At 43.2% G+C, this 144,179-nt stretch overlaps 2 protein-coding genes across 3 annotated transcripts; one reads left to right on the top strand and one right to left on the bottom strand.

Moving 5' to 3' along the window:
- Positions 1-25,491: 25,491 nt before the first annotated feature.
- LOC142889661 (protein MTSS 2-like) lies at positions 25,492-86,093 on the bottom strand. 2 transcript variants are annotated; one of them, XM_076028452.1, is made up of 14 exons: positions 85,385-86,093; positions 69,188-69,249; positions 68,709-68,782; positions 45,522-45,606; positions 44,779-44,870; positions 43,051-43,125; positions 39,851-40,008; positions 37,611-37,718; positions 37,402-37,499; positions 35,345-35,666; positions 34,345-34,419; positions 29,696-29,878; positions 29,064-29,229; positions 25,492-28,360 (listed from the first exon to the last, which is right to left on the bottom strand). In XM_076028452.1, the coding sequence occupies exons 1-14, from the start codon at positions 85,469-85,471 to the stop codon at positions 27,432-27,434; spliced, it is 2,514 nt and encodes an 837-aa protein (XP_075884567.1). In that variant the 5' UTR covers positions 85,472-86,093; the 3' UTR covers positions 25,492-27,431. The 2 variants fall into 2 exon arrangements, with proteins under 2 accessions (XP_075884567.1, XP_075884568.1); XM_076028453.1 differs by having other exon boundaries at positions 35,345-35,492; positions 85,385-86,090.
- A 9,555-nt stretch (positions 86,094-95,648) lies between these two features.
- On the top strand, positions 95,649-104,731 carry dhcr7 (7-dehydrocholesterol reductase). Its single transcript, XM_076028454.1, has 8 exons — positions 95,649-95,746; positions 97,029-97,132; positions 99,288-99,510; positions 99,641-99,731; positions 99,931-100,144; positions 101,586-101,790; positions 102,772-102,903; positions 103,905-104,731. Exons 2-8 carry the CDS (start codon positions 97,056-97,058, stop codon positions 104,367-104,369), a joined length of 1,407 nt encoding a protein of 468 aa, XP_075884569.1. The 5' UTR covers positions 95,649-95,746; positions 97,029-97,055; the 3' UTR covers positions 104,370-104,731.
- Positions 104,732-144,179: the final 39,448 nt, after the last annotated feature.

Raw genomic sequence — 144,179 nt, forward strand, 5'->3', positions numbered from 1 at the left:
CCTGCTGAAGGAAGTAGAACTGTGCAAAAATACAGTAGCTTGGAGTGTTCGTGGATCCATCTGTTAATGAATGGTATCGTGCAAGATCATCAGGTAGAAATTGAAATCCGACAAACCTCATATTTTTCTTAACTGAGGTGGAACTGAATGTGTTCACGCATCGATGCGCGTTTGTGCGAGTAAATTGAAACGCTGTGCAAAAAGGCCAATCAAATTATCTCCCCGTCTTCCCGAGGGGCCGTGCATGATCCACCTACTCCCAGCTCCACCTCCAGTGTCGCCGCATTTAGAAATCTATTAAGATGTCTAAAAGTTTTCATTTTAAACAGGGAATCAGAGATACCAGCTCCACATTGTATCTCGCTGAGTAACACGGTGTGTGCATGACTTCAGGATAATACCAATTAGCCGTGTTACCTCCTTGAAGAGCATCAGTGTGTCTGAATAAACACGTCTTAATTATGCCCGCAGAGAATAGGATTGGAAAGGCATGGTTGAAGTGACTAATTTGGGACTGAGCCCCGCCACACGCCGGCTTGAGCCGAGCCAGTCTACGGCGGGGGAAAGGCCCCTCATATTTGTAGTGTTTATTACTGCTCTGCTTTTTTCTTGTACATATACAGCTTCGTACCTTAATTCGACCCCCTGAATATGCTCCAAAACTCCCTAAATTATCCAAACAGGTCAATTTAAAAAAAAAAATCAAAAATTGAAATCTGATTTAAAACAAAACCAAACTTCTCCACATAGAAACAAAACTACAAATCCATAAATGTTGGTGGCTTTAACATTCAGTACGCCATAGACAACACATTAGCCTCTTCTCTACTAAAATTAGCGCAATGTCACCATGTTTTTGGATGCGGGACGTCGCGGACCAATAAACCACCACCATTACAGCAAACTTTGAAAGAGGACTTGAGATTTTTGAAATCTGAACGAGCCGATTTCGTCAGCTTCTTTCTTCCTCGACCACTATCAAAGCTTCTCTCACCGCTACTGCTTGGTAGCGGTAATGGTTCGATACTTTTAAACGGCTTTCCCATCGTGTTTCACTCCAAGACTTGAGTGTGATGTTCACATGTTCCTTCAAGATGGCCCACCTTTGAGGGGAACTTGAAAAGAGTTTTTGTATTTCCTCAACATTTCCAAAAAAAACCCCAAAAAACCCCAAAAAACAAGTGGCATCCATGGACATTTTAACAACATCGAAAACCACTAGATTTAATGTATGGGCTCCACAAGGCACATGGAAAGCATATGGATTTTTTTTCTTTTTTTTTCTTTTTAAAAGCCTTGCCTGTATAGCCTCTTCTCTGCTAAAAATTAAGCGTTGTCACCATGTGTTCCAGTGTTCTTTTGGCTGTAGAATCGTCCCGCGGCGATGACGTCGTTCACGCCAGACTTAAAGCGATCGTTTCGGCGTCTGGTCTATTTTGTGCGCTAGCCGCGAGCAAAAAAAAACAGATGAGCAATTGTCGCGCACTGATGGAACGCGATCGAAAACTTTTGCATCAGTACTTGATACACGCCGCGACTGGCGCGATATTATGAGTTGCCGCACTTATCACAACATTTTTTGGCCAGTGGAATTGGGACTATTATTGATGATCAAATACTCTTAAAAAATAAATAAATGAATGCCTGCACCTGTTGCAGTATATCATGGAGCACTTCGGCCCTGTTTGCACTTGGTCACTTGTAACTGTTTTGGGGGATTGGATCACGAGAACGGATCTCGAAGCATCTGTTCGCACGTAGCCATTAACATGCGTCTCGAGCGTGCCATTTGTGATCTCATCACACACATTTATTTTCGGATCAACAGTGGCTGGCAAATTTCCGGATGCAACGTCGCACATTTAATCTCATATGTGGGGAAACTGCGACCGCTGCTCCGCTGACAAAATACGCTAATGCTAATGGAGTGAAATGTATTAGCATGCTAATAAAAGAGTCTAACAAAAATGATTTGTTTTCACTTCTTGTTTGTAACTTTATAATGACGACGCCGGGAGGTGGGGCGCCGACCAAGTACGTACACGGGAGAGGTGAGTTACAACCAGCTCGGAGGGGAAAGGGAAGTAACATAAAAACCAGATGTACGTGGTTTAAACAAAAATTATTTATTACACAAAATAAGAAATGTGGATATAAAACAAAGGTTGAGGTGGACAAGGAACTTAATGGGTTGCTGGGGGGGGAAAGAACAAAAAGAGACTTCCTAGAAGTATTATATACCGCACAAAGTGGGTACCAAGAAGGAAAACAACAACCTCTTTACTCTTAACTAACCAAAAAGGGAGATATAGAATTCAACAGCACCCATTTCTAATGTAACAAACAAAAGATCTAAGGTGCAGTGCGGAAGGAAATGTGACAGGTAAACTAAAGTTCCTTTTGCAATCTCAACCACAAAACCCAAAACTAATGCCCCAAACAAAACCGCTCGGTTTAACAGTCTAATGACTCAAAGTTTGAGAGCAACGAGCTCCGGCCGCCTACAGCCAGCCCTCTAATGGAGGTCGGCCAGCGTCTTTATGCTCCCCCCCCGTTTCCGGGGCCTTTCCGTGGTTGGTGCAGATCTCTTCAGGCAGGTCCAGCCCTCAGCAGCCCAGGTGCTCGGCATCTGCCTAATGCTGGACAGCCACACCCACACAGCCACACGCACACACACACACACCCATACCAGGAGAGAGAGAGAGAGAGAGAGAGAGGCGCACACACACACACACACACACACACACACTATCGCGGAAATGGCAGCGGCCGTAACAGCGGACTATATCAAGTCACTCGTTTTAATTCTACTGCAGCTCGTATGGATCCGAACGAATAATAACTAATGCGAATGGAGTGAAATTTATTAGCATGCTAATAAACGAGTCTAACAAAAATGATTTGTTTTCACTTCTTGTTTGTAACTTTATAATGACGACGCCGGGAGGTGGGGCGCCGACCAAGTACGTACACGGGAGAGGTGAGTGGAGTAGGCGGTCGTTAATGTGGACTGAGCTCGCATTCTGTTCGCACGTCCGTGACAAATGCATTTTTATGCGATGCGACTTTGGTATTCGGATGACAAAACGGATTTGGACTGTTTGCGCTTGGTTACTTTGTGTGTTTTTTGCCGATCGGTACACGAAAAACGCATGAAATGACCAAGTGCAAACAGGGCCTTAGAGACGTGAGATCCCATCTCAGTCTCCAGTCCCAAGACTATATTGCTTACTGAGTTTGGGTGGTGGGGGAGGGGCTTTTCCCACTCTGCCCAAAAGGGCTCATTGGAAGGCTGGAGAAAAGCAACTGTGGGAGTTTGCAATTGTAATTATTATTATTATTATTTTTTTTTTTTCGTTTTCTTTCGCTTTTGCTTTGCAAACGCACCCTAATGTACAGGGTGACTTTGTGTATGTATGTCTTGTTTGTCTCGCCCCGTCCCCCAAGACAGGTCCCTCTTGGGAGACCCTGGGTCTCAATGAGGTTTTTGTAAACGTTATAAATAAAGTTCAACAATAATAATGATAATACTAACAACTGCCTTTTCCCTGCTTTTTAAGGGGCAGCACTCAAGGAACCAACTCTCATGTGCGTCTGATCAAGGTCTGCACTTCTGAGCTGTGAAGTTACTTGATGTCCCTCACAGTAACAGGTTGTGTGGAATTTGCGTAATTAGCTTTGACAAAAACGTCACAAGCCTCTTCCAGCACCCATTTGACTCCAAATCTCATCAAATTTGACACACACATCAATACAGGTCTTGAGTTTTCAAAATTAACCGACGAGGCTCTGCAGAATCTATAGAAACAAAAAACAGCTCTAATTGGTCTATAAAAAAAATCTATTGTCGTTAAACACACCATTTCTATTCAATAGATCCTCAAGAAAGGAACAGCACATCCGAGGCATTTTAAATTCTAAACCACAGATGGAATTCTGTGTCTTTTTACGCTCCCTCCGCTGACACGGTGGCGTAGTGTAAGTCAAATTAAACTTTGTACTCCTCCCAACCTACCAGAGGAGGCCTTTATTTCTCTTTTTCACTGTCAAATGTGCCCATGAGAGCCTTTCTTTGACACTTTTCAAAAGGGAAACAGCTCTCAGATCACAGCTGCACTCTTCCTCTTATGGGTTCAGAGAACCACTGTCGCTTCATTCACTTGCTACACACACAGTACGTCATGAATCTTTGTGATCCAGAATTACATGGTTAACATCCTCACACCTTTAGATCTCAAAATAACGTCTTGATGTTTCCTGGAAACCCAAAAATGACCCTGTAAAAGCTTTTGTGAGTGTGTGTGTGTGTGTGTGTGTGTGTGTGTGTTTGTGTGTGTTTGACAAAGAACAAGCAGACATGTAAGGCTGCCTTCCCCGCTCCTCCACACGCACACTGTGTAGAGACTAATTTAGAAAATAGCTGGAATATTTTTATTTTTTTTTGGCAATTATAGATAATGAAATGTAAGTATAATTATTCAGGATTTAATTATTAGGGTTGTGATGCCTTTCAAATGGGGGTTGCCAGATGACCCCGTACTGTAATTTTTTTTTCCTTTTTTTTTTTTTTGTTGCGTTGGTTGCTTGTTTGTCTGTATGTCTGCTTTTTATCCTTTGATTTGGACCTTGAAAATCTATCTATTAGGTAAAAAAAAACAAACAAAAAAAAACTTTTTAGTCTAATTGAAATATTGTCTTCACACCTGTGATGACCAACTCTTGATTATGGGTTGGATTAAGGAGAAGCCAGGATGATTGATTTAGAAAATGTATGAAATAAACCCTGAGTTGATTCAACCAACGAATTCCAGTTGTCAGATTTTTGAGATCTGACAATTTTGTGCACACTGTTACTGTTTCTGGCTGTCAGTCTCTCACAGTCAGAGGCAGTCAGAAATCCACTTTCTCTGCATGTTTTAAGCACCTGGCTTGTGTTGGGAACGAGGTATGGTGTGAAAATATGGCTTGTGTTGAGTTATCTGTGTGTCTAAATGCACCTATTGTGAGAGAGTGTTTATTTTGCTACGATGCCAACAGTTCTATCGCTGATCATGCCAGCCTGAAAGGGCAGTGTATGTGTATGTGGCAGGGGTGATCTATCTATGAACGCAAGGGAAGCTCAGATTCCCCTAAAATGTTTGTGCTTAAATTGCATTGTTTGAAAATGCATTGCAATGTGTTCAACTCAGAGACGAGTTTGTTCAGAATCAGCAATTCATCTCGGATAAGATTCTGTTGTCATGTTTCCGTTGTCGGTCCATTAAAGTCCATTGAAGTTGAGGTTCAGTGGACTTTAATGGAGCAAAATATCATAGTTTTTTGTTTTGTTTTGTTTTGGGTTTTTTTTTTCCAACTGAGCGCCTTTTTTCGAAAAATGCTGCATTTAATCCCACCCCCCCCGACGCTGAGCTTCTCTGGGAGTCAGTGGAGGAGGGCATCAACCTGGATGCTGGGATTCCACGTTATGACTGGATAGTCTGAATCCCCTTTTAATTGACAGTTCGCTGGTAAACACACAGACAGCAGAGCAGCTTCGAGCGCGGTCTTGCTGGGAATTTAGTCGGGGACGGACACGTTGCGATGATTCAGTCGGACAAGAACGGCCAATTTGCTCCGCGATTATTTCGATTATAAATAAAACACCATGGTCACCCTGTTGCTTCAGTTCTCACACTTGTGCACTTTGGTTCGAGTTTCATATGTAGCTTACACAAGGTAACAAGGCAGCTAGCAAGCTGCACATGATGGCGGACAAGGCCTGCAAATATTGTTGACCTGATTTTGAGGAAGCCACTTGATTGCCTTCCTTGAGAAAGATCAACACCTAAGATCAATTTGGTGAAAAGGGTAGGGGAAGTAATCTATCTATCTATCTATCTATCTATCTATTCTTTGTTTATGTTTTATACAAGACTTACTTCCTGATCATTTTTATGTTGTTTTTTTTTTTGGTAGCGGTTAACTGGTTCTTCAGTTGTTGGTGTGGCGAAGGGGGCAACCGGGCATCATGCCTGTTTGTCAGTAGCCAGGCGGAGCCGGAGAAGCTCACTCGACGGCACGCAAGGAAAGTAACGTTGTGGCTCGGCCGTTCAGTGGAGGAGTCGAGTTGGTTAGGACGGCGCCAAATCGTCGTCGTGAATGAACAGTGCGCTGGTCATATTCATAGACAACGTTGATGAAGTACTCTCTACTTCATCAACGATGAATGGTGGAGGCTGGCATCGTCCTCAGGGACTCTTTCACTCCAGGCTACCCACAAATCAATCCGTCAAAATAAGTGGCCATCTCAAATGCCCTGCCCTGCTTGTTAAAAATGGCGACCTGGTGGAAGTTGCGTTGCCCATTAAGATGGCGCTGTTGGGTTGCAAGTCTCCCAAATAGGAGACAAGTTTATATGATTTTTAAAGGCGTAGACAGTTACCTCAACTTCAGCCTTGATTTCAACACTCATGGTTTTAATGACAACGTCTTTGTAACTTCAGAGACAATTACATGTTTTGCAACAATACATTTGTTCATAAGCCGAGGTACTCGAAAATAATCTCCCTGTAAAACACACCCCACTTTTGGACTGAAAAACAGAACAGCATAGTTTAAATAGTTCTACTTCAAGCAACAACGACTGCAATAATAAGTGAATCAGTTGTAAAACTGATTCACTTACTAAAAACACAGAAGTTACCAAGGATGTTTTTCCAACGTAAGAAGGACAAAGTGCAGATATTTGTGTACGAATGTTGGGAGCCAAAGTAAAAAGTTGTCAGAAAAAGAAACACTCAAGTAAAGCACAGACAACTGAACATTCTACCTGATTTGATTTGATTGAGTTATTTCAAACATGTAAGGAGGGAAAGAAAATAAAAGGGATACAAAACCAAAACACACAAAAGAAAATAAAGAAAAAAGGATAAGTAAGCAAACACCAGTGAAATATACAAGAGAATAATATTAATCATGTTCGAAAAGGGGTAGGAGGAAGTATAAACTTATATATACCTACCCCTAAACTCAAATAAAAATACAAACTTATGAACTAAACTAAGTTTATACAACGAGTTGACAGGAAACAGAAAACAACAAAAGTCAACTCCAAAAGGTCTCGACTGTACTTAAATACAGTGACAAAGAAGTTTTTTACCTGTTCACGCGGCTGACGTTGAATCGCCACGACGTGTGATCTGCAACCCCATCAAGATGTAGCATGAGCACGTACGAGTATCAAAGCGGCACTACACTCATGGCAGTGGTCTTCAGAGGAGCATTAACTATCGTTTTAAACTAAGGAGGCCCACAGGCAGAGATCACTACTGTTGCACGACTGCTACTATCTTAACCACCACACTCCTTGGAAAAAGATTTATAGCCACCTTCGCGATTCTTTGCCACTTCTTATTGGTTCATACACTTGAGTGAGCACATGACAGCCCAAATACTAGAAACCTGGTATCCCTAAGAAAGGCAACAAAAAAAAATAATAATAAAAAAGCAACAGATAGCTACAGATCTCTTGGAATACACTTACATCACACCAGATCAAAAAAAAAAAAAGAAGAAGAAGAAGATGGCCGTCAGAGGCTCAGCAGCTCAGGCAGTACAAAGCCTGGTTCAAAGTGTCCCCAGAGCGACAACCAGTGACTCTTGACATTAGGTTTTGAAGAGATGTGGATCACAAAGTTCGTCAATGTGTCTCTGTTTTGTGAAAAAAAAAAAAAAAAAAAAGAAATCATGGTGAGAATGATTGCATCAGAAAATGGCTGTGAATTGTGATGCAAGCTCTTGTCTTACTTTATTTCAAACAGTAACAAAGGGACAACACAGGGGAGCAGAGACAAACCAACGCTTCCTCTCCACTCGCTTCAGCCTTGAACTTTGTTCTCTGATATTCTGGATTAGAAATGATAAATGAAATGCAGTCTTGATAATTTGTTGCCCTACAGCTCCCTTTTCACCCAGACTTGAGAGGAGATGAAAAAAATAAAATAAAAAATGATCTAATTAAAAACTGCTGCGCTGCCTTTTTAATGTCCAAGTAGAATTTGACAAGTTATAAAGTTGTATTATAAAGCACCTAAGAATAATTTTTGGCTGTCTGAAAGTTTGGATAGTATTACTTTGTGCATTTTGAAATATCTTACTGCCTTCTGTTACTTCATTTGCATTGACCTGATGACCATTTTTTTCCCCCACCTTACTCCTACCCTGAACAAATAAAAAGAAATATACTTTATTGCAAGATTGTAGATTTCCTCGAAACACCTTAATTACATTTCCATGGTGGACAGACTGAAACGCCGTAAACTCACTTAAAGTCGATGTGTGTTTTTTATGCCAGTGGCTTCCCAATCTTTAGATACTAATCAAGACTTAATGCTACCAGCTAAAGAGATTGTGATAAGACTTTTGAATCCGACTGATTTGTTTGCTGTCTTATATGTGCTTCACTAAGCTAAACATGGTACGGCCCAAAACAGATCATTTATCAGTAGGAAACAGCACACTTAAATCTTTAATTACCGCAGCCACCAGAAGTGGCAATAATCTCGGATAAGACGTTAACAGTATTTTTAATGGGTAGTCGTGTACGTGAAGAGGGAACAAGTGAAAGGATTAGAGCAAGTCACGTCATACGTCATGACGTCTCCCACCGACGATAGTTTTAGGATTTTACAAAGAAGAATTTGATTTTTTTTAAAAAATTTTTTTAAATTTTCTTCCTTTTTGGAAATTTAAGAAAGAAACATTTACTTGTTTTTTTTCTTTTTTTCTTTTTTTTCGGTCTGGTACAGCTTGACACCACTGTCATACTGTACTTTCCACTGGCCCGTCATGCCCCTGTTCTCCTCTGCAAAGGGAACTTCCAGCACCTCACACGGCTCAGCAGTGAGGCGGCTGGGCAGTGGGGAGCCAGAACCCCTTTGTTTCAGGCAATGCAAATTGTGCGATAGCTGTCTTTAATTAGCGGCCGTGCCGCAGTGGACCTCTTTGTACCTGCTTCCACCAAGAGAGACGGTGCCGTCATGTAAATTTGTTGATTCGGAGCCAGTGAGGAGAGAGAGTGCGAAGATCTGGAAGAAAAGGAACAACAAGAGAAGGTGGAAATGTTGGATTGCATGTCTTTGAAATGACAAAATCAAGCAAAACGTTACTGTACACTTTGTTGTGTTGAAGAATTGCAGATGAGGAAACACATCTGCTGCATCTCAAACTCACCTGCCAGGTGTATTGGAAACAACTTGCGGTCAAAATGTTTATGACCTGAAAAATGACATGCAGTCTCCATCAATAAGCTTCAAAACATAAACCGAAACACAGGCTAGTTTTTCCACACTGACCTCCCTTTGCTCTTTGCAGAGTCATTGACTACTTTCCCAATCAACCAGCGTTGTTAAAAGGTAAATCGCTGCAACATAATGAGAAAATGTGCCATTTGCGTCGGCCTTGGGGACTGAAATTGTCCTGATTCACAGGTGCTGGAGGGCTTTTTTTTTCCCCCCACACCATGCAATATTCGTAAACATTATGTACGAGTTGTCGTTGAAATGCCCCCATTGCAACATACTGTATTACATCTGTGCTGTTTTTTTTTTTTAAGGTTATTTGTTTATTAGTGTTTGCAGCAGCAAATCATCCTACGATTGCAAATTGTTTCTTTTCCTGTTTGCCCAACAGGGTCCTGCAGAATGCAAAATATGACATCACACTTACTGAACTTTTGAATTACGAATGAAACTCTTAGTCTTACTTACAGTTCTCACAACAGAGCATCTTCCTCTCTTGAGGTCGTCCTTACACCCCCGTTGTTGCTTCCAGTCATCCCAGTTCTCCATACATCCTGCCAGTTTGTTGCTACTTCCTGCTTCTGCATCCTCCTTACATCCACACGTCAGGATGGGACGTCCTCGATTCTGATTCCACCCGTGTGTCGGTTCACGATGTCTCTCACTGTGTCCTACTGGGTCCAGCATTCACTGCTTGCAATGAAGCAAATACGAAAACTATCATAAGGGACAAGATACTGGTGGAGGTGAGCTGTTGGCCATGGCAGCCATGCGGATGATGTGGATGTGGATGTCGGAAGCTAATGATGAAGAAGACCTGCCGATGTTGCACATGTGTATCTGCGTGCGGCCTGGGTTGTGGTTTGGGGGGCAGTCAGATGAGAGTTACCTCCTATCGTTTACCAATACAATCACAAATACCATTTCTCGCTCTCTCTCTCTCTTAACAAACAATAAAAATGAATGAATATAAAAAACAAACAAAAGAAAAACAGATCACCCTCATGGATCTAGTTTGTTAAAGTTGCTTTCAAAGTGCTCCAGATTGGAGGGTTTTAGTATAAAATTGCCCCACCCCCCTAAACATCCACACCCCTACTGCGTGCACACACAAACACACGCACACATCACAACAAAACATCCCAAAACGCTGCCTTTTTGACAGAATGGCCGCTTCACAGTTGAACAGGTGTCTGGTCTGGAGTTGACGGCACCGCTGATCAAAGTGATTCCCAGCCTGACTGGCGGACCCTCCGGGTGTCCGTCTGAGCCCCTCATCCAAACCCTGAGCCCCTCATTGGGACATCTGAAACGTTTTGCTTTCCAGCCAATCAGGGAGGCGCCGGCTGACCATTTTCCCTCAAACGCGTTTGTATTTGCGTGATTGCCGTCATCTCTTGCATCTCCGTTGTTGTCATTTTCTTTTGTTACACAAGCGCTGTCACATTGCAGCGACTTTTTTTTCCCTTGACCCCCCCCCCCTTCCATCCTTCCTTCCTTCTTTTCTTTCTGTCGCAGACATGCTGTGAAAGAAGGCAGCACATCATTGACAGAGACAGCTGCCCCCCACCCCTCTCCCCCCGTCTTGTGGAGCCCACTCGGTATGCAGGCAGGGGCGCTCTTGATGGGTTTTTGCTGTGAGCGGAGGTGTATTTTTTTGATTTATGATTTGTCTTTCAGCAGCTTCAGATGAACGAGCTGCCGTTGGGATACGATGAGGCGTGCAGAATGCAGACAGAATCAGCGCGAAACCAACGCCCAGATCGAATTGCCCCCCCAACTGCCGCCGCCTCCCCACCCCACCCCGACCCTCACCCCACCACCACCCATTCAGACCCTCAAAAACTCCCACATGTCCTTTTCACCCTCACTTTGTTCTTCTCTGCGCAGATGCGGCCCTTTGCCGTTTCCTCACATCCTCCCTCTGCTTTAAATAATGTATACATTTAAACATGAGATCTGCCTTCCTGATTGGTTGTGAGGGCTCACAGCAGGCTGCCTATCAGAGTGATCATCACAACATGTCACTCTGCGCCCTTGTTGCTCCGCAATTAGAATTTCATTTCGTGTCATCACAGGCAAAACGGGCACCCCTCGTTCTCTTTCGCCCCCTCCCCTCCCTCCTTCCTCCCACCTCTCCACCACAATCGCTCCATCTGTTTGCCAATTTGTCCCCACGCTGTGTCCACTTTTGAAGTCGAGGCTCTCGCAAAATGTTTTGAATGGGAAGTTGAAGGGAAGTTTTGCGTAGGCTGGCGACAGAAGCCGAGAGAGACAAAAAAAAAAAAAAAAGTCTCTGAGACTTTTTGACTGGTGGGCCACATGGGCTCTAAAATTTGACACAGGGAGCAGATGGATGGAGTGATTTGGTGGGAAACCTCTTAGGAGGAAAACATAATGGGATATGTAGAAAACGTGTCAATTGAAAATGAACCAAAGCAACAAAGTTCCAACAATATCAGTGTCTTTGAATCCTCACGGTATTTAGCTCCTTATTGAACTGACTCTTAAAACAATGGGGGGTGGGGGGGATACGGCTGTTTTATGAGTTACTGACTATTAACATCATTTTTTCAAGTTTCAGTTGGCCAGATTAAAAAGCTTAACAGGCTGCATATGGCCCCCGGGCCGTAGTTTGCCCATGCCTGGACCAGAGGATGATGCAGACGTTGTCCCAGGTGCTGGTGAACAGGGTTTTTCTTTTTCATGCCTGCTGTTTGTCAGGCCGGGACTCAAGGCAGGACTCAGACGCAGAGATCTGAGATAAATCAGTTTATCAGAATCACCAATGACCTCTTAACAGAGTGACAAATTAAAGGGCTATGAAACTCTTACGGTAACTTGGCTCTCAGAGTAATAACAGATCGTGATTACAGAAAATCACTCCAAGAGGAGGATAATGGCTTATAATCTAGAGCTAAGAAAATAAAGCAAACAGAAAACACTACGACAGGAGGAATAAGGCTAGAGGCTATCGCTAAGAAAAAAATATACAAATCAAAACTCCAACAGGAGGAAAACCAGACTTAATGGGAAATTACAACACAATACAACTCACGCCTGAAAACATAAGGAAGACTATGAAACTTTAACAATGAAATCAAAACTACTTTCGAAAAGGAAAAAAGCCTATGAAAAGAAACTAGGACTAGAAGTCTAAACTTTGCTATGAAAAGTACAAAAAAAAATCACTTGTTTCGAGGAACAATGGCTGACTTACAACAATCTCAATGGCTGTGAACAGGCTGGGGTGACTGACTAATGGACAAGGACACTCTGGCACAAGACAAGGGCGATGCAGACTGTTGCTGTGTCTCAATTCAGGGTCTGCATCCTTGAAGCACGCATTTTGAAAGGAAGTTGCAAGTCATCGCACTGCGCGAAGGCTCCTCCCAATTCCCAAGGGTCCTTCGGATGCTCAAAATGCGTACTCGGAAATACGCACTCGTTTTAGCCGATTCCAAGGATGCACCGCTACTATCCTTCGCGTACTTGTGTATCCCATGATGCTTTGCGTGCTGCTGCAAAGCATTGTGGGATCCTGGGAAGTCAGCTGAAATTAGCGGCATGTACTGGTTAAGACACGACATATAAATCTAAATATTGACGTTTCACATAAAGTATCCAGTTTTTAACGTAGGATTTTATTTATTTGATCATCCAACGCCATCGTTAGATGGCGAACCAATGGTTAGCTTGATACTATAAAAACGTCACTTCCGGGGTTGGCCAGCAGGAGGGAACGGCGGTGACGAAACGAGGAAATACGCCGAAGGCTAGACCGTCCCGTGTGGTTACGGGGAGGCGGGGTTTGGTCCGTCCTTCTAGGCTGGGAACTCTAAGAACGCTTCCTTCAGACGGAGGACACTCGGTCTGAATGGTGCAGACCCTGAATTGAGACACAGCATATTTAAGCACACGGAGGGTAATGGGGAACAGGTGAAGACAATAGGCAACCAGTGCTGTGTCTCAATTGTCGGGGGGGGGGGGGTGAAGTGAGCAACTGCTGCATTAGCTCACCTGTCCCCTGTCTGCCAGCCTCTCCTCTGCGACTCTCCACCCTGCTAATAGTGATGTTAAAACAGGCATTTCAACGTTTGACTTGTCTAAGAAAATGAACGTGCGCGCGCACGCACACGCACACGCACACACACACACACACGCACACACACACACACACACACACACACACACACACACACACACACGCACACACACAGCCGTTCCATCTGGGGCTGCCGAGTGTGTCTGAGTGACGCATGCCTCCCTCAGATTAATTGTGGCCCACTTATTTTTAATTAAAGTTTCTTTGTGTTCCAGTAATGTGGGAGTAGGTGTTAAGTGAAAGAAGTCTGTCCTTGTTCTGTCAGTGCTGCTTTAATAAGAATTTGTGCGACTGTTCAGTAGACGACGGGCTGCAGTGGTGCCTTTTTTTTTTAATGAAAACTCTCTCTCTCTCTATGTATATATATATATACATATACATATATATATATATATATATATATATATATATATATATATATATGTATATATATATATATATATATATATGTATATATACATATATATATATATATATATATATATATATATACATGTATATATATATATATATATATACATGTATATTAAGTGGTGTATATGTGTGCGTGTGTCTTATCTTCGTCTACATTTACCCACCCATTTTAGCACCTTACGACCCACTGCGCGACCATTTCAATCAATCGATCAATGAATTAATCAATCAGTCAATCAACTTTATTTGCACAGCGCTAAATCACAATCAAAGGCATCTCAAAGCTTCCTTGTCCAATCAGAGGAAAACCAACTAAACTCCCAGAGCCAGCAAGGTGCCACAGTTGTCAGGTTAAAGCTCCCCTGTGGGAAGAAACCTGGAGCAGATCCAGACTCCAGAGGGCCGTCATCTACTTTGACCAGTTGGGGTGTAAAGGAAATTCAAACAATGTCGAGCGAGGGAGAGAGGGAGAGAGAGAGACAGAAATAGACAGAGCCAGAATGGCAGACAGGCTAGAGCGTATGCGTCAAACTCATGGCCCGCGGGCCAGATCCGGCCCGCGAGTTAATTATCTTCGGCCCGCGTGATATCTAAGTAGTATTAGTGCATTGCATGCACCACTATATTACTACAAGTACCACAAAAAAACATTTTTGCTGTTGTTTGCCTGTTAAAAATGTTCACACTTGAAATTATTGATAGAGCCATAAGAAAATACTGCAACTGATTGTATTTGTAGTTTATTTAATTAGTTAGCATAATGATTCCTGCTCAGGCAACGCCATAGAGCAACATTGTATAGGTTGTGATAGGTCCAGATTCAATATGTTTTTTTTTTAATTTGGACCTCTGTGTATTTGAGTTTGACACCCCTGGGTTAGAGTGAGTTGCAGGGAGAACAACAAAGCTCTCATATAAAGAAACGACATTATATATCAAGAAAATATAGAAACGCAGAAGGACATGCATAAGTGTATGACGTATATAGATATAAACATGTAGATGTTATAAATTAATGTTATGGTGTAGTTATACATTGCATTAATTACATATACAATGTATACAGTACATCTTTGTCTGTGTTTGGGAAGGTGTATTCACATATATATATAAAAGCTAAGGTTTTAGAGGTGGGGGGAGTCGTGGGGTCAGCGGGGGGGGCCGAGGGCAGCGGTTGACATGCTGGATGAAGAGAGCGGGAAACCTGGCTGCCTGACACCTCAGGCGTGTCTGACACACTGGGCTGGAAATGGCCTGTCCATCCATGGGGGCAGAATAATATTACGGCTCTCTTCAACAAAATACAGTCATATGCATGGAAGCAGCTGAAGGTCTCTGGCGCCCCCTGACAGCTCACGAAACAAAAAAAAAAAAAAAAAAAAAAAAAAGATTTCTCGCAGGCTCTCAGGCATCCAGGGCACCTTTTTTCTTTGAGAGGTTGAGTTTGACTTTGTCTTTTATTTTCTGTTATTTGAAGACTTTTTGCACCTTTCACCCGACAGGCTCCTGCAGCTAAGAACTGAAGTGAACTGAAGAGGCTTTTTGGATGAAAGGTGAAACATCTTTATATAACAAAGAAGGGCCTCCACTGGCCTCCTGCTCAGCTCTCAAACAAAACCTCACCAGCGGTTTGTCTGCACTTTGGTTTGGTGAAATATTAAGGGGGCAACAAGCGACTTTCATCATTGTCAGATAAAAGTCCACTCAAAAAAAGAAATTGCTATGTGAAGCTCTGCTGTTTCTTCTGGGAGAGAGCAACTCTGCACACACCTTCAGAGTCTGCTGGCGCAAATTTATAGACAAACGAGCGATCCCACTCACGTGAATGCCTCCAGGGTTGCCAGTTCAGTCTAAACTGCTTGTCTGTTCACTTCAGCTTTCTGCTTCTTCTTTCTATATTTGGCATCTAGGTAATGGCCAGTGTGTGTGCATTTACCTATCCATCCAACAGGAGACATACATGTCATTACACATTCACCAAGAGGGGACCTGATCTACCTCAACCACAACACCACCCAGGTGACCTTCTGAGGAAGACAGAAGCTACCGTCAAAACATGTAAAGCTACGAAAAATAATATAATAAAAATAATCATAAAATAATAATGATAAAATACCTTATAAAGACAGAATTAAACTCATTTTGTGAACTAGATATTTTTGTCCACTTTGAGCTAGAAGAGATGTTAATCCCTGTCCAACATAAACGTGTGCGTGTGTGTGTGTGTGGAATAGAGGGAATAAATGGAATAGAATGCCTTTATAAATCCAACATTGGGGGAAATTTGCATAATTACAGCAACAAAAAGTAGTGCAAATATAGGGAAATTATATCAATTAAAAATAAATAAAAAATAAAATATTTATTGAGTAAGAAGGAAATAAACAAGATATTTACATGTTTTGACCAGTTGGATTATTTACAGTTATCTACATAACGCTGATATAAATAAGTACTTAATTGCACATTTATGAACGTATAAGTGTGTGTGTGTGTGTGTGTGTGTGTGTGTGTGTGTGTGTGTGTGTGTGTGTGTGTGTGGCAACCCGAGCTGGCGAGCGCTCAAATGCCCTGAAGTAACCTCCAACACCGAGCCAGTCTTTTAGTTGTCAAAAGTCATGAGCAGAGCCATTAAAGCCTGTGTGGTTCCGGTTGCCAGACTCTTTCGCACTGCGGTGGCAACGCGCACAACAACCCAAGACCGCGTCCACTTTTAAATAGCGTCAGCCATACAGGGCTGAGCCGGCTTGCGTCACATCGCACCGTATTCCGCAGAGTGAAATTTGATGGTTAAACTCAAGGAACAAGCAGACAAACACACCATTAGGAGTTTTGCAGCCTGTTGCAATACAGTGGCAACCACTCGGCAGCATCACTTCTCCATCTTTGATGCCTCCAATCAAAGTGCTGAACTTGTTTGCAAAGTGCAGAACAAGTTCTCAGAGCAGAGTAATGCTGTGTGTCATGTTATCTTATGAAATACATCAGCTTGCTCTTGCCTCAATCTAGTCCAGTATTTAACAAAGTCAGTTACAGCTTGAAAAAGTTCTTTTTTTTTTGTCTTCTTGTATTGAAAAAAGTGTTGTTCTTTTAATCAGATAAAATATAATTAACATTAGTGATGTTTGATATTGATAGGGTTGTTCACTTGAGATTAGACTTGGTCTCGATGCTTGATGGGAATTCCGGCTCTTTTCAGAGAACGGGTCCTTCTGGCTCGCCTCACTAAACTAAAGAGCCGGCTCTTTTGGCTCCCAATCGGCTCCTTCGATTTTCTGTTGCTTCTTTTCTTTTATGACCTGTTGCGGCCGCTGCAGTTTCCCGGGTACTGTGTGTGCCTCTCTCTCGCTCTCTCTCTTGCTCTGTGTGTGTGAGCTAAAACTTGTAGTTTTGTTGAGGCACGCAAAAGGAACTTTAGTTTAAACTGCACATCTTCTCATGCACTCACTTTAGAGCTTTTGTTAGCCTCACTAGTGATGGGTGCTGTTGTGTTTTGTTGTGTAGTTAGGGTAGGTAGTTAGGTTTCTCCCCCAGAAGGGGGAAAAACTGTTTTGAGATACTCTTTAAGGTGTAAAGTGTAACGTGACGGTGCCCGACATCAACTGCCTCCATCTCAGCCGCTAGAAAACACAACAAAATATGCCGAATTGAAATGCTTTCACTTTTTAGTCAAAAGTTGGACCAGAATCAACCAGCAACACTACTGCATACCATAATACATTGCTTTTCAGCAGAAAAAAAAAAGTGTTTTTTGGGTGTACTTACTCTTTAATGTCACCTACCTTCATCTTCACTTGTTTTTGTTGCCTGGCGAGCCCTATTGGTCAAAACAATAAAGCTGCGTGAAGAATATTTCATCATTAATAGTGGTACAATATTTTAGACAGACGCTCGTCTAACGTTAACAGTTGATATCTGTTCCACGTTTGCCACGCTCATAAAGCCAAATGTAACGTGACTGAATGACAAGCCCTGTGTTTTAGCAATCTACAGAGAGAGAGAGTGAGACTAACATTAATGTGAGTTAATCTCAGCTAGTGAAGCTACTGGAGGCTACACAGCTAGTCTGGAAAACTAGCTGTGTTATTGTGCTGGTCTGGCGACTTTTGTAGATCAATAAAAGGTAACGATTGGGATTCCTCAGTATGATTTACAGCTCACCTGTAATTTCCGTCTTTTTAAAATACTCACTCACATTGCCTTGTCCAGCCGCTCCTTTGGCCAGGCTGACGTTGCAATCCTCAAGATCGCTCTTGCTGCAGCTCGCGCCGCTCCCTCTGGCATCAGGCATCAACAATCGAAAATAATAATCATGATCCGTCATTGCATTGCGCCCTCAGATTTTATTATTTCTTTTACTCAACACGCATTCTCTCTAATGATGAAATAATTATAAGTTATAATTCCAACAATTACAGTAAAAAGGTTGATTGATGGAGAGGGGGGATGGCAGTTTTACCGGGGGGATGGCTGCATCTGATGACTGTATGAGCCGATGGAAATGTCTTGTTCCAGCAACCTGAGGTAGGTTGACTTGCCGTGGCAACTCGTACCATCAGCGTTCCATTAAGGTGCCGTTAGTGCCATCGAGGTGCATGCAGTTAACGTAAAGGTGAAGTGTGTAATATTAGGCGAAATAGTGACATCAAGTTGTTGCATTTTAAATTGCAGCACTCTTTCAATCCCTCTCCCCAGCTCGCCAGTGAACAACGGTGGCCTTCACACCCAAACCTGGATATCTCATCCACCTTCTTCTTCGTTGGTTTCTTTGCGAACGGCAGCATTCATCCTAAATACCAAAGGAGCTGTCAGGTAGCTGGATTGTCCACAGCGGGCTCCCTTAGAAATTTGGCGGTGCAAGATGGCAGCTAACTGGGAGCAAGACCCGTACTGATCTATGGGTATTCTTATATATGGAACCGTTCTAAGGGTAGGACAACCAATAATGTTTATTGCATTGTGTATTTATGAGTTGTAATGTTAAGCTTTTACCAATATGGAAATCCTAAATTAAGCCAAATTTTACACACTGGACCTTTGAAGTAAATATGCTGAGATTTGATTAAACTCAGCTGTTCTGGAAGCAGATAGTCTGAGTTCACCCTGCTCTTATTCTGAACTCAGAGTTAAGGATTAGACTCTGAGTTAGTTGAAACCCCTACCTGGAATACCGCCCAGGTGCATTATCTTGCTGAAACATCCAGTGTTGACCTGGATGGAAATGTGCACATGCAGACGGAAACATGGGCTGTGGTGACTGTAAAGAAATTGCACTCGGTGACTTCACAGGGATTCTCAACATTACATTATAAATGTGAACTGTATGTGCTCTGTAGGCATGTCAATGTGTACATTTAAGGCTTTATGGGGGGGGATCTCATTGTATATTTATATATAAGCTGCACGTGTCAAAGGTCCTAGTATGGAAATTAAAAAGTGTCAAATGGTTGCGAAGACCGTTTTAACCTTTTAAGTTTGCGTTCACCTTTTGATGTGCTCAGCTGGAATTTAAATGTCAAAAAATATGATAAGAGGCACAATCTAAGTACTTTAATACCTAATTAGGTAATTAGCTAGCGTGTGTGACTCTCATGGGCTTTCATTCGATTAGCTTGAGATTGAGTGAGAGATAGTGCTTGTGTGGATTAGTGAAAGTCACTACACTACACACTGACACAGTATGTACATATATTTATATATATGTATTTATATATACCTATATATATATATATATATATATGTATACATATACATATATATATATATATAGGTAGCTGGTGATTAATAACACCCACCTTACACGGCAGTGCACAGTTTAAGAACAACTTTTATTAATACTGGAATCGTCACAGTGCGTTTTGTTACATTAGCAATGACTAAAGTTAACAAATAAACAGAACTGACAAACAAAAAAAAAAAATCTCTTTTTTTTTTTTTACAAAAAGGAAGACGGAACAGAAAAGCCTTGAACATCAGCAACAGCGGCTTAAAAAGAAATGCTTCACAATAAATTAAAGGAGCAGCAGAGGGAGGGGACAGGAAGGAAGGAGGGAAGGAGAAGAAGACGAGACCTGCAGCGCCTGCAGATCTGCCGAGCCGGGAGAGGAGCAAACTGATCAGTTTTGTTCAAAAGGTGAAGAAGGGACGTTGGCTGTGTCGCAAAAAAAAAAAAAGGTCCCCAAAGAAACGGGCGAGAAAAATTTCATTGTCAAGCTCACAGCGAGGCGAGTGGACGAGGAGGTTGGAGGAAGCAGGAGACACTAAGCGAGAGCCGGAGCGCTGACAATATAACATTCAGATATGAGTTAGTTACACCGGGAAGCCACTTTGGCCACCAGGCTCCGTTGTCTGCGTGGCTCCCTGACAGGAAGTTGCAACGCGTTTCATCATCAGCGTCCTCTGGTGGACACCAGCGGACCTTTAAGTTGTTCCGGAGGATCTGGCTGAGTCACATCGGCCTCAGACCACTGTGGCTCCTTTCTTTCTTTCTTGTGTGTAAGTGTGTGTGTGTGTGTGGTGTGCTGCTGCCTCTCGAGCGTCACACAGCAGGAAGTGTTGGTAAATTGCGAGTGGGACTGAGGAACGGAATGGAACGGCGGTGGCGGTGGTGGTGGGGAGGGTTTGGGCGACTTCAAGGGGGGGGTTGAACCCCAATGTCACACACCGAGCCCAGGCCGAGCAGTGCTTGGGTTGAACCTGGGTAGACTCTCTGTTGGGATCCAGTGTGTAACATTTTTAAGGAAGCCCAGTATTTAAGGAAGCCAGCCCGACAGCGCGTTTTGTATTTCGGCCACTGTCAGGTGGGCTTCCTTTACAAATGGCAGTGCAATATAGCAGCTACCTAGGAGCCTTACAGAACCTTATTGCTCTATGTATATTCTTCCATATATATGAGGACTCTTCTAATGGTAGGAAAACCAAATTACTTTTATTGTACTGTGACAATAAACTTTTATGAATGTATTTATAGGCAGTATGCTAAGCTTTTAACAATATGAAAATCATAAATCAAGCCAAATTGTTCACACTGGAAAGCAGTGCGTGTTCTCAGGTTCTATGCTGAATAGCAAACGGGGGCAGCAGAGGTCTTCAAAAGTCTTTAAAAGTCTTCGAGAATCGGCGCGGTGAAGTTGAGCAAAGTTGGAAGTGAGAACTCGGCCGCCCAACCCTCAGCCAGGAGAGACTCAAGAGCTCAACATGGTACCGCCGAGTTGGCTACAGAGAAAAATCTTTGAATCTTTGAACTTTAGAAGAAAAAAAAAGAAAGAAGAAAAAACAAGAAAAGCTGCTGAAAAATTTAGAACATGATGTTATTCCAACGGGCGTTCTCTGGGAGTTTTTGGCAGCTTTGGAGGCAAAAGACTAAAATCTCACAATCTGAGTTTTCACGGAGTGATTGGCACCAGGGGGCGGACAACAGTGGCTTCAGAGGTGGACATGATGACGGCCACCTCTCGGCACAATCTTGAATTAAGATCATATCGCAGGGAACAGCGCGGTCTTTACGGACGACAGATGAAGACTTTGCTTTTATCGTAGGAATTGTGGCTTGAAAATACTTCAAATATATGAAAAATATTGATGTATTTTGCACGCTTCCAACTCTGAGAGAAGAGCTGGGAAAAGTGAAGTGTCAACTTTCCAGTCGGCCTATGTTCCTTTTCTCTTTTGTCCCCTATTATTCGCCCACAAAACAGCAGTAACACAGCTGAACAACACATGCACACCTTTGTTGCAACTGTCCACTTCTGTCTGACGGCGTAAAAAAATGAGTGACAGTCGGATTTTTTTTATATGCTGATCCTTGAATTGATGAATGTTCTGCTGTCTTCTCTCTGAACTTCACTCCTTTTTTGATTGATATACAAAGGTTCGGACTTCTAACTGACACAACGATGCCTGATACACAAGCACGCTGTCTGCAATCATAGTCACATGCTTCGGTGGAAACCTCCTGGGTTGACTCAGCGTGTGCGTGGAGGTGAAAAAAACATTTGAAATTAATTGGGGGGGGGGGGGAATGAATCCGCCACATTGAGTCGAGTCACGTCTCAATCCGCTTTGCCTTGAAAAGCACCTCACACTGCAGCCGGGAGTCGTTTAGGCGCAGCTGAATTGTCTCCCGGAGGTCCGTGTGGGACGGAACGCTCCGGATCCGACGCCATCGACAGCGAGACAAACACGTAACGAACGAGCATTTTTCACGAGGCGCACGTGGACCGCGCGCGTCGGGGCGAGTGGTGGGGGAGGGGAGGGGAGAAGGGGGAGACGGAGAAACGGAGACGAGTCTGTATCCACCGCGGACTGCGGCGAGAGTGAGGACTTCATCAGTTATTTTTCATTAGCTCTGATGGGCCGCGAGGCGCAGAGGGAGAGACTGAGACAGCGGAGCGATGAATGAAGCGCTGCTCTCTGTCTTTCTCTGTCGGCTGTGTACTTGTACTGTCGGGGTGCAGCGGATTGGAGGGGGGGGGGGGGGAGGGAAGCAGAAAGAAGGTATTTAACAGTGTGCAAAATACAGGGGGGTGGGGACACCCCCAATTAACCTATGAGACCCTCGAAAGCCTTAACGCAAAATTTTAAGGAGATATATGTATTACATATATACCCTTGTATTCAATTTTGTTCCATTTTTTTTTATGATATAATTGACAAAAAGGGAAATGGGGCGGTGACTTGACACCTGGCAGAAGAATGAATAAAAGCTGATGTTACAAGCCCTGATGCAAAGAAGCTACAAAGTTGCATCCATGAAATGCTGTAATACTGCAGTACTGTACTGCTTTCTGGGTATTAAAGGCCTCCTGCATGTTCAGGAAATTTAGGTGGGGGCGAAAAAACAATCCTGCACAATATACTAAATAACCAATGGCAAATTGCTTGGCTCCAACCGCTGATTTCTATTTAGCGGACGGCCGCCTGGCCGAGCGGATAATTACAATTCCAACGAAACCAGGCTGTTTCTCCCGTCCTGCTGGTCTCGCGCGCGCCGCCAAGCTAGCTATTTGTCAGTAGTGCAGTTTTAATAAATAACAAATGAGCGCGGCCGTCGGTGTTGTTCTGTGCTCGGAGACATCACGTTAAAACTGCGGCACCAGCACAACGTACAGAAAACATTTTTTTTTTTTTAAACTGTAATTTCAGGGTTCGCATTCGTACGTACAGATTTGTTTTCGGCTGTCTGTTCTAGCAGTAATAGTTAGTTACCTCCTCTTTCGTTGGGAAACTGCCGGTCATGTGTGACAGTCACGGCGAGAACCGTTGACCGTAATTTTTCATCGAAGGTTTGACGTAGCTTAAGCCAGTGTTTTTCTGGGGACAATGTCAGTTGTGCCGTGGAAAAAATGATCTAATATCGCTCTGAAAAAAAATAAATTACATTTTAAAAGGAACGTGAGTTTGTTTTCCTGCCTGGATTTCAGCTTTGTGAGCATCTAAACAATAAATTCAGAGACTATATTGTCATGATTAGTGTAAAAAGTGTCATTTTATGATGATTTTTTTTTTTTGGTTGGTGGTGTGCCATGGGTTTTTATTTTTTATCAATGGAAAAATGTGCCATGGGTCAAAAAAAACACTGAGTTTAAACACCCGGTTGGAGTGGCAGTCAGGGAAGCAACTGCATGCGTTTGTGTTATCTAATATATGCATTTAAATGTGTGGCCGACTGTGTGTGTTCATGCATGCCTGAAAAGCAGTGTCCATGTGTCCACGTCTTACTGTAGCTCCTGGCATTGTGCAGCCCTACACTGCAGCCAAGTGCTGCAGACACCTTGCATGTTGACGCCTCTGGTCTGGACGGTTTAGAACACAGTCGATAATGTGATGGAACTCCCACAGCTGTTTGTGCTATTTGACGCCTGCGAACGGAAGCAGCGGCGCTTTAACCACCTGATCGTTCCACCTGACCTGACCTGAGCTGAGCTCGTTGTCTTTGTTGCTGTTGCTGTTTCTTTTTTGAGGGCTGCAATTCGTGAATTTGGATGTTCGGCCCTGTGGCACGTTTTAATGGAGGACTATGGGCAAAGCAAAAAAAAAAAAAAACCCCGGCCTTCTTCTTTGAAATGCTCCCGCTGGAAAAGCATCGTGGATGCACGCAGCCAAGCTTTCCTAATACAAAAATGATAAAGTAAAATTGAGGAGTCAATTTCTTTTGGCAAGGACGAGCCTCTGACATTGCAACTGCTGGAACGAGCAAGGAATGAGATGTTTGCCGTCACCTGTTGCACGGCAGTGCGTTCAGCACACGTACACACGCGTGGTAAGGCATGACCTCGGAAGGATGCGGGGTGGGGAGTGGGGGTGGGGTGGGGGGGTGCGTTGGGGCGGGGGGGGGGTTTCTGACACAAATTGTTCAAATTAATTTTTTCTTTCTTTCTCCTCTTTTTCTCTCCCGATGGAGTCCACAGAGCTGCAGCTGAAGCCCCTCCAGCCTCTCGCCCAGTGTTTGCAGAGCGATCTCACACACACACACACACACACACATCCTACTGATCTGCCCGCACAACCTGCTAACGCCTGTGGGGGGCTGCAGTCACAGAAATTCAAGACGCTGGCAACAACTCAATTGGTTTGGATTTTTTAAAAAAATGATAACAATAATAAACGGATAAAGAGAGCATGACCGAGCGCTGATGTCACAACTATCTTCAGGTTACCGCTAGGAAAGCACATGGGCAGTATGTAAAAAAAAAAAAAAAAAAGGTTGTGCGCACCGCAGGAGGACACACAAACACACGCACTCGGCCCACACCATCCTACGGCCATATGTTACAATGTTACACAGCTCAGCATTTTTTGTTTTTTTTTTGTCTCTTTTCTTTTCTTTTCTTTCGTGCTTTTGCAGGAATTAAAAGTTTAGTATTCAAACAGTACTGCAGATCAAATAAAAAGAAGAAATTAAGAAATTGAATAACGCAGTATTTTTTTTTTTTTTTTTTTAACAAACTGTTAAATGTACTGCGACGCGCCTGATACTCATCAATCCAGTACAGCAGCACACAGAGTAACTATTATCTGAACAGGCAGTGAAATGCTCAACCCTTCATCCCTCACTCATCGGCCTCGGAATCAGCCCGCAAACTCCCGATCTGAACCTCCGCTGTCAACTGGCTGCATCCAACCGGCTTCACCTTCTCTCACATCCTGGCTTCCAGCGATAATCCTCCCGCACCGACGCGTCCTGAGCTGAACTCGGTTGGTTGGTTGTCTGCAGCTTCACCAACCGCGCTCAGCCTGCTGAATGGACGTTTCAACAGTAAAGAAAAAAAAAAAAAAAAAAAAGGCGGGGAAATATTTTTAATTTGTGACAATCTGAGGGCAAGTAGAGTCGACTAACTTTTTTTGTTATTGTTATTCTTATTCCGCATAATGCAAACAAATTTTTTTTAAAAAAATTAAAATGCAGCATTCATATTTGGGGGCTAAATTTGACCCCCAAAAAGTTGTGAGGTTAATACTGATCTGCATTTAAATAGATGCAAATGACACACTTGACACAATTGTTTTGTTTTTTTTGCTCCTGTTGATTTTTTTTTTTGCCCGCACAGATGTATTACTATTCAAAAACATACTCTGTGTGTGTCAGAGTGGCTTTACTCAAACATTAAATCATCGCAAAAAAAAAAAAAAAAAAGGATCTATTTCCCTTTTGTTCCATCTGTTCAGCGCACGCGGACGTTGTGGGATTTGTTCTTCTCCCCTCGCACAGTCATTTCAGTCAGCTCACAGTTTGGTTTGTCCAATTGTAGACAATAACTTTAGTACGATATTCTTACTTCTGATTTAAATGCAGTTCTACAGTGTATATTAGTGACTCCCACTAGAGCATATTAAAGATGTTGAGTCTATATACAGTGTTGTGCTGATGGTGGTGTCCTGTCATCAATCACTGCCATGGCTTTTTGTTCTTCTTCTTCTTCTTCTTCTTCTTCTTCTTCTTCAGTCATCTTTCACTAACAACCCTCCGACGGTCACTCGCACACACTCGAAGAGCGCGGACCACCGATGCATTCCTCTCTCCACCTTCACATGTCTCACTTTTCAATCGCTCTCACCTTCCCCCAACTCCACTTCCTCCTTCCTCGACACTCTTTTTTTCTTCTTCTTCTTCTTCCTCTTTATATAAAATTGTCTCTTCAGGGGGCTTCCATCCGATCGGCGACTGTCTTCCCCCCGGCGGTCGACTTTCGGCTGTGATACGGTGGGACTAGAGCGGCACCTAGTGGAGACTGTCCAGACTCTCCAAGCGGCCGACCAAAGTGCTTACAATCAATCGTTTGAAACCTTCCCCGCCTCGACTGATCCTGTCTATTCCTTCCACTGAAGAGGAGGCAGACAGAGGGAAAGAGACGGAGTGACGCGCCCACACGGATTCACAGTCGATACGTAGTTCAACATTCCTGATGATTGCCTCGTCTTCGCAACCTCCTTTTGGAAACAGGAACAAAAAAAAAAAAGAAAAAAAAAAGACATTTATTGCTCCATTTCTGATTAAACATTTTTTTCTCTTTCTCTCTCGCTCGCTCTCGCTCTCAACTTCTAGAAAATATATATATATGAATATATCTATACGCCTCAATTACTCCTCTTCGTAGCTTCTTGTAACCTTCGCTAACAAGGTCAGCGACGGCACAGTTTAAAACCAGGAAGTGACATGACACGCGGGAGAAAAAAAAGCCCTGCCCTGGGGGTGACCAGCTGTCCTGCAGCAGAGCTCTACACACCCCCCTCACACACACACACACACACACACACACACACACACACACACACACACAGACAGATAGATAGATAGAGAGAGAGGGTGGGGTGTGGGGGGTATTAGCACGGTTCAATGCCAACAATTATCTTTTTATCTCTTTTTTTTTTCTCTCGAGATTCTTTATACACGAAGTTGAACCGGAGGAGCCCTCTGGCCTGTTAGCTCCCCGTGCTAATAGCAAAGCTTCAGTTTTTTCGCGGGCTTTCATAAGTACAGCAGGTCAGTCACTGATGAGATCCACACGTGACACTCGGAGCGCCCCCTCCTGGGTTTCTCTGGCATGGTGCTCAGACGTCAGTGAGTTGAAGAGGAGGAGGAGGAGGAAGAGGAGGAGGTGGGGGTAACTTGGCAAACGGAACCCAGTCTTTCTCTCGTCCTCGTGTGTCTCTTCCCCCACCGTGTCCTGTTCACTCTGTTCGCTGCCCGGCCGAAGGTGTAGAGAAGACAAACATGCGTCCAACACACACTAGTTATAGTGGCCAGCTAGGAGCCTGCCTGTATTCAGCATGTTGTAACTGTCAGCATGGGTTAAACATGAATAACATCATTATCATCATTATTATTATCATTATCATTATTATTATTATCATTATTAATATTATTATTATTATTATTTAATTATATTACGTCATTGAATCTAATGGTGTCTATTCTTGTATCTTGCATCTGTGCATGTTTTCGCTTGTTCACTCATCTTCTGTTATATTTTAGCTTTACCTACAAGTTTTTTTTTTTTTCTTTATGTCTATGTACTAGGCGGTTGGTTGACCCCCACGCCCCCACGCCGACCCCCTGACCCCCAGCCACTCATTGGCTGACAGGTAGCGTCCTCTTCTGGCCTCTCCTTCCTTCCTTCCTTCCTTCCCTACCATCACAAGATGCGCGGTGCCGAGCGGTCGTTGGACACGGTCTTGCGAAGGCGAACTCCTCTCCGGATGGTGGTCAGCATGTCGCCCCCCGACCCCCCCGAGCCCTCCTCCGCACTCCCCTCCGCTCCCGTCTGGGCGTCGGCGGGCGCGCCCCCCGCCGGCGGCAGCAGGGCGGGGTCGTCGGGGAGCGAGGGGAAGGGGAACTGGCCCTCGCCCAGGGCTTGCGCGCTGGCCACCAGCTCTCCAATCTTCTCCACCAGGCTGTGTCGGTTGGCGGCGATCATCTGCTCCTCCTCCGAGCCCCCGACCCCGCCGGCGCCGCCGAGGCCCCTGTGTTGCTGGTGGGCGTAGACCTCCAGCGCCGCCCCCGAACCCCAGGCCGTGTTGGGCAGGCTGAGGCGCTTGGGCGACGCCTTGACGTAGTCCAGCGCTCCGTGCGCCTCCTCCAGGCCGGTGAAGAAGACGCACTCCTCGCTGCCCACTCGCCCTCGGACGGCGTACGCTCCGGCGCCGCCACCCGGCGAGTGGCTGAGGGAGTCCGCGGGAACCGTGGGGGTCTTGACGGGCACGATGGGCGGTCGGATGGGGATGGGCCCGGCGCTGGACAGCGTGCGCCTCACGCCTGGCTTGGTGGAGGGGGTTCGACGGATGGTGGCCGTCCCCGGAGTGCCTGCACCACCTCCGCCTCCGCCACCGCCACCGCCACCGCCACCAGCCCCACCACCAGGCTGCCCCGGGAGCCCGTGCGCCCCGGGACCCAGGACTCCGCTCGGAAGGCCGGCGGTACTGGCGGGTCTTTTAGTCTGGATCATGCGCCGGTAGTTCTGGGCAATGTTCGAGTGTCGAGGAATAGTGGAGGATTTGTCGAAGTCCGTCTGTCCGTCGGGGCCCTCGGCATCGCCGTTCACCGAGTAGCAGTCGTAATCGGAGCCTGGAACAAGAGGAAGATCGTGAGCAGACTGTGGTCAAAATGACAGTTTTGAACTTCCCTTTTGAGATAAAAAAAAAAAAAAAAAAAAAAAAAGTTTGTTTGGGAAGGCCACAATATTTGGGTCCCGTATTGCTTCAAATAGTCCTGAAACCAGTGTGCAAAATACAAGGGACCTCCCCACACCCTACAGATTAACCTATGAGACCCCCTAAAAGCCCCAAGGCAAAGCTTAAGGGGGTCTCTTATTTTTTTGAGAAAGAAATTAAATTGTTCATTTTTTTGAAAATATTATTCACAAATGTTTTGCCCAGGAGAGCTTGTGTGTGTGTGTGTGTGTGTGTGTGTGTGTGTGTGTGTGTGTGTGTGTGTGTGTGTGTGTGTTGCTATGCAGACTCTCATAGTTTGTATCCATAAAATATTGTAAGGTTATTAAAAGGCCTGTTAAGGAAATTTAGATTGGTACTGAGCAACGCCGCCTCCCCCTCCCCCGATACTGAACGAATGAAAGATAACTCACAATGTCTCATTTTTGACCCAGAGGTTGTAAAATGTAATTCTACAGAGCATGTTCACTCTACCACTCTTTGGCAGCTTAGCTCTGCTGAGGTTTAACATTATGTAAGAGTATAGCCGGGGGACATTCGATTGTTGGTGATGAAGCAAAGCCCCCAGCGTGGTGGAGAGCAGCAGACTGGAGCCCGACCTTGTGAAGGGATGGTGTCCTCGGAGCAGGACGGGGTGGTCGTCTCGGTGCTGTAGCCGCTGGAGTACTGCAGGGAGTCTCGGTTGCTCTTCTGCTGCTCCACACTCAGACCTCTGGTCAGCACCATGGCCAGGTCACTGGCTGCCGGGGAGACCTCGTCTCCGTGCTGGGGGGGGGGGACAAGTCGAGGAAGGAAGAAGGAGTTCTGTCAGTGTGGAAAACAGACTGCACATTCGAGGAGTACATCACAGAGTACACAGCAAGTGCAGGAGTGATACTAATACTTTTTACTCATACTTGCTGATCTTTTGCAATGTAACTTTTTTTTGCTGCTGTAATTATGCAAATTTCCCCACCGTGGGATCAATTAATGTCTTCTTATCTATCTATCTATCTATCTATGTCAGTCCTTACTAAGTGGGGATCGATGAGGTTTCTACAACCGGGAAGAGAGGTTTTCGGAGTTGCATTTGCTTCCCATTTGATTTGAATTGGGCCAAAATGTTTCAAATGTACGGTCACACAGTGGTATTTCTGAATATATACCACAAACATAACCAAAAACCACAACCAATGGAGCGACTGCAATCGGCACTGAATCTTCCGAACCAGCGGCAACATTCCCGCGTTACCTTGGCGGCCAAGGAGGCTGCAGCCGCTCGGGACCTCTGGGCGTCGTCGAGGTGAGAGGGGCCGACGTAGCCCTGGGAGCTGGGCGAGCCCTCGTTCTCCCTCAGCCTATCCAGGGGCTCCTTCCTCCGCTGAAGTGTGGCCGCAGCTGAGGGCGGCTCATACTGCCCTGCTTTGGACCAGTCCTGCAGAGGTGAGCAGGGTTAGTGAGCAGGCCACCAGTGGGTGGAGGGGGTTCAGCATGAGAGACCTGTCCACTCTCCAGCAGTTTGAAGCCCTTTGTCTGAGCAACGAGGGACAATCGGTGCTCCGGCGGGTGGGTGAGAGTGCGTGGGGGTAAGTGGGCGGGGGCGGGTGGGTTGGGGGGGGGGGAGGAATTTTGACCCCTTTGCAAGTGCTCTGTTGAAAGACTCCTTGAGCAGTTTTGGTCAATCACCATTGGATTGCAAAACCAGTGTAGGCGGGAGACAAAATGAGGGGAAAAAAAATAAATCAATAAAATAAAAATGCAGGATAAAAACAAAAGCAAGCATGCGCACCAGGCATGCTCGAGGCTGCACATGAAGGGAGCAAAAGCAAAGAGGTTGTGAATGGTTTGATAGGTTGATGAAAATGACTATGAAAAACAAAACAAAACAGCGTGCAATAAGTGAAACGGAAAAGGGAAACGGAAGAGGGAGAAAAAAAGCAGAGGGCAGGACATGGAAGCTGATGGAGAACAAACCTTCCACATGGGAACCTTTGATGTGGGAGAGGAGGAGCCTGATCCAGGGGGACGGACAGAGGGTGGGGACGCAGGAGCAGGAAGAATGACAGAGAGAGGCCTGGGGGAGCCAGAGTGAGAGAAAGCGGGGCGGAAGGTAGCGAAGGACGTGGCAAACTGCGGGACGAGAGACACAGTCACGTCATCAGAGAGAGAGAGAGAGAGAGGGAGAGGGAGAGAGGAGGGCAGAGAACGAGGCCGCTAGAGGCGGCGTCAGCGGGTCACTGGACCAAACTGAAGCATCGGAACAATCAAGATGTATCCACTGAGGGTGAGGTGGCACGAGACTCAGACTGTCACTGTGCATCGTGTGCACTCTTGAAGTTAATTCACTGACCTCGACATGATACATCGTTTTCATGCAAATGTGGGAGGAGTTAAATGTGAACATGGATTTAAGGCAGCGTGCAAAATACCAATTTCAATATTCTGGCCGTAAACATTGACAAATACGGGAAAATACAAATGTTGGTAAAAAGCGTGAATAATACTTTTAAAAAGTAAATAATAGAGAAGGTGTGACAATCATATATATACAGTATTTATATATGTATATATATATACGTATATATATATGTATACATATATATGTGTATACATACTACCTTTAAAAAGTAATAGATCACTGACTGGTTTCAGCATTGAACTCCATTATAAGCAACTTCATGAGACAATCTACTGGAATGCAACAAAAACATTACATGTGCAGGAAAGTCAGTCAGGACGTGCTGAACACATTATGGGATGGCTTTGACAGTTGTTGCTTTGAATGTCTAATTGAATGCGACTGAAGAGAATATCAAGCGTGCAATATATCATTGCAACACTTAGCTGTGTTGTGCTAAACCATAAAAGCGGACACCAAGCATCATGGGTTATGGCTCTTTAAAGCAGCCGACTTTGAGTGTGTTCACGAAGAATTTTGCACGTTTGGAAATCTCTCAATCACGTTGGCTAGACCTTGGAAATAGTTTTCATTCAACAATGAAATGTTCATATACTCGTTAAGCACGTCTTGACTGATCTTAGTGCACTCATAATGATTGCAGAGTATTCAAGATCATTATTTCATAAAACTGGTTACAATGGAGTTCAATGCAGAAATGAGTCAGCGATCTAAAACTTTTGAAGTTGAACATATATATACATATATAGATGTATATACCTATACGTATATACATCTATATATATATGTATATATATATATACACATATATATAAATGTATATGATCACTGAACACACACATACACACAAACACTTGAGTGTCCCACTTTAGCTGTTGATAACTCAACAGCTTTTTCCTTTGCAGTTTAAACCCATTGGAATGAATGAGATGAATAGAGATAAGTTTGAAGCTAATGGAAAAAGTTCAGCTATGGAAGACCACAGACGTGGACATTCCAAACGCCTCTCTAATTCCAGTGATGGTAACTGGCGTGCGTGGCTCTTTGCACTTCAACTGTGTTTTCATACTTCCAGTAGCATTTTAGAATATATGTCCTTTCTTCAAAGTTTAGTCTGGCTGCCATCATTAATTCCAATGCGTTTAATCTGCAAAGATGAGTATGAGTATGCAATTGAGTTATCAAGTGTGTATATATATGTGTATATGTTTTGGGACACCCTGTATATGTATTTTAGATCTTTTAAAAACATCAGAACCCCTTACAATTTTGTGTTGAGGCTCCCAAGGGGGTCTCATGAGTTAATCAGGGGGGTCCAACACCCCGGCACTTCCCTGCGTTCCGCACACTGATTTAAGGGATTAACTACAGTCGAGCTAGAATGTGAAAATGTTATGTCATCTTAAAGCAGTGTTAAGACGACGTTGTGTCGGTGTCGGAGAAGTTTGATTGCCTCATGCTGGAAGGAAACACGCAGAGACTCAGATCTACACCAGAGATCCAGGGGTGGAGTTCTGTTTCATGCCGTCGTTCTTGAAGTGTGTAACATGTTGAACGTACGGGCAAATTTAAATATACATTTCGGTTCTGGTAATAAAGCAGAAAAATAACAAGTCTTGGACCCAGCGTGAGTGGGAATTAAACATTGCATTAAAAACATATCATGGGAAATGTGGAAAACACGTGTTTTAATTTGAACTAAAAATTAACCAAAAAAAAAAAGTTCCAATTAAATCAGTGTCTTTGAAACCCACCGTATTGAGCTCTTTATTAAAATAATTTTAAAACAGAGACCAAATGGAAGAAATACATAATGTCATTTAATGTCATTAAAATGAATAATATCATTTCTTCAAGACCTGATTAAAAAGCTTAACGGGCCACATATGGCCCCCGGGCTGTAGTTTGCACACCCAATTTGCAATTTTGTTTGTTTGCTGGTTTTTAAATCAGTTGCTTGTGAGACTAAGAGTCAAGACAGCAACTTTAAAACTGCTGCTCGATGTTTAAATATAAGGCTTGATGTTTTGTCATGAATATAGACGTTGTTGCAGCAAAAGTCAACGCAACATTTCTGAGAACCATCACAGTTAATTGTGTTTTGTTGTTCTTGTAATCAGTCCAAAATATAAGTTTGAAAGCAAACATTAGATGACTTTATCTTCCAAAAACCCCACAGCATGTTTGCCAGGTAGCGATGCAACCGGTCCTGACAACAGGTGTCACTAAAATAAGAATAACTTTTAGAAAAAGCAGCTGACGTCACCAGACTCCAGACCGTGTTAATCAGCTGGAGTGGAAAGGTGTGAGACAGACATGCATGCTGAGAGATGTAGCCCCAACATCCAACATGAATATGTATTTTGCCCGATGAGCATCATCAGAATTCGTTTATGTCTGCAAACATTTGTGCATTCTGTCAAAAAACACTAACGCAGACTGAAAGGTGCTGAAACGTAGGCGTAAGAGGAATCTGTAGTTTTTGGGCATGCTAACCAGTCTGAGGGGAAAAGAGGACAAAACAACACTGTCTACATATCTGCATGGGGTGACGTGAATCATCTTTGGTTGAATGGTCACCAAGTTTACAAAGAACTCATAAAAACTCTGAACTCGTAAAAACTGCTGGAACTAAGTTGCCTTGATTGTAATAAAAATGACCTTGTCTTAACAAAACAACACAAAACAAACCAGTATAAGGGAATATGTAGAGCATTGTATCAAAGCATTATAAAATGTTTTGACAAGAGGATTGATTGAGATTTTTGGGGGGGAGCGCAAAAAAGTAACTAATTAAGTTAAAATAAGGCAAAACAAAATAAAAATGAAAAAAGTGTGAAAAAACATTTTTCTTGTTCTGTATTCTGTATTATTTTCTTAGTCTGTATTATTCTAGATCAGGCATGGGCAAAATACGGTGTGGGGGCCGCGTGTGCCCTTTTTAATATGGCCGGCCAAACTCTGAGAAAATATATTAATAGTAAGTGAGTCATAAAATAGGCGTATTTCATCCATTTTCTCATTTTTTAAAGAGTCATGTCAATAAAGAGCTAAATACTGTGGTGCTTCAAAGACCCTGATTTTATTGGAACTTTGCTTTGGTTGGCCACCAAAGCACCATCTGCTCCTGCTCCGGCCCCTCCGAGGTCAGATTTTGGAACCCATTGTGGCCCACAAGTGGAAAAGTTGGCCCACCCCTGGTCTTGATTATGGTCTTGATTAAGTGGTATACAATATATATATATATTTTTTTTATCTGCAACGACCCAACCGTCTGATGTGTGAAGTGTGTTTCTTGCTTATCTGAATGTCAAATCACACGGTTGCAAATCTCATTGCTGCTTATTAAAATCCCATTGTGCTCTGCTTGTTGCATTTTGAATTGAAGTCAGCATGCTGTGTGTGTGTGTGTGTGTGTGTGTGTGTGTGTGTGTGTGTGTGTGTGTGTGTGTGTGCGAGTGTGTGCCGACCACAGTACTCACAGTGGTGGGAGAGCTGCATTCGCTGACTGACTGGCAAGTTTCTGAGGCCTCTGATGACGCCGAGCTGGATGACTTCTGTCATGGGGGGGAAAAAAAAGGAGATTCACTCATAATGCCATTCCATTTTTAACATGAGCACTATGTAGTTGTGTGTTCAGCTTTCAAAAGAAAAAAATGGCCAGTCTCTGTGATGCTCAAACTGTGTTTACAAGGAAGCACATCTGTCAACGGCAAAGGTGTCAAACTCTGTCAATCACTACGACAGTTGGCCAACTGGTATTCTACAGCACATGCAGCATTAATGCTAAGAAATCCCCCACTGATCAACGGGATGATGCGTCTCTGCCAAAAAGAAAGAAAGAAAGAAAGAAAGAAAGAAAGAAACCCTTCAACACTTCAAGCCATGATTTGGAACCCAAAAAAGACAATTTTGATCTTCTGTCGGCCAATAAGCTAATAAACCCCTTCCAGCTATAACTGCAGTTTTTATGGACTCCCGTGTCCTCAGTCCCTTGTGAGCAGGTGTTCTCCAAAGCTGGAGAACTTGCGCCCAAGAAAAGGAATTGGTTAAAAACCAAGACACTGGAAAAAAAAAATAAATTAAAGAAAGGTTTTTTTTGTTTTTTTTTTAAGTTCCTGCTTCAAAGACAAGTACATGCAACAATTGCATTCACACTTTGCATGACACCCTTTCATAAGTTTATTGACTCTACATTTTAAAGGTATCAAAGATATTTCACGTCCAGATTAAGATTTACAATAATACAATAAAACAAAAAGGAAAACTGTTATTCCAGTAATAAATCATGTTTTTACAGTAATAAATATTATTGTGTATATATTCCAGGTCATTTTATATTTGTTCTATCTTCAGTTTGTCAGTGGAGTCGCTCCATTCCTGCAACAATGTTTACGACACTGTTTGCTAAACACTTCACGAGGCCTCATCTAGCCGTCAACTACCCATGACGTGAGAAACTCAAACTCTGGTTGTTGGTACCTGGCTGGTGATGTCTGAGGGCATGGGCGAAGGCGGCTTGGAGTAGATGTTTGCATCCTGGGACACGAAGCCCGAGTCATGGGAGGAGACGCTGCTGAGCCGGTGGGCTGCGATGCCCCCTGGTGGCAGTGGCTGGTGTGGCAGGCTGCTGCGGTGGCGAGAGGAGGAGGAGGAGGATGAGGTGGGGGAGTGGGGCTGGGACTCCCTACCACCACTACCACCACCACCACCGCCACCACCACCACCCCCGCCACTGCCGAAACCAATACTAGCGCCCCCTCCCGAGGAGCGAGAGGCGCTACTGTGGGCGCTGTTGACGCTGCTGCAGGGGGTGGGGGGGTTGGGGGAGTGGCAGAGGAGTGGGGGAGGATGAGGAGGGCAGGGGATGAAGGTGATGTGCCGAAGTTGGGAGCCAATTACGGTGGACAGGATTTTCATTAGATTTCATATATATATATATATATGTATATATATAGATAGATTTTTTTTTTTAATCAGTTTCCGGAAAGGTGAGAGTAAAGTGCAGGGATTTGGGTGGAGGAAGCGTTTGAGGATTTTGGTAAAAAAAAACGTGATGCAAACGCAGAAGTTTGGAAAGTGATTGTGAGTTGGTGGCGACCGATTGAAAGGAGACAGCAGTCACATTTAAAGCAGAGTCAAAGTGGAAAAGAGAGAAAACAGGTTAGGGACCGAGCGCCCCAGAAAGAGGGCAAGACACCAGAGAGCCAGAACGAGAAGACGGGACGTGGAGGCCGGAGACAGACGGGTGGGAGGACGTGGACAGAGGGGGTGATGGGTGAGGATACAAGGGAAGGGAGGGGGCGGGGCGGTAGGGGGAGGGGTGGGGCGGTGGAGGAGAGGAGAGGAGAGGACAGGAGAGGGGTTACAGAGAGAGTGTAAGCTCATGAGGATCCAGGGTAATCACAAACGCACACACACACACACACACACACACACACACACACACACACAAACTAGATACCTCTTTTAGGGCCAGATCCAATATATATATGTATATATATATATATATATATATATATATATATATATATATATATATATATATATATATACATATATATATATATGAATAGTGTGTTTGAATAGTGTTTGATTTGTAGCCGTCAAGTGGCTGATCTGAAGGGGGTTACTTTTGTGCGAAAAGACTCATTTCAATATATTTAAATGAGTCTGCCACAGCCCTGCCGCTGCCTGCGCTGCATTTTCATTCATTCTGTACTTTTATCTCTTTATGCTATAGTTTAGCTCCTTGCATGCCTTTTATTAGACTCAATTCCTTGTCAAGCTGCTATAAACGAGAATTTCTCCTGGAGAGCTATTTATCTATCTATCTATCTATTGATCTATCTATCTATCTATCTATCTATCTATCTATCTATCGATCTATCTATCTATTGATCTATCTATCTATCTATCTATCTATCTTTCTATCTATTGATCTATCTATCTATCTATCTATCTATCTATCTATTGATCTATCTATCTATCTATCTATCTATCTATCTATCTATCTATCTATTGATCTATCTATCTATCTATCTATCTATCTATCTATCTATCTATCTACATGCTAGTCTGTTGTGGGCTTGCATGCTGTTCTGCTTCTGATTTTTTTTTTTTTTTTAAATCTCCAGCTGCCATCAGCAGTTCTCTAGCTGGGGGGGAAACTACTCATGCACTTTACTGGTACTGAATGCAACATTGGCTTTGTCATGAACCTACTCTGGAGTTCTGCACGTTATCCCAAGCAAAAGAAAGCAGATCAAACGCAATCATCCTCAAAAAAAAAAAAGTTGTTGGAGGCTGTTAGTGGTTTATTTTGACTGTGACATAAAGATGAGTGACAAACAGTAATGGCAGACTGACACACACGCATGCACACACACACACACATGCACGCACACACACACACAGTAGACAGCTACAATGAGATATACAAAGGCTCCTCTTTCTGATACACCAGTTTGCAAGTGTGTGTGTGTGTGTGTGTGAGAGTGTGTGTGAGTGTGTGTGTGTGTGTGTGTGTGTGTGTGTACCTGCACATGCTGCTCTTGCGGGAGCTGGAGCTGCTCGGTGATGACGGAGGGGTCTGATAGGACCAGCTGTAATCTGATCCTTTCAGATCTATGATCACCTGAGAAAGTACAAGTTGTTGTGATTTTTTGTTGTTGTCGTTGTGTTGTTTTTTTTTTAAATATCTTTATCCCTCGCAATATTTGTGTGTGTGTGCTCACGCGTTTCTTACCTGTTCACTAGCTGGCGGCAGTTTGTGAGGGTCGGTGGTCAGCACAGTGAGGTCGTCGATGATGGCCTGCAGGTGGGTGATCTCCCCCAGCATGGCGATCTCTCCGTTCTACCACACAAGAAGGAATCATGAGGAATAGCAAACGCTGGTAGCTTCAAAACTAGGGATGCACCCAATACAGATACCAGTATAGGGTATCGGTACCGATACCGGGGACCGAGGACTCTACTTGTACAAGATACATGTCGATACCATGACACCTATACCTGTTGGATATATGTGTATACAACAATTATTTTAAATTTGCGTTTGTACTGCAATGTAACTTATAGGCTTAGGGGTCAATTTAACTTAAAGGTCCGCAGTATCCGTACAACCAAAAGAGGCTTTTGTATATCAATCCTGGGTATCAAACTATGGAATAGATTGGGTTTTGGGTTTTGGATATTACAGTCCAAACCTAGCACTATTTAAGATAAAATATAAAAAAAATAATATTCAGTGGATGTAATAATATTGTAAACTGACCAACTATCATTCTTATTATTATTAGTGTTATTATTAGTGTTATTCTTATTCTTATTCTTGTTATTATTACTATTATGATGATGATTACTATACAGGTATATGTATGTATAGGCATTGATACCGGCGAGAGTTGAACTCTGATGTTTTCTGTTAACTATTTTCTGTTATATAAACTTAGTTTAGTCATAATTTTGTATTTTCATTTGAGTCTAGGGGTATGTAAATATAAGTTTCTACTTCTTCGTACCCCTTTTCAAACACGAACAACATCATTCTCTTGTTTTGTTCACTGGTGTTTGCTTATTTATTCTTACCTTGCTCTTTGATTTATAATTTTTTTTCTTTTCTTTTGTGTGTTTTGGTTTTGTATCCTTTTTAGTTCTCTTTACCTTCATGTTCGAAATAAATAAATGAATAAAATAAAATAAAATAAAATAAAAATAACTTAATTCATTCATTCATTCATTTTCTATGCCTGCTTCTTCCTGAGCTCAGGGTCACGGGGGCAATGTAACTTGTTCTATAAAAACATGCCAGAGAACAATAATACCAATGCCAGTATTGGTACCTATGCCATAATAATAATAATAATAATAATAATAATAATAATAATAATGATAATAATAATATAATAATAATAATAATAATAATAATAATAATAATAATAATAATAATAATTATTATTATTATTATTATTATTATTATATAATAATAATATAATAATACCAGTATCTTGTATCGTTATCAATACCCTATACCAATACAAGTATCGGTACCGATACCTGAACTGGTAGCTGTATAGGGTATCGTACCAGTACCTGAATTGGTACCGATACCCAGATACCCTAAGCCTGTTCACACAAGCCAATGAGCCAATTGTATGGCAGCAACACAAGGTGTTTAACCACGTAGCTGCGGTGAAGAGGACACAGCGACAGAATGAGAAAGACAGCGGATTAAAGTGACTTTGAACTGCTTATCCACCATCGCTCCAGGGTACCGAAACAAGAAAAACATCCAGTGAGCAGCATAGGAAAATGCCTCATTGATGTCAGGGGTCAGAGGTCAGAATGGGCAGACTGGTTGGAGACTGTAGAAAGGCAATAGCAACTCAAACAGCCACTGGTTACAGCCAAAGGTCTGCAGAACAGCATCTCTGAACGGAACAACGTGTCCGGCCTCAAAGCAGTTGAAGAAAGTGGCCAGTGAGCGTCGTCTTCAACTGAAAGTAAAGTCAGTGGCCATCCGCTGGAGAGACGGTGGTTCTCTCTCCTGGATTAAATTCATACAGTTTTAGCCTGTCCGCCCTTTTGGAATAGAATAGAATAGAATAGAATAGAATAGAACACCTATGTTAATCCCACATTTGGGAAATTTGGATAATGACAGCAATGGAATACTGCAAAAAGAAGGAAAATTACATTAATTAAAAGGAAATAAAGAAAAAAATGTAAAAGTTTTAAAAGTTTTAAAAAGTTAAAATATTAGAATATTTGTAGAGTAAGAAAGGAAAAAGCCAGATATTTACATCTTCTGGAAAGTTGGATTATTTACAGTTATCTACATACTGACATATATAAATGTTGTTTATTTATCATTTTTGGAATCATCATCAACATCAGTTTTGGAATCATCATCTCCTTGGAAAAGAAGGCCCACCACCTGTGGCCCTGCGGTTTCCACCCCAACCCCCCTTCTCCTCCCCCCCTCACCACGACCGGCTGGAGGAAGCCGATGAAGGTGCAGAAGCGGCCCCTCTCCTCCACGAGGGCCCGGCGCACCGCCTGCTTCTCCGTCTCCTCCATCAGCAGGCACATGTCAGTCACGTCCTGCATGGCACTGTCCAGCTGGGGCTGCAGGTCCCCTCGGCCTGCCGCACCACAACAGAGGAGTTAGAGATCAGCCAAAAAAAAAAGAAATGGGCTGGAGTTTGGTTGAGACTGTGTTAGAAAGTGAGACGTGGCATGGATTAGGAGTAGGAGGAGGGAGGAAGGTGGGCTGATGAAGAGGAGGGAGGACTGGAAGAGGTAGAGAAATAAATGATAGTCTTAAAGAGAAAAAAATATATTATTATTATTATTATTATTATTATTATTATTATTATTATGTTATAAATTATCTAACGATTGCAACATTATCTCAACTAATTTATCTGTAATGATTGAAATTAAATGATTCCAAATATTGATATAATGACAGTAGTTGACTATGATAACAATGTGTAGTGTTCAGTGGAATAACTAGTGCTATCCATTGGTGGTGGCAGTGTGCTGAGAGAAGGGGTGAGATTAATAGATGCTGGAATTTAGCCTGGTCTGGAGCAGGCTCACCCCACGGAATAAATCTCCATGGCAACTGATACCATAACATATTCCACTTCCACCTATCCCATTTTTGTACAACCGTATCACAGATAAATTGAGCCAGGATCACCAAGATATCCCGGCCCAGAACAGATCAGCTCACGTCAGCTGCAACAACAGAGCAAAGCCCACTGCAAATGCGGTTTTGCCAAACATTATTAGTGGAGCAGTGTGCAACAACGTGTGTGTGTGTGTGTAAATATAGCCATGAAAGGCTATATTTACAGCATGCAAAACAGTTTGGGTGAAATGTGAGAGCAACAGATGAGGGCGGGCGAACACCCTGCTGGGCGACTACAAAGCTCATGGCAAGCACGCAAGGAAGTGGAGGAGGAGAAAGGCAATTATTCTGCGCATGGAGCGGAGGCACACAACTGCAACTTCTCACACAGCTGGAGAACTGCAGGAAGCTGCAGCTCTGGAGTCTCTTATTGGGAGGGCGGACTTGAGGGGAAATCACTCATTCTGGTGTGTTTTTCATGCCGTAATTCTAAAACATGCAGAATCATTGGCTATATAGACCAGGTGCGGGCAAACTACGGCCCGGGGGCCATATGCAGCCCATTAAGCTTTTTAATCCGGTTCGCTGAGCTTGAAGAAATGATATTAATAGTATGTAAGACATAAAATAACTGTTTCATCCATTTTTTGGGGGGGTTCTAAGGGTCGTTTCAATAAAGAGCTGAGTACCGCACACTGGTTTTGTTGGAACTTTGCTTTGGTTCATCTTCAATTGACATCAAAGCACATGTTTTCCACATATCCCATGATACATGTTTTCCTCCTATGAGGTGGGGCACCAAAACACTCCGTCCATCTGCTGCTGCTCCACCCTCTCTGTAAAAGTTTAGAGCCCACTGTGGTGCACCGGTCAAAACCTTTGCCCACCCCTGGACGAGATAAACACTGATTGCCTTGAGGAAGAGGAGAAATTGATGCAAGAAATGAAAAATCAGTCTTGCCACTAGAGGACACTTTCTGTCACATTCAGCTGTTCCAATCTCATTGGCCACCTATGTGAACATGTTTTTCTATTGACGGATAGACAGTAAGACAGTAGTATGAGTAAGAGACCAGCAGAGGGCAGTGTCTGCACGAGCTGGAGATGACGCCTGTCACAAAAAGGTCCGAAGACATTAATTAATCTAATAGTTCCTTTTAGTTGCTAGAAATTAGTATATGTATTTATTTATGAACCTTGAACAATTACATATATTTTAACCTTGTAAAAAAAAAAAGACATGTTTTTTTTTTTTCTTCACTTAAACCTGCTAACCAACCAACCGAGTGATTTTCAGAATATATATGTATTTATATATATATATAGACCCCCTTAAAGTTTTGCTTTGAGGCTTTCAGGGGGTCTGATGGGTTAATCAGGGGGGTGTCTGACACCCCCAGACTCCCCGGCATTCCGTTCGCACACTGCTTGTAAACACAAATATGCAGTGAGGCAAGAAATACGAGCATGGCATTGAGAGGATGAACTGAGTTCAGTGCTGCTACTATTGAAACCATGTGCATTCTTTGTGTAGTAATCTCTGGAAGAGGGCTTGGAATGTTTGGGGGGGTGGGGGGGGGGGTGGGGATTAGCTAGCTAGTGGGCACGTGATACTTACCCTGAATCTCTATTACAGGGAGACAGAATACCACAGCGGAGGTGTGGGAGAGACAGAGACAGGGAAACAGGGAGACAGCAAAAAGGGGAAGTGACATAAGTAGAGAGAAAGGGGGGGGGGGGGGGCAGGGTCGGGGTGGAGAGAGCAGAAAGAGCAAAAAACTCATTGTTAAGGTTAGTGTGAGCCACAGTGCCGCAGGGCCGCAGGTTAGTGTGCAACATAGCAGCGCCGCAGCCAGAAATTCTACTCGCACGCACAATAATAACACCGCCAAGCATCAGCAGCAAACAAGGCGCATCGCAGCAAAAGGGGGGCGCTAGAGTCACTCTTCTCTTTCTACCCAGCCAGTGCTTCCTAATATCCACAGCAGACAATATACAGTGAAGACATGCAATTATATGTCGGCTTTGTTTCAAGGAACGTTCGTCCAAAATGTGAGATGCAGCAACATTGTTTCCTGGTTGTGTTTTTTTTCCTTGGTGTTTGCTTTAGCGTTGTAGCATTTGAGTGCATCTCTGTATCTGTATCTGCCTGGCAACTTAATGAGAGCTGTTGTACAGGAGGGCGCTAATTACTATTGGTTGCTCCATCTCTGGGTAGACTGTTGGAGGACAACTAGGGGGTGAAAGGAGGCTTGACATACTCGTTGCTACCACTAGATGGCAACATCACTCGGAGAATGTCTAACCTTGTATCGCGCCGTTGCTCTTTGACTGAGCTGTGAATAAATGAAAGAACTCTCTCGCTGTCTTTGCTTTAAATCTTCGGTGAACGTGATGTGTTGAATAATTGTGCTGCCATAGCCAAAGGACAAACATACAAACACGCCTGGGTCTGACAGAGCTGACTGATTGTGTTGTCAATTAGCTAAAACAATAACATAGAGGAGGAACATCTGCCTCCTCCGTCCAACAGTCGGTGGCGTGTTACCTTTCCGAGCTTTCTTCTGTAGCTTCATGGTGTCAGATGACTTCTTCTTGATCTCGTGCCGTGACCTCTTGTACTCTGGGAACAAGGATGAACACATTCTTCAGTGCCAAGAAAGTAAAAAAGGTCTCAACGGGTCCAATATTCACGTGAGCAAAACAGGTAGACAACACACAAACAACTGGACAGATCGCATATGAATTGAGCCTTCAACAACATTTAGTATTTGCTGATTGGCTGTCAGTAAATCCATCCGGGGACCCAACCATGGACTTTCTTTCATTAGCAAAGCGATATTGTAGTTCTCTTGCTAATATAAAATGCATTTAGTCACCCTGCTAATGACAGTTCTTCATCTTTATTCCAAAGACCTTCTGCAGTGCAAGCTGACATACAAGCTAATACGAGCCAAACGATAGAAATTGAAAATCCTTTGGTTCATCACAAACACTTCAGTTGTTGTGCTTGTACACTGTCTCAGTGTTCTGGGCTCCATCCCTGCTCCCTGTCTCTCACTTTGGTCCGCTTCAACCTCGACACACACCTGCTCTGCCCATTAGTAATCCAGCTCAAGTGCTTGTCCAACCTTTACTGCTGCTGTACTGCCTCCCTCTATGACTGTGTCTCAATTCAGGCTCTGCGTCCTCCGAAGCCTGCATTTGAGGCTCAGTTACGTCAGAGCACTGAGCGAAGGCCTGTCCCAATCCACTGAAATTCGGATGCTCCAAATGCGCCCTTCAAATGCCTCCAGCCGATTCAGAGGATGCACCGCTGCTGTCCTTCGCAGACTCCTTAGCATGCTGCTGCAAAGCATCCTGGGAAGTCAGCTGAAATGGCGCTATCTACTCGCAAAGACACGACACACAAATTTATCAAATCTCACATAAAATATTAGGTTTTCAACGTAGAGTTTTTACTTATTTGAACATCCAACGCCATGGTTGGATGGCGAACCAATGGTTAGCTTGGGTGCTATAAAAACGTCACTTCTGGGGTTTGCCAACAGAAGGGAACGGAGGTGACGCAACCATTTGGTTACTGGGGAGGCGGGTTTGGGTTCGTCGGCCGTCAAAGGATGCAGACCCTGAATTGAGACAGAGCCACTGGTGTTATGCATGTTTTAGTTTTTTTTTCCTTCAATCAGATAGATCGATAGATAAATAGATAAATAGATAGATAGATAGATAGATAGATTGATAGATAGATAGATTGATCAATTGACCGACCGACCGACCGACCGACAGACAGACAGACAGACAGACAGACAGATCGATCGACCGACCGACCGACCGACCGACAGACAGACAGACAGACCGATTGATCGATAGATAGATAGATAGATAGATAGATAGATAGATACATTGATAGATAGATTGATAGATAGATACAGGATTCACACATCGTGGACCCACTCCACCCTTCTGTGTTTTTGTTTCAAGTGTATCTGATCCAACTAGTGGTCTTAAACCACAGGGGCCCTACTGTGAAGTCCCACCACCTCCATGGCTCATTTTTTCCATTACATTTATTGCAGCAATCAGAATCCTCAAGGCTCTTTGGCCTTTTTGAGGCTTCAGCTCGGTACCCAAGCCTGACACTGCTTGTCATGGCCATTCTATCTATCTACAACCTTCCCAGCCTGAATGTTTAACAAGTATGTTAATGACAAATTGGATTGCAATGTCTCGCTGTAGTAATATTTCATGTGAGAGTTTTTAAAGGAAAACCCACCTTTGGCGTGATCCTTGTCCAACTGGTTGGCTGTCTTCTTCCAGTCCTCAATCTTGTCCTGAAGTGGGTTGATGAGACTCTCCATCAAAGCACTAGAGGAGTGATAAGGACAAGTTAGACAGAAAGGATTGTGCCAAGCTGATATTCTGTAGGGAACATAGGTTGTTTAAGTGGAGGGAAGTATTATTTATGAAAACAGAAAGCTAACAGCAGTGGTGAGTATACCACAACAAAAAATATCAACGTCTCTACAACTGATAATGTGAACAGCATGATGCCGAGTTTAGATACAAACTGTCATTGAATCAGATACTTTTGTGGTTGATTCCTGGGTCCGGTGTTGTGTTGTGTTGTGTTGTGTTGTAGTCAATCACTTTTTTGGAGAACAAAATGTTACGCGTTCAGCACTGAAGAGTTTAGAGTTGGTCATGCAAAAAATGAAGACGGTCACATGAAGTTCACTTGTAACAGTTGTGGAGCATTTTAGGTGCATTCCGAAATGTCATCTCACACCCAAAAATCCCAAACAAAAATCCCCTGAACTCTTTTTGTTTATTCTTTCGTGTCTAATCAAGTCGGAGACAGATATCTTTTATTGTGTGGCGCCCCCTCCATTCTTATCAAAAAACAATACTGTTAGGGTTAGTGTAATTGTTTCTTCTGATTCTAAAAAACAAAACAGATATACATATATAAAGCCTAAGTATAACTTTTGAAAAGGCAGGGAAGGTTGCGTATCTTACTTGGTGAACTGCCGAAGTTTGGCCTCAATGCTGCGGTGGCGCATGCACATCCTGGTCAGCGCTGAGCCGATGTCTCTGGTCGCCCCTGGGAACACAGAGCAGCCCGGTTCATCCGGTAGAGTCAACACAGGGACACGGCTTCGCTCGAAGACACGGCGTCTCACTGCACTCGTGCCTCGCAGGGCTCCTTTCTGTTTGTGGCATGTTATTTAAACAAAGCAGGAATCAATATTTATAGAACATCTAATAAAGTGCTGTGTGAAGTAAATGCTAAAATAGAGACTTCCATCCTCAGGACAGATGGCCACTTGCCAAACCCTTTGTCTCCATTTATACTGAGCCACTATTTACAAAGGACCTCGATTTGCTCCACCGAGACTCTGAGATCGTGTGCGTCAGCGCTGGGAAAACATTTTGTCAGGTGGGGCCACAGTTGGTTCTAAAATGTGACTGAGGGGAGGCTGGAGCAGGAGCAGATGGGTGGAGTGTTTTGGTGACCCACCTCATCGGAGAAACAAAATATACCATGGGTTATGTATAAAACGTGCTTTCATGCCAATTGAAAATGAACCAAAGCGAAGTTACAACAAAGTCTGTGTCTGTGAAGCACCACGGTGTTTCGCTCTTTATTGAAATGACTCTGAAAACACTGAAAAAATGGATGAGATACAGCTGGTTTATGACTTATTGACAATTAATATCATTTCTCCATCCAGCCCGCCCAAAGTTTGCCCACGTCTGCTGCACATGCCACATGCAGTGTCTCGTGCACTGAGTGTGTGTGTGTGTGAGAGAGAGAGAGAGAGAGAGAGAGACAGAGAGAGAGAGAGAGAGAGAGACAGAGAGCCAACCCGCTCAGAGACCCCGTTTCACCAGCGGCTAACCTGCAACTGTAAACAAGAGTCTATTTTAAGGCCGAGTAATTCCGTGTGGAAAAAGTTGACCCCCGGAAGTGCAGTCGGTTCAGACTTCACGGCAGAGATTGCTGACTTCCAAACACGGTGCTGAGAGCCACCGTGGCCGGCGTGCTGGTGGAGTGCCGGCGAGAAAAAAAAAAAAATGCAATTTAATCCTTCTTCCCACGCGGTGCATTTAAAGACTGTTAGCAGCAAAGGTTGGGCCCACAGCGCCTAGGGAACACAGTGAGCACCGCTTCCCCTGAACCTTGCACACTGGAAAAATTTGGGTTAACCAGCAGTCGAAGAGGGATTTTTAGCGGGGTACATGACAGCATCTAATGTAATCATGAATTCACAACTGAAGAAGCAGCATTCTTCAGACTATTCGATTCAAGTTTGATAAGGCTTCCTAACTGCTATTAAACAATTTCTGAACATAACATAATGTAGAAAGAAAATTTCACAGAAAAGAGAACAAGTGAGCTATTGGAAGGTTTGAGAAGTTAGCTTGTTAGCTGTCACCCCTCTCTCCAAATATAAATAAAGGATATACATATGTGTATACACACACACACACACACACACACACACACACAGTCAAGTTCACTTAAGCTCATCTGTCTCCTATCAGTACCTCATTGATAATACAAGATCATCAACAGCAAATCAGTGTGCCGTGCATGATAATTGAAATGAACCATGATTCCTTATATCTCTGAAACAATATTGTTTTGTATTTTTTTTTTTTTTAAACTGATTGATATTTGAACTTTGCTTGATTTCTTTACTTAGACTGTTCCATAATTTGACACCGGTAACAGATATGCAGAAACTCTTCAAGGTCGTTCCTATGTTTACTACTTTGAAGTCGCGTTCCCCTCGTAACCCATCGCCTCCCTCCCGTTTGCTCAATACTGTAAATGTTGGATATTTTCTGGTCGTTTATAAACAGCAAAGCTTCAACAAGCTTAGATGCTCGGCAGAACTTTAAATATGTGATTTGTTTTGCTCTAACAGAATAGAATAGAATAGAATAGAATGCCTTTATTAATCCCACATTGGGGAAAATTGCCTTAATAATTATGATCATTAATGTTACCATTAGCCACTCACTCAGTCACAGCAGCACCAACATGCATTCAAAGGCTGATTTGTCCTGAGTTGAAACATCCAAAGAGCAGCGTGACCTCACACTGGTGTTTGCTGCCATGACAGTCCCAGTCTGTGTGCAACCTGATGTCATTTTGAACAATGTGAGCAAAGCAAGATGTGATGCTTCAAACACATCTTTGATAAAAAGCTAATATGCTATAGCTGATAATATTCATTTGTAAAAATTTCATCAGCCTGACGCAAAGACGCAGGTGTGTTCATGTTGACATGATATGAAAATGAAATCAACTTTTTTTGCGTGTGTGTGTGCTAAACCACGGGTGGGCAAACTACGGCTCGGGGGATATATGCGGCCCGTTTAGCTTTTCAATCCGGCCCACCGATACTTGAAGAAATGATATCAATAGTCCGCAAGTCATAAACTAGCTGTATCTGTATTTTTGTTCAGTGATTTCAGAGTCATTTCAATAAAGAGCTAAATACCGTAGGGCTTCAAAGAGAATGATCTGGTTGTAACTTTGCTTTGGTTCATTTCCAATTGGCGTGAAAGCACAGGTTTTATACACATCCCATGATATATTTTGTTTCTCCAATGAGGTGGGTCACCAAGGGCCAATTCCAATTCCTCCCTTAACTCCTCAATCTCGACCCTCGCCCTTAAACCTCAATCTTGGCCCTCAAAAATAAGCGTAAGGGCTTAGAAATGGGACACCCCTTAAGTGCAGTTACGTCTTCAGACTGTGGGGGGCGGCCTTACGCCAAAGCTACGTCCAGTCAGTCAAGAAGACAGGACAAAGAAGAAAGAGAAGAAGAAGAAGAAGACTTAAAAAGAAGAAGTCCTCCGTCGCTACACAACGATGTATACAAGTAACGTGAAGCCGGGACCGTCAGTCCGGCTGACAAACCTCGTAAAGTAAAAGAAATAAATAAATGTTACGCAACAACAATGTCAATAATCCATAAAAACATAAAAACTAAGACAATAAAATGGTTTCGTAATATTTATATCTTCATTAGCTAAGAAAATACTTCCATTTGTAGCTCGCTTTTTTCGTCGCCATCTTTTTCGAAGATGTCTTGGCGAAAACACGCAATGCCTTCTGGGTAGCCCTTACTGCCAAGGGTGGTGCCGGAGAATCTCAATATTGAGGGCGATACAGCCCTTAAACTCCTCCCTCAACTTGACGTTCTTAGAATCGGGACAGCACTTGCACCTCGCGGGAGCGCGCATTTTTGAGATTGAGGGTTGAGATTGAGGGTTAAGGGAGGCATTGGAATTCACCCCAAATCACTCCATCCATCTCTCCCTGCTCCCTCTGTCAAAGTTTAGAACCCGTTGTGGCCCCACCAGTCTAAAAAGCTGTCCCAGCCCCGTGCTAAACCAGACTTGTGCTATCAATCCTACAACCCAAACCGAAGCCTTTTGCTGACAGGTTCGCTGTAATGTTTTCCCCAAATGATCTTCCTTGGCTTGGATGAACGTGCAAGGTCTTCCTCATTTATCAATGAAGTGTAATGCATCGCATCGCAGAGACAACAGGACAGATTCAAACCAGCAACCTTGTGATCAATCATAAAGCAATTAAAGGACAGTCCCTTAGATACATCGCTTCACATTCACACACACACACACACACATGATGTGTTATTCACATCTAGAGAAGCGCTTCATTCATAATTAACAAATTCCTCCTTCACTCCTCCTGTTCTACCCAGCAACCATTCATGGAGAAGAGCTCCCCTCCCCTCCCCGCCCCTTCCTCCCTCCCCCCTCCCCCAGTCTCTCTCTCTCTCTCACACACACACACACACACACAGTTAATCAACTGCGCAGTTTTTTTAACGGTGTTGAGAGCGTCATTTAGTCCGCCTACCTATGGCGAGACTGTGGCAGCAGGCAAAAAAAAACAACAACACCAAAACATATCTGATGAATGCAAAGGAGGGACGGAGGAGAGAACTGGGAAAACGAGTGGAGAGAGACGAGGAAGCACGGAGCTGAGAGGCGCTGCCTCACACATTTTAATGAACTAAATGCTAGTGGGGGAACCTCTCCACAGAATGTGTGTGTGGGTGTGTGTGTGTGTGTGTGTGCGTGCGTGTGTATGTGCGTGCGTGCGTGCGTGCGTGCATGCTGTTGTTGATCTTTCATGGAGTCTGAGAGGCGCAGTCATTACTGACAAACAGGAAGAGGACCATCATAAATGTTGAGATCAAGCACGCACAAACGCACGCAGACACTGACACTACACACACACGGACACACACACGTAGACACATGTAAGCACTGTGTGCATCTGTGTCACTTAAATGTACAGAACTTAGTTTCTATTCAAACCTTTGTCCTTCAGCATTTCAACACCTACTGAAAGAGGTGAACCACGTCTCTGTCTGCCTCTCAACCTCCACCTGGGCAGGAACCAGGATGTCCATTGAAAAAATCATTAATAGACTGTAGTAATAATAATAATAATAATGATAATGATGATAATAATAATAATAATAATAATAATAATAATAATAATAATAATAATAATAATAATAATAATAATAATAAATTGTGTTGTGGTATCAGTAACAGATGTTACAGATGTTCTCCTCCATTGTTATCAGACCTGTGGAACTAAATATTTAGGGTGAGAAACACATCAATCAGCCCTGCTAATGATCCTTTCATTTATGTGTATGACTTCACTCTCCCTCCTCCCTTCCTCTCTCTCACTCCTGCTTCTCTCCGGCTGTATTTCCTGCTTTTTATCTGCTTCCTGTCTCCAAGGCCTCCCTGTGAAATATGCCTGTGTTGTGTATTTTTGAAAACGCGACCCACCCAGATAAGGTTCAGAGCGGGAGCAGAATGACACTGTGGTTGCTTCAGTTGGCTTTTTTTTTCAGATTTTGTTGTGTATAAAAGCAGAAATCAATCTAACCAGTGTGCGGAATGCCTGTCGATATAATAATACAGTCAACAATAAAAATTGAAAGTTAGACAGGGTGGTCTTAAAGGCATTTTAGTCACAATTTTAGTGCATAATGCATAATGCTTAATAATTTTGACGTCCTCATTATTTTTTAAAGGCTTTTATTAATAAAATGAGATAAAGAACAAAGTCAGACACACTATGCACTTTGAACCACAAGTCATTGGATAATATTTTGAGAACAGGTTGCAGGTGCTAGGAGACCTATAGTCGGTCCCTCTGACCCATTTCTGGACATAAATACTTTACATTATGGGGTTAAAACTGCCTTGAAATGCTAAATAACAGAATTTTACCCATGCAATTCAAACTGCTCTTGATCACAGTTAACTATGAAGATCCTGCGATTAATCGCGATTAAAATGAAGAAATTGTTTGACAGCCCTAATATGTGCGTGTGCGTGTACATACATATATATATATATATATACATGTATGTGTATATGTATATATATATGTATATATATATATATATATATATATATATATATATATATATATATATATATATATATATATATATATATATATGCCCAACATTTTATATATATATATAAAATGTTGGGCATTCATTTTGCAGGAGAACCAATTCAATTCAGTAATTTTAATAATTTATTGACTAGACATGATAGAAAGTTGGGCTAGCGTTCTTTGTTTTTGTGTAATAAATGTAGGGGTCGTGACATCACGATTAGGAAACAAAATGGAGTAGAGCCCCCAGTGTCATGATCACATCTCTGTTTTTGTGTTTCCTGTTTTATTTTGATAGTCTCATCTCCTTGTATGTTTCTGTGCTTTACATCCTGTTTCTGTTTTCCCACATTTTTTGTCGGCCCTTGATTTTGTCACTATGTTCCCCCCGATCCATCTGGTATGAATAGTCCTGTTGAATCATTGCTTCTTTATTCTGGTTCTGGTCTGTTGTCCAATGTTCCTCTTAGGTTCTCATCATGGTTTTCTTTAGTCCTGCCTTGTCTGTTTTTTCTTGTTAGGTTTCCTGCTTTGGTTTTTGCTATTTTTTTTTTCCTTTAAGGACACCCTTGGTTTAGTTTAGCTTGCTTTTTTAAATAAATAATTTTCGTTTCTGCAAACCAGAGAGAGAATTTTGCATTGCCTCCCACTGCCAACCCATCCCCCACCCTCTCCTCCCCGCGGTGACACCCATGAGGTTGTACGAATGGCACGCAGGAGCCAGGAATGACGGTGCTGCTTTTAATGTCGGAGGTGCGTCTGGACGAGGGAGACTTCGCGATGCAGGATCAAGCGAGGCTGCAGTTGCCAAGGTTACAGACGTCTGCAGCAGCCTCATTTATTCCCCCTGACAGCAGCATCTCTGCGGTCACACAACACACAGAGGATGGTGAGAGCAGGAGGTAGCTGGGCAGAGGAGAAGGAGAAGGAGATGGAGGAGGAGGAAGAGGAGGAGGAGGTGATGAGGAGAGGGGATTAAAAGTGAGGCGGGCCGACCGAGGCCGAGGCAGCGAGACCGCAGTGCTAACAGTGCCAGATAAAGGGGAATAATTCATGAGGCGCAGATCCTGCTCTCACTTCAGACAGCGGAGCTTCCCAGACAAGCAGGCAACCAGTCAGCCACACCAAAACAAACCATCAGTCTCCAGTATGACAACATCGACACCATTCCGGGGGTTAAACCACGTACGGTAAACCTCAAACGCTGCATGCTGAAGGAAGGAAGGAAGGAAGGAAGGAAGGAAGGAAGGAAGGAAGGAAGGAAGGAATGCTTCGCAGTGCGTCTGCCGAGAGGCCACTAGGGGCCATGGTTGGGACGGGTTTACAATCTGAAGATAGATAGATAGATAGATAGATAGATAGATAGATAGATAGATAGATTGATAGACAGACAGACAGATAGATAGATAGACAGATTGACAGACAGACAGACAGACAGACAGACAGACAGATAGATAGATAGATAGATAGATAGATAGATAGACAGACAGACAGACAGACAGACAGACAGACAGGCAGACAGACAGATAGATAGATAGATAGATGGATAGATAGATAGACAGATTGACAGACAGACAGACAGACAGACAGACAGACAGACAGACAGATAGATAGATAGATAGATAGATAGATAGATAGATTTACTTTATTGATCCCAAACTGGGAAATTTAGCTGTTGCAGCTCTAAAAACAATACAAACAAGTATACAGTAATTACAGTAATTATAACACTAAATCTAATATAATCCATTTTAAATTCATCATCCGGCCCGGTGATGATGCTGGTTTTTAACACAATGCATATGGGAGAAAATGAGGTATTTTCATGGGAGGTTAAATTCAGCAGGTTTTACCTATTACACAATTAAGGCAATCGCTACGTTGTATCCTTTGTGTTCCTTATATTGTCTTATCTTTTCTTGTTCAAACATTTCTAGATACATTACACAAGTCATAATTCAACACCTGTATTTACATTCAGCTGATGGACAGCAGAAAGCAGAGATTGAATTGCAAGTTAAAAGACAGTTTTGGCAGTCAGAGGTGATCCCCCCCCCTGACTCACAGCATTTTACATGAATTCTTATTTTTGATCACTGACTCCAGACGAGCAACCTCACGTGAACTGATGTCAAAGATCACCAGAACGCACATGTTGCCCCTGTTCATGCTTTTCTTTTAAGTTTAAATTGTTGCCCACTTGTTTGAATCCAATAAGTGGGCAATAGTGTAAAGCGGCGGCTGGCGGACGAGAGGCCGACACCCACCGAGAGTTTCCGGTTTTTATTTATTTTATTTCATTTTAAGTTAAAATGTGTCTAAAGGCTTTAGGACCTAATAAAGTAATGCCAGTTACATTCAATGTGATGTCATTGATGGAATTAATGAGCTTGTTTACTGGAACAGAAGAGTCAGAGATTTAAAACTGTTTATCATCAGCGTGAGACTGTGAATAATTACGTATTTGAATGAAGGATTAAAAAGAAAGCATCTACAGATTGAAGAGCACCGGCCCTCGACGAACACGCCAACGGACACCTCACCCTTCTTGAAAGTACCAACAGCTATAGAGCAAGAACCTCCTGTTAGAACCTCCTGTTAGAACCTCCTGCTAGAACCTCCTGTTAGAACCTCCTGTTAGAACCTCCTGTTAGAACCTCCAGTTAGAACCTCCAGTTAGAACCTCCTGCTAGAACCTCCTGTTAGAACCTCCTGTTAGAACCTCCAGTTAGAAAAGAGCAAAAAGCACTTGACAGCATTGCCCAGACCATTTTTAATGCATGCTCCACTCCATCAAATAGGCTGCAACGGGTGCAGTCAAATACCTCTGTCTCCAAAATGACATCAATAAAGAAAATAAAGTGTAAACGAATGGCACAGTGATAAAGACTCCACTGACCACGCATCAATGGGGACATTTTTGAAACAAACTTCCTACGAGCACAAATGTGCACATGGTCCAAAGCCCCTCAGACTGGGATCCATTGGGATGCAGGACGCTGTGGAGGCAGTGTGCCAGTTCACTGGGAGTGAGCAGTCAGTCGAGCCTGGGAAAGCATGCAGAATCTCTGGCTTTGATTACAGGAGCTTTAAATCTCTCTTCAACGACACACACACACACACACACACACACACACACACACACACACACACACACATAAATAAAATGTGAACATACAAATTGAAATATATGGAAACTATCTCTCCCCAGAGACGAAGGCATGACTGAAGTAAAAGCTCCCACAGTGGCCAAGTGCTTTGGGAAAGGACTGTTTGTAGGGCTTTAAATACCAAACTGGGAAAAAATAGCCAGACAGGCTTCCATTAGCATGGAACAAAGAATATGTAATAAGAGAAAGGGGGGAAGCACAAAGTTAGCAGGGATTTGCCTGACTTTCTTTTTGATTGATTGATGTTGATTTTACTATGAACTTAAAGTTGTTCTGTTCAGCACATGGCAGTCGGAAAAAAAAATAAATGACGTAATTGAGGAGTTGCAGCAGGTTTATGCAGTGTCATGTTATGCAGTGTCTATGTCTACCTGCATGCCTGTGGCGGCCTCTGGTATACTTAGCAGTGAACGTTCACTGAGTAGCAATCAGCTGAGAGATTTATCAGGTATAACAGACCCAGCGCAGTTTTGCTGACAGTGTTACACACTGACGTAAGCAGACAATAATGCAAACTTGACGTTCGGACGATTTCTAACTCATTAGCGTCGAGCGAGGACCTTTTGCTGCAATTTCCCTGTTTATTGATGAGGTGCAGAAGCAGGGGTGCTGCAGAACGGAAGAGGTGTTGACATACTGGTGTGATGTCACTTTCTGCTTCGTGGCCACATAGGCTGTGTACATATTAGGCTTTACACCAAACATATCGGCAATATCGGATCGGCCGATATTTGGCATTTTTTGAAACGTTCGTGATCGGGCGTCATGTCATGAATCACCGATCAATGACGTCATGGTCGTGTTGAAACTTTTTTAATCTGTCTCATTTCCTCCAAAGTAGTTTCACAGCATCGACATGTTTATTTGTTTGTATCCGAGAGCTAATGATTCATGATTCAAAAAACTTCATTTTCGTCTTCGTGCCTCTTCCCGTTTTGAGTACTGTCGCCTTGTGACGGACAATAAAGTTTCTTTGAATCTTCACGACAGCAACATCCATGGGCGATACAAACAAACGCCTCGGAGGTGTGGAAGTTTTTCAAAGTGAGAGAAACAGACATAGCACAAGCTATCTGCAATATATGCAACGCTACAGTACCTCGCGGGGGAACATCGGCAAAAAAAAAAAATTCAACACGACAAATTTAATCAGGCACTTAGAAAAGATACACACGGAGGAGCACGTCGAGTTCAAGAAACGCAGCGCGGAGAAAGAAAAAGAAAAGCAAACTCCGAAACGGATGCTATAGCAAAACTCTTTAGACAGTGCTCGTCCGTATAGTCGGGAAAGTGAGAAGGCGAGGGGTCTACATAAACAAGTCATTTAAATATTGCTCCTCACGTGATCGGATCGGTGATCGGTTATCGGTTTATTTGAACTCACCGATCGTGATCGGCACAAAAGTCGTGATCGTGTAAAGCAAAGTACATATCCAAGTACCTTAAATATCACATTGCTGTCATTCTAAAGTGCTGGTTAATGCATTGAAACACACTGCCAGCCAGCTGGTCATCAAAGAGCCAAAACAAAGACGTTGTCACGACCTTCATAAAAATCACTTTGTCCTGCAGGACAGAACTGTTTTATAGCCATACAAATCAGCAGAGTGGCTTATTTCTTGGCGTCATCTAAAGTGTTTAACCTGCGGCACCGTTAACCAGGGGAAACAGAGGATACCGCTATAATAATAATAATAATAAACTTTTATTTGTACGGCGCTAAATCACAACCAAAGGCGTCTCAAAGCGCTTTATACAATCAGAGAGAACCAACCGGGCCCCCGGAGCAAGCAGGATGCGACAGTGGCTGGGAAAAAGCCACTGTCGCATCAAACGAAGGCTATCAAACGTGTATGTACCAATTTTTAGCCATGGAGCACAAAGTAGCTAGCAGCGCCCCTGTGTGACATAATAAGCTTCCCTGTAAAACACAACAGTGGAACCAATGCATTGGTTCAACTACAGTAAAGGTAAGGGAACAGGGCCTCCAATTAGGACATTTGCAGGTGAATTTTTTTTTTTTAGTCGATTCAAGTCGATTGATGGTTTCAGACATTTACTCAACCAGCTAACCGGTAACCGCTACGTTTGTGGAGTGAGCGGAGCTGGGGGACGGGAAAAGCTCCATACCCACATCACGCAAGGCCCTGGGGGAGGCACTGCTCGTTTCGGCCTGCTTTTCCCCATTAACTTGCAATGCAGTGCACGTAGAGAGGCTTGGTAACGTGACCAACATCGCTGATGCTCGTCCCTTGCATGGAGAGCTGTGCTTACCAACTGCACGTCACCGATTCGGCACAAGGCGCAGTCGCACGTCACCGTGCATCCACTTAGAAAATGTAGCTTCACGATACAGCGTGTTTACAGGCCTAATGCTAATGCTGACGGTCTTATTAGCATTGTGTTGCCTGCATGGGAGATGTTAATGTGCTCAACCTAAAGGCAGGAGAGCGCCTTAAGGTTCATTGCAAACACTGCACAACGGATATGAAGGACTCCATATGTGATATCATTTCACTAGATCGCAAAGAAACCAACAGACTGGCGGCCTGCACCTCCTCAGCAGCTTCTGGTACAGTGAGCGCTAAACCCCTTCAATATGCAAACAAGAATTTAAGATCAAATCTAAACTCTTGTTTGCGCTGGTGGACAAACCGACCCTGCACCCTTCTGCAATGTTTTCTTTACACCCTTGAAATGTAGCCAACATTTTGGTTGCATGAAAGGTGTCCACTCCCCTCCCCGTTGGTTGTTGTTTACTGACATGGTCTCAGGAGGGGGTGGCAGTGGAGGAGGAGGAGGAGGAGGAGGAGGAGGAGGAGGAGGGGTGCAATGGTAATGGAGGCAGGGAGGAAGAAGAGATTTGCATGCATTAACATGAGGTGTGGCCACCTCAGCCAGTAAACAAGGAGAAGGGAAGCAACACACACACACACACACACACACACACACACACACAAACATGCGCACACAGTCCCCATATTATGACACCAATAATTCTGCAGATAGGTTTTCTTTTCGAAGGCTAACAGGCTAAATTATGCATATAATAAGAATGGCGGTCAGGTAAACTCAGTGTGTCTTTTTTCATACTATTTTCCTTTCTTACAATATAATTTTTTTTTTCCAATGTGAGATTAATCAAGGCGTCCTCTTCTACTATTTTCTACTCCATTCTACTCTAAAAGCACAATCTGACATGGCGATCTCACAGCTCACGCACCATGACCACGAAGCATTCATCACATTGTGCGCGCTAGTGGTTAGTTGCCTGTTTAGGCAGCGCTGTCACAGATCAGTGTGAGGTTTGGCTGTGCTGAGTCACACACTGCAGTGGTCTAAATATAGCATTATGGGTAATATAGTGTGCCCATCAAATGCTCCTCTTTGCCTCTCCTGACCTCCCTGCAGGCCGTAGCCACTCTCCTCAGAGAGACCAGCTTGCCCGGGGTAAAATCAGGCCAGAGAGGTCGCGGTGAAACGCCACTGTCATGTCGTGCTTGTCTTTGTTGATATTGAAATAAATCGAGACGTTGATACGAGAAAAATCAAATCATGACAGCAATTCTTACTTGGAGGTAAAATGATCAATGATGCTCTTTTGCTTGTGGAAATGAACTTTTAGTATCTCCCGTGGTGTTTTCCTCGCCGTTGCTATTTGGACTGGTTCAACACTCAATCACTGGGAGATTATTCACACAAAACAAAACATTGTCATCTCTACTCACAGCAAATTGCAATAATATGTACAATGTGTTAATAAACTGTGATGACAATAAAGAATACTAAAGAATAATGTTTAAAGAAGAAGAGGAAGCATCCCATTCCCATTCGTAATATTCACTACTCTTTCTTTAGTACGTATTTCTAAAGCCGAAACTGTTTGCGAGGTGTAGAATTTGAAAAGGTGAATTTCCAAAGCAAAACTTTGATGAGAAAAAAAAAGAAGTAGGGTGAAAGAGTGAGTCCAAAATAAGAAGCGCACCGCTGTGTGTGGAGCCCTGACACCATGACAGTGCATCCCGCGGCTGAGCAAATGACTCAGCACAAGCAGAGGATACATTTGGAAATGACAATAACAAAAGCTGAATTCCACACGCTTGCACATTATCAAAGACCGACGGGAGCAGAATCATTTGACGCAACTAAAAAGTGTCGGTTGCTTCTCCAACCTGAGAGGCATTTCCCCACTGTTGTCACTTCAGGGGTGTTCTGCCACTCTTCCAATTCCACAGGCAACTGCAGCGAGAGATTCAGTCTTACACCCCCACATGGTGGCCACCTGGAATCCTGCCGGTGGCGCTGTTAAGCATATGGACATGTGGCCTCAAGTCCATATGGCTCCAAATGAAGGTGTTACCATTTATAGATTGACCAGTAAGATACAACAGCAGCATTTGAGATGCTTGGAGCCTTGATTTATCGGCTGGACACATATCATGCCTGATAACTAGACAAAGAAAAAGAAAAGAAACAGCTGCACTCATCAGTGGATGATAGCTCGTAGGAGGTTTCAAACTAAGACGGTTTTCTCTGAAACACCACACCCTGCATTTACACCAAGCCGCCATTTTCACTGAAACCACACTGTTGAGCGACTATCCGATCAACTATCAAAAAAATATAGCCACGGAGGCTAAGTGAGGGAAAAATGTTGTACCTGTCGGACGCGCTGGTTGTCAATGAGTCAAGGCTCCGAGCGCATATTGTATATTTATTGCAGCTCAAACACAAACAATGGGACGATTTCCTCATCTTGAACTTTTCCGTGCATCTTGTGTGAGTACCAAAGGTGGCAGAACACCCAAAGTGACACGTGAGCTGCAAAATGCAAGCAGCACAGTAGGATGTTCCCCTCCCTCACCCTCTCAGCTCATTCAAAAACCCGCCAGGAGAAGAACAGCTGATATTACTACTGCTGACGTACCACCTACACCATGTATGGGACGAATAAACTTTACAAACAGCATTAGCTGGCACCTAAAGGCGCATTTTCGGAAAACGCTGCCCAGGGTGGGAATGTTTGAACACGCTGCCCTGCCCGGCTTGGTGTAAGCGGTAAAAGATTATTCATTCATTCATTCATCTTCCATACCCGCTTATTCCTATTCAGGGTGACGGGGGTCTGCTGGAGCCTCTCCCAGCTGTTTTAGGGCGAAGGCACCCCACATCCCCACCTCCCCACCTTGCAACCCGAGGCACAGACGACCACTCACAACAACAACAACAACAACAATGTCGAGCAACTGATTTGCGTTACTGCTACTAAAGATGTCCCATTACACGGTGCTCTTGGATTGAATGCAAAGGGAAAATAAACACAACCAAAGCGATTTGCAAACCGTCTGATTTACTTTCTATTTACTTTCTTTTGGAGTCGGCGGACTGGGATATTGAGGCAGAAGCGTTTCCGTGTAAAGGGAGATCTTTGAAGACGGCTTCATGCAAATGCGTTTTGGTTTTCTTGAGCGTTTTCGAAAGTTATCGGTTCCAAAAAAAGTGTCTGTCTAAACAGGGCCTCAATACATTGGGATTCAGTGCTGGTAAGTATTCCCACTGTGAACCAGTGTGAACAGCGGAAAGGTGGAATTGTGGTCCGGCACGTTATAACTGGCAAAACTGGCCAAGTTAGTTGAGCTGCAGTGTAGTGGAGTGTGAAGTGTACTGCTGAAGCAAGTTCCCACTAAGCCCATGGCTATCATTAAATGTCCAGAGTTTAGAGGAGCTGAGCCAGCAGCAGCAGCAGCAGCAGCAGCAGCAGCAGCAGCAGCCACACCAGTTATCACGCCTGGCTGAGGGCCGCTAATGCTGCGGATTAACACCCAACATCCACAAACTGGAGGTGGACACAAAAATGTTCACAAATGCACGAGCCCTCACACAGCCCCGACCATCAGAATAACTTTGGGTTGTTTTTTTTTTTGCGCTACATCGCGCACATCAAGTTCCTGCGTGATAAACGGGAAAATAAACAAATAGTTCAACAGCAGTGGCATCGCAGGCAGACATTGTCACAAAAAGCTTCTCACCAGTGTGTGTGTGTGTGTGTGTGGGGGGGGGTCATAAACCCATGAGACTCCATAATCCATTAGACCCCCTGAAAGCAACAAAGCAGTATTTAAAGGGGTCTCGTGTTTTTTTCAAAAAGCTAGAAAAACATATTGTCACTAATGGTCATTCAGATCTCGTCTAAGATGATTTATGATTCTTTCTAAATATTCACTATTTTTTTGGTCCCCTGTCAGGTAAACCCCCACCCACCCCCTCCCCGAATACTGACGGGTATTTCACACACTGGCTTCTCTGCTCCGTCCAGCTTCGTGTCTCATAAAACAGACCGAAGACCCACCGAGCTTAGCTTCCCATGCCTACTAAGTGAGGCTAATGTGTGTGTGTGTGTGTGTGTGTGTGCGTGTGGCGTGCGTGCGTGCGTTCGTGTGTGTGCGTGCGTGCGTGCGCGTGTGTGCTCACGCCCAACAGAGCATGTGTTGTGTCACTGACCCCTGGGACAATACTGCACTGTGACATCAGGAAATGTCCTTAGAGAGTTGCCAGAGATCATCAAAGAGAGAGAGAGAGAGAGAGAGAGAGAGATGGATGGAGAGAACTGCTGGAGCAAACAAAAACGCGAAAAAAAAAGAAGAAAATAATTGCAATCATGGGAGGCAGAATGTAAGTGGAGAGCCACACGCCACACTGTGGAAGTAGGGAGGGAGGATGCACATGGAGTGAACGCTGGAGATGGAAGGAAGAAGGGAAGAAGCGAGAGAGACCGTCTCGTGCAGTTTCGGCTGAAGCTTAATTAAAAAGCAAAACACTTTTTGAGCGTTCATCAACAGCAGGGCTCTCAGCCATGACCTACTTAGACAGGAAAGCAAAGGAGAAAAAAAAATAATGAAGAATATAGGACGCAAAGAAAGAGAGAGTGTGAAGGAGGGAAGGAGCCGGGTCTCGTTTTACTGTTGCTATTTTGCGCCTCAGATGCAGTTATAGGAGAGAAAAAAAGAAAGAAAAAAGAATGACGCGCACATGCTTCCAGTGTTACCAGGGAAAACCCGCTGTCCTCTGCAGTGGTTCCGAGAGCTCTGAGGTGCTTCCTCAGCCGCGCTGCAGGGCTGGGACACCAGTGGAGGACGTGGAGTCAAAGTGGGAGCTGGTGTGAAGTTGATACATGCAGTGCAGTGGGACTAAGGTAGCATTTCTAAACTGGTGGGTTGCAACCCAAAAATGGTGGATCGCAGAACGGTTTTGGTTGGGTAGTTTCCTTCTTTTTTAAAAAAAAAACAACAAAAAAACAAAAAAACAAAAAAACAAATATATATATATATATATATACATATACATAAATATATACATATATATATATATATATATATATATATATATATATACATATATAAATATATATATATATATATATATATGTATATATATATATATAAATATATATATATATATATATATATATATATATATATATATATACATATATACATACATATGATCCCAATGTTAGGCCTTTGTTTTGTAACCCTAACCACTGGGAGAAGGTAAGGTCATCAGCTGGGTGTAGAATCACTCTCACGTCACTAACCAGTGCTGTTGAAGACGAGAGCGGCAGTGCAGCCGCTCCGGGTCAGGCGTGTCTCCAGCTGACTGTGAATGAATGGCTGCCTGCACTATCTGTGAAACGCAATTAAGCCATCCTGCTCAGACCACCCCCCCCCACCGACACACACACACACACACACACACCACCACCACCACCACTCCTCTTGGCAACAACAGCTATTTTTTTTCCTTGTGCCACCACTTCCATCTCTTTCCCACAGTCTCCCTCTTTCTCCTTTCCCCCCTTGTTGCCTGGCAACCGCGCTCGTAAATGTGATCCCACTTGTTGGCGATTGGCTGGATGGACGAGCGAGCCGTGTCAGAGCCAGAGAAGGAGGGGCGCGCCAGCCACAGGCTCAGAAAATATCAAGTAATAAAAGCCACTTTTTTTCTGGAGAGTTGCGACGCCCATCGGCTCCATTGTCCCCACCGCGTGTCATTGCGCAGGCTTGAACCGCGATCGTGCATTTGCGCAGTCGCAGTTGCTCATTCTAGAGCAGGGGCGGTGCAAAGTTTTTGACTGGTGGGCCACAGTGGCTTCTAAAATTTGACAGAGCAGGGGACAGCAGATGGATGGAGTGTTCAAAACATGGGATATGTAGAAAAGTTGTGCTTTGTTGTAAATTGAAAATAAACCAAAGCAAAGTTACAAAAAAAAAAAAAGGGTCTCTGAAACCCCAACGGGATTTAGCTCTTCATTGAAATGGCTCTTGGAACACTGAAAAGAATTGATGAAATACAGCTATCATATGATTGAATAACTATCAATATCATTTCTTCACGTGTTGGGCCGGATTAAAAAGCTTTAACGGGGCCATATGTGATCCCACCCCCCCGTCACAGTTTGCCTACCCCTGGTATAGGAGGCAGCTCAGGGTTCATTTTGGGTGTTCCACTACTACCACACTGTGAGGTGACTCAGGGAGAGCATACTCTCACAGCGTCCAAAGTGTGTGTATGATTGTGTGTGTGTGTGTGTGCGCGTGTATGTGCGTCTCTTAAATGGCCACGCTTCTATGCGTTTGTGCTCTTCCTCCCTCCAAAGAATCGGCCAGGCAGCCGTCTCGGTTAATTAATGGGTCGGTGATGAAACTTCTTTTATTACACTGAGTGAACAGCCGCATTTCCAGTCAGCAGAAAATAAAAAACCAACAGCTTTGAAGGAAAGGAACGCCGCACTCAGCCATTTGGGCCTGTTTTATTGCATCACGTTGTAGTTTACTGTGCTTTTCTTTTGCCTTTGTTAATTATTTGACTGCTCCCTATTGTTTTACTGGCCTTTAATGCAGCAGCAGTAGCAGCAGCAGCAAACAGCAGCAGCAGCATGCCACAGGGACTTCCCTGTCTCCTAACACACACACACACACACACACACACACACACACACACACACACACACACACACACAGATGCTCCTCTTACAAACCGTATTTTGTAAAAAAACAAAAAACAAAAACAAAAACAAAAAAACAACAACCATGCATTCATTCACACATTGTGTTCATCTGCAGTTTTTGCCAGTTACCAAAGATGTCATTCATCATTGTTGAGTTTGTTGAATAGTTCATGGATTATTTCTTGTTACGCCACGGCGTCGAATGTCCATGTTAGTGTCGTAACGAAGACCCGCAACAACCAACCCAGACCAAGACATTATCGAGACCTGAGAGTACCGAGATCAAGACAAGACCAAGGCTGTATATATTACAGTCTTTTGATATGTCCAACAAAACAGAATAAATGACCAGTAAGTTTGCTTCAACATGAATGGAGCAGCAACATTTCTTTTCAGCAAGGTATCTTTTAATAATTTCCTTTGATTTCATTCATGGTGGCTGTCCTCAACTTCTTGGTGGCTCTGGGGATGAGAAGGTGAAACAAAAGCTTTCTTTTGTTTTTATTATCAGTCATTGCAGTGTTGGCTGAGTCTCGACCGGTCCGGATCAAAAAGCCGAGTCGGCCCAGTGCGAGACTGAGACGAGACCCAGGAAAAATACCTCCGAGTCCGAGATCAAGCTGAGACCCTTAAAAAGTCATCTGGAGAACAAGACCAGTCTCAAGTGCTCCAACTCCAGTCCGTGTTACATGAAAAGAGGTTGCTATTTGTGCTGATGGAAAGGTACATTAGTTAATGTCACTGGGTTCTATCAGAAAAACAAACGAGATGTAGGGATTTGTCGCTCTGGCTGAGTGGAAGTGCAGGCCTTCCACTGAAGGCTTCCTCTGCACTTGTCCACAACAGTCTTCTGTCCATTTCACTCCCTTTTCACTGCACTGCACTGAATGCTCCCCAGAGCAAGGACCCCTCTGTCTTTTCGTCACCATCGCGTTATACAATCTTCAACTGTTCTGGTCTGTGTCCTCTTTATTTCTGTTTGTGAACAGTACATTATCAGGATTCCCTATGGCACCACCACCACCACCACCACCCACAACAGAACCCCCACCACCATCACCAGCACCCCCACCACTAACACCACCGCCACCACCACCACCAACAGCACCACCACCACCACCACCACCACCAACAGCACCGCCACCACCACCACCACCACCAACACCAACACCAACACCACCACCACCACCACCACTACCACCAGCAGCACCCACAACAGAACCCCCGTCACCATCACCAGCACCCCCACCACTAACACCACCGCCACCACCACCACCAACAGCACCACCACCACCAACAGCACCGCCACCACCACCACCACCACCAACACCAACACCAACACCACCACCACCACCACCACTACCACCAGCAGCACCCACAACAGAACCCCCGTCACCATCACCAGCACCCCCACCACCAACACCACCACCTCCACCACCACCAGCAGCACCACCACCAACACCACCACCCCCACCACCAACACCACCACCGCCACCACCACCAGCACCACCACCAACACCACTACTACCACCACCACCAGCAGCACCACCACCAACACCACCACCCCCACCACCACCACCACCGCCACCACCACCAGCAGCACCACCACCAACAGCACTGCCACCAGCAGCACCCACAACAGAACCCCCGCGACCATCACCAGCACCAGCACCCGCCCCACCAACACCACCACCACCAACACCACTACTACCACCACCAGCACCACCACTACCACCACCCCAACCACACCCACCACTACTTCCACCACCAGCACCACCACCAGCACCACCACTGTATACTATAGCTGTATGAAATACGTCCAATCTTCATTTTAAGATGTCACAATTTCATTTAGACTGGTTGATAATATAACCATCACCAACCTCTTGCATATAACAAACCATGTTTATACAGTCAGACAAACAAGAATTTTACTGCACACCTTGTGCATCGTCTACAATATTAGTGCTTTTTTGTTTGTTTGTTTTTTGTGCACATATTTACTGCAGTTGCTGCTTCAAGGTAAAGCAAATCCTTTCAGATGTTTCCTTCATGGGTGGTCACAGTCAATTGATTTGAATGTTTGGTTTGGCACATGTTTTTTTTTACATCGGATAACATTCCTGACACATCCCTTTAGCATGGGGACCACCAGCAGCACCACCACCAACACCACCACCCCCACCACCAACACCACCACCCCCACCACCAACACCACCACCGCCACTACCACCACCAGCACCACCACCAACACCACTACTACCACCACCACCAGCAGCACCACCACCAACACCACCACCCCCACCACCAACACCACCACCGCCACCACCACCAGCAGCACCACCACCAACAGCACCGCCACCAGCAGCACCCACAACAGAACCCCCGCCACCATCACCAGCACCCGCCCCACCACCACCACCACCAACACCAACACCACCACCAGCAGCACCCACAACAGAACCCCCGCCACCATCACCATCACCACCACCCCCACCACCAACACCACCACCGCCACCACCACCAGCAGCACCACCGCCAACAGCACCGCCACCACCACCACCAGCAGCACCCACAACAGAACCCCTGCCACCATCACCAGCACCCCCACCACCAACACCACCACCGCCACCACCACCAGCAGCAGCACCCACAACAGAACCCCCACCACCATCACCAGCACCCCCACCACCAACACCACCACCGCCACCACCACCACCAGCAGCACCCACAACAGAACCCCCACCACCATCACCAGCACCCCCACCACCAACACCACCACCGCCACCACCACCACCAGCAGCACCCACAACAGAACCCCCACCACCATCACCAGCACCCCCACCACCAACACCACTACTACCACCACCAGCACCACCACTAACACCACCCCAACCACACCCACCACTTGTTTGTTTGTTTTTTGTGCACATATTTACTGCAGTTGCTGCTTCAAGGTAAAGCAAATCCTTTCAGATGTTTCCTTCATGGGTGGTCACAGTCAATTGATTTGAATGTTTGGTTTGGCACATGTTTTTTTTTTACATCGGATGCCATTCCTGACACATCCCCTTAGCATGGGGACCGACACAAGGAGAACACCCAGGGAGAAGACCCTGGGTCATTTTTCCCTCTCTAACACACCAAAACACAAACTTTAAAACTACCAAACTCAACTACCAACTATACATATATATATATATTGACTTTTGGGTCGTGACCTACCAGTTGAGAAACACTTCTCTAAATGATACAATGCAACTGTTTATCCTGTGTGCCTTTTCCAACTCTCGTGCCTAATCCAGCATTTCACGTTTCAAGTGATATTAGAAAAGAAAAAATGAAATGACCAACTTCACTGCTACTGGCCTCATGGTGGTTGAACACCGTGTGTTTGGAATAAAAAGGGATTCGGGCATTCAGACTTTGCAAATGGTAGCGTGGGTACAAGAGCAGAGCAGAGGACCACCAGTACCCTTATTCACACACACAGTTACACTATTGAGCAGCACACTGATGTGACACATGACAGAAAGACGGACAGACACAACAGCAGGCACTGAGAAACAGCAGCAAATTGTACGACAATCCGAGAAATGGAAGGCAAAAGGAGCGAATCATCATCAGAGCCGAGGGAAGAAAGAGCCTCTGACGCACGGCCGGCCTCATTATTTATTTTTTACGCTTCATAGAGGTGCATTAAAACATGTATTGATATGTCAGCATTATGCAGATAACTGTAAATAATCAAACTGTTTCCCATTCTTACTCTATAAATATTTCATTTCATTTTTATTTCTTTTTATTTCTTATAATTTTCCTTCCCTTTGCACGACTCTTTTGTTGCTGTAATTATGCAAATGTCCCCAATGTGGGATTAATAAAGGCCTTCTTCTTATTCTATTCTATTCCGTGCTAGTGGCTTGTGTAATGAGCTGACAGGGTTTGCTGATTTCCTGCCTTGGCCTGTAAAAACAGCACGAGTCTCTTCCTGCATCCTCCTCTGTGGGGCGCCACCAGGGGACTGCACACACATCACAAGTCCAGACTTCAGAGGAGGAAAATTGCCTTTATGACAGTCAGTCAGTCACAGCTTCTCTCCCAGCCTCCTCACGCCACCCAGGCATTTTGAGGGGTTTGAGTCGACGTTAATGTTTGTCTGACCTTCGTGACCCTCGGCTCACAGACTCTAACTGGCACAGAGCCTGAAGCCCACGCAAGAAAACTCCAAGACGGTGAAAACAAGACGAGCAAAAAAGAAAAACGCTATAGTTAGACAAAGGCTTTAGCAGCAGAAAACCAGCGCAACGAGGACCACAAAAAAATGCATGCTGTGCACAGAGCGCACGTGAACAACGCGTTGCAGGTAGCGACAGGGCTGCAACAGATTCACTTGAATATGTTTTAATCCATCATTTTGCACACAAGGACATCTTCTATGCCATTATGCCTCATTAGAAACAAAACCTCATCCACAAGGACTTTACACTGACTTCCACACGTAGTTTGACAGTTCTGCCAGTCCCATTGGGACCAATTTAGGGTTGAGTGTCTTGCCCAAGGACACAACAACAGACTAGGATAGAGTAGGATTTGAACCGCCAACCTTTCGGTCATTGGACAACCCGACTCACAGTGATTGAAAAACAGATGCTGTGACGAGCCAACACCCACCCACCCACACACACACACACACACACACACACACACACACACACAAGAATGCAAAGCATTGAAAAGTTTAACCACTAATATCTACAACCTGCTCTTACTGGACCAGATCAGCTACCAAACAGGACCAGATGGCCCTCAGGAGGAGGAAACAGTGTCAAATATATGACTGACTGACGTTGACGGCCTTCCAATCGTGACCGCAGTCCTACTGAAACCGGGCCTCACAATGAAAATGCAAAATTCTACAAAGGTAGAGATTGCTGGGATGGTTCTTGCCACAAAACCAACCACACGCGTATTCATATCTGACAATCTATGGGCCGCTAATTGATGCCCGGTTACCAGACCCCTGACTCAGGTGCCGTATCTCCAGGCGTGCTTGTGCTTGCATATGTTCAGCCTTAGAAATTAATTTACCTCTAGAATACCTTTGCTTTGCAAATATTTCACAATGGCTGGCAAGAAACTATAAATCTTCAGTTCTACGATAAGAGAAAGTGAAACCCCCCCCGTGCATTACAAAGTTCCACTACACACAACCTTGCCAAAAAAAAAAAAAAAAAGTCTCAAGAGACTTCGCCATTATCTTTATCACTGCATGTTATTGCTTTGAAGTTGAAGACAAGTAAACCTTTGGGCAAGTTGGAAACGCTTTCATCAGTCAAAGGAGAATTTAGTGGTGATGGTATCTCGACAACATCAGAAGATTCCTAAAAAAAAAAAAAAGAAGTGCCTCCGGACACTTTAGAGTAGCAAAACACAACAGTGAACTTGCAAAAGAGAAACTCGTCTAGCTGTTCACAGTGAGTCTTCACATTTCACACACGTTTATAAAACACACTGACACAACAATGAACAAACAGTGGCCGTCCTACCTCGAGTGTTGGTGGCCATGTCCGCCACCTTCTGAAAGGCATCCAGGAAGGCCACAGCAGCCAGAACAGTGGTTCTAGATGACGAAAAGCACATTCAGAACATTAATAAGAGGGCGTGGTTTCATCTGATGAGGTCAGACTTTGACCCGGTGTGGATATAATGCCAGCTCGTTCCCATTTTTGCAGCAGCTTTAGATGATAATTCAGTTATGGCATGGAACTGATATTGGATTTGGCTGCAAGCTAGAAAAAAAAATGCTTTGAAACACAAGTTGAAAATTACATTAAAAATAATAATAAAAAAAAAAACTCAATTATAAACTTAACTAAATTAACATGGTACGTGTATATTTCTAACTTGACTAAATTAATCAAACTGGTACAAATATGTGCCCCCAAAATTAAGTTTAAATGTAACGTGAAGTCAGATTTTGGGAGATTACTTATTGTGTCATTTTTGTGGTGTCAAAGTGACTTACCGGAGTTGGGAATGCAGCTTTGTGGCCTTGGCACTGAAGTCCTCCCACACAGGATAGGAGCACTTAAAAAAAATAAAAATAAATAAAGACAAAACTATGAATACATAAGATACATAGACATATTGTACTTTAATGAGATATCTGACATGTCCAGTCCTCCTTCCATACAACAACAGGACTCACCAGAAGCATAAGATTGAAATAAAAACATTTTTTTGCTAGTTAATGTATGGTCAATGTGCAACTGTTATTTTTGTCTATTTAATGGCATTGTGTGAAGTCTTGAGCCACGTCACTGATTTAGTTCAGCAATTGTTTGATGAGAACAGAACACAAAAGAAATCCTGCATCTGCATCCTTTCTAACCTCCATGTCCCTGTTTCTATTGCCAAGACTGCCGGGAACAAACTGCCTTCTTCCATACGTAGACGCGCAACCCATCGACACAAAACACACACACACACACACACACACACACACACACACACGCGCGCACAAATACAGGACCGCCACAGACCGCCACTAGCATCATGCAGCATCAAAGGGCTCGACTGGAGCAGCCACCATCATGAACAACAGTTCAAAGCCGTGGCTGGGTCTCTAATGGGTGGTGCCCCCCAACACACCCCCATCCTTCCCCACCCCTCCCCCATTCAGACTGGATGCCTCCTCTATCACACTCACCCACTCAGCACATATTACATTATACTCGACCCAGGTTAACCTACAGCCCCGCTAAATGCTAAATTCTGAATGCTCGCAGATTGACTTTATATATATATATCAGTGTGATGTCAATACGACCTTGGAGAGACAAGAAGATCAGAGCACAAGGAAGAATCGCCCAATGAGACCGAATCTAAATCGTGGAAGGTGGAAGGAATCGTGAAGCTTTCTGTGTCTGAGTTTGTGTCTGTGCGCGTTGTGGTGGGGTGGAGATGTGGGGTGGAGCCTGTTCAGATGTCAGCCTGGCACAGACACTCAGGGCAGGATGGCCTTTGATCCAGCCAGCCTGTGTCGCTTCACTTGATGGGAAATCACAGTCCTATTTCCCTTTGCTTGCAAAAATCTATCCCCCTCTGAACCATTCCGCGCACACCCCCAACACACACACACACACACACACACACACACACACACACACACACACGCTGCACAAGCCGTGCTCCCCCCCCACTCCGCCAATCACAAGCTGTTTGAAGTGTTGGGGGCTGGAGGAGTGTGGATGGCAGATAACATGAAGTAGAGCCCTCTTATTCACCCCCATACTGTACACACACACACACACACACACACACACACACACAATAATCCCCACATGAGCAGGCCTCTGTTTCATTAGCATCTTACTGGCGCTATATATTCTGCTAATGTGGCTAGTTGCAAGTGACCAGGTTACGACTGAAGATTTTTGAACATCAAATACATCTGCAAACCTTTTTTATTGTTATTGTGGTTTGTTAATGGCACGCAACTATCGCAGGGTGAGACAATAGAGGAAAGCCTGACTGAGGTTTTTTGCAACAGTGCAGGAAAAACAGGAACAGAAAATTGATGGATGCATAATGTGTAATATTAATAACTTCTTCTTCCCTTAGACCTCTTTGCAAAAACATGTTATTATGTCTAGTAATATTTATATATTAATAGGAAGATAACATTCTTTTGCGATTAGTTGTGATATCACTTTTCACACTATTTACTCCCTGGTTTTGCGAAACACACTCTGGAACTGCGTCATTATGGCGATTGACTGAGCTTTTATTAATTACATTATGTTATATCATTTCATTCTTCACTAGCTATATTCTTGACGTTATAGTCGATGTAGTCACACTTTATTGTTAATTACATACACAGCACATCACGACATTGACATTTTGGTCAATGGTAAATGACCATATATAGTGCTTTGCAAAGCGCGGTACCCTCTCATTCACCCATTCACTCACACACTCATACACCAATGGATGGCTGCTGCCATGCAAGGCGCTGCTAGCCCCATTAGGACCAATTCAGGGTTCAGTGGCTGTGTCTCAATTCAGGGTCAGCACCCTTCCAAACGAGCGTCCTCAGTCTGAAGGAAGCGTCCTTCGAGGACACGGCCTAGAAGGATGGACCAAACCCCGCCTCCCCGTAACCACACGGGACGGTCTAGCCTTTGGCGTATTTCCTCGTTGCGTCACCGCCGTTCCCTCCTGCTGGCCATCCCCGGAAGTGACATTTTTATAGCATCAAGCTAACCATTTGTTCGCAATCTAACGATGTCGTTCAATATTCAAATAAGTAAAAACCCTATGTTAAAACTGCATATTTTATGTGAAATTTCAATACTTAAAAATTTTATAAGAAGTGTCTTTGCCAGTACGTGCCGCTAATTTCAGCTGACTTCCCAGGATCTCACGATCCTTTGCAGCAGCACGCAGAGCATCATGGGATACATAAGTACGCGAAGGATAGTCGCGGTGCAGCTCGGCTAAAACGAGGGCGCATTCCGAGCGTCCTCAGGACTTTTGGGAATTGGGACAAGCCTTTGGCGTAGTGCTATGATGCAACTTCCTTTCAAATGCGTACTCCAAGGATGCAGACCCTGGATTGAGACACAGCTAGTGTCTTGCCCAAGGACACTCCAAACATGGACAGTTGAAGCCGGGATATGAACTGCCAACCCTTCGATCATCAATTCGCGGGCCGCTCTACCAACTGAGCCACAGCCGCCCAAATTGTGCGTCGTCGAATACACTTTGCCTTTAACACAAACCATCATAGCACTGGCCAGCCGTGAGAAGCATCTGCAACCAAGCATAGCGTTCTGCTGCTGTTTCGCAACTGGGTCCTGTCTCGTCTGCGGCCGCATGACATGCACACAACGTACATAAAACACCCCCCTTAACGCACAAATAAACACACGCTCACACATTCACACTCAAACAGCAACACAGAACATAATTCTCACAGCACACAACAACACATTTCGCCTATGATTCCTCGCGGCGGCTCTGGGGGCAAATAAATATGAACAGTTCACCGGCTGTGCCCTAAATGCACCGTTTCACACCACCATCACGTGCCCGCTAGTGCGTCATCACCTTCGGCTTTTCAAAGAAACTTCTGACACCCAACCGCCGCAACATTTTTCTTCTGAGTGAAGCCACCAAGATCACACGTCAGGAGAGACAAAAGCCAATTAGTATTGTAAAGGTCAGCTGGACTGCGATCTCTTCTGTTCTGCGTTTATGTGACGTTAATGGGGTTCGTGAACGTTGTCCAGTGAAGGCAGCACACCTGTGATTGACTAAGGTCAGGTGTGGGTGTGTGAGAGTGCCGAAGTGAGCGAGAGTGCGCTGAGACCATGAATGTTTCAGGCTGAGACACGCAAAGATGTGTCTGACACCCCCGCACCGTGTGCCCAAGGGGACGTTGCAATATGATCATTGCCACCAAATGGTCAGAGGTGTCAATTGCAACCTGTCAAAATGACCGACAGCTTTCAGATTATTCTGTCACCATTAAAAAAAAGCAAACAAAAAAAAACGTCAATGACGGAAAATATATCCGGTTCACGCCACCTCGGCAGATTAGCTTAGCAACATTAGCCTGTGATGCGCTCGAGCGCTATGGGGACCTGAAAGAGCCTGGTGGCATCTCTACTTTCGTTACGCAGGATGACTATAAGCGTCACAGTTGGCAGAATTGAGTTAAAATGACTGTGATAGGAACACTAAAGGAGAAAGACATGCGACAAAGCGCAAATCGATGGAAAGCCACCTTCCCAAGTTCAAAATCCCCCTGGAAAAATGTTTTTAATCCTTCAATCGTAGCGTTTTCATTATAACAAAGATGACACAAAACTTCTGGTCATGATTTTTGAAAGTGAGCTGGGTTTTTTGTCCTGCTGTTTCAACTGCTTGATTATTACAGGAATGCTTTACATGAGCTTTTAGTTGCGTGTCTGAGCTTCCTGTGGGTGTGCAACAAAAGCCGCTAAGCCTGGCACCAGGGGTTTCAGGGAAGAAGTTACTCTGAGATTATCCATGTTCTTTTTTTTTTTTCTTGAGGTAGCCTAAATTATGAAAAAATAACTTGCGACCTAAACAGTTTCACAACTTTGATGGTTCGCCTGTCTGTGAGTGTCAACTGTTAAGAAAGGGGGGGGGTGAAAATACACAAATCACTTCACACACCTTAATTCCAACAGGCTGAAGCCAGCAGTACTCTTACTAAGGACACTCTACACCAGCCAACAGACCGGTTTAAAGTCAGACAATATTTTCAGGGACCATCGTTGAAGGTTTATAAAGCAGATTAATACAACAAAAGAACATGATAGGACCGGCATTAAAACGGTGGTATTTTCTAAATATAATAATAATTAAAAAAAAAAAATGAATCCACTGTGTAGCTACTCGTTTGCAACTCTATTAGCAGCGTCCTCGTAACACCACAACAACTAACCTAACACGAATAACATTTGTTTCCAAATCGTCCAAAGGCTGCTGGTCTTTCAAGGCAGGTGTTTGGTCTCCAGGTGGAGGAGAAGCAGTTTCGAAGGCTGCATAGCCTCATTATAGAGCCAGTGGCTTTTCACTCATTTTGCTAGCTAGCTTGCTAGCTCATGGGTTTAACTTCAGCGGTAACGTATCACATGACCGAGACGATCGAGGTGAGCCATTAAACGGATGCAATGGAGAGAATCCAGTCATTTTTCAAAATAAAACATTGTTCAGACTCATATAAGCAATAAAAACGGCCCGGAGGTTGGGGACCGCTGCTCTCCATGACTCCGCAACTGCAGAGACGTCGACCCAGAATGTTGGAAATATAATTAGGAGAGACGGTATCGCTGATGAGGAACTTGAACTTCCATGTTGCAGTGCCGTTATGCACAAATTATATGGGCACACTCGTGAAACACAAGTCTCTAATAAAAAAAAAAAAGAAGCCTCTGCCAGAGGTCAGCAGGCCACTGTGGGAAATAAAAACAGAAGAGCATTTAAAGAGGTTACCAGGCTCTCACACTCTCTTGAGTTCTGTGTGTCTACTACCAGAAAGCTCAAAGAGCGTGACCATAACCACCGTGCTCACATGATTCAAGCACCAGCGGCAAATGCACCAGTGTGAGAAACGGTGAGACAGACAGAGGGAGGGACTGTGTGAAAAAAAGGGAAAAGGGGGGATTGTATACTATTACATCACCACTTCCTGTGTCACCAAAGAAACGCAGCATGGCATGCATGATTGCCTCTTACATGCAAACCACACTCGCTTGCTCTCTCTCTCTCGCTCTCTCTCTCACACAGACACACACACACACACACACACACACACACACAGCGTCCAGTGCTCTTTCGCCTTTCAGTTTAAAAACATCTTTCAAGACTAAAAGTCAGTATCTAAGTGCACTTTCTGTGGATCTGTGGTTGTCTTCCATTATCTTTCATCGATTTAACACCGTGTTGTGTTGTGCTTTTGCTGGCTGTATGAAGGGCTGTTTGAAAAGGAGTGAGCAGATAATTGAAGGAGAACATTGAAAAGATGGAAGCTAGTTCTGTGCATCTAATTTCTCAATGAGCAATGTGACTTTGGATCCAACCACATGGTGTCTACACCGGGGCTGGACAAACTTTTTGACTGGTGGGCCACAATGGGTTCCAAAATTTGACCGAGGAGCAGGAGCAGATGGATGGAGTGTTTTGGTGACCCACCTCATAGGAAGGAAAACATATATCATGGGAAATGTAGAAAACGTGCTTTGATATCAACTGAAAATAAACAAAAGCAAATTTACAATAAAATGTTGTCTTTGAAGCCCCACAATGTTTCACTCTTTATTGAAATTACTCTTAAAAAACGGAAGAAATTGATGAAATACAGCTATTGGTTTGCCCATGCCTGGTCTAGAAGCACGGCCTCCTCAATCCAGGCAGTGTGCCAAACCAATCTATACCGTCTTCCTCTTCCTTCCTTGCTTTTTGTAACTACTTGACTGAGACACTTGATTGTACTCAAGACTTTAGGATATCTCCTTTAATTTCTCTTCTCTTTAATGTGTTTTAAATATCTACTTCTTATGAGGAATTTTGTCTACTGTTAACAAATAAAAACAGTACACTGTTGGCTGAATCCAATAACACGACTCAAACAAAGTCTCAAAATAAAGCAGTCTTTAATGACAAAAAGTGAAACACCAAATTGCTCTAATGAGAAAAAAAAAACACTATCAAATAGGTACAAAAACTAAAAAATCACTCCAAAGAGGAAACGGAACTGAAATGCGTGTTTTGTGAGTAGGTATCAAAATGTACGCGAGCACAGGACAAGAACTTAACAGAACCACTGCCAGTCTAAATCAATAAAGTAAAACAAATTTGTAATAATTGAAACGGAGCAGGACGCTTTTCCTCCACACCAGCTGCTGGGACTTGGCCAGGCCTCACACTTTCTGTTTACACGGAGATTTTTACAGTGCTATACCCTACATTTACTCCTCGCTTCAAACTCAATGGAGTCCAACCGCTTTAAACAGCGTTGCCAACAATTGGCCCATGTCTTTTCTATCAATGTTGTGGCATTTTTACTTCTCATTCCCCGGCACCATTTTCCCCAGTTTAACCCTCAGTCCACTGAGCCCCTGACTCTGATCTGCTGTCAACAGTCCCATGGCCTAGTTCTCAAAGAACCACCAGTCCGCCCAGTCCCTCTCCAGTGCTGTTGAGAGCGGCACTCCACCACTCACTGCAGTATGAGAAGCTTACTGTCTCCTCGCTGCCTTTTGTTCCCTTTGTTCTGCCACAGCAAGACAGAAAAACAGAGGAAATCCAGCAAGAGAGACAGACAGACAGAGAGAGAGTGGCGAGGGAAGAGGAGGAGGCAGACAGGGAGGGATGTAAGGATTAGTGATTTTAGTTTGTTTTTTTTTAAGGGGGAGGTGTAATCGAGCCAATTCACATAATAGGAGAAAAACTAGATCCAAACTAAAACGGGCTATCATAGTGCTCCCAATGAATACTTGACAGGTTGTCGGTTGTTTTGTTTTTTTTGGATGATCGAACTTAATTTCTATCCAGACTGGGGATATAGATGTGTAAGACACAAAGAAAAAGAAAATGCCACATCAAAGGTTGAGCACAGAGCGACCCATAATTCATGTTTTTGCTAAATGCGTACGCTTTGCATATGGATCTGGTGTTTGAATTAACTGATGATGTAGTTTGAAGGAAAAAGGTCCATGGAGCCAATTACACCGTGTGTCTTGGGGGTGGGGGTGGGGGTATTGAAGCGATCATTGAGGAGTGCCAATCAGTGTTGTGAATGCAGGAGGATCTGGGGATTAACCCACACACACACACACACACACACACACACACACACACACACACACATATACTGTACACATATATATATATATATATATATATATTTATATATATACATATATATGTGTATATATATATACACATATATATATATACATATATATATGTGTATATATATATATATATATATATATATATATATATATATATACATATATATATATATATACATATATATACATACACATATTGGCAGCCTGTTTACATATTATATATGATATGAATAAGAGGTGTTCTGTACTGATCCAGATTCAATTCTTATATAGGATTTTAGAAACACAAAGAGAGTGATTTACTATGTGAAGAAAATGTGTTCAGTTTGACTGCATTGAATTGAATAAAGCTAAAACATAAATAAGGCCATTTTAGTGGGTTTTTCTTGGTCTATTCACTCTTATCATCGCAAAATCCTTTATTTTCACTCATTAACAAAGAGACATGTTTGATACTAACATTTGTTGGATTATTCCTGTTGTTAACAACCTTGCCAGAAAGATAGAAATGTTGCATTGCTTGTAGTCGCAGAAGAAACCTCAACTGCAGTGTTTCGAAGAACACCATATCATGTACTTTGCTGGATACTTTTTATGGTTTTTCACCGTGCAGATAAAAAAATGAAATGGATGCTGGTATATCGACCGACACCTTAAATTCAGAGGGAAAGATAAGCATGCAGATGATGAGACAGCGGTGCATAATTGATAAAGAGCAGCAGCTAATTTCCGGTCCGAACACAGTGACGAGGCAAAAGAGGAAACCGCCCGTAGGGTTGTCGTGCTTTCTGTGCTGATCAGAGACGCCCTATCAATAAAATATATTCCCCAAAGAATGTCTCCACCGTGTTCTCATTGAAACCATACACCTCAGGTGCAGCTTTACTTTAAAAAGATAGATTTCAAAATAGGGAAGAAGTCAGTGTTCCTGTAAGATGAACAAAACAGTTGCGATAGTTATCACTGCATCGCAGATTTAAATATAAATGATCTATGTAAATTTAAAAAAAAAACTTAGTTTTAACTCCCAGTTAGAATATAGTCAATTTGCACTAGATGAAACTCTCACCCAAAGCAGCTGACACCACGCTGATTAATGGCAAGCCTCCGCCGAGACTGTCTACTCTCGCATCGGGTAGAGCTTATACAATCATCCATCTATCACTCAGACTCTGAATGTCACTTAGCTGTTTCTTTGCTTCGCTCTCCTGGCCTAAGAAAATCATTATCTGCAATGCAGCAAATGGTGGGGAAAAGGACTGATGATGCACACAGATGGTGTGAGAGAGAAGCATACGATCAGCATTTGAAAACACGTGAACAAAAGAGAAAACTTGCAGTGATGATTTTATATATTATACATACTGTGTGTATATATATACATGTATATATATATACATATATATATATATATATATATATATATATATATATATATATATATATATATATATACATATATACATATATATATTTATATTTATATCATTTTATCAATTATATATATATATATACATATATATACATATACATATATACAAATATATCTGAAGGCTTGCATGATTACTGATTTCTAATACTACGGCTCCAAATTTAGTGTTGAGTTTTACTTGAGAAATTGTTCAATTGGTCAAATATATAGTGAGTGACCCTGTGGAGGTCCCAAGGGGACAGCAATGAGAAGGTTAGCTGTTGTGATAGACTTGTCCGACAGAGAGGTAGTGACTGGAGCGTGGGACTGAACCCAACAACACAGCTCAAACAAAGTCTACAATTAAAGCAGTCTTTAATGACAAAATGCTCCACACCAAATTGCTCTGATGAGAAAAAAATACCATCAAAAAGGTACAAACCTTAAAATCATCAGGAAACGGAACATGAAATGCACAAAGTATCAACTGAACTAAGGCTGTAAGAATGATGGCAAGACATCTTAAACAGTCAGTGGTTGGGGTTTTATCAGCAGGGGACTTTTGACAAAGACAACAACAATATGGGCAATGAAGCAAATAGTTTTGCACAATTCTTTCGACTTTGATCGGTAAATGCAAACCCCTAAGGGGACTGCAAATGTAACTGATTTCAGTGCAAAGACAAATGAGCTCTTCCCAATGCTGCAGCCTGATACCTTATTCATTCAAGTCCCACCTCAAACACAGTAGAGATGAAACTAAAACAATAAATTTGTTTTTTTTCCAATTATGGAATAAAACATGAAGAGGACTTCTTGGCTCCTTGTCTTGGTTCTTTCTGAACTGACCGGGGGAATTATTGATTTGTCCCACTGACTGTTGTTTACCGTCTTTGGCCTGTTCATAATGATCAGTGTGTGTTTTGTTTTGTTTTTTTTCTGTTTTTTACAGTGAACAGCTGAGTGTGATGAGAAGGCTCTGACAGGGCTGACAAAGGGCTCAGTCACAGAGGCCGTCCTGGCTGGCTCTCTGTAGCCTCCAACCAGTCAGTCAGTCCACTTGCCCATTCATCCTGACCAGCATATCTAATGAGCCCCGGGGCTCTAATGACCGCCAAGATTTTAATGAGTGCTAACTACTCGTATACGTGTTCTTGAGTTTAGCCGCCGCCACAAAATAAACCCAAGCGCCTTCATGTGATAAGACCGCAAGCACAGAAAACCATCCATGTGATGGGGAGCCATTGCTCATCTGAGTCCATACATCTGTGCTCACGGATAAACCTGATAAACAGAGAATACGTTTGTTTTGTTTGTTGTTTTTTTTCCCGGACTGTCTGGGGAAAAGCCAAAGGAAATACTCAAAATATTTATACTGATTCAGGAACAACTACGTTCCAAAAATATTTTTAAGTTGCATGTTTCTTCCTTGGTAAATGTCCTAGATTTGAAGTGGTCCACATCTTCAAGTTCCACAGCACTACAGTTTCAACAAATCTGTTCCAATGTGAAAAATATACATTTTTGAAGGTGTTTTGTGTTCTCACTAGAAGTGGTCCAGGAACAAATACAATGCTATAGAGCTCAGAGCTTTCCCCTGTGTTCACTGTGAATGGTTGATCAATCAGAGTCAAAATTGATGTGAAGTTAACAGTGATGCTTTGTTGCCACGGTCATCAAATTAGATCAGCTTGTTTCAGCACAGTGAAAAAATCCAGGCAATTTGGAAATGCATAAGTTGTCATTTCCGTACTTGTTACAGTAGTTAGTTTGTTAGTTGGCAAGCCAGAAACACAAAAATCATGAAAGTGCGAGAAAAAAAAAAAACATTATTCAAAATAGGACCAATATAAATGTGGACCTACTACATGTGGTCACATTAAAACTAGTGCAGTTGACTTTAAATGATGCGTGATGCAAATAAAATAAAAAGAATTGAGTTGAAGATCCACAGCAACTTTTTGGAAGTTTGCCATCGCAGATTGAGTTTAAATAAGCTCACAGGATGAAACAGCGTGAGGACTCACTGATTCCAAATCCACCCTGCATTTACAGCACACACGCCGTTTGAAGTTTGACTTGTTGCGTTACAATGATTGGACGAGAAGAGTATTCCGATGTCAAATGACTGTCATTGAAAAATGGGAGTCAAAGTCAAAGAGAGAAGATAGAAGACACTGACAGGGGGCGACTGTTTCGCTCTATTCAAACAACAGACAGTGGTGGGAAGTTCCGTCGGCAAGCACACAACAACCACACAACAGGCCGGACTAATGAAGCCTCCACAGAGAATCGTCAGTTCCACGGTATTGACTGGAGTCATAGGACACAATTGTCACATGCATTTGAAGGGCTGCTTGTTTACTTGCCTGCGTACTCTCTGAGACAACTCTTTGTTTTCCCAGCAATAAGCTTTCAGATGGTGACGGTGACTTAACTACTCTACATAGCACAGGACCTTGCACCTTTCGTGCAGCTGCAAAAAAAAAAAAAAAATCAGCAACAGCAACTTGAAATTGGTGTACAGAATGAACGCTTTGGTGGGCCGCCTGTTGCAGCAACTTCTTTTTGTACTTTTGTACTTTTCTTCTGTATTTTGACCTGAATTGAATGTTTATTTTAATTACTGTAATTATTGTATGTATTTTGTATTGTTTTTAGTGCTGCCACATTGTAGTTTCCCAATACAGTACATCTATCCTATTCTATTTTATTCTATAACCCTCATTTCAGTTGCAATGTTAGTTCCAAATTGCTCTAGTTAACGAAGTCATATACTGTACAAACAGGGAAATCTGTTGACCTGCTACAAAACAGTCAAACAATATGCAGTTATAACTTGACACGTTAATTAACCAAGTTGCAAAAAGAAAAAAAAAATTGCTGCTATCATGAGAGCCATACACTCTATTCAAATAGCAAAGAAATAACAACCAACTCATTCAAATTCACATTTAATCTTTATCCCAACAACAGCCAATATTTTTAAAGAAAAAAAACAAAACATTTGAATAAATTTCTCCTCCTCGTTCAATCACCAGTTAAGCTGGTTATTTGTTGAATTAACGTTCTCATGCAGAAATCTTTCCCACGTAAGTAGTTTGACACCAGTCTACCAACCCAACTCATGAGGTTTTATCAAGCGGAATCATTTATTAAATCTACCTGCCTTCAAACTCTGCAAATGTTGCTCTTCTCCGGGCAGCCAATTAAAAACCACAGACAAGATAGCAGTTTAATTTGGCCAGCTGATGGATTTTATTTAGCGATTACAGCGCTGAAAGCTATTTCACAACCCAAAGTCAAGAGGCCTGACCTGGCCCCCCCTCTTGGCGACAAGACACCGTTCAAGGAATCACTGGTCCTCGAAGGCAGCTGACCATACACATGACCTCAGCATTTCATCATATTGCTTTGTGTGTTTGTGCATGGATGTGTAATTCGCTGGAAGGCTGCAAGACGTCGCCTCCGAAGGGTACACATTGGCAGACAGCTAGATTATGTGCGGACACACTTAATTAGCTATGGGAGCATCTACAGACAGATCATGTAGGACTTTCCCATACATGTGCCAGCCTGGCTCTGCTTGATTGGACTTGGTTTGGGGTGAAAAACGGTCACCCCTTCAGAACACAGTATGTTATCGGTCTTTTCTTTTTCTTTTTCTTTGCTTGAAAAAACAGGAATGTTCCGTGTGCAACATGACATTAAGTAGCACAAGGTAAAAGTTCAGTTTCTCATTCATGAATTGCTAGTGGAGATTTTACTGACGCACATGCGATCTATGAAAACCACAAGAGTGCCCCGCTGTTTTGCCATTTGGAGACAATTGAAAAGGGGAAGTGAAAATTCTGATCGCTATTCACAGTTACACAAGGACTCGCACAAACTGAAGAAAAAAAAAAAGATCGAACACACCAATAGGACACACAAGGAGTTACTGGTTGTTTTGGGTGAAGAATTTGCTCAGCTAAAAAAAAAAAAAAAAGAGGAAGGGTGAATCTGGCGAGGGCAAGCAGGAGGAAGACCAAGATGTTGGGGAGAGGGGAAGAGAAAGTGCTTCATAAACAGTGCAAAGTAAAACTGCTTACACTGACATGTCTTTTCTTTTTTCTTTTTTTCTTTTTTTTTTTAGCTTGGCCCAGTCTTGTGAATGCTGACCATACTAGAGCTTAAAATTATACCATTTCAGGTCAATGAATTGGGACGAAAATGACACGGGGTGACACATTGGCTTCAGTGGATGTTGCATTAGGGCTAAGTGTCCCTTTCATCACATCTTGAGGCCAAAATGGTCTTAATATTGGAACGCAGTTGGCAGTCCCCTCATAGTCTGGTCTATTTTTAGAGTTTAAGACAGTGTGTGTGTGTGTGTGTGTGTGTGTGTGTGTGTGTGTGTGTGTGTGTGTGTGTGTGGATAAGCGCTGAGAAATTCATCATATTGTTGCACGAGAGGAAGCTGCACAAAGTCTAAGAAAATGTGTGTAAAAGCTGCACAATACATTTTTGAAAGAAGTTGTAAAACAACAAACCGACAACCTCCCAGTCTCAGGACGGACACTCCACCACTGAGCTGGTTATGGTTTAGATGACATCAAGCAGCATAAATGCTGAGTCATCTGTGCCAAAGTTGATTTCACAGATGAGGGTTTTGATGACGGCGAATGCACTGGTTAACGTCTCCAAATGGTTGCAGTTGATCCATCGGTCGGTTCCACACTATGCTGTGACTTCATGAAGACCTGTAAAGGTCATGAAGCCAGTTGATACAATGTGTCTGGTGCTGTTCCAGTGGTGCTGCATTGCACTGTGTTAAATACTCCCATTGCTAAGCAGTTGACACATACATCATGCCACCCTCCTCCCCCAAATCAACAATAAGTTCTCCTTTTTTGGCCACCGCCAATAATGGACTCCATCTAACCAAATCCTTCACATCCTCTTCGCTCCCTCTCGCCAACTAACTTGGTGTCCTCTTTCACTACATCCATGAATCTTCTCTCTGGTCTTCATCCTGCCTGTCAGTTCCAACCTCAGAATCATTCTGTTCACTGTCCCTCCTCTGTCCACATTCAAACCTACTAAAATTCTTTCCTCTATGGCTCAACCTCCAACACATCTTCCATGTTGTGTCCTTCTGAAGCTGTTATTCCTGATCCTATACACTCTGTGTGACCGATCACATTTTTTTTTTTTTTCAACAAATCGTTAATCAACGCTGCTTAACATACATGTACCGTATTTTCCGCACTATAAGGCGCACTTAAAAGTCTTGATTTTTTTCAAAAAACCGACAGTGCGCCTTATAATCCGGAGCGCCTTGTATATGGATTGATTCTGGTTGTGCTTGCTGACGTCGAAGCGATTTTGAGAGGTACACGGCGCTCTGTCAAAGTGTTTTACCGTAGTACGACTTAGGTAAATTACAAAGCCGCACCGCTCGCAGCATTACGGCTATCGCGGAGTAATACATAAGCATCTTATACACTAAGATGAAGATGAAGATCGCGTAGATGAAGTGAGACAGTGTTCAGGAGTCCGGCGGTGCTGTAGAATCAAGCACTGATGGAGCGTAATCGAACACCTTCCGAACCGTGGTAGAGAACCTCCGGCGGATTTCAACTCGCGTTGGTAACATATTTGTAGCGGTATCATTCTGTTTTTTATTTGTTACAAACAAGTTTTAGAGTTACTGTGAACGCAGTTAATAAAGTCTGACGGACTTATCTCTGATTCTTTTGTTTCGCTTAATGCGCCTTATAATTCGGTGCGCCTTATATATTACATAAGTTAGAAAATAGACCATTTATTGACTGTGCGCCTTATAATCCAGTGCGCTCTGTAGTGCGGAAAATACGGTAAATTAATAAAACTGTTTATATATTAAACCCTTTTGGGTAACTAATCATAGTGTACAACAAGTAATCTCTAAATTCAGTAATTTATTCAATGTCGTCACCTGCAAAAGTGAAAGGGAAGAGACATGTAAGCTAAGGGAACAAAGTCTGATGATTGTCATAGGCTCCAGAGCCATGGTGATTTATTTGAATAGATGTTGTTAGACACAGAAGCTGCACTCTTCAAGGTAAAATGTGAGGTTCATAACACTGTGATATGATTATGCCATATTTTGACCTTTACCTAATCCAGCAGAAACGACAAAACATCAGCTTTTAGGAGCGCCACATGGCCTGAGGCCCCATCAATTTGCCATCACACAAATGAATTCAGATTAGACGCGTCGAGTTGATGATGACAATGTCACCTTTCAACAGGAAAAGCCAAGCATGACAACCCTGTGGAAGCTCAGCCAACAGAACAATATTCAGGATGCGAGCAGTGCGAGACCGCGGTCGGGGACGCAGACATGTTAAAGGACGGCGGGCTGAGCCATCTGATGGGGTTTCTCATTCAAGCAGGGTAGGTCAGTGAGGTGGATGCTGATACAACCGCTGCAGATGCTAAGCTGCAGCAGCACTGACAGACAGACAGACAGACAGACAGAGAATGAGGGAGACTGGTTCAGACAGACAGACAGACAGACAGACAGGGGGTCTGACGGCTGCGCAGCTTCTCACGCCCTCACACTTTCCTGCCTGATCAGCCTGACAGAAAATCAATGACGCTGCACTCTCATGGAGACGCGAGCAGAAAAGGACGGTCCTCACACCGCGTTTTACTTTTGCATACACCTCGCATAACCCGATAAAAAAAAATCACGATTGTCACGGACGACGACGATGATGATGATGATGATGATGATGACGACGACGGTGATGCGTCTCAGCCAATCACCCGCTCATGTCCTCATACGAAGGCTAGGCAACACAACCCCCTCCCGACACTTTACACCCCCCACCCCCCTCCACCCTCCACCCTCCAGCTCCCAAATAATAAAATAAATAAATAAATAAAACGCACCAAATTTAATAATTTTGCGGATTTAAGGAGAAAAACGGGGTGGAAATGCGCCGTGGCAAGGTTCAGTGAAACGCGCGCGCGTGTGTGTGTGTGTGTGTGTGTGTGTGTGTGCGTGTGTGTGTGTGTGTGTGCGTGTGTGTGTGTGTGCGTGTGTTGTGGTTTGTCTTGTTGCAGGGCAGGACAGCATGTCCGGTAGCGGATACATCATCACCGCTAACACATCTCACACACATTCACAGAACAGGTGTGTGTGTGCGTGTGTGTGTGTGTGTGTGTGTGTGTGTGTGTGTGTGTGTCTGTGTGTGTGTGTGTGTCAGAAAGAGAGAGAGCGTTTTTTCCACATGTATGCACCACAAACATCGGCTCTGTCATTTGGGCCGCTCGGTCATTCCTGCTCATCCGCGGCAGCGTTTTTTTTTTTTTTTTTTTTACCGTCGAAACCCCAAAACAAAACAAATTAAAACAAAAAAATTACAAACCACGAGCTGCCATTTACCTTCATGTCGTTGACAATCGCCTGGAACAGACCCCCGAGGGCCCCGCATTCCTTCTCCACGGTCTCCATATTAGCCAAATCCACCATTCACCGGAATTTGCAGTAGCGCGCACCGAATGCGCGCTAACCAACACCCGGCAAGGACGAGGGGGGAAAAAAGAACAATTAATTGAAGGGGCGGCGGGGTGCTGTAGTTAAAAAGCAAATCGTAATCCCACGATGGAAAAGAAAAAAAAAAAATCGCGTCCAGGCTCCCCTGCAAGCGGGAGGGAGGGAGGGAGGGAGGGAGGGAAGGAGGGATGCAGCCTGGAGCGACCGGACGACGGAGGAGCGATCGGCGGCGGCGGCGGCGGCTGCTGCTGCTGCTGCGGGTCTCCGACTGGCGAGCGAGCGCAGGAGGATGTTTGGAGAGAGGACTCTCTCTCTCTCTCTCTCTCTCTCTCTCTCTCTCTCTCCCTCTGACTCTCTCTCTCTCTCTCTCTCTCTCTCTCTCTCTCTCTCTCTCCCTCTGACTCTCTCTCTCTCTCTCTCTCTCTCTCTCTCTCTCACAGCCCGAAGCGCTCGCTGTAGCCTTATTACACGCGCGCGGGGGTCCCCCCCTTCTTGTCTTGTCTGTCTGCGTCCGTCCCGTGCGTTCACGCATGCATTTTGCGCGAAGGGTTGCAAGCAGCAGCAGCAGCAGCAGCAGCAGCAGGCTGTGATTTGATTGGTGCACAGCAGGCCCGGTGGGCTCAGCGGTGCGGGGAGAGCCTGTAATGCGATCCACGCAACTGCCAGGGAGTCGAGAGAGAGAGAGAGGGGTGTATGTGGGAGAGAGAGAAGCTGGACAGCGTGTCACATGTCCACATGCACCGACTTAAACATGCGTTTAAACATACCGCGGTGCTGGTGGCTGGGGGGGGATGAACGTCACAGAGGGTGAAGGTGCCTGCCAAGGGAGTGTGAGCACCTACAAGAAGAATGTGTTCCAATGACCCATATTCATCACTACATCACGACTCTTCATGATAACCGCTGTTTGCTTGTTTGCTTGTTAGAAGAATAGAAGAATATTCTATTATTCTATTAACTAAAAGACTAAAATAAGTAAAGCAAGTTGGAGGGGGTCAACATTTAAGTAAGGATTAAACCTTTGTGACTCCAATATTCTCATACATTGCTTGTTTGTTTTTTTTCATTGGATGACATTTGTGTGGACCAATCACAGCAATTTTTAGGCTGACTCAAACCTTCTTGAGCTATAATGTTCATGTCAAAGCTCACAGTGTTTTGTTTCTTAACATGCAGTTTGTTTATTTTTGTTTCAATTTATGGTTCCCCTCGAGGTGATTTCTTTTCGTCCAGACTGAAACAAGTGGAACACTTTCAGGCGTGTGTGGCTCGAACCTGAAATGTTTGTGCTTTTAATTTGAAGAATTGGTTGGTTTCTATGGTGTTGCTGTTCTAGCGTGGATCCATGACAGAGTTTCTGCTCGACACGATTTGGGACAGTCAGCGTGCAGAACACACTGTTCAATTAGTGTAATAGTAAGACGAGTCTGTCTGTCAACACCATAATGGGTTAAATGTCATGGGGAGTTTGGTTATGCAGATGGATCATAAAAAATGATGAAGATGAACTGCTGTTACGTGAATGACTCAGAAAATATTTCCACTGTGCTACAAACATAAGGTACTACCATTATTTTTTTTTATCATAGTAGGCACATTAATTGTTGTGTTTTTCTAATGTTTCAGTTGTGTGAGCAGGAATCCCGCAGATAGCGTGAAAAATAAAGTCAATGTTGTAGTGTTCATTGAAAACAGTTGGTTTACACATTCTAATAAATATGCAGTTTTAGCAACGCGAAACGTTTTTTTGTTACTTGATTTTCAAAGGATTATGTATGTTTATATATGTGTATTCTTAGTGTATTCATACTTTATTAATGATGGACCTTAAAGCGGGATTCATTAAGTATGAATACCCAGTCAATAAACAAACAATATATGTGCTTTCAAATGAAGTCACAAAACCTGCAAGTAACTGTCTGAATTACATTCTAGTGTGAATTGACACAGGAAAAATGATTTATAAATGATGAATGAAATATTTAATGGCACTTGGTGGCCATGGAGGTGTTATACTTTTGTTTCAGACTATCACACTACAAGAAGCTCAAATGAGTCAGTGGCAGAAGATTGTGGGGTCGTTACCCTGACGGTTATTTGAATGAACACTTGCGGATATTGTTGTGGTAGACTTAAATGCACGTTCTACATAAATACCTGTTCTTTTGCTGAATATGTTCAACTCACAAAGGGTTAACGTGCTGCACCAACATCCGCGTGATTCGACAGGATGTGCACGCTTGGCAAAGAATTAAAGCGAAGGCGGCGACAGAATCCACTTTTGACTCGCGTTATCTTCCACAAGGCATTTCCTCAAGTGATCACAGTCGTGAGTTAAAAAAAAAAAAAAGAAGAAGAAGAAATACTTCAAAAGAGCTGTGAGAACAATGCGGGTGTACGGACGTCACAGTAAAGTGAAGTGATCCACTGCAATTTGACAAGGTTCGACAGTATTCCTACACTGCGCCTTTGGTTATTGGGTACAGTGTCTCACAGAGCTACTGAAGGGGACGACAGGAGGCGTCACTCTGCCTTTTCCTACGTTACGATAAACACAAATATCACACAATCAGAATTCTACAAAATATCGGAAAGTACTGTGGTAACTGAAGCGAAGCACAACAGCAAATTACTAAACACAAACACCATTAACTTTTAACAGGAAGAGTACATGAGTCCATGCTGATTTGATTTTGACCCACATTTTTTGGGTGCAATAATTTCCTTTTGTTTGAAGCAAACACATTATTTAAACTAACAAGTCAAAATGTAAAAAAAAAACAAACAAACAAGCAAACGACTGGGATGGGGATGTGGGCGGTGCTATGCTCATGGTGTTGACATACATTTTTATGGTGGCCGACAAGGGCCAAACACAATACAATTGCCTAATGCGCCTTACTTGGCGAAGACAGCTGCATGTATGGAAACGAACACATAACACGATTAAATCAATGTTTTTATGTCTTTCTGCAGGTTTTTTTTTCAATTGGCACCACAATCCTCTTCTTGTACCTTGTTTAGACTTGTGTTTGTGTTTGTGATTTCACATCGTTTCCATTCCTGCAGCTGTTTTCGCCAACTACGGCGCATTAGGCAGTTGTATTGTGTTTGGCCCTTGTCGGCCACCGTACGTCTTTGATTCTTGATCGGAACCAAAGGTGACAGGTAATTTTCCAACCAAAGTCTGAAGAGGAGACAGTTTAGTCTGTGTAGCCAAAAACACTTGGTGGTACTTAAAAACTTACTCTAAACCACAGGTGTCAAACTTTGGCCCGCAGTGTAATTGTATTTGGCACGCAGGCAATACGAGATCACTACTAGAGCTGGCCTGCCGCTGTTCTTGCGCACATGTAACGCAAGTGTATTATAAATCCTAGAATGCTCTGCTCAATCAGGACATTCATTGAAGGATAATATGATGACTTAACTGGTTTATTGTTGTTATTTTATTTCATTCATTCATTCATTCATCTTCTATACCCGCTTATTCCCATTCAGGGTCCCAGGGGTCTGCTGGAGCCTCTCCCAGCTGTCTTAGGGCGAAGGCAGGGTGACACCCTGGACAAGTCGCCAGTTCATCGCAGGGCCTGTTGTTTTATTGTTAAGTGTATTATTAGCCCGTGGAAAAAGGTTACTGTTGAAATTTAAATCAGAAGACTGCAAATTAAAAAAAAAGACATATTTGCGTTTTTTCTTTATTTCGATGATTTTCTTTTCCTTTGAAATTTGACTATGCATGCATAGTCAAATCCCCCCCCCCCCAAATAAATGTCAGTGTTGGCCCGAGACTTTGTCTGAGTTTGATATTTTGGTCCCACTGTGTATTTGAGTTTGTCAGCCCTGGTCCTGGGGATTCACTGGCTCCCGTGAATCACATGCAAATGCAACAAAGCAACTCAAGCGTGATGGAGAGATTATGGAGAGATGGGGTGATGATGATGGAGAGATAACATATAGCCAGTCACCTTCACGCTGCATGGGACAGCATGGGACATTCAACTACTGACCCTGTAGTTGATGATACTCTTATTTCCTTTGGCATATTCATTTTTTGCAGAAGTCAAGAATAGACTTCCATTTCCTTAACAACATTGCAGACGGACACTCTTAGATTTTAAATTAGATCCTTGTGCCATGGTCCTGGGAGATTCCCAAATGCCTGATTTCATTCATATTTTTGCTCCATAAACTACACTTTCAGTGACGGGGGAGATATTTCCTCTTTGCGTCATCTCTTTCTCTGCTGGGTGAATCCCCACCCGCGCTTCCCAAAGTCTCCTTCCTCCTCGCTGGCTGCTGACTCAGTCCAAGTGCCTGTCAAGTGTCAGCACCAACAGGACACAATGTAGGCGGAGAAGAGGAGAGTATAGCCGGAACATTGACAAACGTGCAGCTACCCAGACGTAGCCAGGGCAGAGGGCCAATCAAGGAGGAGGGAGAGAGGACAGGCCAGTTTAGATGACACTGCACCTCCTCCACCCTCCTGCTCCTCCTCCACCTCTTCCTCAAACTCCTCCTCCTCATCCACCTCCTCCACCTCCTGCTACTCCTCCACCTCTTCCTCAAACTCCTCCTCCTCCTCATCCACCTCCTCCGTGTCCTCCACCTCCTCAACCTCCTGCTACTCCTCCTCCTTCTCAACCACCTCCTCCAGCTCCACCTCCTCTTCCCCCTCCTCCACCTCTTCCTCCAACTCCTCCTCCTCTTCCTCCAACTCCTCCTCCTCATTCACCACCTCCGTGTCCTCCACCTTCTCAACCACCTCCTCCAGCTCCACCTCCTCCTCCTCTTCCACCTCCTCTTCCTCCTTCCCCATCTCCTCCACCTGCCCCTCCTCCTACCCCCTTTCACCTCCTCTTCCCCCTTCTCCTCCTCCACCACCTCCTCCTCCACCTCCTGCTGCTGCTGCTGCTGCTGCTGTCTAACAGTACAGCCGGGCAGAATGTAGGTCTGCGCTCGCCTACAGCCATCAGCAACAATCAGTTCTGCCCCAGTTACTCACGCATCTCACGCAGTAAACACACAGACATACGTCACAACACAGAGAACCACACACACACATACACACACACACACACACACACAGAGACGCAGATACACTTACAATATGCCTGCAGAGACGCACATGGAGAGTCTCCAGTGAACTCTGGTGTGTGTGTGTGTGTGTGCGTGCGTGCGTGCGTGCGTGCGTGTGTGTGTGTGTGTGTGTGTGTGTGTGTGTGTGTGTGTGTCTTGTGACACGTCTGCACAGACGCATGCAAACATTTGAAAGAGGAGCTTGTCTGCAGACTGAGGAGGGATTCGGATGAAGCAGCAGGATAAACACTGGTGTGATTCCTCCTCTGATGATGCGCACTGAGGCCCAGTCAGGCTCAGCTGTGTGCTGGAGTTGGAATAAACACATATGTTTGATAACTCACATTGTCTGGTTTTTATTATTCATTTAATTTCTTTTGAGTGCACTCAACAGCTAATGTGCTTGATTTTAAGTAGCAACTCTGTATATATGTATATACATACATATATACATATAAATAAATGTGGCACTCGCACTAGTTTGAAAATAAAAAGGTACACAGAAAGAAAGACATGCCTGTGTTTTGTGTTGCTAGCGTCCTTTTACAACTTCTCGCATCCTTCAGGCTGTCAAAGCATGAAACTGTCATGTTTCCTGATCATCCTCACTACGACAGCAGTGCCAATATGTTCTGCTTCTTGAAAGCAACCCATGGTCTAAGCCTTAGGTGTCAAACTCTGGCCCGTGGGTCACATTTGGCCCACAGTGTAATTAGATTTTGCCCGTGGGCCAATACAAAATCAGTACTGGCCCACTGGTATTATATAGCACATGTACTGCTAGTTTGGCGCGTCAATCAGGACAGGACGTTCATTGAAAGATATTATTATGACTTCATTGGTTTATTGTTGTTATTTTATTGTTGAATGTATTATTAGCCTTTGTAAAAGGGTGAAATCAGAAGGCTGTAAATAAAACATTTTATTTATTTCGGTGAGTTTTTTTTTTTTTTATTCGAAATTTGATTTTTCATGTGTGTAATATGAAACCATTTATTGTATAGCATCAAGCTTTGCTTGTTCCATATTCAGTGTTGAAGTAAAACTCATCTGGGTCCAAAGGTTCACTGCTATACCGGGAGGAAGAATTTGTTCGATAAATCAATGTTTGTGTCCAAGTTTGACATTTTGACCACACTGTGTATTTTAGTTTGGTACTGGTACAAACCACATGCAGTAGCTGCAGGAGCTGGTGCTGGGATTGGAAAAGCCTTTACTAAACAGAGTGTTAGCAAAGAAGAGTCATCACGTCTATCACAGATACTGAAACAAGGGCCACTAGGTGAGTCAGGCCCCTCAGTAAAATCCACAGGATGTGTGGATAAGCCAGCACGGTTAATTAAAGTATGGTTAATTGCAATCAAAGACTTATTCATATGTCAGTGTGTAAATAACTGTTCATAAAATGTAAATATCTTGTTTTTCCTTTTTTTTTTTTTTTTAACTCTATTAATATTTTGTTTTATTTATTTATTTTTAATTAAGATAATTTTCCATCTTTTGGCACCATACCGTGCTGTAATTATGCAAATCCACAGCCCCCAATGTGGGATTAATAAAGGTGTTTTATTCTAATCTATTTACATATTCTTTGATTTAATGTAAATATTTTCCTTTTTATGTTAATGTTAAAAAAAAAAACAACAGCTTTATTTTCCATTGTGTTTATTATTATGGATTTTTTTTCCCTGGTTGCTTTTATTATTATTATTATTATTATTATTATTATTATTATTATTATTATTATTATTATTATTATTATTATTCATTCATTCATTCATCTTCTGTACCCGCTTATTCCTATTCAGGGTCACGGGGGTCTGCTGGAGCCTCTCCCAGCTGTCTTAGGGCGAAGGCAGGGTGACACCCTGGACAAGTCGCCAGTTCATCGCAGGGCCACATAGAAGCAAACAACCATTCACACTCACATGCACACCTACGGACAATTCAGAATGTTCAATTGACCTCACATGCATGTTTTTGGAGTGTGGGAGGAAGCCGGAGAACCCGGAGAGAACCCACGCAGACACAGGGAGAACCTGGAGAGAACCCACGCAGACACAGGGAGAACATGCAAACTCCACACAGAAAGGTCCCAGGTCCGGGCCCCGGAATCGAACCCACGACCTTCTTACTGTGAGGCGGCTGCGCTAACCACTGCGCCAAAACTTTATTTGTGCAGTGCTAAATCACAACCGAAGGCGTCTCAAAGCGCTCTATACAATCAGAGAGAAGCAACCGGGCCCCCGGAGCAAGCAAGATGCGACGGTGGCTGGGAAAAACTCCCCAGTGGGAAGAAACCTAGGGCAGAACCAGACTCCAGAGGGCCATCATCTGCCGATGAGTAGTTGGGGTGTATTATGTTATATTGACGACACCTTCTGTACCTGCTTTGACGGCAGAGAGATTGAGATTTTCACACGCAGTCTTTAAAGACTGTCATCGTGACAGTCCCCAATTTCACTTGCTTGCTCTGAGAAGATGGTTGAAGGCTCTGACATTGAATTAATTGATTTAACGCAATATAGTGTCAGGCACAGCAAGTGATAAAAAGAAAGACATCAACTTTGAGCAAACTTATAATGATGAGTGGTTTCAGTTCTAAAACAGACACATATTTCTATCTTCTTATGTTGGAAGAACCTCCTTTGTGAGCTTGAATAAGCAGGAGAGGGGAGGGGGACGGGGGGAGGACCAGCCAAGCAGGTGGGAGGGGGGGAGGAAGGGAGGGAGGGAGCACCCACAGATGAGAGGATCTGCTGCTCTCATCAATTTTTCAACTTTGTTTCCTGTAAATTATTAAAGCGTCATGTTTTGCTGTGTCTTCGATACAGCAGAGGATCATCACACACACACACAAGCGCACAAAATCTTCATATGAACAATAGAATACTGCTTGTGTAAGAGTGCAGTCATACACACAGACAATCCCATGAGAGGTGATGGTAAGATTTGTTGGACAACCTCACCTCCAACCCCCCCCCCCCACACACGCACACACGCACACACGTACACACACATGCACATACACACACACACGCATGCATATATACATGTATATATATATATATTCATTTATATATGTGTGTGTGTGTATGCATACATACATACATACGTACATTGTATATAAATGTATGTATGTATGTAAGTATACTTTTTTAACTTTGATTTATACCAGTGCATAAAAACAATAATTACTTTTGCGGACTCTATTAGAATAATTAAGAATTCGAAAACAATGCTAAATAGATTGTGAAAACGTGAACTTTAACCTCTTTTGCACAAACATCAAGTCCATAGTTAACCATCTGAGATGAGTTTTTTTAAGTGCAAAAAAAAAACAAAACTCTGTAAACAATGACAAGTATGTAAATATATACAGTAGGCACATTATAAGTATCTGTTCTAGAGCAGGACTGGATTTTTTTCCCCAATCAAACCTTAAATAATCTAGTAAACAACTCAGACGATGATAAAGGCTGGGTGCCAACAGGAATAGGAAAGAGAACAGTGCGTCTAGACCAGGGGTGGGCAAACTGTTTGACTGGTGGGCAACAATGGGTAATAATAAAAAAAAAAATAATAATAATAATAATAATAATAATAATAATAATAATAATAATAACATAATATAAATCGTACCTAAACCTGTTTTCATGGTTCATGATTTGCTGGAGAGAGACCAGTCATTTGAAATTACAGGAGTAAACTGTCGTGTGTGTGTGTGTGTGTGTGTGTGTGTGTGTGTGTGTGTGTGTGTGTACACACCGTTATTTTAAAAATGTTGACGTTTATCATGTGTACGGAGTGAAGTGAAGTACCTCGACTTTACCCGCAATAAAAGTTAATTTAGAGTCACGAACGAACACTGCCCCCTTGTGTGCAAGTAATGCCCGTGCACCTAAAAACGCAAGCGTTTGCGTCCTCCGTGACAGTGATCATACTCCATTCATTCATTCATTCATTCATTCATTCATTCAACATAAACTAAACTAAAGCCATTTAAACCCATTGGTTCTCAACCTGTGGAGTCTCAAGAGTTTATTTTCCCTATCATGAAGTTGCGACTCACATTTATTCAACAGCAACTCTAATTCGTTTCACAAAAATAGAAAATGAGTGCTACAATACAAAATACCTCCCTCCAGTCATAATAACAATGTTGACAAAATATAACATGTAATATTAAAACATAAAAATATTCTAAAATCCCCCTCTTTTTTCAAAAATAGGGGTGGGCCAATCAAAACCCACTTTTGGGTGGCAACCCACCAGTTGAGAAATTCTGCTTTAAAGCAGGGGTCACCGACTACTCCATGGGTCCTGAGCCGTATGAAGGGCTCCCAGTTTGCTAGATTCTCCTGAAATAACAAACTCTCTGCGTTATATAAGATTATGAATGATACTTATCTATGTGAAGACACTTATCAAGCTCACGAGTTCTCTCAATAATTATCAAATGACTTAACAAGGTTGGATAGAATTGAATTTTAGACGCAGCTCAACGAGCTGTGCAATTTATTTCAGCGGGCAACTCATGAGGTCCGCGGGCACCACGTTGGTGACCCCCTGCTTTAAAGCAAGCGTACGTCAATGCAGCCATTTCTTGCATGGCTTTTTTTTTTTTTTTTTTTTTTTTTTTTTTTTTACACTGCTGTAAGTGAAATAAGAAATGTCATATAAATATATATTGACAGCTAACATGAATAAAAAATATTGAACCAATTTCATCTAAATAAACTGGGTTTATGACTGAACGGTAGCATATTTTATCGTTGTGGAAAAAGAAAAAAAAAAGAAAACATCATAAGGAGGAGCAGGAGGAGCAGGAGGAGGAGGAGCAGGAGGAGGAGGAGAAGCTCTTTCATAATATCTGCTACCTGCTGCTCCCCCCGGAGGTGAACCGCTGACGATCCTCTGGCGGGCGGACGGGCGGGGACTCTGTCGGGCGCCAGTGGTTCCAGTCGGAGCCGTCCAACCAGAGCCCAGCTGACTTCCTGGGCCCACCTTTCCTTGAAGAACATTGGTTAAAATATTGAGTAAGGGGCGGGGTTTTGGAGGAGGGCGGAGTGTGTTTGTCACCACTGTAGGGTTTTGTTCCTCTGCAATGCCTACGACCGTCACCTGAACAGGGTGGAAACACGAGCCGCTCGCCGGTGCTCTCATCCACGGGTGAGTTAACCGGAGCATCACACACTGAACTACCGTCCGTTTGTTCGACCTCAGGACTTATAGAATATAAGAGGGTAGATGCAAACTGCAGTGATGTCAGGGGAGCTTCCGCTAAGTCGCTAAATTCAAACGGATACGTTTTCCCCCCCCTCTTTAAAAAAAAAAATGTGGTTCGCCGAATTCACCGTCTTAGGTGCGCTTGCACGTTTTACACGAGTACACGTTTGCTGCGATTTCCCCCCCACTTTTACAAGCATGTTTTTCCTCAGTCAAGGTTCGCTTGCAAAAAAAAGAAAAAAAAAGGCAGACGTTATGCAACAGTGTGCGTCTCTCTACCCTCCCTCCAACTCATCTCATCTAGACAGTGGGACAAGCTGTCGAGCGAAACGCGTTTCAGTGTGTTGTAAACCTGGCAACCCAGCCATCTTGTTTGTTGTCCAACTTTCATTAGTGTGTGTGTGTGTGTGTGTGTGTGTGTGTGTGACGTAATGTGCTCTGTGATGGAGAGCGAGAGAGAGAGAGAGAGAGAGAGAGAGAGAGAGAGAGAGAGAGAGAGAGAGAGAGAGAGAGAGAGAGAGAGATGTCATACTGTAAAGATGTCCGTGAATGCATCATCGGGTCAGTGGTCGTCTTCACCACCGAGGTAGAAGTAGAAGTTGCAGTTGTTCAGACTCGCACTATCAAACCGACCTCATTTCAAGGTCCTCTTATCACACTCATTGATTATCTGCTTCTCAAGGACACCTCTCTCAAGTCCTCCCTGCCAACAAACACTTCCAAACCTTAGTTATTTTTTTCTTTGATTGAGTTCAGTGAACGCCTCCGATCAAAATGATTAGACGTTGACCCGTGCTCACATGATTTTACAGCGTATGAACAGCGACAGTTCCATAAGGATACTTTGAGCAGGTTTTTAAGAGTGACAGAGGACAACATCTCACAACCAATGACAGTTTAGCAAATCAGTCACTGTGATTAAACTGGTTTAATTGGATTACAACAAGACAATAAAGACTACTTAGATCGGGGTGGGCAAACTTTTGGGCCGGTGGGCCACAATGATAGAGCTCTTTATTGAAATGACTCTTGGAACACTGAAAAAATGTACTTACTATTAATTTAATTTCTTTAAGTTCAGAGGGCCGGATTTAAAAAAAAAAGCTTAATGGGCCGCATATGGACCCTGGGACCCTAGTTTGCCCACCCCTGACTTTATATAGAAGAGTCCAATGACTGAGATCAGGTGCAACAACTCCTTCAAGACTTTTTGTTTATATTGCAGACCAGATAGTGAAGGTGCGTTGGAGGCATGGAGGTCACCAAGAGACGTCCCCTGCGCACTGCGAATGGCACCAAGGAGGAGCCTGCACAGTGGGGAAGAGCCTGGTGAGTCCATGAAATCCATTCACAATATTTTTTTTTTATGCACCTTAACTTCTTTCAGGCAGGTAGCAGGATGCGACACGGACCTGTTAAAACCAGTTGACCTTGTTACCCGTTGAAACACAAAAAAGCTTGCAATCTTATCACATTAACATCTTAAGATGACACACAACACGATTCAGGTGTTAAGAGCTGCTGCCTTGGATATATTTGTTGCATCGACAACTTATGATGTAATGCTGGCCGTTAATAAGCATTTTATTTTTTTATTTTTTAGAAATGTATAGTGGGTCAAATGTGTGACATAAAGTGGGGAGATTTAACTAAAAATACACCACAAGCCTTAACTTAACACCTTATTGTTGCCAAACTTTATTTATCATTTGTGGTACTATTATTATATCGTATTGCGCTTTGCAGAGTGGATCACCTGTATCCAGGTACCCCAACATCATAGGTTAAAAAGCAAAGCGGAATGATATTTTATTTAAACAACCCCTACATTGTGGAACTTGCTACCACTTCAATGTCAAAGTTTTTACTGTAAATGCAAAAATGTAAACAATGAAATGTTGTGTTGCGTGTGATACTTGACTTCAAGTGTAACAGGAAGCCTGCTAAAAAGGAGAGTGTCACAATGAGAGAAGCTATCTTCGTTAACACCGTACCTGTGCTGGTTGTATAAAGCGCTGTTTAAACAGAGGTCATCAGATAATCAAAAGAGAATATTGAAAAGATGGAAGCTTGTTCTGCGTATTTACTGTAATTACTCAATAAGAAACATGACTTTGAATCCACCCAGATGGTGTTTTGACCAGGGCTGGGCAAAGTCTTTGACTGGTTGGCCACAGTGGGTTTTAAAATTCAACAGGAGTTGTCATTTAAGAGTCATTTATTAAAATGACTTGTAAAACACTGAAAAAATGGATGAAATGCTGCTATATTATGACTTACTATTAATGTCATAAACACATATGACTCAACCTGCACCTGTATTTTTCAGCGGGCCGGATTAAAAAGCTTTAACGGGCAGCATATAGCCCCCGGGCCTTAGTTTGCCCACGCCTGGTGTAGACACTCCCAGAGGGAGGGAGCAGCTGAGAAGGAGCCGGTTTTTGGGAGCAGGAGAGATTAGTGTTGGCTGTGGAGCTGGGCAGTCATTTTGACAGGCAGTCAGGTGAAGGCTTGACAGATAAGAAGATGGACTTTGAACTTGATGCGCTGTTGAATCGGGAGTCATGGAGATTTCCAAAGGATGGGGCTGAGCAAGGGAGGAGGCCGGCAGCAGAACGTTGCATGAGCTCACGATAGTTGTGCATTTGTAGGAGTAAAATAAAATTAAGAAAAAAATCGTAATGTGATTTCAGATACTTAAATAATAATAATAATAATAATAATAATAATAATAATAATAATAATAAGTGGGTTATGGAGCTGTTTTCATTGGGTCGCGGTTAAATATATATGTATATATATACATGTATATATATGTATATGTATATATATGTATGTATATATGTATATGTATATATATGTGTATATATATGTGTATATATATATATATGTATATATATAAAGTCAATAAACTTATGAAAGAGTGTCATCATGTGAATCAAAGTGTGAATGTAATTGTTGCTTATGTACTTGTCTTTGAGGCAGAAACTTAAAAAAAAAAAAAAAAAATCTTTAAAGAATTTTTTTTTTAACAGATTCATTGTTTTGGGAGGAAGTTCTCCAGCTTTGGCGAACACCCGCTCACAAGACACTGAGGACGCCGGAGTCCATCAAAACTGTAGTTCTAGCAGGAAGAGGTTTATTAGCTGATTGGCCGACATGAGATCAAAATGGTGCCACACCGATCCACACGACTTTTCTCTTTTTTTGGGCTCCAAAAAAAGAGTTTAAAGTGTGAGGGTTTCTTTCGGCGTCTGCAGTGTCTGTATCGGTCACGTGACTTTTACTTTAAGCGATACACGCACCGACACGGGGTTTCGCTCAACACGTGTGCCGATGCATCGGTGCTGCCTTGTCCTGAGACTCCACCAGTTGAGAATCACTGGTCTGAAGCACACAACATAATTAATCCTTTAACACAGCCAAAGTTTTCTCTTCACAATACAAAATGAGCCTGTTTGTGTCCGACCCGTGCCGTCCTCAGGGAGGTGGACTGGTTTTCCCTTATCTCCGTGGTGGGCCTCCTCTGCTTCGCCCCTTTCATCGTCTATTACTTTGTGATGGCCTGCGACCAGTACCAGTGCTCCGTCACCCAGCCTGTTCTGGAGCTGTTCCAGGGCGAGACCACCCTGCTCTCCATCTGGTCCCGGACACCCTCCTTCACCTGGTCCGCTGCAAAGATCTACACCGCCTGGGTGGCCTTCCAGGTAAAAGCAGGATATTAATTAGTTGATTAAAGTTAAAGTAAAAAGGAAGGAGTTAAAGTTGGAAAAAAAAGGGAGGAATCCAGGGCTCTTGGCAAATATAAGCATGTTAAAGATGTTTCTGTCTTTGCAGGTGTTCCTCTACATGTGCGTCCCTGATGTCTTGCACAAATTTCTTCCTGGTTATGTTGGTGGAGTACAGGATGGAGCCCGAACTCCTGCTGGTAATGCGCAACATATTAATACTGCTTTTTATTTTATTTTATTTTATTTTATTTTATTTTATTTTATTTTATTTTTTTATTTATTTATTTAATTATTATTATTTTTTTTCTCTCTATGATAACATTGTGACCAAAGCATTGTGGAGAGCATCTCTTTCCAAATTCACCCTTCCTGTGGTGTCTCTGATTGCGTCCGCAGGCCTGGTTAACAAGTATGAGATCAACGGGTTGCAGTGTTGGGTCATCACTCACGCTCTTTGGCTGGCCAACGCCCACTACTTCCACTGGTTTTCTCCCACCGTCATCTTTGACCACTGGATCCCCCTGATGTGGTGTACCAACATACTTGGATACGCTGTGTCCACCTTCGCTTTCCTAAAAGCCTACCTCTTCCCAACCAATGGCGTAGACTGGTGAGTAACTGGGCTGAAACAAAGGCCTGAAGCAATATATGTATATATGGATGTATGTGTGTATATATAAAGCACGTAAATAAACTGGCTGTTCATGTGAATCTACATTTACTTATACACCTCAAACGCTTCCACGTTTAACACCAACTTTTAATATTCATTTATTAAGCTGACAGGTTGTCAAACATATGCATATATATACATATATATATATCTACACATATGTAGATATATATATGAAGCCCACTCTGTTGCTCCCTTCGTGTGCGTGTGTGTGAGTGTTTGTTTGTTTGTTTTCATCTCTCTTGCACTCTGTTTAGATACTGACAAATATAACATGCACAAATATCATCGCATTTGTCAATCGCTGTATTTTATTTTGGGAATTGCTTCTATTTCCTGTCCAGGTTGACAGGAAATTAAGCTGGACAGCTTGATCGCTCGCGGCTCCCGCACAAAATAGACCAGATGCTGAAACAATCGCCTCACGGCGCGAGCCAGCCGCGGAGGTGCGGTTAACAAGGGCGCTGAAAGGAAGCGGGCTCAGTTTCGCGGCGCTTCCGCGTCTAGTATGAACTAGAACTTACTTTTGCAATGCGACTAAAAAAAAAAAAAAAAAAAAAAAAAAAGAAGGCTGATTAAAATGTTTAATCACGATTAATCGCAACACGATTAATCGCTAAGGAATACAGCGTTGCTGCCAAATCAAAGGCTGGTTTGAAGCAAGAAAAGACAAGTTAGCTGTGTTAGCCGTGAGCTGTGCTACACTGATTTAAGTTTATTTTGCTTTGGTGGTTTACTGTTACTGATTAATGTTATTTGCTGGGCGAAGAGTGCAGTCATCACCAAGCTCTGAAGACACTTTGAAAATGAATGCACTTACTTGATAAGTTACATTTACACAATTATTTTATTTAATTTTATCTTTATATGGCGCTCTAGTCTTTTTTTTCTGAGCAGTGTGTTCAACTTGAGCTGCTACATTGTTTACAAGTTTATTTTGTATCAGTGGTCTTTGCAAGGTCTACATTGCATTTACTGAGCAAAGAGTGCAGTCATCACCAAGCTCTGAAGGATCTTGTGCCGTATGTACAGTATGTGTATAGAGCAAGGATCTTGCGCCGCCATATTTTTAGGGCAGCCAGTATGGAAAATCCAGCAGTATCCAAATCTAATAAACCAATGAAGAAGAAGGTGGACGAGGTATCCAGGTTCATGTGCAAAGGCCACTGCAGTTCACTGGTGGGTGAACACGCAGGAGAGGGAGGGGTGTGCACAAGAGCGCTGCAATCTAAAACGTAACCACTTGATGTCGCTGCTTCTTCTTCAGAATCTCCAAATATCGTGTTGTAGGATTATTACAGCTTAAATATGAATGTTGGAACTTTGACTATAACTATTGATTGAACACTCACGGTCGTCATTTTCTGTGTTTCCACAGCAAGTTCACAGGGAATCTTTTCTACGACTACATGATGGGCATCGAGTTTAATCCACGCATCGGCAAGTGGTTTGACTTCAAGCTGTTCTTCAATGGACGCCCTGGCATCGTGGCCTGGACTCTGATCAACCTGTCCTACATGGCGAAGCAGCAGGAGCTCCACGGCCATGTCACCAACTCCATGATCCTGGTCAACGTACTGCAGGTAAAGTGTAATTCAGGTAGACTGGTATCTCTTAGAAAGCCTCTCAATCATTTTGTCCATTGTGTGTGTGTGTGTGTGTGTGTATAATATAACCAATAATACAGTGCCGTCATTTCCGAACTATAAAGAGCACCTGAATATAAGCCGCAGCAGCTAAATTTAGGGGAAAAAACAAATGTGTACATATACAAGCCGCACTGGACTATAAGCCGCAGGTGTTTCGGTTCGGCGGCTGCCAGCCTGCGACTCTGGACTCGCACCGCGGATCCTGTTTGCGGGGTCCCGCTGGTCACCTCGGTTAATTGGTATGGAGTCGGACCAGAACTCGAGGCAGCGACGCACCGGAGCTCACAAAGACAGAGCGCATAAAGACAAGAGAACATCCAGACGAGAGCGCGAGCGCGCCGTGCTCAGAAACATTATTTGATTGATTTGTTCTGTGTTCACCCTTTTCTTGTGATATAGAAATGATCAGTATTTCTCTATTTCCTTCTTTGACTGCCAGATCGACTGCCTTTAACTTAAAAGCTGCATCATATGCAATTCTTCGTTTGTTTTCCATAATGAGGGTTTGTGCATGAAAACCTCCTTTGCGCAAACTGTCGTGCTCTCTTTCTGTATTTGGTTCCACTGTTGCTTTCGTTGTTCGTGCGAACTGCCTGTCTCACTCTTTCCCGAGCCCACCCAAAAATCCATAGTGGAGAAGGTCCCCTAGTGGCCGTTAGCTGTAAAAAAAAACATAGATTAGCTGCATCGTTGTATAAGGCTTATAGTCCGGAAATGACGGTATATTGTAATACTTGAAAATGTCTCTTTTATTCTCAAAGCGTCGCTATGTTGATTTCTTTTTTTCCCCAGCAACTGCAATCATGCTGTAATCACTGTTATGACGTGAATTTTTGGAAGCACCACAGCAAGCAGCTGACTTCACCAGACAAAATTGACCACTTCACTGCTATGTGACTTTTGCCTTCTTTCTAGGCTATTTATGTGCTGGACTTCTTCTGGAATGAGGCGTGGTACCTCAAGACCATTGATATCTGCCATGACCACTTTGGATGGTACCTGGGCTGGGGTGACTGTGTCTGGCTGCCCTTCCTCTACACTCTGCAGGTAACTCACCTCGGCCAAACTGCATTTGTGTCCATAAGAGTCAGGCCTGACCGCGCCGTCACGCAACAACCCAGGTAGTTTGGCGCGTATTCAAGAAAACAGCAGTGAAACAAAACTCGTTTTGTCCGTCCAAACTTTGTCTCAAGTAGTGTTGTGTGAAAATAATAATCATAATAATGATAATATTAATGAAGTGAACTGCTGGTGTCATACAAAAAGGCAGGTATTCAAAGTAAACCTGCATTTTGTTCATTATGCTTTCAGATTTAAAGTGAAATCTGGTTTATTGTTTGATGGCCAAACTGAACAGTGTTTGCAGCCGATATGTCAGGTTAACGCTTCACAGCAAAATACAGCAGCACATATACAACACAATGTATATTATGATAAAAATCAACTGGCTCCACTGGGTTTTCCAATCATTGACTTCCTGCCCTATCAATTCCACTTGCTGTTACATCTGAGACTAGACAGGCAGGCAGGCAGACAGACAGACAGACAGGCAGGCAGGCAGGCAGGCAGGCAGGCAGACAGACAGACAGACAGACAGACAGGCAGGCAGGCAGGCAGTCAGACAGACAGACAGACAGACAGACAGACAGACAGACAGGCAGGCAGGCAGGCAGGCAGGCAGTCAGACAGACAGACAGACAGATACTTCCTGTCTGAACGATTCTACCTGCTGCCATTGACGCGGTCGCCACATGTGAAGCATGAAAAATAAGAACTTGTCACATATTTTTCTAAAGAGGCCTCTGGGACAATTCTGAAATGCGCCCCCTGGTGGTGGAGACACGCACACCGACTTTAGTGGCCTCGGTCTGCTGCTGAGCCACAAACACATCGGAGACGCTTTCGCTTTGTGTGTTTTGGGCTTGAGGTCGTTGTTCTATCCTCCATCAAAAACAAATTTACTTACTTTGATAAAAAAAAAAAGAAAAGGAAAAAAAAGAAAATGCATAATTGTGAAGAGGTGTGAGTAAGTGTTTTGGGCTCCGCAGGGTCTCTACCTGGTCTACCACCCAGTCCAGCTGACCGCCCCCCACGCCCTGGCCGTCTTGTCCCTCGGTCTGGTCGGCTATTACATCTTCCGTTCAACCAACCACCAGAAGGACTTGTTCCGGCGCACCGAGGGCTCCTGCTCCATTTGGGGCCAGAAGCCCAAATACATCGAGTGTGCGTACCGCTCGGCTGACGGTGGCCTGCACCACAGCAAGCTCATGACCTCCGGCTTCTGGGGGGTGGCGCGGCACTTCAACTACACGGGCGACCTGATGGGCTCGCTGGCCTACTGCGCCGCCTGCGGTTTTGGCCACCTGCACCCTTACTTCTACATCGTTTACATGACCATCCTGCTGGTGCACCGGTGTGTGCGCGACGAGCATCGCTGCAGCAGCAAGTACGGCAAAGACTGGAAGCGCTACACTGACGCTGTGCCTTACCGCCTGATTCCTGGCTTGTTTTAACGCAGCAGAGGGAGGGCCATGAGGGAGCAGGATAACCAGTAGGATGACATGTGAAACGTGATGTGTGTTTTTTGTAATGCAAAAAATTTAAATTTTTATATCACATGACAGTTATGTTTCTGTGCCTTGGTAAAGTGTAATACAGTGTTTTGCATTTCTTTCGAGAGGATCTATCAAAGTTTCAAACAGGCTGCATTTCCACAAAACCCCTCAGACTGTAATGTATGGCCACTCAATACAACATGTGACCGTTTCACAATACAACAGTGCATTGTTTGTTTCATTTCATTTAACACGAGTCAGACTAAAACAATTTAGGATTTTCAATTATCATGGATTTATTAAAAAATACTTTTAAAAAGTGAATATGTGTTAGCAGTTTTTCTCCTAAATTGTTATTTATTTATTTTCAAATCCCTCTATTTAAGAATCCATAATTGATTCCACTACATTTCTTTTTTTTTTTTTTTTACCAGTATGGTAAGATTAAAAGTAAAAATTGACTGACGTTTGGAACATTCTTCTTCTTCTTCTTCTTCTTCTCATTATTATTATTATTATTATTATTATTATTATTATTATTATTATTATTATTATTATTATTATGTCACAATACTTATCTTTGTTCAGACCATCTCCAGCAGCTCGATACGTCTGTGAAAGCTGCCCGGTTGGTCCAGACAATAATAGATGGATTGCTGTCCAGGCAGGAAATTAGTTTTCGCAGAGTGTCAGGCTGATCAAAGTGAGATGGCAACAACCAACACGATGAACATGAGCGAGAAGGGGAAACCGACAAACCGGTTATTTTATTTATTTTTTATTTACCAATTACGTAATGTCTATTATCGACCACCTGGGGGCAGCACATACCAGCTACAACAAGCGGATAACCAAGGGCTTGATTAGTTTCGTCATGGTTTATTTCGAGATGTAGTAGTAGCATATCATTGTTTACCGATCGCTTCACCTAAAACTTAAAAACGGTAATGTTGAGAAAATATGACATTTGAGTCTTCAGCTGCAGAAAGATATTAAAACCCGAATCAAAGGTTAGGGTGGAATAACAACTTTGAGTTGAAAACCCCTTCTAATCATTGGGATCACGTGATTTAATTTCCGTTTATAAATTGCCGTTTCTCAACTGGTTGGTAGACAGTAAACTGTTTATGGATTTTTTGCAGGACACATAATTCAACTCATCCATTTCAATAATTTATTTTGTAGACATTTTAAAAAGCGGGCTAGCATTTTTATTTTTGTGGAATGAATTTGGGTCGCTGCTTCGTGATAAGGAAAAAAAAAGATTCCTGAGAACCACTGATTTAAAGTCCCCAAGTCCTTGTTTTTACGTTTTGATACTATCAGTGCAATAGTACAAGTTCCCAATGGAAATTAGTTATGGTAATGGCAGACTCATTGATTGTCCCCTGCCTTTATTCATCACTCATGCAATGTGTACCAGATTAATGGCATCACTTCACATATACGACCAAATGAATGATCCTTCTTTTTTTTGCAGATGAATTCATTGTCAAGTTATCCCTGTGGAGCAAGGAAATGTAGCATCGCAGGGAGCAACTTGTCTGCAAGTCTTTCCTCATAACTGAATTAACATAGCTTTCTGTCGGCCTCGTGGAACCCCAAGGAAAGGGAAGGTCTTTGCAGATGGCTCTACGATAGATAGATAGATAGATAGACAGACAGACAGACAGATAGACAGAGATATAGATAGATAGATAGATAGATAGATAGATAGATAGATTATTATACGTTGTACCAGGAGAACAACTTACAACTTTTACAGCTCAGTATTCATCTGCAACGAGGAGCAGGTGGGATTGGGAGGGGGGTCAGTGTGAAGCTCGTAACCACAATGGGATGGAGTTTGAGTTATTGGCCAAGAGAAAGTGGAAAATAAAGAGGGCCAGTTATAGAATGCACTGTGCACAGGAACCACACTGGGATACTTGGGAGGTTGGTGCCACCCCGCACCGAAACTTGTCTTGATTTCCCTGCAGGCAAAATTAGTTTTTATTGCGAGTTTGAGGGGGGTACGATACTCACGGTGAGAGTCGTTAGCCTGAGAGTGTTGTGTGTGTGTGTGTGTGTGTGTGTGTGTGTGTGTGTGTGGGGGGGGGCGGGGGGGGGGGATTTTGGGAGGTGAGTTTGTGATTTGTCAGCAAACTTCAGTAAGAAGTACAGCAAGGTCTCAGAAGAGCCTCCCATGCCCTGCTAGTTCTAATGATAACTTCCCAGCAGGTGAGGTTCCGTGGACTGAGCGTCTACGGCCAGTGGCAGAGGAGCCATTCCAGTTGTCACTTCCATAATTATTTTTTTCCACGTTTCTAATTTATTGCCAGCGCCTCCCTATAATTTGTTTCTCTCACTCTGACCGCTCAACAGCTATTGAAGGGCATCAAGTACATCCCTTTGGTTCCATGAGCCAACAAGGCTCAATAGGACTCCTTGTTCAGCTTGACGGCATCCCTTACTTTTGGTGTCCACAATCAGGCTTTTGGGGTTTGCCGTCGCAAAAGGCGCCAGAGATCTTACTACCACACCCACGAGCAGCACCAGTCGAACAATGGAGTCCCCATTTGGAGTAACAGCACCTCCCAGGGACTCCAAGAAGGTTTGGTACTGGTATTAGTTTGGTATTTTTCCCATAGGTTGAAATCCCAGTGAGAGACCTGTCCCCAACCCGAAGGCGCAGGGACGCGACCCTCTTGTTTACCAGGGTGAACTCCAACATGTGGCGGCTGAGCTGTGGGGTAATAAGCAAGCCCACACCAGCCCGTCACCACTCATCACGAGACCAGCCCCTCTCAAGGAGCTGAGTGCCAGAGCCCAACCTGTATGTGGAGGCGAGCCTGACTGTAAGCTCAGCCTCCTTCCCCCCAAGGTTGTGACATTCCATGTCCTTACAGCAAGAGGCTGTTGCCGAGGCCCGGGTCGTGGAGGCCCTCGACCTTGACTGCCGCCCGTGCCACATTTGCACCCGGCCCCTACTGCTCCCTCTGCGTGTGGTGAGCCCACAGGAGGTTGGACCCAATGTAGCACATAATGTTGTTTCAGCTTGACTTTTTTTTCTCCAATCCTGGTTACCATGAAGTTCCATTCTGCCGAGAAGTGCTAATCATCACTCTTGTCTTTCATTTATTTTGTTCCCTTCAATCTTTCCACAGTTTTACTTCCTTAATAGGTTTTTGCCCCTCTGACCTTCCCTGCACTGTTCATCCGGTTAGTTAATGGGCTGATGAAACAGATAAGGTCCGACTAGGAAGATGAAAAGAGGACCTGCCAGTCGGATCACAGTGGCAAGCCCCTCCGTTGATGCTTAAATTCCTGCACAAAACTGCCTCCCAGATGTAAACTTTCATCAAAGTCAGAGTCTCCATCTGATGTCAGATGAATGTCAACCTCATGGCAACACAAATGCTATGGTTTGTCCACAATCTATGGCGTTGTGCGAAAGCATCTGCCTTTCAGTCCTTCAATTAAGCCGGACATAAACTCAGACCACCCAAAGGAAAAAAAAAAAGCCCCAACCCCGAAAACATTAGAGCATCCTTTAATTTGAGAAAAGAGTAAGCTGACAGACATCCTACGTGCACATTTTTGGACGTGACTTTGTAAGTCACACACTGAGTTAAATAAATGAAGGATTAGGAAGGGCGGGGATTAAAGGGATTAAAAAGTATTAGCAGGCTCCACTACAGGCTGATGTAGAGAAATTAACTGGCTCCACCTTTTATTGACGGGGTTTGCGAGGCGTGGAGACTCTCTCTCTCTCCCTCTCTCTCTCTCTCTCTCTCACACACACACACCCACACACACACACACACACACACACACACACACACACACACACACACACACACACACACACAACCTCAACCCATGTTCTGTAAAGTACATCCATGTGAACCCATCGCTCTTTCAACGCCTTGACGTTGAATCCAAGACTGTGCACGTTCACACTGAGTATGTCAAAGTAGAAGGGTTAGGTTGGGACATCCAATTTCGGATGTCCCAACTTCACCCTTCTACTTTAAGATAACCTGGATGACAGAGAATTTTCAAAGACACTTAGCTATTCACCAGATTAGAAACAATGTGACACTTTTACACAGAACCAGTAGGACAACCCGTTTTGAGGGGACACATTACGTTACATTCACAAAATACACGGGACTTTCCAGAGAGATATTGTGTGCTGAGTTGCATAGGAACCAAGCAGCTGTAAGGGTGTGAGGGTGTGTGTGTGGTACATTTGCCAGGCAGTTGTCCAAAGCGTAGGGACTTGTGTATGGGGGACATGAGCCAGTACTGGAGACATTCACAACCTCACAACTTTATTTCCCCTGGACTGCTATAGAGCAGGCCTCACCCTCTGCAAGAATTCTTGTCATGTGACCGGCATGGCATTTATCGAGAGTGGCAGCCGCTCGGGCCCATGAGGTTATCCACCAAAAATGGTGCAGGTGGCGATTATTAAGAATTCACAGGTGTCAGTATTTGAAGGCGGAAGCAGAGAGAAATGACTCTCTGATTCCAGATGGTGGAATAAATGGACAGTATTGATTTACAAGTTTACCCATCTTCAGCAGATAAATCTTCATTACGGTACGTAATAGGATTGAATGACTAGTTTCTGTAGGTTTAAGAAATGAAGGTCAAGACAAAAAAATGAACAAATAATTCTTGCAAATGCACACATACATAACATGTGGATAAAGAATAAAATAAAGAATTTCTGTGATAAAATAAATCAACCTAAAATGAAAGTATGTTCTCATGGCACTTTTGATACTTTTAATTTGAAAAAGAAGTAAAACTATAATCATAAACAGGAACATAGAAGTAATATAGAGTGATCTGGTGTAGAAAGAGTGAAGTAGACTCCCAAGGCAGGATTAGTGATCGTCAAGGTCTGTTTCTTCAAATGTTTCTCATCCAAAATTCACGTCTGCTGTTTGATATCTTCTCAGTATGGCCAACGCCTTCATTCTCAAGATACAAGAGTCACAGCATTATATTTTTTTTCCCCTCAAAAACTTCCCACAGTTGAGTGTCCAGCCATGGGCCTGTTTTTGGTGGCTTTATTTGTGCCAGTAAATGGAGAAAGTGTCGCAGTCGGGAAGGGAGATTACAGAATGCCAAATCCGAGATGAAGTGAACTGAAAATTGCAGTGTGATTGCACTGTGTTTATCTCCTGCTACTGGACAGTGAGTCATACTGGGACCTGAAGGAGAGCCAGTGGATCCATCTGTCTCAGCAGCAGGTGTGGAAAAAGCAGAGGCAACTTGTAGGCATGTAGCTACACTCACAGCTGAGACAGGTTCCCCTCCCAACGCTGTATGAAACTGATTGCTTAACTTCTGACTTAGAAGGGTCAAGTTGGGGCAGCTGGACTTGTTGCGATCTTGAAGATGTTTCGCCTCTCATCCGAAAGGCTTCTTCAGTTCTTCGTGCAGTTCAGAGCTGAAGAAGCCAGTTGCCCCAACTTAACCCTCATTAAGATGACGTGCACGACTGAGAGCCTTCACAAACACATTTAACTTAACCGACCCAACTGATCTTTGCCAAATACATTTCCTATTTTCTGTGCTCTTATTTTCTTTCTCATACCTGCAAAAAAGATGTTACGATAAATAAGATTTCAATCTGGACTCACCAGCACATCACTAAGGTGCTCAGTCAGCTGTTTTTTTTTATTAGAGTTGATCAACCATTTGCTTTGGTGTACGCAGCACACTGTTTGTTTTATTTGTTGTATCTATTTTTTTAATGACGAGACAGGAGAAACAGGCTCACCTAACAGCATTTTAATGCCTGGGAGAGAAAAAGGAACAAGGTATTGCTATTTTAATTCATAAAGGTTAATGATTGTTTTGACTCAATTGCATAATTTGGCCAAAAGAAAACTATTTTCTTCACCGTGCAGCTCTCCAATATATACTGTAACAAAGTTTGGGCTTAAGATGTCTTAACTTTTCTCACAAACATTATCGGGGCAGAAAATACTTTAATAAGACTTTGTTTTTTTCCTTCTTTTATTTAGTGACTCAAAGAGGGAATTTGCCAACTCAACAGCAAAACTGAATACGATCTGTTTATACATATTGGACTCGTCTTCTCACTCTGTGTTCTTATCCTTGCACTCGTTTTTTCCCTCCAGTACATGACAAACCAGAATGTTTTTTCTTTATTGAGGAAAATGCTCTGCTCCAGCCACTTTAGAAAGAAGGACTCAGAGATACACACTATTATCTTAATCAACCAAATTTTGACCTTTTCCCAAAAAGGTTTTATTGAAATAAGCCACGTTAAAAAAAAAACACTTTTGATGATGTTTCCAGTATTCCATGTGGAGAGCTTGAACTGGGATCAACCACTGGACTTCCAAAGCCCCTGAATCCTACAACAGAAAAAACTAAAAACTAAAACAAAAAAAAACAAAAAAACAGCAGAACAGCAAAGGAGCATTAAGCAACATCTGTCATCATGATCATGATTCCTCTCAATATCAGTGGCCCTCAACTGTTGGAGTCTCAGGACCCACATTATTTTTTTTTCCGTATCATGAAGTCACAACCTGAATTTATTCCACACCACAAAAATAAAAACACTCGCCCACTTTCTATCATGGCTAGTATATAAATGATTGAAATCATGGAATTAAATTGTGTCTCCTGCAAAAGAAGATGCCTAGCATTTTCTCTATATTTAAGTATATTATAACATCTCTTTTGTAAAAAAAAAAGCGAAATTGCCCACAAAGCCAATGAAAATGGCTCCAACCCACTTTTGGGATGCGACTCATCAGTTGAGAACCACTGCTCTATATCACGTTTGTTTGTCTTTACCGGACGTGTTCACATAGCGTAGAATCCACACTTTTTCTTTTTCCCAAGGAAACCCACTGGCCCGCGCTCAGAACACATGTTGGCGCTGTTCCTTCCTGCTAGTGGGAGTGTGCTGACTGAGTAAGCTGTCACTTTTTGCCTTGATGCCATATTTCACCAACACCCATACATCTGGTCACTGTCCTCAACATGTCGAGAAGCTCACTAGAACTCTTTGACAATATCCGCTCCACCGTCTCAGATGTGCTCCAGATGTCACGACTTTGCCAAAAATTCATCTCTAAATGAGAAAACTCAACCAATATGCATCTCATCATGAGCAGCAGTGGAAAAAAGGGAAGAAGAAAAGAAATCTCAACCCTATCTATAACTTGTAATTGTTAAGTCCTATTTTTCACTTTTGTCTTTGGTATCATATTATTTCATTTTCGATAGTCTTATCACTCAGGTCCTGTTTGTTTGTTGTTAAGTTTCGTTCAGTTTACTGTATATATTCTTTAATTAAAAACAGTAATGTCTGGTCTCACTTCCTGCTTTATTTTACTGTCATGGTTTGGAAAGCGGTTCACAATGGTCTGTCAAAGTCTCAAGTGGTTTTTCCATGTTTTTGTGAATGTTGAAAGCTGTACATTTGGGAATAAGGAGCTTTTCTGCACCGTCATTGTGATTTCTGACTTCGGGTCTTTCCGCTTACCTAGATGTAGTGTTGTAGTCAAGACCTTGGTGTTTGTGATGGACTACAAAGTTCTGCATGGCTATGGGGATGAGGAGGTGAAACAAAAACTTTCTTTTCTTATCTGTTATTGCAGTGTTGGCTGAGTCTTGACTGGTCTGGATCAAAAATATACAGTCCGCCCAGTCGAGTCTGAGACTGAGACCCATAAAGAGTGGTCTCCAGGCCGGTCTTGAGACCAAGACCAATCTCAAGTACTTCAACACTACCTAGAAGTGACAAAAAATTACACTTTATCGACTTGCTGCGCTCTGATATGTCAAGTTAAAATGATCAGACACATTCCAATTCTAATCTAACGTCAAACACCATGACGCACTGGTGTTTTCGCGAACCTGCCAAGTGGTGCTGAGTGAGCAGTGCTCTTTCCCTATCTAATTAGCTGACTGGTCTGAACCAGACCTCAACATAATTGATGCAGCAGCCACGGTGCCTCGACGCAGCCCGTAACAGCTTCCTCTTTAATAAATCACACGGGCAGATGGCTCCTCCGTTACCTTCAGTCATAGTTGTAACACTGGAGCAGCATTAAAACACTTCACTTCACAGGCGCAGACAGCTACCCATTCACTGTGCCAAATGACCGTCAATATTGAGGAACAAATTTCCTGATACTTCCCCAATACCAATCTAAAGTTCCTTAACATGCAGGAGCTCTGTAAGAACCTTACAATATTCCATGGATGCAATTTTGTAGCAATGTGGCTATGAGGCTTTCAGGTGGTCCAACCCGTCCTGGGGGGTCCAACCCCTTAATGAGATAATCGAGGAGGTGTGAGGGACTGGGGGGGGGTGGTCCAACCCTACCTGTATTTTCGCACGCTGCTTGTTGAAACAATCAAGCCGCATTAAAACGCTGCACCCAGAAGGTCGCATGTTGTGATGGCTGGTGTGAAGTCAGCGCTTCTTGCGCTGTATAAGCGTTCAATTAGTCGTCTGCAGTCGAGCCCATGTTTTTCTGCTTTGTCTCACATGTGAACTCCTTCCAGGCGTCTTTCTGCTGGGGCTCTCCCTCCTCCACCGGCAACATTATTAGCTTTGACCTTTAGCGTGTTGGTTCCATGCTGATACCGAGCCAGGGAAACTGTGCCAAAAAGCCGAGCCAGAAATAAAGGACTAGCACATGTTACATTTTATGAACGTCGTCCAGACGCGGAGCATTCTTTTTCTTTACGGTGATGATTACAGTTCTGTGGGGAGTGTAAAAATAAAAACATAACGAACTGTTCCCATGCAGCGTCAATGTCCATCCATGGCCTGCGGCCCCTCCCAAAGATTTCCGCCTACATCATAGGTTTCAAACTCTGGCCCACGGGCAAAATGTGGCCTGCGGGGTCATTATATTTGGACCGCGTGGCAATACAAAAACACTGCTAGAGGATGTACCGCTAATACTACAAATCCCAGAATGCTCTGCTGGTATGTGGGCACGTCAATCAGGACAGGACATTCACTAAAGGATATTATGATGACGTAGTTCGTATACTTGTTTTTATTATTTTTAAATTTATTATAAGCCCGTTGAAAAAGGTTGCTGTTAAAATTAAAAACAGAAGGCTGCAAATAAAAAGAGGCACAAGAGTTTTATTTACATTTCATTGATTTTGATGAGTTTTTTTTTTTTATTTGAAACTGAATTTTGCATGTGTGCAATATGAAGTTATTTACCTGTCACTACGCTTCCAATTGATTATGTGCCCTGGCTACCTGGACAAAGGGACGTCCCTTTGGCCGAATGGTTAAGCGCGCATGACTATTCCCCGGGAGTCTGGGGTTCGAAGCCCGCCCGGGCCCTCTTGCACCTTGCCACATACAGTTTAAAGCTTCTTTTGTTCCATATTCAGGTTGAAGCTAAAAACTTGCTTGAGTCTATATAAAAAGCTTCACTGTGATATCTAGGGGAAGAGTTTTTTTTTCAATAAATATCACGTCTGATGTTTGAAGAGACGTGTAGGTAACTGTCTCTTTCTTGGCCTGATGCGTGAGTTCAGGAGAAAAGCTGTGCATGTTATTTGACAACAACAAAAATAAAGTATCCTGTCAGAAATTCAACTTCTGGTGATTGTGGTGTGCACCAACGTTATAATATCTGACAATCTATCACGCAGTCAGGTCGCTGGAGCGCGATTTGTGCTTCTGACTCCTCAAATGAAGCTTTTCTGGCCATTTGTGTACCTGCATATCATTAGTGCAAAAACCTTTGTGGATACGATGCAAAGGTGGCAGAGATTACGGCCGCAAAGTCGCTACAAAACACGCCGCAATTTATTATTATCTATTGTGGTCTTGACTACAAAACTACTTGACGTTCATGCAGACATTGCAACAGAATCAAAACATATTGTTAGTTTCAGAACAATCTACCCAAATATTTTTCAATTTTCAATTGTGTTAATATTGGCAGGCTGCTGGATCTGCTGCTAAGAGTGACAAATGTGTCTTTCTAAAGTAGTACGAAACAAAAATGCATCAATCTTGATTTCACTTGATTTCACTTCTTCAAGATGAGTAGCACTCTTCTTCAGGCCCAGTTTTGTTAAAAAAAAAAAAGGGATATTCAATCCTTACAATTAAAATAAGGTAAAGATCTACTACCTTTTCTTACTGTCTAACTATTATTTATTAATCTAATTACTGTTGTAACTCCAATTAGCATAGTACTCTATTCTGAATGGCCACAAACACATTTCAGCTTTAGTGCTCTAGATGATGTGACTAGCATTTATTGTATTTTTTATCCTTAATAAAGTTATATTTCCACACCAGATGGCATGAAAAGGCCTCAATGTATGTTTTTATGCTGCCATTTTGAGGTTTTTTTTTCCCACTCGCCTTTTTGTGTCATATATTAAGTCATAGCAGAAGTATTGAAAACCATTTGCTGAGGCATGAAGAGGTAGTGCTGTGTAGGATATCTTGACTATTGTCATCAGCCAATTGGCACTTCCTCTCTCCACTTCCTGTTTCCCATGTGGCCAGTGTCAAAACCTGCTCTCCTCCTAAGTCTAATGCAAAGAAGTAGACCTGTCTGTATTCGAGTGTGTGACTGCGCACCTGAACTTCCATCCATTTTCTATCATTCGTCCCCTATGTGAGTAGCTTTGATTAAATGTACATAGTAAGGTGCAATTTGATCACTGGAAAAAAATGACTCATCCAATGCAGTAAAAATGTGATACCCTCCTGGCCGTGATAAAAGCCCAGTTGTAATCCTTGTTTTCGCTATCCATTCTGGAAACTGAATATCTGCAGAAAATTGTACGCGGACAGACTTTGACTGGGACTTTGACCAGAGGTAGTGTTACCAGAGATTACCAGAGATTTTATTCTGCAGTCTGACTCAGCAGATCTTGACCATTAACATTTTACAATCACCCATGTGTGACTCCTTCTGTTCACTCTCAAATAAAACTCTCCCCAGCCCCGAACTGGAAAAATAAATAAATAATAAATTTAGGCTTATAGTCCGCAAGCACAGCAAAGTCTCCCAGTAGCATTGGCAGCAATGGAAAACTGGACACAATGATTCTTGCAGACCGTTTGTAGCAATGTGGATTGTAACCTTTAGGTGTCAATATGTTGAAATTCTCTCCAGGGAACTACAGAGTAAACCCCATCCAACTTGCCAGTGAGGTACATTCTATCTGTTATTGTGTATGAACCAAACAGCAGAGCAAATACTTGGCTCTCTGGGGTGATTTCATGGATCCGCACAAATTTAGTACACTCAAAGCACAAAACAGCAATAACTTAATTCATCCGATGTTAATATGCTAGCATGCATTAAAATCGCTCTGAGAAGCGAAACTCCTCAGTTTCACTGCCAGCGAACACAAAGCACCAGCAGAACACAGAGTCCCTTAGAAAAACGTCTGCAGATCAACATTCGTCATTTTCATTAGCATGTCAGTTTTCAAAACGTGAATATAAAAAATCAACACGTGGGGCATTTAAAAATGGCGGTTTTGGTTTTTGTGAAGGAATCATCTTTCATGAAAACTCTTAGCCAATCAGTGCCCTGCTCTGTGCCTATGTCACCACTTTAGTCCCTCCTCGGCCCGCTCGGAACCCCAAGGGAGCCGGGACCAAAATGGTAATGGTTTGAACTGTGTGCGCTCATGGAAACATGCCCAAAGTGAAGAGATGGATTCAAAAGCTGTACCAGCTGTAACAAAATATCTGTGTGTGTGTGTGTGTGTTGATGTAAGTGTGGCAAGGCGGAGAGGGCCGGGGCGGGCTTTGAACCCCAGACTCACGGCTAATAGTCATGCGCGATAACCATTCGGCCAAAGGATATCGCTTTGGCCAAGTAGTCCTTGCACAAGATCAATTGGGAGGCATAGCGACAAGACCCTCAACTGTCACATTTCACCCCCTCTTTTCACAAGCACGTCCTTGCGCTCAGCACAGGCTGCCACACATGAGGAATCCATGGACCCACTCCCGCTGCAACATGGATCCTGCCGACAGTGCCAAAATGTGGCAAGTTGAAGAGGGTCCGGGTGGGCTTCGAACCCCAGACTCCCGGGTAATAGTCATGCGTGCTTAACCAGTTGGCCAAAGGGATATCCACATAAGCATGACTGTATGGAAAAACTGACCCTGCCACTCCTCTTGGTTGTGTTGGCAACTGCCATGATGACCCAGTAGGTACCACTCTCCGGGTGAGCTGTTTTTAGATGAAGGGAATATCAGTGGATTTATTTGGCTTATGGTGAAACAGCTGCCGCCTGAAATAGTTCTAATTAAAATCATCGCGCAGACAAGTGTCTTCCCGAGGCGAGTTGCAGTACATCGCCAGGAAGCCATCCAGGCAGCAGAGAGTGGTCATGAAGAGCCGCAGACAAAGTGCAGTGATCACACAGACATTCTCATATCCCTTTGTCTTTGTCTTCGAAACTCTCTCTCTCTCTCGCCCACACACACATATACACACACACACACACGTTTCCTTTGGAACAGTGCCAAGTCCATTCTGAGTCCTGTCTGCCCCTAGCTCGTCCATCGCTCTCTCTCTCTCTTTCTCCCTCTCTGTCTGTGAGTGAGTGAGTGTGTGTGTCTTCCTGTGGGCCGGTCCCTCGGCACCCATTTCCACACCCATTTCCTTTGGAGCTCGATCTGCTCGATTCCCTATTCACACTGTCACAGGACGTCGCATGTTCATGTTCACGTGCACGTGAACTGGCCAGTCAGTGAGCAGCTCTTGCTAGGAGGGTGTGGTGTGGCTTAGTTTTCTGTGTGGGTGGTGGGTGAGACTGTGTTCATGGAGGGTGTGTACACATATCAATGTGCATGCTCAACAGGGAGGGGTTTGAGATAAAGACAACACAAAACTAATACAATAAAAAGGAAACATATTTTCACCTGGACCCAACATATGGAATAAGAGTAAATGAGCCTGGACACTTGTTCCTGTAAGTCGTCATAAGTTACATGGACAAATCGTGTGAGATCACATGGTAGATCAGGCAACTTATTAATAAATATCCCACTATAAATTATAACAGGTATTGAATGTTTCAGTTTAGCTTTCGGCAAGTTTAGTTTTTCACAAACTACCCACAGATATATATATATATATGATATATATGATTCTGGTCCCCAGGCACAGCATAACGTCTGCCCACTGCTTCTCAGATAGGCAAGTCAAATGCAGTTCACTTTACGTTCGCTACATATACTACGTGACCAGTGAAGTATGTTCTATGCCACATGTATTCATTTTACAAGTGTGGTCGTTGACACAGACTTGATTATATAGGAATGAGTTTATTCCAAAAATAAGTCTTGCATTGATCAAGCACCGGCGCACCTGAGGGAGGTCTCGTAGTCAATGTGAACAACTCCAAAGATACAGCTCCAACACCAGTGGTATATCTACAGGTTTTAAGAATAGATGGTCATTGTTTGGGAGAACATTCAAAGCTGGTCACAAGGGAAATGTTCGTATGGGGATGATCACAAGGAATATCATGTGTTGCATGGAGCTAGTGCTACATACAAACCCTTTCTTCAGATTGACCACTTCAGACTGCCCACTCTCTGACAGCAAGGTGAAGGAAGGTCACATGCTTTTCCTGCTTCCTTTTACAATGTCTCTTTACGTTTGTCGCAAGATGTATCAGACACTACACAAGCAAGTAATGTTGAACTGTTCTTGAAAAGTTTTGATATATCCTCTTGCTGATCTTTCATTGTCCACCTATGATTTACCAGCTGTCTGGAAACGCACTTGCATCACTCCACTCCATAAAGGAGGTGATGTGCTTAACACCAAATTACATTACAGGCCAATACCAATTCCACCACTGAAATATTCAAAAAGTTAATTTATAATCAACTTTCTACTATGTATTATCACCATTCCAGTTTGGCTTCAGGTCAAATTATTTAACAACAACAGCTTTTAAAGTTTACAAATGATGAGTTTTCTGCTGCAGAACATGGTGAACTCACTGGTGTGACGCTCATTGATTTGACTAAAGCTTTTGATTTGGTTGATCGCTAACTGCTTTTCGACTTAAACTTATACTTTTCAATATTGGTCTTTCTCTCCATACAGGTAAGTGGTTTAGTTCATACCTTCACAATAGAAAACAGTGAGTTGTTTTGAATGATTGTCAATCTGATTACCTTACAGAGCAATGTTGACTAAATGTCGTTATTATGCAGATGTCACCATCATTTATACATCACAGTCAGACATACCACAAATTCAATCTGGTCCTCGAACTGATTTTACCTCCGTTCAGGACTGCCCATGTTGTAACAAACTTCTACTGAGTAAATCAAAATTGTGGTGTGTTGGCGACAGCGAGCAGACAATGGAGTAGGCAGCACAAATGACGAGCTCTGTTAAATTTCGTGTTTAAAACTATCTATCGGCACCTTATACCTACAGAAAACTACATCACGCAATGCTAAGTAAATTTTTTTTCATTATCTGTTACTTTTTTTTTTGCGATATTACACTGCAAATGACAAATAATTTGTGAAAATATAAATTCACCGGAGGATCCTCCGCAACTGGGCCCAAAGCCTCAAACTCAAGTGAGTCACCGCCGAGGTGCAACACCCAGACACCTCAGCCCGATGACCGCACGGAGGTTGTGGAAATGAAGGCAGAAATTCTCTCGTCACTGAAAGAAGACATAGCTACGCTGTTCAGATCGGAGCTGAAGACTGTGCTGGCTGAAGAATTTGAAAACATAAAATCCGAGCTACAAGCAGTAAGAACGGAGCTAGCTAACAACACCGCAGCAATTCGCTCCTAGGTCGAGACGATGAAAACAACAACAATGTCACACGTGGAAGTGGGACTCTCGTCACGTTCTGACGACGTGACTTCGCTGCTGACAAAAGTCGGGAAACTCGAGACAGAGGTCGGTAATCTGCGGGGGAAATGCCTCGATATGGAAGGAAGAATGAGACGTTCCAACATCCGCATCGTAAATGTCCCCGAAATCCCGGGCTCAAGCACACCGACAGCAGTTTCCAAATTGCTAAGGGAGGCACTGAAAATGGATAAAGACGTCTTGATCGATCAATCCCACCGAGGTCTACAGCCCAGGGGCCAAGAGGGTAAACCCCGCGTTATCGTGGCAAAATTTCATTACTATCAAGACTGTATGGATATCCTTCGCCGCGCTCGAGAGTTCGGACCACTCTGGTTCAAGGACACAGACATCTACATTTTCCCGGACTATCCCCCGAGCGTCGTGTAGGCCAGATCCGCTTTTTCCGAGGTGAGACGACTACTTCGTGGTCGAGACGGCGTTAAATACGGCCTCCTTTACCCAGCACGACTCAGGATCACGTTTAACGGAGCTGAGAAACGGTTTCAAAATCCAGAAGAAGCCATGACTTATGTGAAAACCAAAATTATGCCAGACACTCCTTAAGTAGGAGCGTGGTTTGACGTGTGTAACAATAATTTAATTCAACATCTGATTAAGGTTAGTGCTGTTCACTCTTTAACGCAACACCTGACAGACGCACTGTGCACTGCCAACAGTTACAATGTCTTCCTATTTTCCTTTCCATGAGTGGTTTTCTTCACCCTGTATAGCCAATATTTGATACTTGGATAACAGAAGAAATATTTTTACATATACTCAATTTGTTTATATATATAAAACATGTTACTTCTTAACCTTTAAGGTGCCTTATACAACGTTATGTTCTATTTACAGCAGAGTTTGTTCCATTTGAGCTTGTTTGTCCTCACGTAAGCACTTTAATGTGTAGTTTTTTCTGCGAGGGGTTTGAGCATCACCTTGTTCTGACAGGTGTGGGTTGGGGGCTTACTGTACCTGGATTTCTAATTATACTTTTACCTTATTTTATTTATTTATTTATGTTGTTTGCTGTGTATAATTATTTCTTTGTTAAAGGTCTTTTCAACATTCTAGAAAACACAAATGCAGGCAGACTTTCTGAATACGGCTAAGATGAACAAAAAATGTTCTAACTGGTCAGCTAATTGTGAGGTACCCTTTGTAAGTTGGAATGTTAAATCCTTAAATCACCCCCATCAAACCTAAGAAAGTTTTGACTTATTTGAATAAATTAAAAGTGGGAATTGCCTTTCTTCAGGAAACACACCTCCGAACTTTTGACCATTTTCGACTCAGGGGACAGTGGATTGGACAATCATTTCATTCTAACTTTCACTCCAAATCTAGGGGTGTGGCCATCCTTGTTAATAAGAACATTCCATTTGTTGTGTCAAAGGTAGAGAGAGATTCCTCAGTTACGTAATTGTAGTGGGGAGGCTGTAAAACACACCGGTTGTCCTAGCGAATGTACATGCGCCACACTGGGATGACAGCTCTTTTTTTTTAGGAATTTCTTTGCTCATATCCCCAACATGGATACGCATCATCTTATTCTTGGAGGAGACATGAATTGTACTTTGTCACCAATTCTAGATCGTAGCTCATCTAAGTCTACATCCAAATCTAATGCAGCCACTCAATTACAGCTTTTTCTAAATACAAATGGTATAGCTGATGTGTGGCGCTTTCGAAACCCTACAGCTAGAAGCTACTCCTTTTTTTCTCCGGTTCATGGAACCTACTCCCGTATAGATTATTTTTTTATAGATAAAAGTCTTCTCTCACTAATAACAGAATGTGAATATCGACCTATAATTATTTCAGACCACGCACCCTTATTGATGACACGGTGCATACCAATCTCCCAAGCCAATTATCACCCTTGGCGTCTTAATACACTGCTACTTGCAGATGAAAACTTTAATAAGTTTATTTCTTCTGAAATCACCTCCTTTCTTGAAATTAACCAAACCCCTGGAATGTCCCCTTTAACAGTGTGGGAGTCCATGAAGGCTTACTTGAGGGGACAAATAATATCATATAGCGCACAACAAAGAAAACTTCACAATATGAAACTCGAGCAGTTAGCGAATGATATTCTCAAATTAGATAGCATTCTTGCTACTGCCCCATCTAATGACTTATTTAAACAGCGAATGACTCTTCAAACAGATTTCAACTTGCTATCAACAAGGCAAATTGAAAATCTCATCAATAAGACACAGTGTAAAATATATGAATGTGGTGAGAAGACAGGAAAGATCCTTGCCCATCAACTTCGTCAGAAAACTGCGGATAGGACAATAGCTGAAATAAAAGATGAATCTGGAATAAAGCATATAGATCATTCTGAGATTAATTCATGTTTCCACAAATTTTACACAAAACTTTATGATAGTGAATCCCTCGGTGACCACACTTTGTTTGACTCTTTTTTTTAGGAAAATAAAGGTTCCAAAAATTGATACTAAAACTGAATCCGAACTAGATCAACCTTTTTCAGTGGAGGAACTTACTAATGCGATTAAGCTAATGCAAACAGGAAAATCCCCTGGACCGGATGGGTTTCCTAGTGAATTCTTTGAAATTTGCAGACCAACTTTCTCCCATCCTGCTTTCTGTTTATGAGGAATCACTTCTCATTGGTTCCCTTCCTTTGACTACACGACAGGCAGTCATTTCTCTTATCCCAAAAAAAGACAAGGACTCCCTGGACTGTGGCTCATATCGTCCCATTTCACTGTTAAATGTAGACGATAAAATACTTTCCAAAATACTGGCCTGTCGTCTAGAGACAATTTTGCCCTCAATTGTGGCTGCTGATCAAACAGGCTTTATTAAAGGTCGGCACTCCTTCTTTAACATTAGACGCCTGTTGAATATTCTTTATGGCCCCACTTCATGCGATGTTTCAGAAATATTACTCTCAATTGATGCTGAGGAGGCTTCTGACAGGGTGGAGTGGGATTATCTCTTCTACTCCCTCAATCAACTTGGTTTTGGTGAAAAGATCATCGCCTGGATTAAGCTTCTATATTCCTCTCCACTTGCAGCTGTCCGAACAAACAACAACCTCTCTTCTTACTTTCCTCTTCGTCGCGGCACCCAACAGGGTTGTCCCCTATCGCCTCTCCTGTTCGCCATTGCGATTGAGCCACTGGCTTTAGCATTACGTAGTGAAATCAGTATTAAAGGAATACAGAGATATGACTTGGAGAATAAGGTGTCATTGTACGCTGATGACATGCTTTTGTATCTATCTGACCCTTTAACTAGTCTACCAAATGCCTTATCTCTGTTGGAGGAGTTCGGCAAAATATCTGGATACAAAATTAATCTACAGAAATGTGAAATTATGCCAGTGAATACAGCAGCTATGGGAATTGATTTTAGCTTATTCCCACTTCGAATTAGCCCACAAAAAATTAAATATTTAGGAATTTGGATTACATGTGTTTTCCAAGACACGTTCAAAGCTAACTTTTCACCACTTTTAACCCAACTTAAACAAGACTTGGAATGTTGGAATTTACTCCCCTTATCATTGGGAGGCAGAATTAACATAATTAAAATGAATGTTTTGCCCAAATTTCTCTATGTATTTCAGTGTGTCCCCTTATATTTATCTAAATCTTTCTTTATGTCCTTGGACAAGTTGGTATCAGGATTTATATGGAATAAGAAAAACCCTCGAATACGGAAGAGAATTTTACAACAGCACCGTCAATTTGGAGGATTATCCCTCCCTCACTTCCAGTTTTATTATTGGGCGGCCAATATGAGATCAATGTTGTTTTGGAAGGACTTTTCACCTGCTGACACTATCCCTGAATGGTTACAAATGGAAAACTCTTCCTGTTTCCATACTTCCTTACACTCATTACTCTGCTCAAAACTTCCTCTTTTGGAACCTATATCTAAATTCACCTCAAATCCAATTGTAAAACACTCGTTTAGAATTATAACACAGTTCAGACGAGCTTTTGCCCTCAAAGATCTTTCCACTTCGGCTCCTATAATAAAAAACCATCAGTTCATGCCATCAGTCTTTGATAATGCCTATCGTGAATGGGTTAACAGAGGAGTTACCAGAATAGAGAATCTCTACATTGATAACACTTTTGCATCATTTGATCAGTTAGCGCTTAAATTCAACATTCCTTATTCACATTTTTTTTTAGATTTTTACAGCTCCGTAGTTTTGTATCAAAATCAATTGCAAACTTCCCAGTCCAGCCACCCAGCTCCCTCTTAAACTCCATTTTGAAGCTTAACTCAAGGTCCAATGGGGCCATTGGTAAAATTTACTCCTTACTAAATACACATAATTTGGAACCTTTGGTATCCCTAAAGAATCAATGGGAGGGAGAATTGGGATGTGAGCTTTCTGAGGAGACCTGGGAGAGGGCTTTAGATAGAATACATTCGTCTTCAATCTGCTTACGACACACAATTATCCAGTTCAAGGTTTTACATCGTCTTCACTGGTCTAAAGTGAGACTAGCAAAGTTTAAACAGGGCGTCGATCCTATCTGTGACAGATGCGGATTACTACCAGCCACCCTTTCACACTTGTTCTGGTCCCGTTTGAAGCTAGATCATTTCTGGCAGTCAATATTCAAAACCTTTTCATGTGTCCTACAAGTACCCATTGAACCATCTGCCATCATTGCCATATTTGGAGTAACCCCACCAGATACTCACCTTAACCGCGAGGCAAAAAACATCATAGCCTTTGCATCTCTCATAGCTAGGCGATTAATACTCTTCAAGTGGAAGGAGAAACTTCCCCCTACCTTTAAGATGTGGGTCAATGACCTTTTACACCTTCTGGTACTGGAAAAGATTCGCTACTCCACCAGAGGATGTGTTCAGAAATTTCATACTACATGGAAACCTTTCCTAAACTATATTGAGAAATTAGACGCCGCTAACGTTGGTGATTTATGTGACTGAACCTGCATTGCTTTGAAATTCATAAGGACCATTATTGTTTTCTCTTTCAGTTTGTTTAGCTTTTTCCTTTTTTTTCCCTTTTTTTGACTTCTTTGTTTCATGCACTAAAGTAAAATATTAATATATTATAATTTGTTTTTCTGTATTCTTTTTATATTTTTGTGCATTTTTTTTCCTTCTTTTCTTTTTGAATTGCTACATATATATATATATATATATAAATATGTCTTTTTTTTTTCTTTTTTCTTTACGTATACATATATATCATATTTGTAATTGTTAATGGTACGGTGGTGTTGTTGCAGGGATGGGGCTCTGTTGGAGCATGGGGGGTTATGTTTATGTTTATATGCTTATTTGTAATATCACTGTCCATATATGGAAAAATCAATAAAAAAGACTTGGAGGAAAAAAAAATTGTGGTGTGTTGGTTTGTCCAAAAAGAAGTTGTACAAAAGTATTATATTCCAGAAGGTTTGAGAATGAAAAAAAAAAAGCAATCATGCAAATGGGTTCCTTGTTGTTTGGCCAGAGAAGCAGTCCAAATGGAACCACGGAGGAAAGTTTCCAGGTGACCTCCCAAGGGAGAATGAAGATCCTGACACCAGACAGAGTTTATATAGGATGAACTCCTGTCTGATTGGCCATTGTTTGTTTGCAGGGATGGGTCGTGGTTGAGACTTAACCCGTCTGGTTGGCTTCTCCTGGACCCTCCTTATGATTTGGTCCAACACAAGCAGTTAACGCCTTGAGAGTGTGATAGATGGAGAAAAAGAAGGAGGGAACGCCACCTGGACTGGTAAAGGACAAACTCCCCTTCCTACCAATGTGTTGGAGGGAGGACAGTGCCCTTAATTTGAGAGACCACACACTCAGCATTTAAAGACCAGTGCCCTCTGTTTGAGCGACCACTGTCTCTGCCTTATCTTTATTGATCACTACCTGAACTCATGAGTGCTTACCTATGTTGCCTGCAGACACCCAGTTATTGATCTGTTTCACATGCTGTGGTGCAGGCCTATGCAGGATTGCTACTTTAAGGTGTTTGATTGATGCATTTCTTTAATTAAATGGAATTTTACCCAAACAAAATCCTATAGCATGATACCAAACAAAAGCTGAACTCCACACCCGGTCCCTGTGTTACAAACTGTATTGATGGCTACCCACTGCATAAAGTTGACAGCTTTAAATATCTTTGGGTAACACTTGATTCAGAACTCACATTTAAACGTCATTTAAATGATCAATTACTCAAGGTCACCTTTGTTATTAATATGTTGTATCGCTCTAGTAACTGCTTTAAATTTAGTGTGGTAAGAGACTGGCCACACTTCTACTTCCAAACATGAACTATTGTGATGTGGTATTCAAATGCTTACAAATCTGATCTTGTTTCACTTCACACAGCCTACAATTGACTTTGTACATTAGTCCTCGGTTGCCCTTATCACACCCATCATTGCATGATGTATAATAAACTCAACTGACCATCATTGATTGTGAGAAGACACATGCACTGGTTTCCTCTTATATATACTGTATACTTTAATTATCCCCCTTATCTACAGCAGTTTCTTATACCATATGCATATGAGACATTACATTTGCTGAATAAACGTTGGTATCAAATGGGATTTATTTAAGTTTTGAGTCAATAAATACAACACTCATAAACAAAGGTGCAAAGACACAAAGTGCATAAACAAGAAATGGCTGCAATACAAATAGTCAGTAAAGTAATGACATATGTTGTACAATCTATGAGTGAGCCTCAAATCATCATTCTAGTAATTGCTGCTGGCATCGACAGCTCACTGTGCCATCACTCAGCCCAGTGCACAATGCTGGTTTAGAATGCCATGTCATGGACACACACACACACACACACACCAGTTGACCGTCCTGTTTCCTCTTCTTTGCGAGGACTCGTTCTTTTTCCAGTCTGCTTCCATCCAGATCATAACTGGACCCCTCCAGGGCCCCAGAGCACGCAGACTTTCCTGAAATGAAATAAAGGGCACTAATGTGATTGGGGGGAGTGAGAGAGAGACAGAGAGAGACAGACAGACAGACAGACAGACAGACAGACACACACACAGTGAGGGAGATGGAGGGAGAGGGAGAGAGGGAGAGAGAGAGAGAGAGAGAGAGAGTTTCTAATTTAATAGAAACACCATCAGGCTAATGGAACTGTGGATTGACCGCCCTGCCCACACACACACACACACACACACACACTTGGGCTTTTCCTCCCCCCCGTATTGTACCTTATGAGCGTGGGAACTAATTAGCATTCACAATACGTTGGGCCGCAGAGTGAAATGAATGTGCCGAGGGACTAGGAGACGCGAAAGACAAACCAGTGAGTGTGATAGATGGAATGGTGACGGGCAAAGATGCAATGATACAGGATGAAAATTAAAAAAAGAAAAAAGAAAAATAGCTCTTCCCTCCCTCGCTGGATTGAAGGCAATAAAGACAAGTGACATGATGTCTTCCAAAGCAGACAGGTAGCCAATTATTACAGTGGAAGTGTTTTTTTTTTTGTTGTCGAGGCTTTGACAAAGAGAATGAAGACTGAGGAGGTGGAGAAGCCAGGTTTAGGCCATATTCAGTCACAGGACGGATGATTTGTCACTTGCAACCTGTCCTTGAAAGGCAAAATCACAGCCTATGCCCTTGCTCGTCACAATCCATCTCTTACATAGATGGTTTTGATTGGCAAGTCACCTCTACCCCTCAAATCAGGGGATATAGCTCAGATAGAGAACAATGCCTTTATTTATCTCACATTGGAGAAATGTGCATGGTAGAACAGCATAGCAGTGCAAAGAGAGAAATAAAAAAGAAATAAGTTATATATACAAGTTAAATGATGTAAATACATGTATGTATGTATATATGTATGTTTTTGTATGTGCCAGCTAATGTTGTTTGTATTTCTTCTGTTGTTTCACAGGATGATTTTATATTATGGGTTATTGGTCATACGCTGGGTTATGCATCACGTGGTGTGGGTGGGACATCGGCAGAAGCGAATATCAGCTGCTCTTCACCTGGCAGTTTTTTTTGAATGAACTGAGAGGGTGAGGGAGGGGATGTCCCACTTTTGCTGACCGCTTTCCTTTTCTTGGCCTTATTTTTGTTTTGAACCGCATTTTGTGTCACTCAAACGCCATGCAATAAATCTACAATAGCAACAAGCTGTGACTTCATCTATCAGCGCGTCCGGCAGGTATTTTCCCCCCTTACTTAGCCTCTTTGCGACTATATTTGTTTTCTCCTGGTCCTTTGGATAGTCGCTCTACAGTATTTGTGTGAGGAAACCCACACAAAACTGAGAGAACCTGCACAATTTCTATTGTTTTATATATAATAGAAGCCTTTAAATGATGTTGTTGTAGACGTCACATGGTTTGCTATGTTGTTCTAACAACAAAGATGGGACCAGTATCTTAGAGTGGGGAACATACAGCTCTAGCCTACATGGTGCCATAATGTGGCTTTCAAACCAGCTCTGGCAGTGGAAAACCTAACTGTATTTTAGCTGTTTCGAGAGTTGAACAAACTCTTAACAGGTGACCGGGCCAACAAACATGCTGAGCGACGTTCCAAAGGCCTTTAACTGAACTTGCACAGGTATTGGTAAAGGGCACAATCAGTAACAATGAGTAACTTCTGCTGTGGTACAGAAACTTAAGATACTCTGAATAATCATTTTTCTGTCCCGCAGAAGCAAGAGCAGCCACAAACTGCCACCTACCACCTTGATATCGGACCTCATAGTTCCTGCCTTGACGTCCCCAAGTGGCCAAATCATACATTAAGTTGAGCTCACAGTTGGTAGCCTGTTACTACATTTACAGCCACTCTTGGTATTGTCTTTTTTTTTTTCTCTCTCTTTTTGAAGGTTTCTGTCCAACAACTCCGCTGTTGAACTGCTCACTAAAAGACTCTTCCTCGCTCTCCCCTCTGTGTCATAAGAACACATTTCTTTGAGCCCTCCTGGTTCACCTTGCGCTCCATTCCATCTCTCATCCTTGCTGCCATCCCTCCTTCTTAAACAGGGAGATATCTCTTTTGTTTTCTCCTATGAAAGTGATTGCAATATAGCCCTTCAAAAAAAGAAAGAAAAATAAAACAATGGTTTACGGCCGTTGCTTGCATTCACAGCAGATGTGATACAGTCACAGCAATCCAGTCGTACCCCCCCCCCTCCCTACACACACACACACACACACAGACAGCACAGCTACAACCCAACCTATGGCAACTCTTCCTGTTTGTCATGTCGTGAGGTCGAACCCAGATCAACTGGATGGCTGAGCCAGGCATTACATCACAGTGTGGCTGCCCATCAAACCCTTCTAGCAAAACTACACGATCAAACACATGTATGACGTGCGTGTGAGCAATTAAGAGTGTGGGCACCTGCTTATGATAATTGGACCTGGCAGTGCTTTAAGATTACGTTTAAATACAAAACAGCTTTTTGCCAGCATTCAATCCTGCTTAGACCAAGAATGGATGAATTAAACATTACATTTCCTGTCCGCTGGCCTCGTACAGCTGGGGAGCTGAGTTGACCTGCCCAGAATAAAGCATTCTGAACAAGTGTCATTCTGAACATCTGTCATGTTTTTGTTATTATAATTATTATTAGTTTATTATTATTATTATTATTATTATTATTATTATTATTATTATTATTATTAGGCTGAACTGTTCCTGTGAGCCAGTGGTTTTGTTTTTTTTTTACAAAGATTTCTTTGACTCTAGAAAAGCATATGCCATTAGTGCACCAACAAGGGGCAAGATGAAGCAACTAACCTGATACATTTGGTAGTAAATCTGTTAATGTAGAAGATTTTATTTATCGGCATATAATTAATCATTCATTCATTTAGTTAATTAGAGGGGCGACACGGTGGTGCAGTGCTTAGCGCTGCCGCCTCACAGCAAAAGGTTGTGGGTTCAATTCCGGGCCTGGGACCTTTCTGTGTGGAGTTTGCATGTTCTCCCTGTGTCTGCGTGGGTTCTCTCCAGGTTCTCCCTGTGTCTGCGTGGGTTCTCTCCGGGTTCTCCGGCTTCCTCCCACACTCCAAAAACATGCATGTGAGGTCAATTGAACATTCTGAATTGTCCGTAGGTGTGCAATGTGTGTGTGTGAATGGAATATGTGGCCCTGTGATGAACTGACGACTTGTCCAGGGTGTCACCCTGCCTTTGCCCTAAGACAGCTGGCGATTAAAAAGTCTATTTGAAAAAGGAAATATCACTATTTTGTGACAAGTAGTTGACTTGTAAGGGTAAAGTTATTGTGCTGGGGCAGTTGATGTCCTCTTGAGCCGTCATGAGAAAAGCATTGTGTGCACATGTATCCCAGAGCCATCATGGAGTCTCCTGGAGAAACCAGCTTCGCTCGGACCAGACAAGAAGAGATTTTTCTGTCCGTCCTGATAGTGGCCATTCCCCCATTTTAACCATCAGTGACACAAATTAATTCCAGGCCTTAGTTGCAAGACTGGAAACACTACTAGAATGAGCAGGACCAAATATCATTCCAAACCCAGTACTGTGTTATAGGGTAGGAACACAGTACTGGGGGAGCAATCTTCATGTTAACATGCACGTTAGAGCACCGTCTCATGGGATGAGATGACGTCACGTATCAGATCAGATCACGTATCATTAGACAGTAACATATTAACACATTTGATATGCTGGACCCTTGGTAAGGTCGCAGCGGAGCTTCCCAGACAGGGCATTGTAAAATATTGCGGTATTTTTGTGACCACATGGTTCAGTAGTCAGCCTGAGGTCATGGGGTTTTATGGCCAGATTCATTAAAAACTTTAATTGGAGATGTTTGGATGTTTGGGTGGGTGGGGTAGGAGGCGGACGCATGGAGACAACCTGACATTAGCATCGGCCACACTGAGACAATGTCCTACTGGAATGTATCATTATCCTCCTCTCTTTGTGTGAGTGTGTGTGGGTGTGGGCGGGCAGGCGACGGTGAGTTATTCGCTGAGGTAACATAAGGGGTCTGCATCAACTGCTAGCATTAGCAGGCTAATAACGACTGCTTGGGTCGGCAGACGAACTAATGTGCTGGTGGCGTCAGATGTGTCCACTTGTGTCTTTGCGTGTGTGTGTGTGTGTGTGTGTGTGTGTGTGCGTGCACGGGTGGATTTTATGACTGAGATGACTGAGGGAGGAAACATACCTCTTAAATTGCCCAATGTGACTCCCTGTCTCGATGTGCAGACATTCCTTATAAAGCACATTTAGTAGTGATAGGGTTTCTTGGCTCCTCTGACACCAATTTATACAGTCGCACACACACACACACACACACACACTCACACATAAAGTACATCATCATAAACACAGAGGTCAAACAGGTTGCAACGTTTAAATTGTTGTTGGCCAACCACTCTTTTGTTCGACTTCAACTGTGTTATTTGGGTGTTTTGTGATGCCATGAATATCAAACCCTTTGATGATTTCAGAGGAATTTTTAGATTAATGGCTTCTAACGTGACTCCTAACGTAACACGTGACTCACATTAAAGGGTTTGCCCACACAAACAGACTCACATGAGTTGAGCTCCTCTCAAATCATCCGACTGGAGAATGCAATTCCAAAATCAACTCTTTTGGGTTGACGTGTCAATACGTGCTATTTGGGCCCGCTGTTTCTAATAACTAACTGATATTTCTACGCTTTACCTTCTAAAATGCCTTGTTTTTGCTCTTTATATTCATCCCTTTTCCTCCTCCCTCTTCTCAGCTGCTTTTTTGTCTCCCAGATGGCATCACAGATAGGTCGGTGGTCCTGCTGAGCTTTGCTGCCTGTCACACCCGTGACCATGCTGTGTGGTCAGCAGGGGTGGCAGAAGTATTCACATTCTTTACTTAAGCACAAGTAATGACACATAATACTCTAGTAAAATTAAAAGTTCTGATTAAACTCCTTTACTCAAGTAAACAGGTTCTGAAAAAGAACTTAATTAAAAGGTAAACATGATATATTTTTGTTGCTATTAATGAAACAACAGTCATTTAAAATGTTGGGGGAAAAATGAAAAGGTTGTGGCAGAATAATCTTGACTGACCAAGCCCAAAGCAGTGATACTGTAAAATAATCTCCCTCTAAATCCATGATCCACTTTCACATTCAACTACACAACAGCGTAGTTTAAGTAGCTCCACTTTAGGCAGCAGCAACAACAACAAAAACTACTACAAATGACTTCTAACAGATTGTGTATTTTTTGGAAAAATACCTTTAAATAGCAAAGTGTAATGTGCAGGATTCCCTAATGTTAGAAGTGGAAAGTACAGATATTTGTGTTAAAATGTAGGGAGCAAAAGTAAAAAGTCATCAGAAAAAGAAATACTCAAGTAAAATACGGATTCCTGAAAAATCTACTTAAGCACAGTAACAAAGTATTTGTGCTTTGTTACTTCGCTCCTCAGGCTGTCAGTCGGAAACCACCTCTCACCCATGTTTCGCCTTTAATCTAATGTTACTTCAAATCAATACATGCATTTTCTTGCAAAGTTCTGACCACAAAGCAGATTTAGTGCCAACAGGTAGAAATAACCAGCCCTCCTTTTCATGATTATAGGTTTGAACCAATTCATCTTTGGCCAATTTTTCTTTTGACAAATGTATTAAATGTATCAAAAGTCAAACACTATGCTTGGATAATTGCTATTCTATATATAAATATACACAGCACAGTCCATTTTTACTGCTCTTTTTCAACATTCATATTTGCATTTTATACATTTTGCACTCAAACAAAATCCTGTTTCCAAAAAATTTAAAAATAAAAAATAAACAAACAAAATATTTGATCTTACAAGTTTTACTCCACCCTGTTTCAAAACAGACGGGTAATTCAGAAAGCTTGAGTTAAATCTGACAAAAATGTCAGAGGAGGTGGTGATAGTGCAGGCCCCCTCCTATACATTTGGTTCAAGGCCAAACATGAAATGCAAGAGGTCTGTTTTCCTGCTTTGAAGCACATCTGGTGAGTCTGATCTGTGCCGGTGTAAAGTCTGAGACACATTCTAAATGTTAGACTGACGCAAGTATTTCATAAAATAACTTCAATTTTCCTTTACGACTTTGAGCTGAAGCACAGAGAGAGAGGAAAAGCTCCTTCAATTTCATCTGATCCAGAAAACTTTATTGAACATTCAATTACACCGATCAGTTTGCCCTCCGCGTGTGGCCTCATCTCACCCAGTTCTGGAACGTGCTGTTTCACCCAAAGATCTCGCTAAGTCTCAACACCAGGTTCTAGGCTTAGTCAATGAGGACATTAGGTTGTGAGGAGGTATGAGATCAGATCTTAGTTAAGTGAACAAGACAACATGTGATGTATAGTTGCGCAGCTGAATAAAGACATATCATACTTTCAAGTGGTTGACCCAAAGACAACACGTTTTCAAGTGAAAGATCATAGTCTAACCCAGGTGTGGGCAAACTACGGCCTGGGGGCCATATGCGGCCTGTTAAGCTTTTTAATCCAGAGTCCTTTCAATAAAGAGCAAAATACCGTGGGGTTTGCAGCACAAGAAGTAATTGTTTTCCTGAACGTGACATCATCAAGGGCAAAAAGTGATGGCAGAGTCAGGAATGCCCCGCCCACCTGTGCTTCCATCCATTCACACAACATCCTGCTCATCTTGAAGACACGCACACGCTTGCACACACGCACAGATCAACACCTCTAAAGGCTTCTGGCTCCAAATCAAAAGGGGATGAGCCCTTCTCAGATGGAAATAAACTGTAACGTTTAACTTTTATGAGGAACCAAAACAACGCGCAACGTATATAGGTGGTAGGCGTATAGCCTCCCAGGTTACTCTCCCGCATCACGTCACTTCCAGGTCACTGGAGAGGGAGAGCCTTGTTTCGTAGAGCTGCATGGGACTGCCTCATATCGTTTTGCCTGGCTTTGTGTCGGTGAAGGCCGGCGACTGTGTGGGCTCCTCTTCCTCACCCTAGCGCGAGTGCGCATGTGTAAGGCCCCGTAAAGGGGAACCCATCAGCTGGCGGGGTCCGCTGACATTGCAGCCATGTGGTCGCCCCTGCTGTTCTGTCTCCTGGCTGAAAGTAGTCGTTTGGGGTGCCTGTTGCTGCTGCGGTGCATGGTTCCTTGTCCCGGGGCTGTGTTCCTGCTGCTCCGGCTGCCGCCCCTCTCCTCGCTGCGTTCACTCCCGTCCACTCGGGTGTTTACGACTTGGCGTTGCTCAGGCAGCCGAGGCTACTTTTCATATCGGGCCAGATCCAACATGGCCACGCCAGACTAAATATTTTTAATTCATCTTTTAGACAATGTGATTTGAGTCATCTCGATTATGATTATTTCTTTATTTCTTTATTTGTTTTATTTCTTTTGAAGCCCTTTTGTTATCTTAGTTTCAGTCCCTTAATTTCTTTGTTGTTGTTTTTTTTTATATTAGTTTGTTATTTTTCTTTTGTAGGTTAAATACTTGATTGGGGCAAGTGTTCTCTTCTTTACGGGGTAGTTATTTTGTTTTCAGTTGCTGCAGGCCAGTGGTGCTGGTGATTTAGGTAGTGGTGTCGCCCCCTGTGTGCAGTGTCTTCCCTGGGTTGTGGTGAGTTCACGAGGTGTGAGTGTGATCGTCACTTATCCTTTTGGTGTATTTTGATTTGTTTAACTTTTGTTTGGACTACCATCCTCCCCTCACTAGCTTTGTCCACCTGTAGGCCGCAACTCCTGATCAATTCTTTTTTCTGTTTCTTTTCCTTTTGTTGGTATGAATGGAGTTTTATGGTTTCTAACACATTGTGAAAAATTAAGTGTTTTCTTGTCTGTAAATATTGGAAATCATGCGTCTCGTCATCCGGGGTTAACAAACCTGTGTGCCTTAATACAATTCTTTAGGTGAAATTCCTGAGGTGGCGTTGTCAATAAAGATAAATTCTTGAAACACCTTTCGCTCTCCCGCCACAAACTTGGCGTTGTCAGCAGGATCCATGTAGCACTATGTGTGAGTCCATGAATTCCTCATTTGTGTGGCAGCCTGTGCCGAGCACGAGGACGTGCTTGTAAAAAGAGGGGGAGAGATGTGACAGTGGCGGTCCTGTCACTAGGCCTCCAATAGATCATGAGCCCTGGTTACTTGGCCAAGGGGATATCCCTTTGGCCGAATGGTTAAACGTGCATGGCTGTTACCCGGGAGTCTGGGGTTCAGAGCCTGCCCGGGCCCTCTGCGCCTTGCCACACGTGGATTTTGTTGTTAGGAGTATAATCCTCCTCCAACAATCACACTCACTCACACACACACACACACACACACACACACACACACACACACACACACACAAACACTAGACTTTGTCACAAAGTTGCACGTAATCACAAACGCAGTAGCGGCAGGAAGGAGGTGATGTCAGCTGAGCCTCTTCCTCCTGCAGTCAACTCCACCCTCCCCCACTATCAACCGCAGGAAGTGTATGAAAAAAGAATGTCCTTTGATATGGACCCGTGGTTCTCAACTGGTGGAGTCTCAGGACACAAAATATTTTTTTCCTCATCTTGAAGTCATGACCCAAATTTAGCGTGCAAAGCTAAAAACACGAGCCCACTTTATATCATGTCTAGTCAGTAAATTATTGAAATCGTTGAATTGCCCCTTGAAAAGTGCCCCCCGAAGCCGAGAAACGCTGGTATCGACGCTGCCTTCACAGCAGTGACGCGCAGTGAGGTTAATGGCTGGTGAGGTTAATGGCTGGTGAGGCACTGACTTCATCGCAATCAGATTTACAAACATGTGAACCCTATGGAGTATCTTATTCACCATTTGATTGGCAGCAGTTAACGGGTTACGTTTAAAATCTCATCTCAGCTTTCTTCACACATACAAATTGTAGCACACAAAATAAAGCACATTTAGTTTAAAAAAAAAAAACAACAACATTATGGTCTTAACTTAACTTATAAATGAAATCCATGTGCCGCTCCTTCTGAACAGAAGCATCGATAACTTGATCATAGAAGTTGTCCTTGCCGTCCTTTCAGTTACACATGAAAAGTTTTCGTGTGTACCACTTCGTTTGAAAAGAGTGAGTCTTCTGTCCCGTAGTCCCGTATGGCTTTTGACATGGTGGACCACTCCATTCTCCTCCAAAAGCTGCGCCAACTGGGTGTTGAGGGCACCGCACTGGACTGCAGGCTTCCTTAAGGGCTCGGTTTTCGGCCCCCTGCTCTTCATTTATTACCTGCCTCCCCTTGGTCACATAATTCGGAATTTAAACCTGAACTTTGATTGTTACGCTGATGACACTCAGATCTACCTCAGCACCAAATCCACTCACAACCCCCTGCTCACCCACATTGAAAACCGCATCTGTGCAATGAAATCCTGGCTAACCCACAACTTTCTCAAACTCAATACAGACATCTCACTCACCATCGACAATGTAATCATCACTCCTTCCCCCCCTGGCACACAACCTTGGCATCACCCTTGACCCTACCCTTTCCCTTGCTCCTCATGTTGACTCCGTCAACAAAACCTCCTACTTTCTCCTCCGCAACATTGCCAAAATCAAACACTGCCCTCCTCCTGCCTTGATTACAGCACCTCCCTCCTCATTGGCATCTCTGCTCGCTCTCTCCATTCAGATGGTCAGGAACTCAGCTGCCACCTCTCACTGATACCATCCTTCACACTCTCCACTGGCTCCCTGTCAAACAACGCATCATCTTCAATTTACTCCTTCTCACCTACAAAGCCTTACACAGCATGGTGCCCCCCAATCTATCTGACCTCCTCATCCCCTCCCGTGCCCTCCACTGGCACCCCCTCCACTTCCTCCACTGTCACCCACACGCTACCACAATTAAAGCTGAAGAGCTAGGGGACCAAGCTTTCTGGCGTGCGGCACCCTGTCTCTGGAACTCCCTTCCCCAGCCTGTCCGTGACTCACCCTCTCTCCCCATTTTAAAATCCTGTCTAAAAACCTACCTGTTTGCCGAAGCCTTCCCTTCCCTATCCTTCCCTACGTCTAACTCCCTGACAATCCTATTTCTACTGTTTGTATGTTGTGGTTTTGTTGTTGCCTATTCTTGTCTGTATCCTGTACCTTTTATGTTGTTATTATATTCTGCATAGCGACTTTGTGTTATTGAAAAGCACTACATAAATAAATTACAATAATTAAGTAATAAAAAAGCTGGATTTCATCAATTTCTTCAGTGTTTTAAGAGTTCAATAAAGAGTGAAATACCGTGGATCTTCAAAAACACAGATTTTGTTGTATCTTTGATTTTGTTCAGTTTTAATTCGGGACTGAGCCCCGGCGATAGACTAGCTCTGAAGCAGAGCAGGTCATTGCAAGGCGAAGACCTGCTTGTTCTTCGTATGTGTCACACTGCGGTGAGGTTGCGTCTTGTCTTGGTGTTGTCTCGTCATTTCCTGTTTTATTTTGACATCCTTACTAACCTTCCTCTTGTTTCAGATCACTTCCCCCTCATGTGCCACCTGTGCGTCTGACCCAATTACCCATTGTCTCCACCTGTGCCTCATCACCTCATGTGTTTAAAGTCTATGTCTCCCTTGTCTTGTGCCAGAGTGTCTTGTGTCGTCACGTCTAGCGCCCTGCCACTGCCCAAGAAAACTCACAGTAAGACGGTTCATCCTCGAAGACGAGTGATTTTTTATTCTTGATAAATTTTTGTTCTTGTTTTTAGTTAATTGTTCCTGAGATTCTGTTATTTAGACCCTCTTAGAGATTGATTTTTCGTTTCTACTTTATTAGCCCTTTTGCATTCCTCCCAGTGAGTGCTTTTGGTTTCGATCTGTTTTAGTCTAGGTTTATCCTTTTAGTTATATGTAGCTTGCCCCGGTTTCCTCCTTTGGAGTGATTTTTAGTTTATCCCTTGTTTTCCCCATCCTCGGTCCCTTTATCCATTGAGCAATTTATATCTTGCCCATTTTTCATAGATTAGGGGTGAATTCCAATTCCTCCCTTAACCCTCAATCTCAAAAATTATTTATTGTCTTAGTTTAAGACTTTTTTATGGATTATTGACATCGTTGTTGCGTAACATTTTTTTTTTTTACTTTACGAGGTCTGTCAACCGGACCGGCGGTCCCGGCTTCACGTTACTTGTATACCTCGTTGTGTAGCGATGGAGGACTTCTTCCTTTTTCACCGTCTTTTTCTTTTTCTCCTTCTTCGTTGTTGTCTTCTTGAGAGACTGGATGTAGCTTTGGCGTAAGGCCGCCCCCTACAGTCTGAAGACGGAACCGCACTTAAGGGGTGTCCCATTTCTAAGCCCTTACACTTATTTTTGAGGGCCAAGAGTGAGGGCCAAAGATTGAGGGTTAAGGGCGAGGGTTGAGATTGAGGAGTTAAGGGAGGAATTGGAATTGGCCCTTGGTACTCTAGGAGTTTCACAGCCTGGTTATTTTGATCACTTGGTCTAGGGGTGTATTGCGTGTTGGGTACAATAAAAATCTTTGTCTCTCACTACCCTCTGCGTCTGAGTCCTGCCTTGAGTCCCAGCCTGACGGTATGTTTCTTTTTTTTTTATAGTTCCGCCGCCTTTTTCCGGCCAAATTTGACCTCCTGAACATGCGCGAAAAGTCAACAAATTTTGCATGCAGGTCAGAACTGGTGAAAAATTTGTTTTGTTTTTTTAAAGAATTTTACACACTTGCTCAATAGCGCCCCCCCACTAAAATAGCCATAGTGCCCTCTAGGAAGGTCGTAGACACAGGGGACAAAGACCCACATGTTCCATGAATTCATACCTAATTTCCCTAAATGCTAATCTCAAAACTCAAGGATCAGGAACCGTAGGTGCGACCGACTTGAAATCGGAGTATGATGTCGACCAGACCTTCATGACCTAGAATCATCAAAAACTTTATAATAGAGGCTTCAGTTTTCATTTTACGGCCCTTCAAAGTAAAGGTCTTTATCAACAAAAAAAAAATTAACCCCATTTTCACCCCTTTCCCGTATTCCAAAACTCACCAACTTTTGCGTGCAGGTCAGAGCTGCCCCAAAATTTGATTTCTTGAAAGAAAAATTCAAATCCACTCAATTGCGCCCCCTAGAGAAAATGGGGACTGTCTACCCCATTATCACCCCCTTAACACCCCCCCACCAAATTTTGATCACTTGTCAAGGCTGCGAAAATCTTTCTGTGATTAAGAAATCAGGGCAAGAGCTCCTACACCTCGGCTACCTACAGGCCGAGACGTGAAAAAAACACTAATCTGGCCGTAGTACCCCCTAGGAATGTCGCATCGACGTGCAACAAAAGCCCACACGTCCCTCTCTTCAACCTCTACATTCCACACTCTTTAACTTTTTTAATGCGACAAACAGGAAGTGAAATACTGTCCGTTCATTCACTGGCCACGCCTACACCGTTATTTACACTTGGATAGTTACACAGTTAGATTCCTGAAGACCTTGGCTAAACAATGATGCCAATATCTTTCCTGTAGATACATAAATGGCCGAGTTGGAAGCATTTGTTTCCCAGGTTTCAAAAGCCGAGACATGAGAAAAAAACTTTAATGGCCGTAGCGCCCCCTAAGAACGTCAAAAATTTGTGCAACAAAAGCCCATGCGTTCGTCCCATCAAGCTCTATGTCGCGTAAGCTATAATTTTTGATTTTTTTTTTTTTAACGTTCCAAGTATATCCATAAATATGAACTCAATGATTTAGCTGGTAAGCATTTTTTATTGTCTTTTGCTTTTTTCAATGGATAAAATTGTAAATTTGGAGACACCAGAAAACAAAGTGCAATTGCCTGTGATATATTCATATTAATGACTTTATTTATAAAATTTCAACTTAAAACTCGAAATTGTCACTCACTTGTGTCATAAACATCAAAAACAGGCAAACATCTTGTCAGATACACTTCTTTGAGAATATTCAGTGGCTTTGATTGTTTCCTTGCCAATCGCTAATCCTCATCTCTTTCTCTTGCGTTGGCCTCAGTTCCATTCGCTGTTACTACTTTGCTGTGAAGACGCTCATCAACATCGGCGGTCTGCCGGATCCAACCACCCTCTTTGAGATTGTCTTTCAACTCATCAACTACTTTGTTGGAGTCTTCGCCTTCTCTATCATGATTGTACAGGTACCCGTTTCTGCATACGTCTATTTGCTGTAGGTGTTGTCCAGTGCTGTGTCTCAATTCAGGTTCTGCGTCCTTGAGGTGCGCATTTTGAAAGGAAGTTGCGTCATAGCACTGCGCGAAGGCTTGTCCCAATTCCCGAGGGTGCTTAGGGCGCTCAAAATGCGCACTTGGAAATACGCACCCATTTTAGCCGATTCCAAGGATGCACCGCTACTATCCTTCGCGTACTTGGGTATCCCATGATGCTTTGCGTGCTGCTGCAAAGCATTGTGGGATCCTGGGAAGTCAGCTGAAATTAGCGGCATGTACTGGTTAAGACACGACACATAAATCTAAATATTGAAGTTTCGCATAAAGTATTCCGTTTTTAACGTAGGATTTTACTTATTTGATCATCCAACAGCATCGTTAGATGGCGAACCAATGGTTAGCTTGATACTATAAAAACGTCACTTCCGGGGTTGGCCAGCCGGAGGGAACGGCGGTGATGACACGAGGAAATACGCCGAAGGCTAGACCGTCCCGAGTGGTTACCGGGGAGGCGGGGTTTGGTCCGTCCTTCTAGGCTGGGAAGTCTAAGAACGCTTCCTTCAGACGGAGGACACTTGGTCTCAAGGGTGCAGAACCTGAATTGAGACACAGCACAGGTAACAAACTTAACTGTCCACGTGCATCCAGATGCAGGTCGTGGTCGGCGCTGCCACTGCTGGTCAGACTTACTACCGCACGTGCATGGACAACACTATTAAATACATGTCGTCCTACCGCATCGCCAAAGATGTCCAAAACCGTGTCAAGACCTGCTACAACTACACTTGCTAGTCGCAAGGCATGCTGGGTAAGGAAAGCTTCTCACTCACGTTCGCATTATGTACGTCTGTTGATAGTTGACATTGTTTTTTTTTTTTGACGTATTTAGTCTGATTTTAAAGGTCACATATTATACTAATTTTCGGGCTTTTGTATTTGACATCTGGCCCCTACAGAGCAACAACACACGATTTTCCGCGCTGAAAGCTTTTTAGATTTGCGTATCTCGCGGCTCGTTTCCTCGTATTTACTGCGTCCCGCGAAAACGCTCTGTTTCACTTCACTCCACCCCCAGCCTTGCCGGTGTACGCCCCCGCCCGGCCCACTCCGCTGTGATTGGTCACACTCTTCGTCGCTGCTGAGCCTCACTTCCTCAGTTTGGCGGTGCGGGAGTGAAGAGGAAACGGCAAACTTTACGAAACAGGCACAATTTAAACACTTACCGTCGTGAAGGCCTCACTCTTTAGCAGCTGTTTAGCGGCTAATCCAGCTTCGTACGGACCCAGCGTGGGCTGAGTTACGGCCGCAAGGCGGACCAAAGGTCCCTGGATGTTTTTTGTGCCTTCCGTGTCCCCGGAAATATATTTTACTTTTTGTACTGACCGTGTTTTTGTTTTGTATTTTTGCGAGACATTTTAATAGGGCTTAGAATGATTTCATTTCCTACTGTTGACTTGTATCAAAACACTGTCCGAGCAGAGAAAATATGTACGCTGAAACGATCACTTCAGTCAGAGTTGTTTATTATCAGACAAGAATATCTGCACAACTTAAGTCCACACCAAGCACAAAGCAGGAAGAGCTCTATACAACCGATGTCACCATGCTGGCAGCGTGAACATCGCTATAAGGAGTGAAACATGCCAGTCAAAATCGCTGCCTCTTCAGTTTCGCTGCCAGCGAACACAACACACATAACAAGCAGAGCACGTAGTTGCGGTGGTGGCTAACAGTTCATCAACACGATTCAGCGGTTGTACGTTGCAAGTAGTCTTAAAACTAATGTTGCTTGAGGTCACAATACACTTACAGTCCTCTTACATGTTTTCAAATATTGTCGCGGCTGACTATTCTCTCGTTGTCCACCGGTCAAGCCTGTCTCACTCCCTTTGCCGACCGGACCGCATTAGGCTGAACAAACCTCCAACATTTTCTCTGTTCGTTCCACTGCGACGGTTGTGGTCCTTGGTGCTTCGGTAGTCGCTCTGTATTTTTTATTTTTTTTCATTTCCCTGACAAAACATTTTCTTGGAGCAGCGCACTGCGACATGACTTCCGGGGCAGAGCGGGGGAGGGCGGAGCCAGTCTGAGAGTGTCTGAGCTTGGCCATGAAAGGAGCTCCGGAATGCAATTACGTTGTTGCGTTCCCAGTGTTGAAAAAATCTCCATGAACAGAGAGTTTAGAACCATTTGCAGGGCTCACGTCCAAACGCATGAACCTCATTATTCGATTCTTTGACGATAGAGTTCAACATTGTAACAGCTTTTAAAGCTCAGAAAAGTGGAAAAGCATCATAGGTGCCCTTTAAGCATAGCAATACATCATCTAGGCTCTTTTATTACTTAGGTGCTGTGTTTGAAATTGCAGCGCGCACAGAAAAACTGCATTTGCCGTGTAAGATTGAAGGACTCAGTTGAACCTGTAGACGTCACTGCACAGATAAAGTTCACACATTTAGTACAACAATGTAAATATTTTTTGAAATGTAGGCGAAACCCCTCTCTGGTGGTCTGTTAATATTAAAATGACATAAATTCAAGCGTACATTCCTATTATTGATGATTAGTTTCTGCTTTGTGCTGCGTGTTTTTAGGAAAAGTGATGATATTAGATATTTACATTTTCAATACAGCAGTTGATTATTAATCTGTTCATTAAATGCGTGTGTTTAATGGGCCCCAAAACCAGCTTAACATACTGCCAGACGTTTTGCAGATATGATAACAAGTTTGTCTGTGTGTGTGTGCGCGTGTAATGCATGTGCGTCTCTGTGTGTGAAACGAGGCGTGGTGTGAACCCAAATGTAGCACAAACAGCGTAGTAGAAATTGCAATGAGGGGGTAGGTGTTGGATCAGGAGCAGGCCCGAACCAACAAGGGCCAGGGAACAGGCAGACAGACACCAGAGACGCAGAGGCTGTAGACGTGGTCGGGGGCAGAAGGCTGGTCGGGTTGCCGGGGAGCTGGCGGTCGAGGCAGGTCGGGTTGCTGGGAGGCAGGACGTCAGGGATAAACGGGGTCGGAACCGAGAAGGCAGGAGGCGGATTACCAAGAGCGGAAGCGGGCAGGTCAGAACACCAGGGAAATCCAAGCTGGATCGGGTCAGGGACAGGCTCGGTCGACAACGGGTGATCAGGCAGAGACCCGCTGGAAGGTCTTGCATGGGGACAAAGAACAATCTGGCAAAGAATGGGTGTGGAGCAGGAGCAAATATACTGAGCTGATTGCAGATGAAGAGCAGCTGTGAGCACAGGTGAGTGGAGTGGCTGATGAGGTGGGAGTGGCTGGCATGCTGAATGGAAAAGTACTGTGACAGTGTGTGTTCAATGAACTTTGTTTGATGGGCTTGACGATACAAGTGTGTGGATATATTTACATGTATACACGTGTGTATATATAGATATAGATATAGATATAGATATATGCTGATATAGCCACGTCTCTTGTGAATTTTGATTAAATAAATGAAGATCTCTGAATTTTCTCTCCTGAGGTGTTTTTTTTGTTATCGTTTTTACTCTGTGAGTGTGAAGGCTAATGTGTTATTTTGCTCCTTGGGCCATATTAAGCTCTCTTCCTGATAAGGGTTTAGATGTGGATGTGAACAACATGACTTGAACACCACTCAGATTAGCTAAGTGGGTTTGCTCAACTGTGCGTGATTAAAACGTACTCACTCATCAAGAAACAAAAAACAAAAAACAGTAGAGTTCTTGTTGCACTGGTAAACCAAAAAATACTGTATCATTATGATCATTCAGCTCAAACAATGTTGAATTTTGTGTGTTTATATTTGACAGTTGGTGTCACATGACGTCACATGACCCCAAATTTGGTGTGGGTGTGTCTTAGGGGATCCCGATGAAGCAGGAAGTGGCCCCAAGTCTCTAAGACAAAGTTGACCTTTGACCCTCACAGACTTGTATGGCATTAGGGTGAGCAATAAGGCTGGAATTAGGGTTAGGGTTAGGGTTAGTTTAAATTCGGGTTAGGGTTTCTGGGTTCCTCATGGGTTAGAAGCCCCAAATCTGGTGTGGGCGCTTCTTGGGGGCTCCTGATGAAAAAGTGGCCCCATAGACTTGCATTGAATTGGGGTTTGCGATAAGTGTTACATGTTACATGTCCAGAAGCTCCTTTCTTTGTTTTCCTCTTCTTTTCTCCCTATGTCCTCAAGGAAATACAAGATTGACGCCACCTAGAGGCTACGGGGCGAGCTGGGGAATGCAGAAAGGCAGGTGACGCTTGTGATCAAGAAGATTAGCTGCCACCTGTGGACTCCGAGGGGAGCTCTAGAATTGGCTCATTCAACCGACCAACGAGCCAATCAGCAGCGCAGTCACAGTTTAAAGGCCCTCCTCCTTCTTTGTTCTCTCTCTCTCACTTTGACTTGTGCACTGGACAGCCAGGTTTGTGGAGGGAAGGTTGGAACAAGGTAAGGACGGAGTACCCCATACGTTCATGCACGTAGTTGCATGAATGTATGTCTAAGTCTTAAACTCACCAGGTTATATGGGTTGTTGCCACCCCTGTATGTTTTGATGATTTGAGACGCCCTTTTTTTAAGCTAGATAGTGAGGTCTTTGTTTCATTTTCTTTCTCCTCAGACAGTTGAGTTAGGGCCTAGTTTTTTGTACTTTGTTGACTCTTTATTTGTCTCAAACCCTTTAGTTCCTGCATTCCCCTCCACACTCCACATCTGTTGGAATTTATACTCATTG

This window comes from Nelusetta ayraudi, unplaced genomic scaffold, assembly GCF_046127955.1.
Source record: "Nelusetta ayraudi isolate G7.1 ecotype Tasmania unplaced genomic scaffold, CSIRO-AGI_Nayr_v1 ptg000023l, whole genome shotgun sequence".
Taxonomy (NCBI): domain Eukaryota; kingdom Metazoa; phylum Chordata; class Actinopteri; order Tetraodontiformes; family Monacanthidae; genus Nelusetta; species Nelusetta ayraudi.

Bases quoted from the DNA above. Each gene is read 5' to 3' on its own strand.
- dhcr7 (XM_076028454.1), top strand. From the start codon at position 97,056: ATGGAGGTCACCAAGAGACGTCCCCTGCGCACTGCGAATGGCACCAAG. The intron at 99,732-99,930 runs GTAATGCGCAAC...TTGCGTCCGCAG, and splicing joins TGGAGCCCGAACTCCTGCTG to GCCTGGTTAACAAGTATGAG. The intron at 100,145-101,585 runs GTGAGTAACTGG...GTGTTTCCACAG, and splicing joins CCAACCAATGGCGTAGACTG to CAAGTTCACAGGGAATCTTT.
- LOC142889661 (XM_076028452.1), bottom strand. From the start codon at position 85,471: ATGGTGGATTTGGCTAATATGGAGACCGTGGAGAAGGAATGCGGGGCC. The intron at 44,871-45,521 runs GTAAGATACGCA...TCACTCCTCTAG, and splicing joins AAACTTCGGCAGTTCACCAA to TGCTTTGATGGAGAGTCTCA. The intron at 35,667-37,401 runs GTACACACACAC...CACCCCCTGCAG, and splicing joins CGCAAGAGCAGCATGTGCAG to CAGCGTCAACAGCGCCCACA.